The 140,130-nt window shown below is 47.6% G+C and overlaps 11 protein-coding genes, 1 long non-coding RNA gene and 4 other non-coding genes across 26 annotated transcripts; 13 read left to right on the forward strand and 3 right to left on the reverse strand.

Moving 5' to 3' along the window:
• Nucleotides 1–4,658: 4,658 nt before the first annotated feature.
• On the forward strand, nt 4,659–5,924 carry LOC120699837 (CASP-like protein 4C1). Its single transcript, XM_039983924.1, has one exon. The coding sequence runs from the start codon at nt 4,707–4,709 to the stop codon at nt 5,286–5,288; it is 582 nt and encodes a 193-aa protein (XP_039839858.1). The 5' UTR covers nt 4,659–4,706; the 3' UTR covers nt 5,289–5,924.
• Nucleotides 5,925–29,595: 23,671 nt separating this feature from the next.
• On the reverse strand, nt 29,596–32,825 carry LOC120701100 (probable ubiquitin-conjugating enzyme E2 23). Its single transcript, XM_039985260.1, has 6 exons — nt 31,771–32,825; nt 31,562–31,661; nt 31,223–31,372; nt 30,711–31,097; nt 30,204–30,276; nt 29,596–30,101 (listed from the first exon to the last, which is right to left on the reverse strand). The coding sequence occupies exons 1-6, from the start codon at nt 32,823–32,825 to the stop codon at nt 29,596–29,598; spliced, it is 2,271 nt and encodes a 756-aa protein (XP_039841194.1).
• A 2,769-nt stretch (nt 32,826–35,594) lies between these two features.
• Nucleotides 35,595–38,857, forward strand: LOC120701101 (probable ubiquitin-conjugating enzyme E2 23). Its single transcript, XM_039985261.1, has 4 exons — nt 35,595–37,040; nt 37,242–37,769; nt 37,930–38,005; nt 38,169–38,857. The coding sequence occupies exons 1-4, from the start codon at nt 35,595–35,597 to the stop codon at nt 38,855–38,857; spliced, it is 2,739 nt and encodes a 912-aa protein (XP_039841195.1).
• Nucleotides 38,858–41,400: 2,543 nt separating this feature from the next.
• Nucleotides 41,401–46,585, forward strand: LOC120699838 (importin subunit beta-1-like). Its single transcript, XM_039983925.1, has 3 exons — nt 41,401–41,620; nt 42,883–45,309; nt 45,405–46,585. The coding sequence occupies exons 2-3, from the start codon at nt 42,890–42,892 to the stop codon at nt 45,601–45,603; spliced, it is 2,619 nt and encodes an 872-aa protein (XP_039839859.1). The 5' UTR covers nt 41,401–41,620; nt 42,883–42,889; the 3' UTR covers nt 45,604–46,585.
• A 242-nt stretch (nt 46,586–46,827) lies between these two features.
• Nucleotides 46,828–48,236, forward strand: LOC120699839 (osmotin-like protein). The gene has a single exon (XM_039983926.1). The coding sequence runs from the start codon at nt 47,319–47,321 to the stop codon at nt 48,009–48,011; it is 693 nt and encodes a 230-aa protein (XP_039839860.1). The 5' UTR covers nt 46,828–47,318; the 3' UTR covers nt 48,012–48,236.
• A 2,674-nt stretch (nt 48,237–50,910) lies between these two features.
• LOC120699840 lies at nt 50,911–51,880 on the forward strand. The gene has a single exon (XM_039983927.1). It carries the CDS (start codon nt 51,005–51,007, stop codon nt 51,521–51,523), a length of 519 nt encoding a protein of 172 aa, XP_039839861.1. The 5' UTR covers nt 50,911–51,004; the 3' UTR covers nt 51,524–51,880.
• Nucleotides 51,881–52,746: 866 nt separating this feature from the next.
• LOC120699841 lies at nt 52,747–56,264 on the forward strand. Of its 2 annotated transcripts, XR_005685657.1 has the most exons (9): nt 52,747–53,209; nt 53,318–53,438; nt 53,552–53,670; nt 54,200–54,349; nt 54,478–54,509; nt 54,597–54,691; nt 55,405–55,506; nt 56,038–56,086; nt 56,247–56,264. It is a non-coding gene; the product is annotated as an uncharacterized LOC120699841 (long non-coding RNA). The 2 variants fall into 2 exon arrangements; XR_005685656.1 differs by lacking the exon at nt 56,247–56,264 and having other exon boundaries at nt 52,748–53,209; nt 56,038–56,227.
• A 4,074-nt stretch (nt 56,265–60,338) lies between these two features.
• On the forward strand, nt 60,339–61,669 carry LOC120699842 (osmotin-like protein). Its single transcript, XM_039983928.1, has one exon. It carries the CDS (start codon nt 60,685–60,687, stop codon nt 61,396–61,398), a length of 714 nt encoding a protein of 237 aa, XP_039839862.1. The 5' UTR covers nt 60,339–60,684; the 3' UTR covers nt 61,399–61,669.
• Nucleotides 61,670–65,190: 3,521 nt separating this feature from the next.
• On the reverse strand, nt 65,191–70,099 carry LOC120699843 (beta-taxilin-like). 4 transcript variants are annotated; one of them, XR_005685660.1, is made up of 13 exons: nt 69,762–70,099; nt 68,842–69,198; nt 68,593–68,663; nt 68,382–68,493; nt 68,064–68,131; nt 67,893–67,970; nt 67,710–67,774; nt 67,513–67,579; nt 67,207–67,389; nt 66,862–66,918; nt 66,655–66,750; nt 66,213–66,480; nt 65,191–65,433 (listed from the first exon to the last, which is right to left on the reverse strand). XR_005685660.1 is itself a non-coding variant. In XM_039983929.1 (12 exons), the coding sequence occupies exons 2-12, from the start codon at nt 69,176–69,178 to the stop codon at nt 66,319–66,321; spliced, it is 1,296 nt and encodes a 431-aa protein (XP_039839863.1). In that variant the 5' UTR covers nt 69,179–69,198; nt 69,762–70,099; the 3' UTR covers nt 66,057–66,318. The 4 variants fall into 4 exon arrangements, 2 of the variants coding, with proteins under 2 accessions (XP_039839863.1, XP_039839864.1); XR_005685659.1 differs by having other exon boundaries at nt 66,206–66,480; XM_039983929.1 differs by lacking the exon at nt 65,191–65,433 and having other exon boundaries at nt 66,057–66,480.
• Nucleotides 70,100–79,276: 9,177 nt separating this feature from the next.
• LOC120699844 (heat shock 70 kDa protein 4-like) lies at nt 79,277–83,510 on the forward strand. Its single transcript, XM_039983931.1, has 2 exons — nt 79,277–79,653; nt 81,535–83,510. Exons 1-2 carry the CDS (start codon nt 79,440–79,442, stop codon nt 83,268–83,270), a joined length of 1,950 nt encoding a protein of 649 aa, XP_039839865.1. The 5' UTR covers nt 79,277–79,439; the 3' UTR covers nt 83,271–83,510.
• LOC120701666 lies at nt 80,400–80,504 on the forward strand. Its single transcript, XR_005686227.1, has one exon. It is a non-coding gene; the product is annotated as a small nucleolar RNA Z194 (small nucleolar RNA).
• On the forward strand, nt 80,664–80,745 carry LOC120701640. Its single transcript, XR_005686205.1, has one exon. It is a non-coding gene; the product is annotated as a small nucleolar RNA Z195/SNORD33/SNORD32 family (small nucleolar RNA).
• On the forward strand, nt 81,036–81,120 carry LOC120701641. Its single transcript, XR_005686206.1, has one exon. It is a non-coding gene; the product is annotated as a small nucleolar RNA Z196/R39/R59 family (small nucleolar RNA).
• On the forward strand, nt 81,177–81,315 carry LOC120701670. Its single transcript, XR_005686232.1, has one exon. It is a non-coding gene; the product is annotated as a small nucleolar RNA F1/F2/snoR5a (small nucleolar RNA).
• A 2,276-nt stretch (nt 83,511–85,786) lies between the features above and the next one.
• Nucleotides 85,787–88,244, forward strand: LOC120699846 (dof zinc finger protein DOF5.1-like). The gene is made up of 2 exons (XM_039983932.1): nt 85,787–86,478; nt 86,846–88,244. Exons 1-2 carry the CDS (start codon nt 86,428–86,430, stop codon nt 87,806–87,808), a joined length of 1,014 nt encoding a protein of 337 aa, XP_039839866.1. The 5' UTR covers nt 85,787–86,427; the 3' UTR covers nt 87,809–88,244.
• Nucleotides 88,245–96,948: 8,704 nt separating this feature from the next.
• LOC120699847 (protein spotted leaf 11-like) lies at nt 96,949–101,919 on the reverse strand. Of its 7 annotated transcripts, none has more exons than XR_005685662.1 (6): nt 101,552–101,919; nt 100,217–100,333; nt 99,691–100,125; nt 98,209–99,597; nt 97,426–97,645; nt 96,949–97,341 (listed from the first exon to the last, which is right to left on the reverse strand). XR_005685662.1 is itself a non-coding variant. In XM_039983935.1 (5 exons), the coding sequence occupies exons 1-4, from the start codon at nt 101,837–101,839 to the stop codon at nt 98,404–98,406; spliced, it is 2,034 nt and encodes a 677-aa protein (XP_039839869.1). In that variant the 5' UTR covers nt 101,840–101,919; the 3' UTR covers nt 98,046–98,290; nt 98,368–98,403. The 7 variants fall into 7 exon arrangements, 2 of the variants coding, with proteins under 2 accessions (XP_039839867.1, XP_039839869.1); XR_005685664.1 differs by having other exon boundaries at nt 97,319–97,645; nt 98,209–98,290; nt 98,368–99,597; XR_005685665.1 differs by lacking the exons at nt 96,949–97,341; nt 97,426–97,645 and adding an exon at nt 97,675–97,767 and having other exon boundaries at nt 98,209–98,290; nt 98,368–99,597.
• Between the last annotated feature and the right edge of the window lie 38,211 nt (nt 101,920–140,130).

The raw sequence follows: 140,130 nt of genomic DNA on the forward strand, positions 1-140,130 counted from the left end.
AGAGTAGCTGCCAGTCATACTGAGTCATCTCCAACAAATTTCAGTCAATTTTGATAAAATTTTATAGTGTGAACGCGAGCTTTTATTTCTAGGGTCCGGCTCTTGACATGGGGCCCATGTGTAGGTCTAGAGGCACTGCTTTGCACAGAGTAGCTGTCGGTGATACTGAGTCATCTCCAACAAATTTCAGTCAATTTCGATAAAATTTTATAGTGTGAATACGAGGTTTTATTTTCAGGGTCTGGCTTTTGATGTGGGATCTATTTCAATCCACTCAATTTGGAGGCCTATTGCCTACCTATTGGATTATCTATATCCGTTGAGCAATTATCTATTCATTTGGGTATAGATTGATTGAGGATGGATAGCGTATGGGTATGGGTGTGGATAATCTGTTGCTTCCCCAACGGCAACGTGAATGGAAACGTCCAAGGGAGGGCTATGTGAAGAACCCATGCAGATGGTTCTTTTGAAGCCCATACATGCTCTGGATGATGGTTTTTTTTGTTTGGTATGATCATGAATCACGACCCCCCCCCTGTCACTCTCCCTGGCGACTCGGGGGGCGATCCGCGCCGCCAGCCACCTCCCCTCCCCAGGCCGCCCCCGGTGGCCGCCGCCGCCACCGGCGTCTGTCCGGGCGGCGGCGGCGGCCCGCGGTTGAGCCGAAGCCGGTTCAACTCTTGTCCCCTCCCCTCCTCCTTCCTCTGTCCTCCCCCGGCCTCCCTCCTCCCGGTCCCCAAACTTGTCGTCGGGGCCTCGGCGTCGCCTCGCCGGATCCGGGACCCCCAGGCCGGATCTGGCCGTGGCTGGGTTGTGCCCTACCCCACCTCCTGCCGGCGCGCTCCCGTGTCTCGGCGTCGCGGCCGCCTGCGGTGCGTCGGGTGGCCTCGCCGCCGCCGGTGCCGCCCTGAGCCGTTGTCCCTCCGGTGGCTGGGGGCCGTGGCCACCGCCGCTCGCCTCGGGTGGCTGCGTCGCGCGCGCCTTCGGCCGCCGACCCCGTCTTTCCCGCCGTGGTGTTGGTGGCCGGGGCCTCTGGGCCTAGGGCCCCCTTCTCTGGCCGCCGCTGGTGGCCGCTTTGGCCCGGGGGGCACCGCCTGCGGCCGCGGGTTGGGGGTTAGGGTGACTGCTCCCCTTCCCTTCCCTTGGCCGCTGGTTGGGGGCCGCTGCCCGTGGTCGCCGTGGGTGGTGGGGTGCCTCTGCCGGTTGGGGCGCCGTCCATTGGCGCTGCCGCCGGTTGATGTTCGTGGCGGGCGGACTTCGTCTCGCTCCCAAGAGCTTCGAGCGAAAGCTCTGTTCAGTACTGTGTTGGGCCAACAACGACGGCGCTTGCGGGCGTCGTTCCCCTCCCTGGAGGCGTTGTTGTGTTGTCTTGGGAGTCGTCGTCCTTCCGCCTCGCCGCCGCGGTACGATTTCCATCCTCTCGGCGCTTGTGCTAGATCGTCGTCACGGGGTGGGGTGGAGCTGAGGCGAAAGCGTTTGCCTGTCTGCAGGCCGATGATGGCGACACCTTCGGGTGCCGTTTTCCTCGTTGGAGGCATCATTCGTTCGCTCCTTCCCCCTCCATCTCCCCCCATGGCTGGTCGCCTGATCGGTGGTTCATTCTGTGTACCTGCCTTGCTTCATTTCACGCAATGTCGTCTTAGATGCCTAGGTCGTGGCGGATGCTGTGCCGCCCAGTTGCGATGTCTGCTTTTACTTGCAGATGGTGGATCGTTGGCCCTGGCGGATGCTTTGCCGCCGTATTCGTGTTCTTTGGTGGATGCTTTGCCACCGGTGGTTACTTCGAGTTTGGCGGATGCTTTGCCGCTATTCCTCTACGCTGGCGGATACTTTGCCGCCGTGGTCGTGCTATTCGGTGGATGCTTCGCCACCGTCTCGTGCTTCATGCTTGCTCTCCTTGGCATCTTTGGCGACATTTTTTTGTGCAGGTCCAGCTCTTCGGGTGGCTTTTGTTTGGGTGGCTTGTGTGGAGAGTCCTCCCCCTCCGTGCTTCCTCTGCTGCCCGCCTATTGTATTAGTGGCTACGGCCGTATGTGTGCTTGTCTGTACTTTTTCTTCAGTGTTTCTTTTATCTCTAGTCCTTTGTGTTCTTGTATTGGCTAAATCATGTTTGGCCGCAACAAGTTTGTGTCTGTAACTGCTTTCTTATTAATGAAAAACGTGCTCAGGCACGGCCGAGAAAAAAAAATGATCATGAAGGGAAGGGTGGTCGCACCAGTGTAGGAGAGAATTTGATCCCGTGCCAATGGGAGCCTTCTTCCGTTAGCTGAAGTCTGAACCTCATCACTGGGATATCATGCGATTCGAGAGCCCACAGTCAGCTAGTAGGAGTACTTGTTTGCTACTTCGCTAGTCTGGGTCCTGGTCTCCTGGTTGCGTGGACTTGTAAGCTGACCGGATTCAGTTGCAGCTGATGAAATCTCAGGTAAGTTGGTCTCAGATTAATGGAAGGAAGCTTCCATGCTTGTGGCCGGATTCAGGCAGGGTCCCGGCCCAGATTCAGATTCTCCATGGCCTGGCCTGGTCAACTACTCCTACCGGGCGCCGACAGGCTTCTTCGTTGTGGGTCTCGTTGTAGCCTTGTATCCTCGTTAGGCCTTGTTTAGATGAGCCCAAAATATAGGCCCATTCCGTAGTCGGATCGGACGTTGGACCGGAAGCTGCGCCCCGTCGGAGCCGGTCGGACTTGCCGGCGCCGGAGACGACGAACCCAACCCAACGCCCAACCAACCCGTGGCCCCCGCCCGCCTAACTTCCTCAGCTACTGGACCGGCCGGCCCTCGGCGCGACGTGTCGGTGTCCAGGCCAGGTCGGCCGTCAGATAGATCACGCGACCGGCCTCGCCGCCCCGCGTCCCGTGCGTGCGGAGATGGATCAACCCGGTCGTGCACGGCCGCCGGCGGTTTCACACTCCGATCATGCGGGGGCGTCGTCGGCGTCGCCCCCTGCAGCACAGAGTTAATTAGCTTTAGCTAGGCAGCTAGCTAGCCCTAAACGCGTGCAGCACCCCGCCCGCTGTCAGGTCACGCACACTAAACTTGTTTTGACCTGCGCGCTCGATGACCAACCAGTGTGGGGGATACCCGTGCCTTTAGCTTCGATCCACACAAGTCTGGGCGACGCACCTACTACGTCACTGCGCGTCAGCTCGTCCCGTCGCTTGGAGTAACCAGTTCTACCAGCTGGTAGCTCACGCGTACGTGGACATCTCCTTTGGCTGACAGGTACTGCTCGTACGGATGGACCGCGCCCTGCACGAACCGTTTCGGCCCCCAGGAGACTTCCGCCAGTTAACTAGAGTAAGTGCGTGATGCTTCGCCTGTGTTCGGATTGGGCTGATGGCTGGTGCTAATTTGTTGTGAGAAAAAAATATTGCTAATTAGTTAGTGCTGATAACTGGTGCTAGTTTGATACGAGAGAAAAATATTACTGGCTGAATGCAGATGAACAGAATGGAAGCTGCTACGCCAGCCGAACGCCAGAACGTACACGTAGTACCACTGATCAGCTCTGCTTTCGGAGGTCACGGGGATCACGCCGCGTCCCGCGCCCAGCCGCGCCGGTCCCCTCGCGTCGCGACCCCAATCGTACAACTCACCGCGGCGCACGGCAAAGCAAAGCTGGCCCGTGCCACGTCACGCGCGAGAGGGCTGGTAGCCTGGTAGGGCAAGCCGTGCGGGGCCAACCTTCTCGCTCGCTGACTTGTGCGCGCGCTCATGGGGTCGGTGGTCCAACTGTCCAAGACGTAAACGCGCCATCGGTTTTTTTTTCAACGGCAGGTTGGGAGGATAGAGTGATTGCAACAGTAGGGAAGATTGGAAGAACGAAGACGACTGATAACAGACAACACTGTGAGAGTGAGACGGAGAGAACGACGGGTACAGACTAAGTTTGTTCGTCGCTGCGAAACAGTCACTGACAAGCAGGCCCGTCCGTACCTGGTACACAAATGTCTCCTCCTCAGACCGTCCAAATTAGGTACTCCCTTTCCTCCAAGAATAGGCTTTTGGATTTCTGAAAGAGAAGATTCAAGTATCACCGCTCCTAGTTACTAGGTAAGGATCGTACTGCTAATGGCTCGGATGTTAACCGGATCAAGCAGTTTCGATTTTGTTTCGGTCTCTATTTAGTTTTGGTGGAAAATGGTGCGCGTAAGGAAAAAGCGGTTTGATGTGGATTTAGTCTAGGTTACACTCCATCAGCTTGAGGTGAGGAGAAAGTCGGTCCGTTGTGCTCGCCAGCAGCACTTGGCCCGTGACTCCGTGGTGGATGATATTTTCCGGTAACTTTGTACAGCGCGGGTTTGGTACGACAAGCACTTGTGAATTACTAGCAGCTCGAGTGTGCTGCTGGCCTGACGGTGCTTTGGCGTGCAAAATCTTGACAGCGTCACAAGCGTACTACGCCACATTGATGCCCCCATTAATCCGCTCACATGTCCGCAACCAACCTACCGGTCGCCGCACACCTGGCCAGCACAACGGAAGCAGCTGGTGGGGGGGCTCTCCTCCCCTTTCCCCGCCTCACCGGCGCCGCCACGTGGGCCATGACACCGCCACGTCGGCCCCCGGCCCCCGTGACACTCCCAGCCCAGCCGCCGCGCCAACAGCGACGCCGCCCGCCTATATATACCCGCCCGAGACCCGGAGGAGGTCCCCGTCGAGCCAGCTGAGTCGAGACCCGCCGCCGGCACGACGACGACAATGCCGCTGCAGAACGGCGCGCGGGCTGCGGCGGATGCGGAGGCGCGAGGGAAGCAGCCGGCGGCGGCGGGGCCGAGGGGGCGTCCCGGCGCGGCGGCGGTGCCCCTGTTGCTGCTGCTCCTACGCGTGGCCGCGCTGTGCGCCTCCGCGGCGGCCGCGGCGCTCGCGGCCACCGGCGGCGCCGCGCTCCTCCGCCGCGCGCCGTTCCGGCTCCTGCTGGCGGCCGACGCCATCGTGGCCGCCTACTCGGCGCTCGAGGCGGCCGCCGCGGCGCGGGAGGCGGCCGGGGGCGCCACGCTGCTGCCCGAGCCCGTGCAGCTCTGGTTCGACTTCGGCCACGACCAGGGGTTCGGCTACATGGCGCTGGCCGCGGCCGCCGTCGCGGCGCGGGACGCGGCGTCGTGCGGCGGCGGCAGCGCGGCGTGCGCGCGCGCCGACGTCGCGGTGGGGCTCGGGTTCGCGGCGTTCGCGTTCCTGGCACTCGCCGCGCTCCTCACCGGCTTCCGGGTCGCCTGCTTCCTCGCCACGGGCTCACGGTTCGCGCCTCCGCCGCCTCCGCCGCCGCCACCATCCTTCCACTAATCGGCGAATAGCCTGCCCTGTGGCATGCTCTCTGTGTGTGTGAACGGCGACCGCTAGTGCGGGCTTTGGCAGCAGAGTGTATGTGTGGGTGAACGGCTGATAGGTGGTAGCTAGAAAATTTGATCATCTGAAAAAAAGAAAGTAAATTTGAGCACGTGTAAGATCCAGTTTCAGCCATACGCGCTGATGAACACACTTGTAGTTTGGTACATACTTTGTGCACGCACGGAGTACGGTGGTGTAGTTTTTCATGAAAGTGTGTGTTGAGATCAACAGTGTCAATCGTACTACCTCCCTCTGAAAAAAAATCTTTAAACATCTTTTTCTTTATCAGTAGTTTCTCCCACAAATACTACTATACCATCAATCGATACACAATCATCACCATACCAAAAAGATCTTGAAATACAGATCCATTGATGTGACGCTTTGCACCAAGCATGTGTACCATTTGACTTGCTGAGGGTTATAGTTTCTAAGTTTGTGTCTGGCGGTGGAAGTCGCAGGTTCTCTTCTCCCTCTGGCTCTCGAGTTGGTTGGTTCCCTTCCCGGCGAAAGGAGGGGAGGGAAGCCGCGCGGCCGCGTTGGCTGCCTTGTATCCTCTCCGTCCTGTACGGCATCCCCCATTTGCACCGTGCAAACCATTAACCATGACCAAGCACCATGAAGAAACAAGCGTGTCGAGCTCTCTGGCGCCGGCCTCTCGGTCTCCTGACCTGACTAGTCTGAAATCTCGAACCGGCAAAACACTGGGAACACTGGCAAAACAAGAGCTGAGTGCCTATTGAGCCGGCCTTGATTGTCTGTCCGTTGCGGATACATGGCGATGGTATTGTTGCGAGCGGTTCAGATTGGGAACAGTTTAGTTTTGCTAACTCTGGGGCTAGCGTTGCGGAGTTTTTGCAATCGCATGGCCGAAACTTGTAGTTAAGTAGTTGTTTGGTTACTTGGTAATGTTTTGATACAGTTTGTCCCATCCTTCGTGATGGCTTGGTTGTTATTGAGATCCGTCCTTTGAGATGACATGTCTGTTCCATCTTTCGTGATGACTTAGTTTTAGATCTGCTCCATCCTTCGAGATGGCTTTGCTTTAAGTCTGTTCCATCATTCGAGGTGGCTCTTTTTTAGATCTGTTCCATCCTTCGAGATGTGTTTGTGAGTCTTCGGAGGGACAAGAGCTTTTTGTTATGAAAGCGTCTCCCCCCTCCCAAGCTCTTGTTTCTCCGGAGGTTCGTTCTTCGGATGAAGTTTGCAAATATTTTCGAAAGCGTCTCCCCCCTTTCCTTTGCAAATTTGCTCAGAAGCCGGAGTCTTATTGGTTTGGTGAGGCATGGTCTTTGGGGGAAGGCTGCAATGTTTTGCGAAAGCGTCTCCCCCCTTCCAGCCTTGCTCTGAAGACTTGCATAGGATACATTTCTGGCTTGAACTCATTTTTTTTAATTGTTGGCCCCTTGGCTTTGTTTGTGTATAATATACACTTTTGTTTCGGGCCGAATGTTTTGTGGCTTCGACTCATGTTGTGAGTCGTGAGCCCCTTGGCTTTTTACTGTATAGTATACACTTTTATTTTTAGTCGAAGGTTTTGTGGCTTTGACTCGTATTTTGAGTCGTGAGCCCCTTGGCTTTTTGCTGTATAGTATACACTTTTATTTTTAGCTGAAGGTTTTGTGATTTCGACTCATGTTGTGAGTCGTGATCCCCTTGACTTTTTACTGTATAGTATACACTTTTTATTTTTAGCCGAAGGTTTTGTGGCTTCGACTCATATTTTGAGTCGTGAGCCCCTTGGCTTTTTGGTGTATAGTATACACTTTTATTTTTAGCCGAAGGTTTTGTAGTTTCGACTCGTATTTTGAGTCGTGAGCCCCTTGGCTTTTTAGTGTATAGTATACACTTTATTTTTAGCCGAATGTTTTATAGCTTCGACTCGTGTTTTGAGTCGTGAGCCCCTTGGCTTTTTGGTGTATAGTATACTCTTTTATTTTTAGCCGAAGGTTTTGTGGATTCGACTTGTATTTTGAGTCGTGAGCCCCTTGGATTTTTGGTGTATAGTATACACTTTTTGAGATAAGTATGCACAACTTGTTACGGTTGCGAGCTGTGCTAATTTAGTTTCTTAGTTTTAGCGTAAATGCGAAGGTCGATATTCGCGGCCTCGTGGTCGCTTCGACAAGAGACATTTGTTTGAAGCGAATTATTTATAAACTTGGAGGTTTTACATAGGAGCCGCCTTGTCAAAAACCTCACCTCCAAATTGGAGTTCCCTTCTGTGAGGAAAAGAGTACGGTCCTGGACTCAAAGAAGAGAAAAGAGACGTGAAGATCTGAGTGTGCTTATATTTTCGCCTCTCAGTCTTTTACAACTTTTGCTCTAGACGTGGTACTTTTTGAGACTGTCAGCATTCCATAAATGTTGTAGCTCGTTTCCTTCGAGGTCTGCCAGATGATAGGATCCTGGCCTGTTGGAGTATAGAACTATGTAGGGTCCATCCCACTTGGATTAGAGTTTGCCGATGGTTTCGACATTTGGCTTTCTTTTAGAACCCAATCTCCTTCTTTGATGTCTCTGCTGACAACTTTTTGTTTCGCCATTTTTTGTTTCTTCTTGGTAAGCTTCTATATTTTTCGAAGCTTGCAAGATGTCGAGTTCTGTAAGATCTGTTTCAATAGAAGGTTCGATGTTGCTTAGAACTCTAGAGCTTTTGTGCTTGAGCTCTTCTAGGCTCATTGCCTCGGCTCCATACAGTAGCCTAAATGGAGTGAATTTGATCGCTCTGCATTCAGTTGTGTTGTGAGACCAGATAACCTTCAGGAGTTCATCTGCCCACTTGCCTTTTTTTCAATCCGAATAGGCATTTTTTAATGGCAGTGAAGATTAAGCTATTGGCTCTTTCAACAGCGCCATTGGATTGAGGGTGGTCAACTGAAGCAAACATGACCTTCGTTCCCACGGAGTGGCAGAACTCTCTGAAGAGTTGGGAGTCGAATTGTTTCCCATTGTCAACTGTTAGCTCTTTTGGTACTCCAAACCTGTAGATTATGTTTTGCCAGAAGAATTTTCTGACAGCTTCGGATGTGATATTCACTAGTGGTTTTGTCTCGATCCACTTTATGAAGTATTCCACTGCGACAACAGTGTATTTGTAGTTGCCCTGAGCTGTTGGCAGTGGGCCAACCAGGTCCATGCCCCATCTTTGGAGTGGCCATGCCTGAGGTATGAGTTGTACTGGGTGCGCAAGTCTGTTGGATTTGGGTGCCATCATTTGGCATCCTTCGCAAGTTTTGACTATTTGTTCGGCGTCTTTCAACGCGGATGGCCAAAAGAAACCTTGTCTGAAGGCTTTGGCGACCAGCAGTCTTATGCCGATATGGGATCCGCAGAGGCCAGAGTGTATTTCCTTCAAGAGCTCTTGACCTTCGGCCGTTGTTATGCATTTGAGCCAGGGAGCTACTACTCCGGATTTGTAGAGCTCACCTTTTGTCAAGGTATAACTTCTTGCTCTTTGGAATATTTGCTTTTCTTCTTTTTCATCAGCGGGTTCAAAGTGTCCCCGAAGGTATGCCATGATTGGCGATCGCCAATCTTCGCTTGCTATGGCATTGATCTATTTTGCTTTTTCTGACTTGGTGGAGGGCTTCGTAATTTTTTCATAGAACACGTCCGGAGGTAATGGTTCTTTACGTGCAGCAGCTTTGGCTAACTTGTCTGCTTCGTTATTCTGACTTCTTGGGATGTGAATGGTTGTGAAGCCCTTGAAATATTTTTTCATTGCCCTTACTGCATCTAAGTACATTTTTATCTCTGGTTTCTTTGCTTCGGATTCTTTTTCTACATGGTCGGTGATGACCTTCAAGTCAGACTTGATTACAACGTTTGGATGGCCCAATGCTTTCATCTTTCTGAGGCCTAGCAGCAGTGCCTCATACTCTGTCGTTTTGTTTGTGCAGGGATCTGAGTCGCTGAATTCTAGGCGTGCGGCATATCTTAGTTTCGCACCCGAAGGTGACTGAATGATTGCCGCGATGCCGACTCCTTCGTTGCACCATGCGCCATCACAGTGTATCGTCCATGGCTCTATTGGGGCTTCTGCCTCAAAGGTTGGGGAGGTCCAGTCCACAACAAAATCTGCCAAGACCTGTGATTTGATAGCTGTTCTTTTTTCATAGTCAATGTAGTGCTTCAAAAGTTCTGAAGCCCATTTGCTTATTCTTGCTGAGGCTTCTCTGTTATGAAAAAGGTCATGCAACGGTTGATCTGTGATTGCCACAATCTTGTAACCTTCGAAGTAGTGTCTCAATTTTCTTGATGCCCTGACAACGGCATAAGCAATTTTCTCTAGCTTAGAATAGAATAGCTTGAACCCAGATAATGCCTCTGAGGCGAAGTATACAGGCAGTTGCTTTTGCCGACCTTCGACTGTTCTTTCCACTACTAGGGCTGCACTGACAGCTGTTTGAGAGGCGGATGTGTAGAGTAAGAGAGTTTCTTCAGGGTTGGGTGAGGTCATCTTGGTCAAGTTTTCCAAGTAGTTTTTCAATTCCCTAAATGTTTTCTTCTGTTCTTCTCCCCACTCAAACTTGCTGGAACTTCGGAGAGTTTTGAAGAACGGTAAGCTTCGGTCTGCTGAATGAGGGATGAATCTATTCAATGCTGCTATTCTACCAGTTAGCTTTTGCACGTCCCTTACGTACTGTGGCTCTTCTATGTTTCGGAGCGCTTTAACTTTATCTGGGTTCGCCTCTATGCCTTTTGTTGATACAAGGCATCCGAGGACTTTGCCTTTATCTACTCCGAAGACACATTTTTTCGGATTTAGACTAAGGTTCGCCTTCCGAAGGTAAGCGAAGGTTTCTGCCAAGTCTGCCACATGGTTTTTTCTTTTTGCACTTGTTACCACTATGTCATCTACATAGGCCAATACGTTTCTTCTTAGTTGAGGGCCCAAAGCTGTTGAGGACATTCTCGAGAATGACTGTCCGGTGTTTTTAAACCTTCGGGCATCCTAACAAAACAATATATTCCGAATGGGGTTGTGAAGCTCGTTTTTTCTTCGTCTTCTCTCTTCATCCAGATTTGATGATATCTGGAGAAGCAGTCTAGGAGTGACATCAGTTGGCTATTGGATGCATCGTCAACGACTTTGTCGATTCTTGGTAGGGGGAAGTCATCCTTCGGACAGGCCTTGTTCAGGTCGGTGAAGTCTATGCACATTCTCCATTTGCCATTTTTCTTTTTTACTGGCACAGTGTTGGCCAGCCAAGTAGGATATTTGACTTCTCTTATGACTTTCGCATCGAGAAGCCTCTGGACTTCTTCTTTTACTGCTGTGACTTTTTCATCGGACATCTTGCGAAGCCTCTGCTTTTTAGGCTTTATCTTCGGATCAATATCCAGCCTGTGCTCTATGATGTCTCGGCTTACACCGCGAAGGTCGTTTGCTGACCAAGCGAAGACATCTTTGCTTTTGTTTAAGAACTCCAATAGTTCATGTTCTTCCTCTGGTTCGAGAGCTGCACTGATTGTTATTTGCCTATATGGAACGTGTCTTCTTTGTCCCTCTTTGGCTCTTTGAGTGGTGGGGGTTTTTTGTCAGCTTCGACCAAATGGACATTCCTTTGTCCGGGAGCGACACCCCGTTCGATGTCTCTAGCCAATTGTTGGTTGCCTCGAGCAGTGATTACTCCTTTACTTGCAGGCATCTTCATGCACAAGTAGAGCTGATGGACGATTGCCTCGAATTTGTTAATGAGGCCACGAACGAAGATTGCGTTGTAGGGGTAGTTCATTTCTACAATGTCGAAAGTGACGTGCTCTATCCTTGGGTTTGAGAGGTCCCCGAAGGATATAGGGAGAGTTATCTTTCCTAAGGCGTTGACCCATTTGCCTCCGAAGCCGATGAGCGGGATATCTGCTGGCTGTAGGAGGTTACGATCTATATTCATGCGATCGAAGGTGCTTGAGAAGATGATGTCTGCGGAGCATCCCGTATCGACTAGGATTTTTTCGATGGTCCAGCCTTGTATGTTGGCGTCGATTACTAATGCATCTGTGTGAGGGAAGCTGAGCAGGTCTACATCTTCTTCAGAGAAAACTATAGGCATCTGAGACCATTGTGTTTTCTTGACGGGTCCTTCCACCAAGATGGAGTGGACCTGTCGAAAGTAGTCTCTTATTTGCCTTTTGTTCTCAAATTCTAGAGATGATCCCCCTGATATTGGCATTATCATGCCAAAGGTTGGGAGTGCTGGGGGTTGAGTATTTTGTGTGGTTTTGTTTTCTTGTTTGAGTGGGGGGCCTGGCGGAGGTGGTGGCAGCTCTTCTTGGGTTGCTTGGGTTGTGGACGGGGGAGGCAGCCTTGGGTGGTTTTGCTGCGGAGGTTGCCAATTGATTGGGTAAGGGTTGTAGCCGATGGTTGGCATGGACTGAAAAGGAGGGTTAAAAGTTGGTTGTGGAGTTTGGAATTGTTGCGCTTGCTGAATAGGCCAGCTAGTGTGCCCCACGAGTTTGGCTTTCTTTTCAGCCTCCATTCTCTCAAGCGTCTTTTTCTTCTCAGGACACTGATTGGTCCTATGGCCAGCATCTACCCTATGAAAGTGGCAGTATAGTTTTTGCGGACCTTCCGGAGGTCCGCGGCCTCGGTCTCTCCCTTTTCCACGCCCCTTGTTGGTCCTGCTTCTTTGGTTGTGCTCTTTGGAGTTGTTGTTATCTTGCTTCTTCAAAAGTTGTGTGGGTGGTGGGATTATGTAAGGATCGAACTCTTTTTGCTGATCCGTGTCTTGCGAAGGTTCCACGGGAAGTACGTATTGATGTTGGTTTGAGTTAGCTTGGTTGCTTTGCTGCCAGTTCTGCTGTTGCCTCATCAGCTTTCTTTGTTCCACTCTTCGTTTGTGGTCTGCTGCGGACTTTGCTTATTTTTCTACCTCCGCATATAATTCTGACAGACTTCTTGGTGGTTCTCTGTCAAGGTGAGATGCCAATTGGCTTGGGAGAAGACCTTCGATGAATTTTGCTATTGCATCTTTTTCGGAGAAGTTTGGAGTCTGTGCTTTTTTCTGCACAAATCTCCGAAGGTACTCGGGTAGTAGTTCTCTGTCCATTTGTATGTAGCTAAATTGCTGCAAGGTGTTGATGGTTAATCTTTTGAAAACTTGATAGTCTTGTTTGAGTCTTTCTTTGAGTTGTACCCAGCTTTGGATTGAGAGAGGCTGGATGTATGAGTACCAGTTTGCAACTGGGCCTTCGCACGCCATGATGAAGGACTTTGCCATGATAGGATCATCTCCGCTGGCTAAGCCAATTGTAGCTTCGTAAGTCATTATGAACTATGTGGGATCGACTGATCCATCGTACTTTGGCAGTTGGATTGGTTTGTAGCCGTATGACCAGGATGTGCGCTGCAAGGCGATTGACAGCGGCGATGTTGGGTCGAACGGTGGGTTTGGTTGGAAGTGTTGATCTTGATGGATTTGATTTGTCTGGCGAAGGTCTTGACCTTCGTGGTGTCTGGATGTTCTAGCTTGCTGCGTGTGTGCTTTGTGACTTTTGCAGTTGCCCGACTTCTTCCTGCATTTTCTGGATTTTTGCTTGCATTTCCGCGACTCTGCGTTTGGCTTCGGCTAATTTCTGGGCTTGTTCCGCTGCTCTTTTCTTGGTTGCAAGTTGATTGGCCAGATGAGCTTTCTTCATTTCTAGTGCTCGAAGCTCAAGATTGAGTTCATCGTGCAAGTTTTGCTCAAGCTGGTCATCTTCGTGCTGGAAGAGGTTGTTCTGTGTTTCAGCTTCGGTTGTTGCTGCTGCTGCTACTACTGCTTCTTTTTGTGCTTGTGACGCAGCTGCTGCCTTTTTGTTTGTTACTGCTGCTTTTTTTTTGCTTGGAGAGCATGTTGCACCTGTGCACGCTTCTCCTGCTCAGCCAACTGAGCGGCTGTTGGTTCGGTTAGTGGGGATTGTCCAATGGGGACTTCATGAAGGTTGAGATCTTCGACGTCTGAGGCGCCTGGGTTGGCGGTTTTCCTCTTTGGTGGAGCCATCGTAGGGTGGTTTTCGAGCTAAGAACACGGGTGGGCGCGTCTGTTGGGATCCTAGGCTTGATCACCAAACAGAGAAGGTAGCGAAGCTTCAGACTGACTTAGAAACACAACAGGAATAAATTGCACAATCATAATTGCACTAAAATTCTCAGAGTGTCCCCCCTACAACGTTGGGTGGGCGGGGGTATTTATACGCCCAACGTTATTACAACATTCCAAGAATGCCCCTCCGGTTCACACGAAGGTCAGTAGATTACATCAGGGGTATTTGGTAATTTCCCTGGGTAAGACAGTTCAATTTGTATACCCCTACTCGGATAACATGTTTCATGACACTTGACTGTGGGACCGAAGCTGGCGACCAGAGGGGGGTGAATGGGAGCCGATCAAAATTTCTTCGAAATTCAAATCGTCGGCCTATGTCCCAAAATCACCCAAACCCTCAAGCGTTCTGACCAAAGTTTGGAGTAGCTATTGAAAAGCTAAACCAACACAAAAGGCCTCGAACGAGCGAGCGAAACCACGCAGCAAATCGGAAGCAGACCGGTCTGACCGGTCGCGGCAGTTCAAGAGCAAGCAGACCGGTCTGACCAGTCTTGCCTACCGGTCTGACCGGTAGCACCCAGAAAACCCCCGAGAAAATGGATTCAAACGGTGAATCTCGAGCAAACGACCACGAAAACCGATGAAACTTGGGGGATTGCTTCGCCCCTACCCCGCGAACATATCCCCAAAAGATCTCGTCCTAAAGATCAACGATTCGTGAGAATTATGGGGGAGATCAAAAGGGATTGGGGTTTTCTCAAAAATTCAAGAACTCGAATTTGAACGAACTAGTGATTCCAGAGGGTGTAGGACAGGGCTAGATGCACGGGAATCACAGCAAAGAACTCGTAGCCTCCTCTCAATCAAGTGTGCCAAAAACGAAATAGAAAATCCATTGCACAAGGCACAAAACCAGGGGATTGAATCGAATCAAAAGCCCAGAGGGCACGAGGAGGATATGGCCTCCTTTCCCAATCAAATCTCTTACAAGGTTTCAACAATCCATAGACAAAATCAACTCAAACGAGAGGAACAGAGGGAGGGAGACGCAGGGGCGGCGGCCTGGAGAAACAGAGAGTCCACGAACAGATTACAAAAGCCGCTCCTGACCTAACACAAGTGAAGGGGTATTTATAATCGCGGGACCGGTCAGACCGGTACGCTGGACCGGTCAGACCGGTTGGTTAGACCGGTAAGACCGGTGCCAGGGACCGGTCAGACCGGTTGGCCTGTAGCACCCCCTGTACACGATCTCATCCGACGGCCGAGGTTCTTTCTTCGAAACGAAGTATTCTCCGCGATGCCGCCGTCTTGATGAAGATCCAGTCCGTGGTTTTGGAGGATCCGCGAAACCCGGGTAGGTGGCCGGTTTTGAGAAAACCACCAAAACCTCACGCGCGGGAATATTCCCACCTCCACGCCGTGGCCCTAGACGCCGTTCCCGCCTCGGCTTCCTGACGGCCCTAGACGCCGCCCGACGCCCGTCACCTCCTCGCCCGCAGCGAGGCCCTAGACGCCGTCGGCGCCCGTCGCCTCTGTCAGTCCCGAGACCGACGCCCGTGCCTCCACGACTCGGCGTCTTCAACCGCCGTCAGCCTCCTTGGTTTTGTGGCGCAAACCAAGAAACCCGCCTTTCGTCGCCGCTTGCGCCCTCGATCCAGGAGTGGACGCCACAGCTGCCGCCCGGTCCGAGCTCCGGTCCCGGCTGCCCTTCACCGCCGTTCACTGCACGGTCCATCGGCCACAGCACCTCCACGGCAGCTCCCCGTCGACACTCGACGCCCGTGTACCTGCAATCGAAAGACCAAGCGCACGATCACACCGCACGGTTGACAATTCACTCATCATAAGCAGGATAGAGTACTCTCGTTCCTCAATCTCCCCCTTGATGAGTGCATTGTCAACACACCATAAATGAACCAAGAGAAGTGAAACCAAAGAAGTGCAAAGAAGCGAGAAAGAGAAGAACTCAAGCAAGTGATGAAAAGCTCAGAAAGGCAAGAACAGTCACTTACTCAAGCAAAGATCGATCCCCTAAGACAAGGGCAACGGCTCGACGCAATCGATCAAAAGCCAAAACATGACTCCTCAAAGACAGAGGTAATGCTCGACGCAGTCATGCAAGAAGCAGAGAAAAAATGAGGAAACCAGGAGCCAAAACCAAAGCAGAAACTCCCCAAGCAAAGTTTTTCCCTCTCACAAGTGCAACTCTCCCAAAATGATGCACTCACAAAGCCCTGTGCTCAACAAGTTTTTCAAAAATCAAACAAGTCTCCCTCTTGTTCGATCACTTCTATCAAAATTCTCCCCCTTGTTGGCACATGCACACATCAAGGCTACAAAGACCTAGAGCTCCCCCTGAAGCTGAGACTCCCCCTGAACAGATGCTATGCAATGCAGGAGGTGTAAGTGAAAGCATTCAGGGATACAAAGATATGAGCAACATCTAGTCACAAGCACGTGTGCATCCATAAACAAGACCTGCATCTAGCTCAACAGGGTATATCAAATCAGTCTAGAGCTAGGCAAGTTCAGTTTAGGAGAAATAAAAGCATCACCCACGATCTAGCACTAACAGGTAGGAAATGGAAAGCAGTGCTACTCAAACTCATACAGGTGAGCCAAACCAGCCAGAAGCATATTGCACACTTTCATTTTTCAACCAAATTTATCTCAATCAATTCTTAATGCCAGGGGTTGAAAGCTTGTCATGCTTCACTTAGCAACGAGGCCAAGCCTATGCCAAAAGACAATCAGAAGCTTAAAGCACTCGTTTCAGTCATGCACAACCTTGCCCGGGTTCTCACAAGTACAAAGTGAGCCGTCCCGAAAGCTCGATCAGTGCGACAAGCAATCCCACCTGGATCTTTTCAATCCATTTCACGAACAGTTCAAGCAATTTTATCAGATTTAGATCATTTCAAATATAAATTGCTGAACGAAAAGGCACACTAGCATGAATAAGATAGCAAAGCACATCAACACACCCTAACATGCTAGTAGCCAAGACAGGGTGATCATGTTTTCAGATTTTCAAATCAAAATAGCTTAACTCAGATGATGTCATATACACAATGGAGCAAGCTATACATGATCAAGTTTATCAACTCACACTAGCAGGCACTAGAAGATCATAGCAAAGTATACAAGAATGCTAGTGCAAGTGAGACAATGCAAAATGCAAAAATGTACAATGCATATGCACAATGCAACTACCAAACCTAGAAAACAAAGAGAAGAAAAACAAAGACTTACCAAGCTAACCAAAACAAAAGTCAGCGATCAAAAGGGGTAACAAACCCCAAGCTCCCCTCGCAAGCGAGCAAAAGTGTCTTGCTCTAGCGGTTTGGTAAGAATATCTGCGGTTTGCCTCTCTGAAGGGACATGGATCAGGTCTATGTGTCCTATCTCATGGTTGTCTCGCAGGAAATGAAATCGGATGTCTATGTGCTTGGTTCTGGAGTGTAGGACAGGGTTCTTTGCAATGCTAATGGCTGACAAGTTGTCTACAAAGATGGGAACCCTACCGAACCTCAAGCCATAATCCTGCAAGGTTTGTTTCATCCAAAGTATCTGGGAGCAGCAGCTAGCAGCGGCAACATACTCGGCTTCTGTGGAAGAAAGCGCTACGCTAGCCTGCTTGCGAGAGGACCAAGACACCAAAGATGTACTGAGAAATTGACAAGTGCCGGATGTCGACTGAAGATGCGTTTCACCACCTGCCTGTGGGAGGTGCGCGGAGAAGCCTGGTAGCGCGCACAAAGGCAGACGCTGAACTGGATGTCCGGTCGCGTCGCCGTCAGGTACAGGAGCGAGCCGATCATGCTCTTGTACTCCTTCTGGTCCACCGCCTCACCGTCCAAGTCCTCATCAAGCGCCGTAGATGTGCTGATCAGAGTCGGCTGAGGAGACAAGTCACTCATGTCGAACTTCCGCATCAAGTGTCTAGTGTACTTGGCTTGATGGACAAAAGTGCCCTGAGGAGTTTGCTTGATCTACAGCCCGAGGAAGAACTGCAACTCACCCATCATGCTCATCTCGAACTCCCTGGACATCTGCTCAGAAAACTTGGAGACAAGAGCGTGAGAAGAGCCACCAAAGATAATATCATCCACATATATCTGAACCAAAAGGAAATCAGTGCCAGATCGCATGAGGAACAAAGTTTTATCAACACATCCCATTTTAAAGCCCTAAGCCAGCAAAAAGGTTCTCAATCTATCATACCAAGCTCTAGGTGCCTGTTTCAAACCGTAAAGAGCTTTCTGAAGTTTATAAACACGGTTTGGAAACTTGGGATTTTCGAAACCAGGGGGTTGCTTTACATAAACCTCTTCTTCGATAAAACCATTCAAGAAGGCAGATTTAACATCCATTTGGAAAACCTTAAAACCCTTGGAAGCAGCAAATGCAAGAAAGATTCGAATAGCCTCCAAACGAGCAACAGGAGCAAAGGTTTCCTCAAAATCAATACCCTCTTTTTGGCAAAACCCCTGGGCAACAAGACGAGCCTTGTTTCAAACAACCAAACCATCCTCACCCTGCTTGTTTTTGAAAACCCACTTCATTCTGATGGGATTACAAGCAGGTGGAGGCTCGACTAAGACCCAAACTTGGTTTATTTCAAAATTTTCAAGTTCCTCATGCATGGCATTGACCCAATTAGAATCAGAAAGAGCGTGTCCAATATCTTTGGGCTCAAAAGAGGCAACAAATGCTGAATGAGCAAAGCCTGCGATACTCGTTACCTTGGACCTGGTGACTCGCTCGTTGAGATCACCTAGCATCTGTTGAGGTGGATGGCGACGCTGAATGTGTCGCGGTGCTTCCCATGTCGAAGTCGCCTCCTTCTCAACCAAAGCTGGTGTCTCCTCAGGTACAGCTGGTGTAGCCTGAGTCACCTCCTCGAACAGCCACCGGGAAGTAGACGTAGTCGGGTCGGGGCCGTCGTCATCGTCCGAGCTCGTAGCAGAGATAGCTGGGTCCACAGCACGCGTGGTAGCCTCATCCTCGCCATCTGCAGCTTCTTCCTCTTCATCTTCAAAGATGGAGGTGCCGAGCTCATCATCTCCTGCAACTTCAAAGACAGAAGAATTGCACGGTGCAGTCTCGTCGAAAGTGACTTCACAAGTCTCTCTGACGATGTTAGTATCAATAATCAGCACACGGTACGCTCTAGAGTGAGAAGCATAACCGAGAAAAACACCGTCAGACGAGCGAGACTCAAACTTATCAAGATTTCCATCTTTCAGCACAAAGCACCGGCAATCGAAAACTCTGAGATGGTCAACACGGGGCTGGCGTCCAAACCGCAACTCATAAGAAGTCCTGTGCATGAAAGCACGCAAGAAAATGCGGTTGGACACGTAACAAGCGGTGTTAATCGCCTCAGCCCAGTATTTGCGAGGAGTCCTATGCTCATCGAGCATCATCCTCGCCATCTCAACCAGCGTCCGATTCTTCCGCTCTACAACTCCATTCTGCTGTGGAGTGTAGGGAGAAGAATACTGGTGTTCAAGACCTTGATCACTGCAAAAGACATCAAAATGAGCATTTTTGAATTCTGTGCCATTGTCAGAGCGGATCGCTCGCATGGCCTGGGGTAGCTCGTTTTTCAACCTCAAGATCAAGTCTCGAACAAACTCGAAAGCCTCATCCTTGGTTCTCATGAAAAAGACCCAAGAATAGCGAGAAAAGTCGTCCACAATCACAAGCACGTACCACTTCCCACCAACAGACATCACCCTGGAAGGACCGACAGTGTCCATGTGTAGCAACTCTCCAGGGTGAGAGGTCATCACCTGATTAACAGGCGGATGTGAAGCAGCAATCATCTTACCGTAACGACAAGGATGGCAAACAAGGTTCGTCTCAAACTTCAATTTGGGCAATCCTCGGATCAGGCCAAGTGAGCTCAGTCTCGACAACAAATCGAAGCTCAAATGTCCTAGTCTCCTATGCCACTTCCATAAATCAGAAGAAGGACCAGCCATCAAGCAATGAGAAGGGCCAAAAGGAGTTCCAGAGAAGTCAACCAAGAAAACTCGATCGCGAGGTGTAATCCGGCAAACCAAATCTCCCCTGGAATCCAAAACACGCGAACAGCCCTCCTTGAAGCGAACCTCAAACCCCTCATCAAGAAGTTGCGAAACAGAGAGCAAATTAAAACCAAGATTCGAAACCAAAGCAACTTCTCTCAAGGTAAAGCGATCAGAAACTCGAACAGCGCCAAGTCCACGTACCTTTCCTCTTCCATTATCCCCGAACACAATGTACTCCTTTGAGCGCATCGGGGTGAGGCTGGAGAACCATTTGTCATTTCCGGTCATGTGGCGCGAACAACCGGAGTCCATGATCCACCTGTTCTCCAAGCCTCCGACCGGTACATCAGTAGTGAGACAAAGGGTGAGCAAATGTCTCAACACTGGGGTTAGCAAAGTGAGAAGCAAACCAGTGTCGAGCCATTTGCTCTACAGAAGGGTTAGCAAAACCAGACAAAGCGTATCCCCCGTTTCGTCTACCGCGTGACTGACGAACACCACCGCGAGGAAAGCGTGGAGCCTCAAAACCTCCTCCAAAGCCTTGGTCTCGTGGTCCATAGCCGTACTGAAAACGACTAGGAGCACGGCCGGCAAAGCGACCACTCGCTAGAGCACGGTAACCACCACCGTCTCCCCTCCACCTACACGGCGCGCCCTAGCATCTCGCCTATCACCATGCTGAGAAGGACCATGCACCCGAGCAGAGTACATGTCCGCGTTTCGTCTCTCCTGCTCTCTCCTCAAAACCCGCTTCCTCCTGAAGCAAAACTCCTCGAGGTGACCTTTCCTGTCACAGAACTCGCAGTGGTACCTCACCTCACGCTTGGGAGGTGGAGGCCTAGCCTGCGGACGAGGAGGAGCAGCCCTCTTCTTCTGGGCAACCTGGGCTGTGGCAGCAGGGAGCGTGTCGAGGGGGTTCCTCAGCGCATTGGGCTTTGGAACCCAAACCTGCTTCTGCGGAGGTGCTTTCGGTGGTTCTTTAAGCACACCATCCGCGGGGTCAACAAGCGAAGGCTGCGTGCTCGTGCTAGCAGTGTTTCCAGCAGCCTTGCCAATCTTTCCATACAACCTGTCAAAGTCTAACTTCGTGTATGTGTAACCGACCCCAAACCCATCACCACGCTTGAACTGCTTAATCATCATGCCCAACTGCGGCTCACTGCTAGAAACCCAACTCAGAATCGCCCTAAGATAGGTATTCTCATTCTCCAAGTTGGCTTTCTCTACCGCAAGACTATCCATATCAGCAATCAAACTAGGGCAAACAGACCAGTCAATAGGTGGGCTAGACTCTATGACCTTAGTCTTTCCAAAAGACTTGATCAAAGCGTTCTTCTCCTCTAGCTCCAACCTAAGCGTGGGACAAAGCTTACAAGCACCAAGCAAAACTGGCCTAGACTTCATCTCCTCTAGCTCGCACACAACAGTAGCAAACTTGGACTGCAAAGATGCTAGATCAGACTTGAAGATAGGACACTCCTCGCATTCAAGCACATCGCTAATAATAGGAGCATCCTTAACCAGTTCTAGTTCATGCTTGGCCTTAGCGAGTTCATGAGACACGTCAGCAAGTGAAGTCTTAGCAACATCTAAGTTCGCAACGTTCTCATCATGCTTGGCACGGAGAGCAATAAGATAGTTCATGTGAGATATGCAGCCAGCGCACTCATTCTCACTAGACTTCTCCCTAGCACAAGCCAGCTCAGCCCTAAGCTTTCTACGCTCTCTAGCTGCTTCCTTAAGCAGCCTCTTCTGGTTGTCGAGAGCGGCGTACAACTCCCTAACCTCTGTATCAAGCAGGTCGATCGTGGAGTTTACCTCTGAATCGCTCTCGGATCCAGGAGAAGAGCCGGAGTGCGTCGGTGTAGCATGTCCACCCGAAGACGCACGAGCACCATCGGCTTCGCCCGCCATGGTGCAGAAGCTCTTGCGTCAACCGGCCGATGAAGCCGATGGCTTCCTTGAACCGCTTCTTCTTCTTCTTGTCGTCGTCGTCGGAGGTCGGTGAAGAAGAGCGGTCGGTGTCGGAGCTCTTGTCGAGGTCGCTGAGCTGCGCCAGGAAGGCCTTCTCCCGCTTCTTGGCCTTGTACTGGAAACGCTTCTTGAGCAACTCCTTGTCGAAGCGTCCTCCCCGGTCACGACTGCGGTGCTTGTGGCACCGACGCTCCTTGTTGGAGCCTCCCTCGTCGCGGTCGTGGTGGCGGTAGTAGTCGAAGGAGTTGTTCTGGCCACCGCCGGACTTCTTGGGGCAATCGGCGATGAAGTGGTTCAGATCGCCGCAGTTGTAGCACCCGCGGTTCTTCTTCCTCTGCCTGTTGTGGTAGACGCGCTGGAACTTGCTGATGAGAAGGCACAAATTGTCGTCGCCCAGCGTCTCCAGCTGCTCATCTGAAACAGAAGGCAAAGAGGCAAGAGAAAAGCCAAGAGCAGAGTTAGCGTTAGAGCCCGATCCACCCGGGCCAGTCACAAGAGCGACGCTCTTGGAAGGAGGGGCACCATTGAGCTTGGCTCGTGTCTGGTTATCCACCTCCGTAGCCTTGAGCTTGCTGAAAAGCTCGTTCACGGTCAGAGTCTCATAGCCAGCAGACTCAATGATCGTGTTCACCTTGAGATCCCACACAGAGCGGTCAAGCGCGTAGAGCAACTTGAGAGCCTTCTCGTGCTCTGTGTACTCAAGGGCACCAGCAGATCTGTTCGCATTGACCTTGTTCACAATCGACTGAAAACGACTGAACATCAGGTCAATGCTCTCACCCGGCTCCTGTGTGAAGTTCTCGTACTCACGCCGGTGAGTCTCGAACAGTCTGGCCTTCACCTGAGGTGTACCCTCGTGGTAGTTCTCAAGGCACGTCCAAATCTTGTGGGCTTCCTGAAAATCCTGGACGCGTGAGAACTCCGCACGAGAAACGCCAGCGAACAAGGCATTGACTGCCTTGGCGTTAGCCTCATGCTGGGTCACCTGAAGAGGCGTGGTCCGAATAGCCAGCACCTTGTAAAGCTGGTTCGTGGTAATCTCCCAGACATCGGCTCCCATGCTCTGCAGGAAGGCTCTCATGCGAACCTTCCAGTAGGCATAATCCTCGCCGGAAAACACCGGGATCTTACCAAGACTCGCCATGGTCGCCGAGTGGTTTTCGAACCGGTTAAGGTATTGAAAACCTCAACCGAGCTCTGATACCAATTGTGGGACCGAAGCTGGCGACCAGAGGGGGGGTGAATGGGAGCCGATCAAAATTTCTTCGAAATTCAAATCGTCGGCCTATGTCCCAAAATCACCCAAACCCTCAAGCGTTCTGACCAAAGTTTGGAGTAGCTATTGAAAAGCTAAACCAACACAAAAGGCCTCGAACGAGCGAGCGAAACCACGCAGCAAATCGGAAGCAAATCGGAAAAACAGCTGATCTGAACAGCCAGGACCGGTCTGACCGGTGCACTGGACCAGTCTGACCGGTCGCGGCAGTTCAAGAGCAAGCAGACCGGTCTGACCGGTCTTGCCTACCGGTCTGACCGGTAGCACCTAGAAAACCCCCGAGAAAATGGATTCAAACGGTGAATCTCGAGCAAACGACCACGAAAACTAATGAAACTTGGGGGATTGCTTTGCCCCTACCCCGCGAACATATCCCCAAAAGATCTCGTCCTAAAGATCAACGATTCGTGAGAATTATGGGGGAGATCAAAAGGGATTGGGGTTTTCTCAAAAATTTAAGAACTCGAATTTGAACGAACTAGTGATTCCAGAGGGTGTAGGACAGGGCTAGATGCACGGGAATCACAGCAAAGAACTCGTAGCCTCCTCTCAATCAAGTGTGCCAAAAATGAAATAGAAAATCCATTGCACAAGGCACAAAACTAGGGGATTGAATCGAATCAAAAGCCCAGAGGGCACGAGGAGGATACGGCCTCCTTTCCCAATCAAATCCCTTACAAGGTTTCAACAATCCATGGATAAAATCAACTCAAATGAGAGGAACAGAGGGAGGGAGACGCAGGGGCGGCGGCCTGGAGAAACAGAGAGTCCACGAACAGATTACAAAAGCCGCTCCTGACCTAACACAAGTGAAGGGGTATTTATACCCGCGGGACCGGTCAGACCGGTACGCTGGACCGGTCAGACTGGTTGGTTAGACCGGTCAGACCGGTGCCAGGGACCGGTCAGACCGGTTGGCCTGCAGCACCCCCTGTACACGATCTCATCCGACGGCCGATGTTCTTTCTTCGAAACGAAGTCTTCTCCGCGATGCCGCCGTCTTGATGAAGATCCAGTCCGCGGTTTTGGAGGATCCGCGAAACCCGGGTAGGTGGCCGGTTTTGAGAAAACCGCCAAAACCTCACGTGCGGGGAGATTCCCGCCTCCACGCCGTGGCCCTAGACGCCGTTCCTGCCTCGGCTTCCTGACGGCCCTAGACGCCGCCCGACGCCCGTCACCTCCTCTCCCGCAGCGAGGCCCTAGACGCCGTCGACGCCCGTCGCCTCCGTCAGTCCCGAGACCGACGCCCGTGCCTCCACGACTCGGCGTCTTCAACCGCCATCAGCCTCCTTGGTTTTGTGGCGCAAACCAAGAAACCCGCCTTCCGTCGCCGCTTGCGCCCTCGATCCAGGAGTGGACGCCACGGCTGCCGCCCAGTCCGAGCTCCGGTCCCGGCTGCCCTTCACCGCCGTTCACCGCATGGTCCATCGGCCACAGCACCTCCACGGCAGCTCCCCGTCGACACTCGACGCCCGTGTACCTGCAATCCAAAGACCAAGCGCACGATCACACCGCACGGTTGACAATTCACTCATCACAAGCAGGATAGAGTACTCTCGTTCCTCATTGACAACCTTCGGTGGGAACCTTTGGCGGGCTTTGTGAGGCGTCATCTTTGCCGTTCTCCGCCTTCCGAGCCGCTCGCCGGATCCCGAAGGTTCTTGACTTAACCTTCCGAAGTGTGGCCTCGACCGATCTCTCGAACCTTCGGTCTTTAGGATCGATCAGCATCCCTGTTTTTACCAAAGAAAGAGGGAAAAGTGATCATGATGGTTAGTGAGTATCACAACCTTCGGACAACCTTCGGATCACGCCATCTTCGCGAGGGGGCGATCCCCAACAACGCACTGCACTTTCTCCCACCTTCCGCCGCCGACGTGCTCCCCGCCGCGCCCTCGCGCGGGCCCGCCGCCGTGGTGGCGGCCTCGTAATCCTCCCGAGCAGCAACTAGCGGCGGCCGGCGAAGAAGTTCAGGCCTTCGTGCACGGGTAGCAGCTAGCTAGCGCACGCGGTCGACGATCATGGTTGAGCACTGTGCAGCGGCTTGCCACTGCACCTGCTCGGCATCTACCTTCGTCCCCGTCCGGTGGGGTTCTCCAGCTCCACCTCGTCCTCCACCAGATGTAGCGGCCCGGTGCGGCGGCCGCCGTCCCCGGCGAGGCCAGGCGATGCTGCGGCAGCCGTAGTGGGCCCGCGCGAGGGCGCGGCCGGGTAGGGGCTCTCCCGGCGAGGAGCACGCCGGCGGCGGCAGGGCGGCGGAGGTGCAGCACGTGGTGGAGAGGAGGAAGGAGGTTGAAGAAGAAAGCTGACGTGTGGCTCCACACGTCAGTGAGTTGAAGGGAGACAAGCTGTAGGGGTATTTTGGGCTATATGAAAATACACGGGTCTGCGAGTGGGTCTAAGGGCATCAAAGACGTATAAAATGACATGGTTCAAAGAAGTGAAGGATTATAATGGCAAGTTTTAAAATGGGTGAATTGTAATGGCATATTTCAAAAGTTGGAAAATTGTAATACCACCAATCCAAAAAAAAACCTATTTGATTAATAGAGAATAGATATTGAACCACAGCAGTTACTGCAAAGGCCTTCGCCACATTGGACTCTGACACAAAACTTGATAATACGGACCAAGCAAAACAAGGAGGGGTACGAGGACATTGTTTTCATCATCACGAACTCACGGGGTATCTGGCACCGTGTAAAAACTTCCGACAAAAAAATAATAATTTCCAACCTGAGGACCCAACAAAAATTCTCCCGATAGATTCAATGTGTGTCATTTCTTTCGAGTTAGGGTCAAAACTTCCGATAGCCTAAAAATAGAGCAAAGGGAGCAACGGATGTGTTGTGATTTGGTGCCTCTCAAGGTTGTCAATAGATCATTAATGAACATATTGATAAATCCAAGCCAATCAACCACATCCGCTTTTATATATGATGATCCAATACTCATTCAAAATGAATGAAAATAATTTTAAATTCTTCCATTGAGTCTGAAATCCATTATACTTAAATAATTTCAAGGGTTGTCAATCACATGCAAAACCTTTATATCAACACAAATATGTTCATCAGTTGATAATCATCCCTTAATTGCGTTCATCATTATCACCAAAACCTACTCTTTCACTGGTATAAAAAAATATCTAAAGATTACTACTTTTGAATGTATTTCTAGACAAAAGATATTTATCTTGAACATAGACAAACCTTGTTATACAGCATATATAAATACAGGAGCTATTTACCATGTCATAGCTAGCCGCTACTCTCCATAAATGTTAGGTACTAGAAATGAACTTATGTTTTTCTGTACACATGAGTGATAAGCTTATCCGTTTGACGATAATTCATGTTAGAAATCGAGTACCATATAAATTTAGAAGCTAATGTCTGTTGATTTTCTGAAACACTTAACCAAAATATAAATTGATTATTGTAGCTCTATATTTTTCTGAATACAATAGTTATGTTAATCACCACTATTTTTCCAACTTTAGTCCTTGTTAAACCTGAGCCATATTTGGTTGGATTGAACAAAAATCAGGTTAACTATTCATAAGAATACACATAGCTAGTAGAATATAATCATAAAGCATTAATGTATACATCATGTGATTGACAATCCTAGCCTAGAAATAAAGTATGATGGGCTCCCAGGTCAACTTGGCCGTATAATTTGAAAATAATTTGACACTTGGCTGTATAAGAACGTAGCTATTTCAATATAAGGAACCAACTTTGTTGCATTACTATCACTCAAACTCAAACTCAAAATAAAAATAACTTTTTAGATTCTTCCATTCAGTTCGAAGTTCATCATACGATTTCTAGGATTGTCAATATCATGGTGTATATATTAATGCTTTATGATTATATTCTACTGGCTATGTGTATTCTTATGAATAATTAACATAGCTTTATGATTATATTCTACTGGCTATGTGTATTCTTATGAATAATTAACATAGCTTTTGTTCGATCCAACCAAATATGAATTAGGTTTAAGAAGACTAAGGTTGAAAAAAATAGTGATGATTAACACAACTACTGTAATTAGAAAATATAGACCTATAATATTCAATTTATACTTTGATTAAGTGTCTCAGAAAAATTAAAGATATTAGCTTCTAATATTATGTGGTCCTTAATTTCTGTTGGCGCAAAAAACCGACTTCAGCTTTACGCGTGGGGATATGAGAGATTTGCTTTAATCCGACCTAAGCTCCAAAAAGGTTTGCGTAGGTGCAAGGCGTGCCTGTTGATTTAACCTGCAATTGACAAGAGATAAAATAGTGTTAAACACTAAAACATATCAGCTGGCGTCCCGAATCGTGTCAGACTCAAAACAACGAGATACCTGACGTGGCACAGATCTGTACGAGATATGGGATGGGGCATGTCCTATGCCCATATGTTATGTAAAGTACTCGTCTTGATTTAGACTAGTCCGTATAGAAGAAAACTACTCGAGTAGTACTCGAGAAGGAATCCTAAGCTCATATCAATCTAGGGTTTCATGTAAGCCTCCCCCCCCCCGGTATATAAAGGCGGATGGAGACCTCTCCAAAGCATATACCAATCCTCAGGCAATACAAATCACCCAACAGGATGTAGGATATTACGCAACTCGCGGCCCGAACTTGTATAAACCTTGTGTTGCTTGCACCATCATGTTGCTGATCTCGGTGACTCCCTGCCTACAATCTACTACCTTAGAGTATCCCTAGGTAGGCTTGCCGGTAAGACATCGCCATCAGGCATGCCAGGTAGGGGACTTTACCGACGATCCTCTAGCGAACTTGATGGTGACACTATTACGAAAAGCATTTGTAGGGGCGGGTAAAAACACATTTTTAGGGGCGAGTAGCGCGTCTGTTGCTAGTTGTCGCTGCTAAAAATACTTATTTTCAAGGGCAGATAACGAAACCACCCCTAAAAATCCGTTTATAGAGACGGGTCAGGGGGTAAACCGCCCCTAAAAATAAATTTGTAGGGGCGGGTGAGGGGGTGGCCCCGCCCTGGAAATGAATTTCCAGCCCGCCAAAAAAATTAGCAATTTAAATTTAATTTGTTTCTCGGTGTCTTTTAAAATTTTAATTCCCGCTATATATATTGTTCTACAAAGTTAGGTCTGAATTGACCCATTCGGATCCAACACTCAAATAACAATGCAATCAAATTTTATAAGATAAAGGTACGGCATCTGTGCATATTACAAATACTTAAGTTTGTATAAACTATCCAAAGATAATAGTAGCAGTACATCTATGCATATTAGGAATCTCTGCAAGTTTGTACAAGCTGTTCAAATATAATAGTAGCGGTACATCCATGCATATTATAAATTTTAAGCTACTGAAATGCCCGCATCTATAGATATCTAAGATAGTTAAGATCTCCAATTGTCCGGCCTAGAATTTCATCAAAATATACTAGAGCACGAACAAGTGCACTCTCCTCCGTTTCTCAATACCTACCACATATAGAACTACAAATATCGAATAATGGAGTGTTAAGCAGGCTTGTTATGCAAAAGGAGAGCTTTACTTAGAACCTGAAATTTCTAGTAAAGAATGGCTCTCCACCCATATAAGTCAAACCTAAGTAGTCCATGAGTTGATTCAGAATAGCCCGAAAGCTAACTACCGCAATGATTTATTCACCATTGATGAGATCCTAAAAAGGTGACAATAACGTTATAAAAGTTGAAAGAATAATGCAACATTACTAAAATTAACAATGACTAAAAAGAAAACCTCAGACTCTGTCTTATCGAGTAAGTCGGCAAAGCCTTTCTGTAGTCAGAATAACATTGCTTTCTATCGCATGTAGCTACTTAACTCGAAAATAGAAAAAGTTGAGTACAAAGTACTCATGATCCTTAAGCTACCGCAGGCAGGCCTCCACCACTAGCCTCTCATAAGTTGTCCAAATTTGTGCCTCTCCACCCGTTGCGGCAATTGAAACCATCGGTATCCTCGAGGAGATTGGATCCTCTCTTTGTTTCATCGAGATGAAATCTATATGTCGAATAGGTACTTGAAAAGAAATATGTACCCTTTTGAAATCCGGTTGCCGAACAAGCTCGAGTCGCACCACAGGAGAAGTACCACCCAACTCTTTGACAACATCTTTAAACCATCTAATAAGATTGATATGCTGCATTGTATGTGAGCAAATTTAGAAATTATTGAAGTGTAGATAAAACTATATGAAAATAACAAATGAATCTTACAATGTTTGGAATTGATCTGCACGTTCGATCGCCCGGTGGCAATACAATGGCTTCATGGAAGTGTTGCCTGGCTGTTGAGCAGGCCAGGACCCCTACCACAACCGGCACCACGACCATCACCACGAAACATTTAGCAGATGACGCATGATATATGCCCAGACATTTTAGTTGCTCAGTCTTTAGATGTCGCTTTCTCTTAAAACTGTTTGGTGGTCACGCCTCGAATATGCAACGCTCTGACTTTGAAACTTTGTACGCTTTATTTCTTTAATGAAGCAGGGGAACGTTTTGTCTAAAAAAAGCAGCAAAATCACTGAATTTCAGTAATCTTACTCGCTTCCATTGTTTAAGCCCCTACAACAATTATTGTTTGCAGCAATGGTTCGGTATAGTGTAGTGCTGCTGCAGTTTGTTCCAGATTGCAGGCCATGAATACTGGCTATGCCTGTATATATCTGAATGTGTAAATAAACGGCTTATTAGTTTTACACCCACGGCAGGGCTTATTAACCGAATAAAGCTTTTGAGGCAAAATTGCTATACCATTCCCAGTAATATTAATATAATATCCAAAAATATATTGATGTACGGTCCAAGTTCAATCAAACGTGTAAATAGAGTAAACACTTGTTTTCAAAATTGTATAACTCTAATAATGTGCAAAAGTAAGCACGCGAGCTTAACTAGTCGCTCATATTTTCTCATAGCCGAAGCCGATCGAACTCCTCGCATCCATCGGCGCCGATGGCGGCGAACGCCTCCACAAGTCGGGGCACCACTCTGGCGAGAGCGAGCCTGAACCCCGCCGAGCTCCTCCCCTGATCTGCGGCGCGCGCCTCGCCACCGAGCGTGCCGACCTGGGTCTCGTAGCCGGCCTCGTTGTAGTACGGCTGGGCGTTGAGCACGAGGCCCTGGATGGAGACGACGACCTGGAGGACGCTGGAAGCCTCCGGGGACCAGAGCTCGGCTCCTTGGCCGCCGAATGTGTTGAGCAGGCTCAGGCACACGGTGCCGGAGGGATACAGGTTGGGGTTCACGCGGAGGCCGAACGACCGGTAGTTCACCGACGGCGGCGCGGCGGGGTACGACGGCGGGAGCTGCAGGTCGAAGAAGAAGAGGCCGTCGTAGTACGGCGTCCCGCTCGCTCCCACCATCACCACCCGTAGCAGGTCCGTGCGGTCCTCGTACGCCCGCACGTACACGGTGTCTGCATGCACGCGGCACGTGCGGATTCATCTCATTCAGGTTTGTCCAAAAGAAAAAAAATTACTCACAAATGAAAAGGAAACAGCTAGTAGCAAGATCTTACCAGGTAAGCAGTTCTCTAGAATGTTCCATTCCTTGTGCACTCTCTTTATCCACTTCCTTCCTCCGCCGATACGCTGTAGTAGTTCATTGACGATTTGCAAAAGCATCAACCAATTAGCAAGCCAATTAATAATATATGACTATTTAGTTTGATATGATTATGTTTTGTATGGTTAATTTTGGCTTCAGCCTCACGCAAATCGAGATGCAAGCTGATTTATAAGCCTATGCAAAAATAAACTTGAAGCCTAGGGAAGCTAGTTTTTTTTAGCTCTACCGTCTTTAGTTTTTTTTTCTTCACTGGCTTTGGGGTCACTAGAGAAGCCGTTCTGGCATAAGTCATGCCAAATGGCCTCTAATGATCGGTTGCGACATGCTAATCATCGAGTTATGGATGGAGTGGGCTAATTAATTGAAAATGATATTAGTAGCCAGAACAGAGTGGATCAAAGAGTTGGTGAGGATCGATCGGATCGGACAAAGTTTGTCAAATCGATCTGTGGCGCACCTGCTCTGTGCTGTCGAGGTAATGGTGATCCGGAGGGCTCTGCATGACGTCAAACTGCTGGAAACGAAACGAATCGTCCACCCCTTGCCTAGCAGAGCCGTCTCCATCGCCACCACCATTCCCACTCGCCGATGCTGCAGCCGCAGCAGCAGCAGCACCACCACCACCGTCCTCATCGCCATTGCCATCCGTACAAGATGCGGATCTTTGTGCTAGCGCTGCCGGCTCCCTCACTATGTGCTTCCTGCAGCGAGCAAGCACTCCACTAGCTATCTGGATGACCCGTTGCAGAAGGAATAATGAACCCGCCGTTGCCCTATTAGGGGGTACGAGGCCATCTTCGGTGTCGGAATCGTCGTCATCACCTTCTCCATTGGCGCCGTCGTCCTGGTATGAAACATAGTAAGATACAAATTAAAGTCACATTACTACTCACATATACAGTAGAGTACGTCGTGTGTGATCCACGACGCAAGAGAATGAAAAAAATCACAAGTTGAGACGACGGATACAGTGATGCCGGCGGGCTCTTGAGCGGCCGTTTCCTCCCGTGCATTATTGTCGTCGTCCATGTCCCCGTCATCGTACACCCAATCCCCCATCTCTCGGAGCATCTCACCAACCATTTGTAGTTTGACAACAGCTATCTCATGAGGCAACACCTGAAAAATCAACAAGAGGATCGGAGGTTAACTAACTCGTCAGAGTATAATAATAATAATAATAATAATAATAATAATAATAATAATAATAATAATAATAATAATAATAATAATAGCTACTTTATTAGCGTTTTTATTTGGTATATTTTTTTATTTATTGAGAAGGCTAGATTTTAATCTGATGATTACCTTGGTCGTGTTGTCATTACCCCACTTGACTAGGACATGGCCATCCTCACAAAGATCGGAGACATGTCCGACCCATGAAAGGTCGTCGCCCATCGTCTTCCTGTCGTTGCTCTGAGCCTGCACGACAGCTTCGTGCATGCTGTTTCCCCTACTACTGTCACCGTGCCGTAGCCGAACGACAACATTCCCGTAGAAGACACTGGAGTCACAAAGATCCGAAGGGAAGCAGGGACGTCGACGCCACGCCACGCTGCCGCGTCCCGTCCTGCCACAGCACGTCGGCCGTCGTGCGGGTGCTGGCGACGGACATCGGCCGCTCGAACTCCGCGTGGCTGCGGTCCACTCCTCGTCGGATCCGCTTCATCGCCATCCGCCCAGGCCGGCTCTGGTTCGACTTTGTCAGTTGTTCCTTGTCATCTGCCGGCGGCGCGCGGTGGCCGCCGGGGGTGCGAAAGAAGCAGCGGTCGCCGATGGTCCAGAAGCAGCTGGGCGAGGAGCAGAAGAAGGTCAGACTCTGAGGGTTTCTCTGGTACGCTGGAGGCGCCGACGCCTCGATGTCAGTAGTAGTACTAGACGAGGCGACCCAGTAGACGAGCACGCCGGCCATCTCCACCTTGGCGACGGTGCCCCTCTCACGGCTGGGCTTCCAGTAGCCCTCGAGCCACGGCGATGCCCTGAAAACAGACCGGTGGCCGACGACGAGCTGCCCTGGGTAGAAAGCACTGTTCCTGAGGCGGCTCAGGCCGTCCCCGCCGCGCAAGCAGCGCAGTTTGCGGCACGCGTCTGCGACCCTGCAGACGGCGCCGTCGTCGAACGCCACGTCGACGTCGAGGGACACTTCGACGACCCGGCCGAGCCAGGGGCCGGACACGACGTAGTCGCCGAGGCTGAGTGCCCTGACGCGCCGCAGCTCGCCGGGGGACACGCCTCCGGCGACCGGCGCCGCTGCATTGTTCTCGCCGTCCAGCCGGACCAGGTCCAGCGCTCGCTCGACGCCTGTGACGACCCCGAGCTGGCCGCCGGGGTCCGATGCCGAGGCGACGACGATGCCGGGGTAAAGGTAACTCCGGTCGACGACGGTGATCTTGCTGGGCTCTACTCGAACCTTGCTGCCGTCGACACACAGACACAGCACGGAAAGCGTGTTGCCCTCGCCGGGCCTTGGGTTCATCACCCGACCGCGGTCGCCATGAGCGCCGCCGCCTCTGGACTTGAACGCTACAAGGTCGAACTGGCAGATACTTCGCCCCGACGCGTCCTCCATATCACGGCGTATCTGGGCTTGGATCTCTGCCTTGTATTCTTGATTGCTGCCCAGTTCCTGTCCGACCTCAACAGGAGACCGAGTCGTGTCGGGGACGAATTGCATAAGCTCGCCAAAAAAAAAAACGCAGTCGAGTCGGCCAGCTCCATAGCCCATAGGCACACTTATGTCCCGAGGGCAAAGCTCATGAGCTCCAGATGTATTTGCCTGTCGCTGCTCGGTTGTTCTACTTAGCGTAAGGTAATCGCTAGAGGTGTCGATTGGTGCCCTTGGTAAAAATAGAGAGTTGGAGGCTAGGTAAAATATAAAGCTTAAAAAACTGAGAGCTAAAACTCTCTAAATTAGACTCTTCATATATTACTGTGCTGGTAGACCCCACGTGTCAGTGTCACGCTCTATCTTCTTCCTCCTCACATCTGTGCGCTGGCGTCCGCGGCCACCCCAGCCTCCACTCGCCGCCCCGGACTCCCTGCACCAACAGCCTCCGACGCGCCCACCTTACATTTGGAGCAATTAATTATAAATCTCTTTTTATTCGAAAAAATAAAGGACACGACTCTTACATTTTCGATAAAAGAAAAAAGAAAACTCCAGCGCAGCATCAACGAGTACCGACGACGTGCCAGCTGGGTCCCGCGGTGCCGTAGAACACGCGGAAGCACTCCAGCTCCGACGTCGTGTCGTGTCCATCTGCGTCGAACGTGCTCCGACTTTCAGGATCAACACAAACGCACTCGAACGTGCGGCGAAGAGGCAGCTCGCTGCCATCTGCGTCGTAGAAGAACTCAAGAACCGGCGGCCATCGACGTGGTGCGCCTACGCCGGCGCCAGCAGCGAGCGGCACGGCCGCGGCGGCGCAGGACATCGTGGCGGTCAACAAAGTGTCAAGCTGCTGGAGGTGCCGCTTGCCTCGTTGTGTCTCGCGGTTCAGCTGATGGGCCTGGTTAGTGCGAGGCGGACCTCCACCCGGTTGGTCATCGTGCTGGCCAAGTACGCCTGCCCTTCGATCATTCAGCGGTTCGCTGGTGATGGGGTTGGAGCCGCCACACGACGTGGTGCTCGAGTTGGACACGACACGACGTCGGAGCTGGAGTGCTTCCACGTGTTCTACGGCACCGCGGGACGCCTCAGCTGCCACGTCGTCGGTACTGCTACTTGTTGATGCTGCGCTGGAGTGTTTTTTTTTTCTTTTATCGAAAATGTAGCAACTTTTTCGAATAAAGAGAGATTTCATTAACTGATGAACGAACTGTTATAACCTGAGGTCCTGAGACCCTAAAAAAAAAAGGAAAACGCTCCCTCCATACTGCGCTATGATGGAGCCATGTAGGTGCTTTGCCATCCTCATTTGCAGCCGCATTCCTCTCTCTCTCTCTGATTCATTTTTTTTTTGAAAGCACCAGGAGTCATGTAAGATTCATTCACGAACAGGTGACAAGGGAGTCTTCACGCCTCCTGGATAATGGAGTAATACGCAGGGTTTAACCTTGTTATCCCTGAAGAACTAGACGATTGTGTTGCACAATCGGATTCAAGGACTGAGTTATATTGTGTAATTGCACAAAAAAAGAATTGCTGGGGTTTGAACTCCATTTCGCCGTCAGCTTAAACTTGGCTCAGGTGTCATTCAGGTCTCCAAACTTTCAAAATACACATTTATCTTCTTAAACTTGCTAATCATATCACGTAAGGTTCAAATCACAGTTGCTTAAGCTAAATCAAAAGGTATACAATTTATTCAAATGTAAAATTATTATATACATAATTATAACAAATTTACTTGTACAATTATGTTCAAATACAAAAAGATCTGTATAAAAATTTTATCAGAAAATAAAAAACACATGCCAAAATTTGTAAAAGAATCAAAAAATTTAAAATAATAAATTTTGGAGGAAACATTGGAAAAATATTCCGTCATAAAGTTTTGAAACCATGTTTTGGAGAAAAAATATAAGAGTTCAGTGAAAATTTTTAAAATAAAATTTGGGGCCACATGTAAGCACCACGTCAGCATAGATAATTCTGTTTTATAACTTAAAAATGATAATTTGGATTTAACGTGGCACGGTTAGTAATTTTGTAAAGCTGAATGTGCGTTTTGAAGTTTGGAAACCTTAATATGACACTACGAGTCGAATTCGAGGACCGGCGGTGCATTTCACTCCATAAGAAAAAGAAAAAATGACCTGCCATGACGACAACCGGACTGCACCATTATGATCTCTGATGATCACACCAATACCTGCATCTCCGGTAGTAACCGAGAAAGCACCATCAACATTTTATCTTGACCCATCCCGGAGCTAGAGGATCTCAATTAATTTGTGGCATTCTGACGCTCCCTCGGCGATCTGGGCAGCTGGACTCTTCCCCTTTCGAACATCTCTTAAATTACTTCGTCGGACAGTGAACAGCTCTTGGCTGTGTTCTTTGTACCAAGAATACAAAAGTTTGTAGAATTACGCATCGGGAAGCGCCACCTGCTCACGCTGAGAGTGCACGAGAATGTAACAACCGAGCAGCAACAGGCAAAGACATCTGGAGCTCATGAGCCCTCGGGACATAACTGCCCATGGATCGGAGCTGGCTGACTCGACTACGTTTTCATTGGCGAGCTTATGCAATTCGACCCCGACACGACTACTCCGGCTCCTGTGTGCTGAGGTCGGACAGGAACTGGGGCAGCAATCGAGAATACAAATAACAGAATCCAAGGCACCTAGATACGCGCGCCGTGATTCAAGGGAGGCAGAGAGATACGGCGTGATGATGAAGGACGCGTCGGGGCGAAGTATCCGCCCTTTCGACCTTGTCGCGTTCAAGTCCACAGGCGGCGGCGCTCATGGCGACCGCGGTGGGGTGCTGAACGAAAGGCCCGGCGAGGGCAACACGCTTGCCGTGCTGTGTGTCGACGGCGGCAAGGTCGATGGAGTAAAGCCCAGCGAGATCACTGTCGTCGACCGGAGTTACCTTTACCCAGGCATCGTCGTCGCCTCGGCATCGGACACCGGCGGCCAGCTCGGGGTCGTCACAGGCGTCGACCGAGCGCTGGACCTGGTCCGGCTGGACGGCGAGAACAATGCAGCGGCGCCGGTCGCTGGAGGCGTGTCCCCCGGCGAGCTGCGGCGCGTCAGAGTGCTCAACCTCGGCGACTACGTCGTGTCCGGCCCCTGGCTCGGCCGGGTCGTCGAAGTGTCCCTCGACGTCGACGTGGCGTTCGACGACGGCGCCGTCTGCAGGGTCGCAGACGCGTGCCGCAAACTGAGCTCCTTGCGCGGCGGGGACGGCCTGAGCCGCCTCAGGAACAGTGCTTTCTACCCAGGGCAGCTCGTCGTCGGCCACCGGTCTGTTTTCAGGGCATCGCCGTGGCTCAAGGGCTACTGGAAGCCCAGCCGTGAGAGGGGCACCGTAGCCAAGGTGGAGATGGCCGGCGTGCTCGTCTACTGGATCGCCTCGTCTAGTACTACTACTGACATCGAGGCGTCGGCACTTCCAGCGTACCAGAGAAACCCTCAGAGTCTGACCTTCTTCTGCTCCCCACCCAGCTGCTACTGGACCATCGGCGACCGCTGCTTCTTTCGCACCCCCGGCGGCCACCGCGCGCCGCCGGCAGATGACAAGGAACAACTGACAAAGTCGAACCGGAGCCGGCCTGGGCGGATGGCGATGAAGCGGGTCCGACGAGGAGTGGACCGAAGCCACGCGCACACGGAGTTCGAGCGGCCGATGTCCGTCGCCAGCACCCGCACGACGGCCGACGTGCTGTGGCAGGACGGGACGCGGCAGCGTGGCGTGGCGTCGGAGTCCCTGCTCCCCTTCGTGACACGGAACGTGCACGATTTCCTCCCGGGGCAGCACGTTGTTCGAGCCCGCGGCGGTGACGGTTCTGCCGCCGCCGGTGTCGTTAGGGGCCTCAGCTGCAGGGACCGGACCGTGAGCGTGTTGTGGCTGAAGCAGGCGGCGGCGATGCCCAACTCCGGCGACGAGATCTTGAGCGCGTACGATCTAGCCATCGATGGCAACTTTAATGTTTTCTACGGGAACGTTGTCGTTCGGCTACCACATGGTGACAGTAGTCGGGGAAGCAGCATGCACGAAGCTGTCGTGCCGCCGGCTCAGAGCAACGACGACCTTTCATGGGTCGGACATGTCTCCGATCTTTGTGAGGATGGCCACGTCCTAGTCAAGTGGGGTAATGACAAAACGACAAAGGTAATCACCAAATTAATTAAAGTTAGCCTTAATTATCCTCGAGATACATACTCCCGAATCCCGATCGACGGGCTAGCCTTAAAGAAGTTGCTTCATTAGCATTTTTAATATATATATACACACACACACCTGTGTATGTATGTGTGTGTGTGTTTGACAAAACAAATGCTAATAAAAATCCTGATCTTGTTGATTTTTCAGGTGTTGCCTCATGAGATAGCTGTTATCAAACTACGAATGGTTAGTGAGATGCTACGAGAGATGGGGGATTGGGTGCACGATGACGGGGGCATCGACGATGCTGACAATGCACAGGAGGAAACGACGGCCTCTCAAGCGCCCGGCGCCGCCGCTCATGAACAAAATCAAGGTGCTGACGACGACGATACTGACACCGAAGATGGCATGCTTGTTGCAGCTTGGGCAACGGGTCCGTTACTTCTTCTGCAACGGGTCCGGGAAGTCATCCAAATAGCCAGCCAAGTGCTTGCTCGCTGTAAGAAGTATATAGTGAGTGAGCCGGCACAAAGATCCGCGCCTTTTTCGGATGGCAATGGCGATGAGGTCGGTGGTGGTGGTGCGGCGGCGGCATCGACGAGTGAGAATGCGGGTGGTGATAGCGACGGCTCTGCTAGGCAAGGGGTGGTTGATGATTCTTTTCGTTTCCAACAGTTTGAAGTCATGCTGCAGAGCCCTCCGGATCACCATTACCTCGACAACACAAAGCAGGTGCGCCACAGATGGATTTGACAAACTTTGTCAGATGGATTTGCAACTGATCATTAGTTAACCATGTCAAACTAACTATCTATACATATTATTAATTGGCGTGCTAATAATTAGTTGGTGTTTTTGCAAATCATCAATGAACTACTTACTGCTGGTGCAGGGTATCGGCGGAGGAAAGAAGTGGATAAAGAGAGTGCACAAGGAATGGAACATTCTAGAGAACAGCTTACCTGCATGTAAGATTTTGCTACTCTACTTGCTTGTTGTAGGTCGTCTATTTTTTTTTCCTTTTCCTTTATATGCAATTTTCTTTCCTTTCGGCAAAATAAAGACGACACACCTGACCTGAATGATCGAGGTGAATTTGCACATACATTCTGCGTGCGTGCGTGCGTGCAGACACCGTGTACGTGCGGGCGTACGAGGACCGCATGGACCTGCTCCGGGTGGTGATGGTGGGGGCGAGCGGGACGCCGTACCACGACGGCCTCTTCTTCTTCGACCTGCAGCTCCCGCCGACGTTCCCCGCCGCGCCGCCGTCGGTGAACTACCGGTCGTTCGGCCTCCGCGTGAACCCCAACCTGTACCCCTCCGGCACCGTGTGCCTGAGCCTGCTCAGCACATTCGGCGGCCAAGGAGCCGAGCTCTGGTCCCCGGAGGCTTCCAGCGTCCTCCAGATCGTCGTCTCCATCCAGGGCCTCGTGCTCAACGCCCAGCCGTACTACAACGAGGCCGGCTACGAGGCCCAGGTCGGCACGCCGGAGGGTCGCCGCAACGAGCTCCCGTACAGCGAGAACACCTACCTGCTCAACCTGCAGACCATGATCCACCTCCTGCGCCGGCCGCCGGCGGGCTTCGAGGATTTCGTCAGGAACCACTTCCTCCACCGCGGCCGCCACGTCCTGCTCGCGTGCAAGGCGTACCTAGAGGGCCGCGTCGTGGGCACGCTCGGCGGCGAGGCGCGCGCCGCAGATCAGGGGAGGAGCTCGGCGGGGTTCAGGCTCGCTCTCGCCAGCGTGGTGCCCCGACTTGTGGAGGCGTTCGCCGCGATCGGCGCCCATGGATGCGACGAGTTCGACCGGCTATAAGCGGCTAGGTAAGCTCGCGTGCTTACTTTTACACATCATTAGAGTTACAATTTTGAAAACACGTGTTTAGTTTATTTACACGTTTGATTGAACTTGGACCGTCAATCAATATATTTTTGGATATTATATTAATATTATTGAAAATGGTATAGCAATCGAGGTCTTTTACGGTGCACAATACTACCACTTAGTAGTATGCAGTATAGAAGAGATCTAGCCGTCCATTAGAAAAGATAAAATTATCATTAGTAGCTTAATATAAATTGACTAGAACTTTTAGTTTTTTCTTTTTTTTCATTTTAGCTCCCATCTCCCTCGTGTAGTACTCCTTCCAGGGTCCAGGCCGCCGCCTCTCCTCGTCGGCGCCGGACGAGGGCTCTTCAGGGATCGAGGCCCCGGCCGAGGGCTTCTTTAGGGGTTGAGTTTCACTCAACTGCAGCTATCATTCTGTGGAAGCAATATAAGCAGTAGCCGTTCTGCATGTTGTAAAAACTGAAAGCAAAATGATATAGGCACGCAGCTATCCTAAATAAAGTTTGTGATCTCCACGTTCCATGGTGTTCGCCTCGTTTCCGGAGCCGTTCATTTCACTCATTGCCAGCCGGAGCCAGCTCGCCCGTCGGCCATGGTCGGCCACGTTTCTTCGTGTTGTTGACCGAAATGGATTCGTCTTGCAGACCCCCTCACCGGAAACCTCACCGCTGGTGAGTTATGGCCGATCAAATCCGGCGAGCTCCGGCTCAAATCCAGTCCGCCACCTCCACCTACGCCAACGAGCCACCGAGACACGCACCACCGCTTGGCTGCACCTCCATCTATAACCTATGGTGGCACAGGGCGCTGCTAGGAGCAGCCTCCGTCGTTGAGGGGAGGGGGCCTGGCCACCGGCGGAACTCGAATAAAAATTTAGGTAGGTCACATCGTCACCGCTCCATTGCTCACCACTTCGCCGGAAGGCAGGAAGACAGGGTTCTAGTGGTGCTGCTCCGGGAGTACGTGAGGCTACCCAACCTGCCGCATGTGGAGCTCCGCCACTGGCCACCGCAAGTATCGATGTCGGCGGCCATGAGGAGGAGAGAGAAGAAATAGAGATGAGGAGAGAGAAAAGAGTATATGGTATGTGGGTTCCACAGCCATGCGCTGTCCATGTAAGTGAACACACCTATCAAAATGAGTAAATGGCTAAATATAAACGGTTTGATAGTTGGATGGTTAGAAATATTGGGTTTTGAAGTTCCACGGCCAAAATCAAACTCTCGCAATAGTTGAATGGTCGAAAATAAGCTTTTTTTTTAATCCCAGAATTAACCAAAGTTATCAAACGTGCATAGTAGAGGCGCAAGTTTCTGATGGAAGCTACGACTATAGTTGCATAAAACTAGACAAGCGGTAATTAATATAAGGTGGATGAGGATGAAAAGAACATACTATTGCCGAGAATGTCTAATAGCGTGAACGACGTAAAATAAGGGCTCGTTTGGCATTGCTTTTGCTTCACCGGCTTCATCTACTGTAGCAGTACTGTAGTACACTGTAGCACAGAGCCGTCGAAGTCACGGTTTCTAGTTTCACCAGCTTCTCCCCAGCGTAGTTGGCTGTAGCACCTCGGTTTTCGATATAGCTTCTTGCTATAGTTCAACACAGTGTAGCACAGTGCCTGTTACCGTGTCACGAAGCTGAAGCCTCTCCGACGGAAACTGTGACAAAGGCGCCCTAAAATTGCTAGTGAAACAATAGTGACGAGAACGGCGGGAGAACGAGACAATAGTGACGTTTGAAACACATTGTACTAGAGAAAAAGCTCCACAGTGACAGACAAGTACCAAGACAACATTAATATTTTAATGCATTGGGCTAAAAAAAGTTATATAGTGAACTCGGGTGTATCAAAGTTCCCGAGAAAAAAGAAGATGAACACATATGACCAGTTGTTTTGTTTACGCAAATGTATTTATAGGTGGTGATTTTACAAGTTTATAGCCAAAAACGCTTTATTCATAGTAGAACCCACATGTCCAAAAAAAAACACATATATGCGAATTTGAATTTTTAAAACGTAACAAAGTACGGAAGAGTGTAACGAAGAAGCATTTTGTAAGTTTACTGAACTTCACATCTAACGTGCCTAGCTATTCGAGATGTTCCATGTTTCGAGTATACACACGTACGTTTTTCATATTTTCTTTACCACCGAGATATATACAAAAACACTTTCACATCACGTGTTCTCTTGGGTTAACTAGCCTTTAACTAGGGGAAGAGAAACGTAGAGGTAATAACCTCTGTTAAATCTGCAGAGACCGACCGCGAAAACACCAACGTGGGCCGTGAAAACCAGTAACCCGCACACCCCACGGCAGCGTGTCCCAATCCCAATAACCAAACCCACACGGAAACCATTATTAGAAACAAAAATCGTCGCACCCAATCACAGAAAGAAAACCCCTCGCCCCCCATCCGAGCCGTCCACGCCAGATCGGACGGCCACCAGCGCCCCCGCGCCCAACCCACTCCCCACGTCCCTCCTCACCAAAGATGCCCTCCTTTTCTTTTCCCCGCATTATTTGATTTCCGCCTCCGCTCTCTCTCCCCTCCTCTCCCTCTCCGCCGCCGCCGCCGCCTCCACCCCCTCCGCTCCCTCCCCCCGCGCCGCCGATCGGGTCCGCGGCCGCGCTCACCCTCCCGGCTCCCGCCGCGGGGCGCTGAAGACTCCAGCTCCGCTCCGCCCGTACGCCTTGGGGTCGTCTCCGCGCGCCCAGCGACGTAAGTGCCCAGGTCAAAACCCTAGTCCCCCCCCCCCCTAGTCGGATCTAGCGGCCGGCCCCGATCCGCTCCCGGATCTCCGGCCCGATCCGTCCTCTCGGTTCGCCCGTGGTTCCGGCCGCCTCGATCCGTCGGCCCGCCGGCGGGTGGTTTGCGTGCTCGGGGGTCTGGGCGCGTGAGCGCGCGATCGGTTTTGCCGTGTGGTTCTAGATCTGAGTTGGGTTGGTTCGTGCGGCTGGAGTTGGCTGGTCGATTTCTCGGCGTGGGGAGTTTAGATTCGTTTGGTGGGTCGTGGTGCTTGCGAGGAAGGGGTGTGTCCGTCTGTCTGTCTGTGCTATACTCCGTCGAATCTGATGCGCACGTGTTGTTTTAGCTCAGTCGATTGTTTCTAGTGTAGCTGACACGTGGACTGCCGCACGCTGTCTATAGTGTTGTGTTGCCGCTCTCCGAACTATGAATAACATGTGGCTTCTAGTATTGTTTGTGTCAGTGTTGCCTTCTTAAGTGAAAGTTGAAGTGTATTACTAAAATTTAGTTGAGACCAATTGTGCCCTACCTCTTGTATTGGTTTTAACTAGTTCTGGTAGTTCCAGTTAAGCTGTAACTGCACTAGCTAATCTGTGGTAGGCCAATTTTACTGCAGCCAGTTAGTTGCACATCTTTCGCTTACTTGTTTCTGGATAGCTCTTAGTTTCATTTATTTCTACTTTTCACTGTTATTGTGTTGAGTGGAGGCTATAGGAAGTTGACACTGTAGAAATTGGAGTGCCAGCTCTTTCTATAGTGGGGGGCGAACTGAATATGATTCATGATTCACGTCAAGTCTATTTTAACATTTGTAACTTATGTAGCAATTATACTGTATCATTCTTGTTCGTCAAGTGGCAGCTTGTTTCTTTATTATAATAGTCTATGTACTGTCTTGACATGATTGATTTCTCCAAATTGTGTAGATATGCTTACTAATGAACTATCATTTTCATGATATTGCTATTGTGTAAAGCATAGAGTTTTTGTTCCTCTTTGTTCTGTTTAGGATTAATACATCTAATAGTAATAGCTCTCTATACATGATAGAGCAATTTAGTGTTTCTTGTTTGCTTTTCTTAGAGCAGTTTGATGTTCCTTGTTAGGTTTTGCAATATGGATCACTTTATTATAGTCTAATTGAAGGGACAAATTTTCTTTTCTGGTGCAAATGCAGATTTCTTGAATTCTTTTGTGTACATATATCTTATTCCTCCCTGTTTTGGTATTCACAGGGTCAATATGTCACTTGACGTTACTCAAGTTCTCTTAAGTGCTCAATCTGCTGATGGCGCCATCAGGAAGCATGCTGAAGAAAGCCTGAAGCAGTTCCAGGAGCAAAACCTTCCAGGATTCTTGCTCTCCCTCTCAAGTGAGTTGGCCAATGAAGAGAAGCCTGAGGAGAGCCGTAGGTTGGCTGGGTTGATTCTAAAGAACGCACTGGATGCAAAGGAGCAACACAGGAAGAATGAGCTTTTCCAGAGATGGCTGGCACTGGATGCTGGTGCCAAGGTGCAAATTAAAGGATTGTTGCTGCAAACTCTCACATCTCCTGTTGCAAGTGCCAGATCTACTGCTTCTCAAGTTATCGCGAAGGTTGCTGGTATTGAGATTCCGCAAAAGCAATGGCCTGAGCTTATTGCATCATTGCTCTCAAACATACATCAGGTCCAGCCAAATGTCAAGCAGGCAACGCTTGAGACGCTTGGCTATTTATGTGAGGAAGTTTCTCCAGATGCTGTTGACCAAGACCAAGTCAATAAAATACTTACAGCTGTTGTTCAGGGTATGAATGCTTCTGAGGTAAACTCTGATGTGAGGCTCGCAGCTACGCGGGCATTGTATAATGCATTGGGCTTTGCTCAGGTTAACTTCTCGAATGACATGGAGCGTGACTACATCATGAGAGTTGTTTGTGAAGCAACACAGTCTCCGGAGGTCAAGATAAGGCAGGCTGCCTTTGAGTGTTTGGTGGCTATCTCATCTACTTACTATGATAAGCTGGCTGCCTATATGCAGGACATATTTAATATCACTGCAAAGGCTGTGAGGGGAGATGAGGAGTCAGTTGCACTTCAGGCTATTGAATTCTGGAGTTCCATATGTGATGAGGAAATTGACATTCTGGATGAGTACAGTAGTGAATTCACGGCTGATTCAGATGTTCCTTGCTTCTACTTTATCAAGCAGGCTCTTCCTGCATTAGTGCCGATGTTGTTGGAGACTCTTCTGAAGCAGGAGGAAGACCAAGACTTGGATGAAGGTGCTTGGAATCTTGCAATGGCTGGGGGAACTTGTTTGGGCCTGGTGGCTAGGACTGTTGGGGATGATATTGTTCCTCTAGTGATGCCTTTTGTGCAGGAAAACATAACGAAGTCTGATTGGAGGCAAAGAGAGGCTGCAACATATGCTTTTGGATCTATCTTGGAGGGCCCATCAGCTGATAAACTGGCTCCTCTTGTAAATGTTGCATTGAGCTTTATGCTGTCTGCATTGATGAAGGACCCAAGTAACCATGTAAAGGACACAACTGCTTGGACTCTTGGAAGAATCTTTGAGTTTCTTCATGGTTCAGCGCTTGAAACTGCTCCTATCATTACAGCTGAGAACTGTCAGCAGATACTTACTGTGCTGCTTCACAGCATGAAGGATGTCCCTAATGTGGCTGAGAAGGCATGTGGAGCCCTGTATTTCCTTGCTCAAGGCTATGTTGATGCTGGATCTGCGTCACCATTATCCCCTTTCTTTCAAGATATTGTTCAGAACCTTCTTATGGTTACTCACAGGGAGGATGCTGGAGAGTCCAGGCTGCGCACAGCAGCTTATGAAACTCTAAATGAAGTTGTCAGGTGCTCCACTGAGGAGACAGCCCCTATTGTTATGCAGTTGGTACCTGTCATCATGATGGAACTCCATCAGACTCTTGAAACTGAAAAATTGTCAACTGATGAGAGGGAGAAGAGGAGCGAACTGCAGGGCCTCCTTTGTGGCTGCTTGCAGGTCATTATCCAAAAGTTGGGAGGGATGGAGTCAACGAAGTACTCTTTCTTGCAGTATGCAGATCAGATGATGGATCTGTTTCTGAGGGTTTTTGCTTGTAGGAATGCCACAGTTCATGAGGAGGCTATGCTTGCTATTGGTGCGTTGGCATATGCAGCTGGTCCAAACTTTGCAAAGTACATGACACAGTTTTATCAGTATTTGGAGATGGGACTTCAAAACTTTGAGGAGTACCAGGTCTGTGCTATTACCGTGGGTGTTGTCGGCGACTTGTGCAGAGCACTTGAAGACAAAATTTTGCCCTTCTGTGATGGCATCATGACCCAGCTCTTGAAGGACCTATCAAGTAACCAGTTGCACAGATCTGTAAAACCACCGATATTTTCATGCTTTGGTGATATTGCACTGGCAATTGGGGAGAACTTCGAGAAGTATCTGATCTATGCCATGCCTATGCTGCAAAGTGCCGCTGATCTGTCAGCACATACCACTGCAACTGATGACGAAATGCTGGACTACACCAACCAGCTAAGGAATGGTATCTTGGAAGCCTACTCTGGTATTCTTCAGGGATTCAAGAGTTCACCTAAGACACAACTACTGATGCCATACGCCCCACACATTCTTCAGTTCCTTGATGCTCTGTACAATGGCAAGGATATGTAAGTCCTGAAAACAACATTCTGTTTTTTTCTAATTTATTATTTGAGTAATAGTTCTGTGAACTGGTTCATTATAATAATCGTTTTGTTTCCAGGGATGACACTGTGATGAAGACTGCAATTGGTGTCTTGGGAGATCTGGCAGACACATTGGGCGTCCATGCTGGCCCTTTGATCAATCAATCTGCCTCGAGCAAGGCATTTTTGGAGGAATGCTTGGCGTCAGATGATCCTTTGGTGAAAGAATCAGCTGATTGGGCAAGTATAGCAATCACCCGTGCAGTTTCAGGTTGATGTCACAAGGGGTCTCGAGTCTGCACTTGCATCCATCCACATGTCATCATGTCTGGGTCGTCGATTGCATCATGTCCAGACCTGCTCTTTGGAGAAGTCCAACATCCTTACAGCAGAGTCGGAGGGTCCTCACTAACTCATGCATCAGTACATGCGTCAGCCCAACCTTTCCGCTCCTGCGAGAAAAGAGGGTTCAAGTTGGCCGCCTGCTAACTTTGGCAAAGGGCATCTGCCACCTTCATTTCTTATTGGAGGTGAGATGAGCTTCTATTGTCGCCTGACATGCTGACAGTTTCCTCGGCATGGCATGCCTATGGTCTGTGGCCTATAATTTTCCCCTGCATTCATCTCATGCATTGAACTCTGGTCGGATGGTCACTCGGGACAAAAGGCCCAGTTGGTTGCTGCTGATCCAGTAAGCAGCAGTGGGCAGGAAACGCATCGTCACAGGATTATTTTGTATTAAGTCAGGGCGGTCAAGTCCATTATTATGTCAAGACATACCCTCCCTGCTGGTTGCTAGTAGCTTGTTTTTTTTCTCTCGTAGCATTCTTTTCCCTTTGTCCACTTGCATTGTCTTGCATTTCATTATTGGTCTGTTTTGTAAGAGTTTTTTTTCTGGGCAAAACTTGTGTCCTGTCCAGTCTGGTACTGCACGCTGTTTGTACAAGTCTAGCTCCTGCGTGCATATCAGTTTATTTCCAGGTGTCATTGGAGTAGTGGGCATTTCTGCTTTTCAGTTTTGTTTTTGGTAATCCATACATGCTGCTCCATTCGGGTTTCTCTGAAGCCGGGCTGGTGAAGAAACAGAGTTATACTAGGTCTGTGGAGTGGTTTTTGCAGGGGGCAGGGGCGAGTGGGTCGGGGTTTGGTTTGTGAACTGTACTATGATGGTGTGGGGACTCTGCCTCCTGCTACCCAACATGTCATATCATTTGTGGAGCATATGAGAATATCATGATGGAATGTGATATTGTCTTTCGATTTACCTTCTGCACCTTGCTAGCATGTGCAAGTGTACACATGCCAGCATGAAGGATTGGTTGGTGATGATTGGCACCCCAAGGCAACTTTTGAGCTGCTAAAATAGTGGCAACTGTTGTCAGTGATGGGGATGTTATTATGTTAGTAGCCATGTTCTGCCGGCAAGACGTGAGGCGTCAGGTTATTTGCGGCGGATACGCTTGGCCGCGCCTAGGCTAACTGCAGCCGCCGAGTAGCACAACAACGGACCTACAAAGGCTACAAGGGAAGGGACTGCATAGTGCATGTTCTTTATAGCACAATGGAAATTCCTCTCCAGTTCAGCTCATCTTTCTAAATGATTTGTACTAAACTGTGTCAGAAAACCCTCTACTTCTCTCTTTTATTAGTGAGAGGGGAATTACAGTAGTGAACCGCTGTCCTAAACCGTCTGTATTGAGCTTTTTGTGGTAGGGGGTGTTAAAATAGACTCTTTGCTCGCTTTTATCTTTGCCAATAGCCCAATATCCCCAAGTTGTCTCCTGCTCTTTCTTCTCTTTTTGACCAATGCTCATCAGTCTCTTGGGCATCAGAGATCTCCTCTCCGGTAAGAACCTTCCCATGGACGCCACATTACTAAGCTCACCTATAAAAACCAGCCAAAACCATCTCACATCTCGTCACAACTCACTCACGCATCAGGCATCACAAATCACAACACGATCGGCGAGCGAGCCAGCTTTGCCAAGGCCATGGCCGGAGCCCTTGCCTTCGTCCTGGTCCTCCTCGCCGCCGCCGCCGGTGCCTCGACTGCGACCACGCTGACGATCCACAACCTCTGCCCGCACCCGGTCTGGCCGCTGGTCACCCCCAACTCGGGCCTCCCCTCCATCTCCGACAACACGGCGCGCCTCGATCCCAACGCGCTCCTCTCACTCTCCTTCCCTTCCACCTTCTGGGCCGGCCGCGTCGCCGCGCGCACGGGCTGCGACGCCGCGGCGTCGGGGTGCTGGACGGGCGCCGCGCCGCCGGCCACCGTCGTGCAGGTCACCGTCCACGACGGCGGCAACCTGGACCGGGCCGCCTACAGCGTGAGCCTGGTGGACGGCTTCAACGTGCCCGCGGTGGTCACCCCGCACGCCGCCGCCGGCGGGCAGTGCCCGGCCCTCGGCTGCGCCGCGGACCTCAACTGCGACTGCCCGCCCGCGCAGCGCGCCGCCGAGGGCGCCGCGTGCCTCGGCCCGCCGGGCTTCTTCAAGAGCCGGTGCCCGCTCACCAGGACCACGCCCACCGACGTCGAGCCCACGCCGCAGAGCTGCCGCGCGCCCGGGGAGATCAAGGTCGTCTTTTGCCAGGCGACCATTGTCACTGGCGCCGCTGCCGCCGCCGCCGCCGCGGACGCCGCCGAGGCCATGGTCATCCGCTCCATCGTCGCCGACAGCTAGATCCGTTGAGGCGTCCCGCTCGATTGGCCTAGATGGTTTCGTGTGTGGAATCGTTGTCATGAATCCTTTGAATTTGTTCATGTTTAGTGTTGAGTCGGGGACTTCAGCTTTGGCTTCGACGCGTGTACTCAGTACTCCTCCCGGTGTCAGTAGAAATCAGCCCTGAGCAAAATAATAATGCAAGTTCTAAACCTGAATATCAATCTTTTGTCTTTACATGCCAAACTTTATCATATTCATGTAAACTCTTCGTGAATTCGAAACAAAATTGGTGATTGTAGTTCGAATTTCGAACAACTTCTGTGAAATATACTGAAGTAGCCGCTTTATACTGCAGTACGTAATGCAATCTGCACTTGTGCAAAATTCAGATGAGGCAAGCTGAAACCGGGGCATCCAAAACCAAAATCCACGGTGCCCACGCATGAGGTGCATGCCGTATAACCTTTTAGCATATATGCTTTGCTTCTGGCAGGAAAAAGAGCTAAAGCAAAAGTCAGTAGAATTACAGGCCCGATGTCGTCGTCATGATTAGCTTGTCAACTTTTGACAAAGCTGAATATTGTGCCAAAGACCAAATAAAGTATCTAGGGCTTAGGCAAATATTATTTTTTGCGGTACAGAATTTCCTGCCCGACATTATTTTTATGAAGCAATGGTAGAGGATTCGATTTTCTTAACATTACGAATTTAATACTCACAAATAACTTTGCAAAAAAAAAATCATGTATAAAATCAACTGGGGGAAATTTAGTTGAGATCTTGAAACATTATTGGATCAGTTTACAAGTTACATGTGTCTGAAATTTGGATAAGAGCTGCAAAAGTGAAAGATAGTGTCCATTTGTTGGCTTTTCAGTGACTTTGTTATCCCATGAAGTAGCAAGCTCGAGAAATCGCCTTCTAAGTGACTTGGAAAAAGAAGTCAGGTTTGATCATCAGACACTACCCTGTTTAGTTTCCAAAAAAAATTCTACAGCACCTTTTATATCGAATTTTTTGACACATGCATGAAACATTAAATGTAGTTGAAAGAAATAACTAATTACACAATCTAACTTATTAGCACGAGACGAATTTTTTAAGCCTAATTAATTAATAATTAATTATCAAATAACAACGAAAGTGCTACAGTATTAAAATACAAACATTTTGACGAACTAAACGACACCCTAACGATAGGGCACGGGTCAGAGTAGTAGCTAGTCCAGTCGGTATCGATTTCTGTCCTCAACTGCGCCAGCAGGCTGCTTGGACCCAAGGCCCGTGAGTAGGTTGAAGCCCAGGGTTCACAATTTCGTTTTTACTGTAGCGAATTTCGTTTTTTTACCAAACTTTGACTTTCATATTTTTGAATTTGAAACCGAAATCACAAACTTTTCGGACCGAAATTCGTATCCCGGTGTTCACCGAAAACGAAAAAAATCACCGAAATTTAGGTCTTTCCGACCGAAAAGGTGAACCTGTTGAAGCCTCCGACGGCCCGAATACAAGGACCTGAGAAACCCAGACTAACTTGGCCCGTTGAGGCCCGCTGGGACCCGGCACGGTAAAAATGTTTTAACCGAAAGGTTGCATTGGCTTTTACCGTTTTATTACTGTTACTGCCACGGTAAACAACAGTATCTATGATCGTCTCGACATGGAGACCACAGATGCGTACTGCGCTAGCTGCAACTGCATTGGTATCTCAGTGCCGACATGGCGACAGCGTGCCACCAACCGCGGTGCTCTTGCATCGAATACGAGTTGCATTGATTCCTTCCACCCGTTTTGTACAGTACAGTATATTTTATGATCTTTACCCTATCGATCTTTAAATCTTAGAGCAGGTGCTCGTTTTGTTTCGCTACCACAAGACAACCCATCCACATTTTTAAAGTTAAAGGAGCTTCATAGGGAGCTAGGTATGATGATACATCGATGCCATGATGTGGATGCGGCTTTTAAGAAAGATGACACACCCAATCCATGATGATAACACATACGAGGTGCTTATAGTATGCTCCGCCCGATCGAGGAAGAAGAGTGCAATTCTAATTTTTCTCTAATAATTAGTGGTGGTGTGAAAAGACTTTACGCTCTCATTCGTTGGTTCGGACTTCTCAACATAGCCGTTGCCCGTTGCTTCGGCCGGCACAAACTGTACAGCATACACGTGCTGTATATCTCCCTGTCAGAATTTTTTTCCGTCGATGGATGCATCGCATTAACACAGCAGAGCTACAATACACGTGCAAGAATGTGTTTTCCATTCCAACTTTGAAAAAGGAATCCTTTACGTTGGAGGAATATGATCACCGATCACGCCACGTCATCCACACTTTGCGAGGTGTCCGATAAAGAGGTGAAAAGTGAAAAAGTCGCAGGCCACGCAGACCTTTTTTTTCTCTCCATCTTTATTACCGCCCTTTTTTTTAACATCTTTATTACCGCCCTATCCGGAAGACCGGAAGAGGCTCGAACTGGCAACTGCAGCGCTGCCACGTCGTCGTCGCAGGGCCCGCCCGGCCGCATGCATGCACGCGTTCAGGCCACTAGCCCAGCACGCAGCATCCGATCCATGGCCGTCCCACAGGCTACACGACGCCACCGTCTCCCAACGCCATGCCCTAGGGGCTGTTCGGCTGATTTAAAAGCCGGCTGATTTCGGTTGATTTAATAGTACCATGTGAAAAGAAATAAGTCAAAACAAGCCGAAATAAGCCGGGAAAAGAGAAGCGGCCCTACTCCTCCTCAAGTCCTCTCCTCCTCTGACAGGCCACTGCTCGCTCCTCCTCGATCTGTCTAGACCTTCCATCAAAACTTTTCCTTACCTTTTCACCGTGCCCTCGCCCTGTTTTTTAACTTTTTACCATGACCTCCCTGAGCCTATAACCCCCCCCCCCCCCCCCGGGCTCCAAACCCTGAACCCATCCATCCCAAGCAATCAATCACCAATCCCCCCTCCTAGTCAGCCAGTAGATCAGCGACCCCTGAGCCGGAGGTAGACGATGGCGGCGGCGTCCAAGGCCTCGGCGGCGGCCCTGCTTGTGGCGGCGGTGGCCGCCGTGCTCCTCGCGTCGGCGTCGGCGCAGACGACGCACGACAACTGCGCCAAGAACAAGAAGATCACGGTGCAGAACCTGTGCGCGCACGACGTGGCGCTCACGCTGGAGCCGCTGGCCAACAGCCCGCACCTCTTCGGCGGCGCGCCGCAGTACACGCTGCGGCCCCACAGCCACGCCGAGTTCCCCGTGTGCTGGTGGACGGGGCGGCTGCACGCCCCCGGCGCGCCCACCGCCGAGTTCCACGTCGGCGTCGACGGGGGCTCCTTCTACCTCGCCGCCAACACCCGCCAGCCGGGGCTCGCCGTGCCCGTCATCGTCTCCCCGCACGGCGCGCCGCTGCAGGGCGAGTGCCCCGCCGTCGGGTGCCCCGTCCAGGGGGCGTGCTCCGCGTCGCAGGTGCCCAGCGGGAGGTGCCGCAACGTCCAGGAGATCAAGGTCATCTACTGCAGCCCGCGCGTCTAGAAGAAGAAGAAGGAGTCCGCCGGCCATGGATGGTCGAGTGCTGTCGTCGTCGTGTTCGTTCGTTCGTTCGTTTGGATCGGATTAGCCGGCCGTTTGCTGCTTATTAATTAGAGTGGATTAGTAGGAGTCGCCGCTAGCTACAGATTGCTCAGCTCAGCTCAGGGCGATGTGAGCGAGAGCGAGTGATGAGCGACGCGTGCGCGTGTCAGGATCGTCAGATGTGTCGTCGTGTCCTGTACGCCTGTGTGTTTGTCGGGAGCGACTCGTGTCTCTCTCTGTGTTCGTCAAGTCGAGCCAATAATTAATTTTAGTTATGGAAATGCTGATGCGTCTTTCCATGGAGATGCATGATTTTCATTTGCTGCAAAAAGTTTGAGACACACACATGGACATTCATCACAAGCACACAGAAGCTCAAAGAACTGAGTTATCCTATAGATACCCAGCACACCATCCTCATCAAAGACCAGACGAGCCGCTACGCACGTGTACACAATTACTGCGAACAAACATTCCGGAAACAATAACGAGACGTGGACCAGCATAAACGTACGTAACCGCGTGTACTAGTCACTAATGTTTTAGTGAAATAAGGTAGCCGTCGCCACAGTACCCTAGCCTCGTGTGGCCGTACGTGCTGCCCAAGCTCATCAGCACTGCTGCTGCTAAGAATCCTTAGATCTCCATAAGCTAGGTAGCTAGTAGTGTTGTTCCTTTGGAAGCTAAAAACTTTGAAATTTCGCAGTCTGTATACAGTGTATACGTGACCAATAATGAATACTCTACTCGCGAGCAGGAAGCAGGAGTAGGCGGCTAGCAATTGTACGCAGAAGCAGCCGAATCCACCGACCTCTTGCGCGCATTAGAAGTCTAATCTGCCCTTATTTACAAGTTAAAAACTGTTGGTAAAAGAGGTTCCAAATGTCCATCAGATTCGCATGCACAGGCAGCGCACAGGGGCCTTGTCAGGGTGATTTCGTCTGGGCCTTTCGGGGGTGATGGCGTTACGGGCCTGGGCCTCAGTCTGCGCAGGCCCACCTCCACGTGGCGGGCGGGGGGCGTTAGACGGGCCGCTGGGCCTACTCTGGAGCACGTTTGGGCATATCCTCCCTCCCTAAAAGCACCGATCGAATTATGCTAGGAACACCCGCTGCCGCGCCCCCCGCTGAGAAGGGAGACTATAGTGCACACTATAAATTGTACCCAGAAATGCTGCTACATCAAAATCAACGGCTCGCTGCAATCCTCAACTCAATCCAACGGCCACAATGTCTACGCTTCAACGCGTTGAAGCCGCCTGCGCCCCGCATCGCCCCGCCCCTCGGACGCCCGCGCCCCGCGTTCGAGTCCAATTCCAATTCCGCGCGGAATCTGGCGTCGGTTCTTCTTCCTCCCGGCGGACGCCTTCCAGTTCCGGCGCCCCGCCTCCGGCTCCCCCGTAGCCCGCTCCTGCGCCGCCTCCGGCCGTGGCCGCCACCGGGACCACCGCAGCCGCCTCCTGCGCCGCCTCCGGGAGGGCCGCGGTGCCTCCTGCGCCAACTGCGGGCCACGCCTCCACCGAAACCCCCTCGCGATCTGCTCCTGCTGCTCGTGTGCTCCGATCTGATCCGTTTCCCGATCCGTCTGTGCGTGCAGGGAGCAGGCAAGTAGGCCGTGCTGAACAGCCTCATCGGTCACCCGGTCCAGGTGAGCTCCTAGCCTAGCATCTCAGCTCCCTTCCCCCCCCCCTCTTCCTTCATTGTGGCTTCTGCGGTTTTTTTTACTGGATTTGGGTGGTGGTGGTGTGCGGTGCAGCCGACAGGGAAGAACGGGGCAACGCGGGCGCCGATAGTGGTGGACCTGCAGAGGGAGCTGGGTCTCAGCATCAAGTCCATCGTGCTCAAGATCGACAGCAAATCGCAGCAGGTGTCCGCAAGTAAGTTGGATCTCGTCGCTGTGCTTCCTGCATCTATTGACGAGTTTTGGGAGCTTGGGGACTACACCTGATCTTGAACTTGACATTTCCTGTTTCGTTCTGTTGTGCTGCAGGTGCCCTCCGGCATTCACTGCAGGACAGACTCAGCAAGGGGGCGTCTGGTTGATCAGGGAGGGTCCGCGCTGATGAGATTTACCTCAAGCTGCAGACAAGTACACATCTGTCTGCTACTGTGAGTAGTATAATCATTTTAACAAACCTTAAACTGTTTTCCCCCTCCGCTTCACTAGCATTATACAGAACATGGTGTTGACTGCTGAGTATATCGTCTCACTTTTGGTGATGGTGGGGATGTACTTGTAGTAATGGAACAATGATGAAACAACTATTGGCTGGGGTATTTATGTTTGTGGCACTGTATGTGTTGTTTGCACACTGCGTTGAAACAAAGTAACAGGAGAAACATATTGCGAGTAGTCCATTTCTTATCTTCTATGGAACAACTATTGGCCTGTTGTATTTATGTTTGTGGTGCTGTATGCGCTGTTTGCAGTTGCACACTGCTCTGTGGAAACAAAGTAACAGGAGAAACATTTTGCGAGTAGTCCATTTCTTATCTATGTTTAATGTCTTGGTGAACCCTATCCCTATGCATAATCTCTTTTCTAAATCTGCTTTGAGTTAGTTTGCCTTATATTTTGTTATTCTGCTTTATAAAAAACCCCTCACATTACTTGTTTACACTATGAATCGATCTGGAGAACGCCCGCGCCGCCACCGGAGGACTCCCTTTCTGAACCTTGCCGTTGTCCTGGTTACTTGGCGAGCAGGGGTTAGGAGTTCTTGTTGGCATGACATTACCCTTCCCTGGTGCAGCAAAAGAATACACTTGAGAAGCAGACCAACTACAGGTGTGTACCGATCTTTTTGTTTTAAACTGAATCGTGTCTTGGAATGGTTTGTGCAATTGAAATGTTGTGGTAATATGCATGTTCTGCTTTCCCAATTCTATTACGGGTGCACAATGAGCGGATTAAAGACCTGCTGGAACCATCTCAGCGTGACCTTCAGGTATACTTTTAACGAAGAAACTTGTTCAGCAGTTGCAATAGCTGTTAATTTATGCAGTAACTTATCCAGCTTCTTTTTCCTTTTTAGATATAAGAGAGAATGGTGGAAATGGTATCCATATAGAAAACCTGACCGATGAGTATGTGTCAACAGTAGAAGATGTGAATCAGATCTTGATGAAGGTATAATGCTATAAGCACGATGAGTTCTAATACATGTCGTTCTCTCAATGTTTCTAGATTGTGGATATGAATCGGATCAGGACGTTGCTGCTTGAATCTAGAAATTAGTCTAACAAAAATAAAATGACAAGACATTTTCCAAACTATGGAACTGATTGGTATGATGATTCTAGGACTGTAAGTGTCTGTGATAGAATTATTTTTGCACCCATGTGATTTGCATAATCCTTCTATGCTGCCATAAATGTTACACTTGGAGACATAGACTAATCCAGCATTACTATTTCAAATTATGGTTCACACTGCACAGTGACAACTAGGATTTTCTTTGGCCTGCGCCTGGTTGCATGAGAATGTTCAGCTGGTCTTGAATGTAAATATTTTCCTCTTTTCTTCAAAGTTAAAACTAATGATAAGCTAGCTGAAATATGCTGAATTGTAAGCAAAATCTATAAACCAGTCAAGATGAGGCAGGGGTAATGCATGGTGCTTATCTCATATGTTTTCTTATCAATGATGATCATCACGTGATGTTAGTTCCTAGCTATTTCCTCATATTGTTTCTACTTAATGTATTTAGTGAGACTAACACTATTGATTCCCCTCAAGAAAACAGTGGCAAGACCACTGGAAAATTACATGCTTATTGTCATTTCCATTGGACCTGATGATCCCTTTGTACCATCAATATGTTTTCTTGTTTCTGCTTCCAGGTTTCATTTTGGGTGGCTGGTTGGTGTAGTCTGAAGGATCTGCAAGACGTCAGTTACCTCTACAGCAGCACATAAGCATGGAAAGCTCTTTTTTATATCCAGGTTAGTGATGGTTTAATTAGCCTTCATTGTGTACTGCAATTTATGCTTGGTTTCCAATATATCTGTAGATCTGAAAACTTGTTCGTTACACATTACGGCTTCCTCTTGATGCATGGAAAGGATTAGATCTGTGAAACTATATTGTGGATAGCCATGATATTCCCCTAATCAGTTCAAATGGCTGGAATACTAATGATTGAGATCAATACAGTAATTGAAATGATGTTGAATCACCATGAAGTTTGTAAGATGCAACATCGATCTTTAAAATTGAGTTTTAATCTCCAAATGGCTAGAAGCATTGTGCTACAAGAAAAGCAAATGCATCTGCCTCAGCAGAATTTTGTTATTTGGTCTTACAAGCAATTCATTATATATCATTCAGAAAATGCATCCCTTGTTTTGCCTCGGAGACCTGTTAGAAGGGAGGTGATTATAAATAAATATTTAAATATATGCCTCTGATCTGATGAAATAACTAAGACATGGCCTAATCATTGATGCTCATATAACTCCAATGTTCTTTTGCAGGTCATGAATTTCTTGCAACAGCTGAACATGTCTAGGATCTTTAAAATGTGTAAGCAGATCATTGGCATCTGCTTTAGTTTGCTCATTGTTGCAATTCAGTTTTGGTTGATGTCACTATGCTTATTTCTGTTCTTACAAGTTGGCCGTAGCGTTAGCACCGGCCACTTACTAGTTACACCTAACGCATCCATATTTTTATATTTTTGCAGCGACAAATTAAAAATTTGCGAAATAGACTTCATTTAGTATGTCGATCTCTAATGACGGTGAATGAAAACCACAGTTCAGGGGATGATGGTATGTCGATCTCTGGCCCATTTGATCACGTTTTCAACATTCCGACGACGGCACTTGCTAGATTAGGATAGTCGCGCTAGGATCATGGATCGTGACGGTGAAAACTCAAATTACCTTTGGGCCGGGGGTAGGTAGGTAGGTTGATTCCCTGGCATCTCCGTATCCATCCGCGCCGCGCACAGTCACCGTCCTTATCCCCGACACGCCGTACGTGCCGGAGACTAGTTGTGCGTGGGCGTGCGGCCGCGGCGCACTGATTTCGGCGGAGACCGGCGACTAGTCGACCGGCGGTGGGCTCGCGACACCGTGCCGGCCTGCCTAGCTAGCCGCCTCCCTTTCGGAATAGTATATCTGAACAAAAGCTGCAAGCACGATGCCTCGGGAATCGGAAAAAAATTAGCCGTAACGGGTACGTGACGGTAACGATGATGATGATGCACGGCGAATTCCTCGGCGGACGGCGGGCGGTAGGCCCAGCTCGACCGCACGAGGTATCGTCCCAATGGGTTTCATCGTGGCGCGTTGGTTTTGAATTTCCTCTTTTACGCTACATCCCACCCCCGCAACACACACTAAGAGCGGCGAGATATATACCAACAAATTTCTACTTGATGAAGAGATGAAGAAGAGAGAGCAAAGCGAGCAGATTGCCAGATACCAACAAAAAGCGAGCACATACATTAACTGAGCCTTCCCACTGCCTATCGTTCATCTATTATTGGCTGATGTGGCCTTCCATTTCAACGGCAAGCTGGCGAAACAATAAGCCATGCTCTAAAGAGCTTTATACTCCATCCGTGTTTCAATGTCTGCAAATTGCAGATCAAGTTTATATATACTAGTTTGGTTTAGAAAAAAGTTCAACCTAAAGATAGAAGATTCTTCTAGGATCCTTGAGTTTTTATTACCCTCTTCATTTGGCAACTTACTTTCATACAAGTTGGCCAATCTTTACAATACGATTCGCGCAACAGAAGGTGGCCAGCCAGCGTGGCCACGTCACCTGTTTTTCCCGGCCGTCCGATCGGGCACACGGACGGTCTAGATCATGCAAATCCTAGGATTTTTGCATAAAAACCCTTCTACAACTGGAAAATCAACCACCAGTCCCTCGATCCGCACCTCGCTGGCCGCCCCCGTTCCTGCTCCGGCGTCGCGCCTGGAGGAGCTGCCGCTGCCGCTCCACCACGCCGCTTGCCAAGCCCTGCGCGGGCACCCGCGCCATGGCCGCCGGCCAGGAAGGGGGGAGGAGGGTGCGCCTAATCGGGCTGCGACAGAGCTTGATGAGGGCGCCGCCACCGCCCTAGTCGGACATCGAGGCCGCCAAATCTGGCTGCCGCCGCCACGGGCCGAGGTCCAGGCCACCGGATCTGGCTAGCCCCACCGTCTCCCCGTCGCGCAGGCGTCCGCCAGCGCCGCCGCCATAGGAGGACACTAGAGGAGGGAGCAGGAGAGGGCGGAGTGCCGGGTGCCGCAACTCCGCCGCTACGCTTGAGCTCGAGCGCCCACGCGCGGCGGCGCTGCCCTCCCCGAAGACCATGACGAGAAGGCGGAGGAGGCGAAGGCGGAGGGGAGGAGGCGAGGGTGGAGGGGGAGGCGGAGCCGGAGGGAGGAGAGGGAGGCAGAGGCGGAGGAGACAAGGGTAGAGACGGAAGAGGTCGGTGACAGGAGGGACGAGGGGAGCGCCGGTGCCGACGTGCTCCGTGGGGAGAGAGAGAGGGCCTCCTCCACCGCCACGATGTCGGCCAACTCCTCACCACCGCAGGCGCAGCGGCCCCAGCCTCGTCATCATCGCCACACGCCGCGGTGTCCGTTGACGCCAAGAAGAAAAGGCTCCCTGGCGTCATCATCGCTGTAGACCGCGGAGGATGAGGCCGCGCTGCGCGGCGGTCGAGAAGGTGGCAGGTGGCAGGGAGGCTGGGCGATGGACGCACAGGGCGAGACAACGTGAGGCAATGCGGGTGGTCGCCCGGGCGAGAGAAGCTGTGAGAGAGATTAGGGCCGTGTTTAGATGGCTCCTAAAAAAATTCATGAAAACTTTTCGACCCTTTAACCACTAATTAGAGATATTAAATAAAGTTTAATTACGAAACCACCTCCACAACTACGGTACTGTAGCAGTTGCTGTAGCTAACGAGGTCTTTGACCGTATAATCTGAGGATGATTAGACGCGGTTACTGTAGTATCACTGTAGACAATCATAATGGAACTTGGCTCATTAGATTCATCTCGAAGAGTTACACCCATCCATAAAAAAATTTCACAAATAAACTTCGTTTAATACTTCATGCATCCATTCATCTTTTTGTGAAAAATTTTCACGAACCAAACACGGCCTAGGGAGGAGATGCGTGCAGTGGTGGGTGAGCCAAGGGATCCAGAGTGCCTGTCTGCAGCTTGCCTGTGGTTGCATGAGGCTCGCGGGATGCGCGATGTGACGGGAGAAAATACAATCCGTGCGACATCCAATGGGAGACGCTGGTTGGGGGATGGTTGGAGCTGAGGATAGATAACGTGGCGTTTCGGTCAGGGCCGGTATATTGCTACGTGTGGCTTCAGTTTTTTATAATGGACGTGAGTTTGGTTTTCAAGCAATAAAAAAAAAGTTTGGTTTTCAATAAATGGATGGATACATGGCTGTAACTTTTACACGATTTTACTTCACAACTTTCATAAAAATAATATCAGGTATATAAAAAACAATAAATATATTGTCATATCAGCAAATGAGATGATGGGATAGTGAATTCGACAATAAAGAAAGGAGAGACATTTCATCTCAATGAAACTCGGTACGCAGTGTTACCCAGACACGGAGCCGCTTTGATTGTGGTAGGCGAGGAGCCGCTTTGCTTGTGGTAGGCGAGTGGTTTCATTTCATCTAATAACCATCCAATTCCATGCACCTTGTCCCTAAGTCCCAACTTTTGCTACGATTTAGGGGAAAAAAAACTCGACCTGTGGGGGGGCAAGGCCGCCCCCACGACATTGTGTTGTAGGGAAAAAAACGGCCCTGTTCGCTTTTCTTTTCCCGGCTTATTTCGACTTGTTTTGGCTTATTTCTTCTCATATAGTATTATTAAATCAGCCGAAATCAGCCAGCTTTTAAATCAGCCGAACAACCCCAACCTCCTCACACACCCATACACAATGACACCGCAACCCTTGTGAGGCTGGACCGGCCGTAGACCTGCGCTTTGGAGTGGGACGGATGAGAGAATTTTTTTCAACGATTTATTTCCAGGACACTTGAAGTGCTTGACCAATTCGTCGAGCCCTATTCAATTACGTTCGAGCACAACAACAACTCAAATTTTAATTTGAAAAATATCCAATATTCTATTACACAATTTCGAAATCAAAATTAATTGTGTCTCCAATTAAATGAGGTTTCTACAAAATGTGACAACAATAATATTAAGACGCCCCTACTATTTGCTTTTCTGAGGTCCACATTACTGCCCCGATCTAGAAAAAGAAATATCAATTGGATCCTTCATAAAAATGGAAATGCGTCGTGCTGCAAAACTTATAACAAGCGCAACACTGATCTAATATAAAAAACAGATACAGAGTCACGAGCAACTATATAAATTGTTGCAACAAGTGCAGCAATGGTCCACGAACTATAAACATGAATGTGGAACAAACAAAGTGATGGATTCGACTCAACTCCTTGCATCTGTCGTGCCAGTTAGCGCCTGTGGATCCACACAGCGTGCGATATGCCAAACAAAAGTGGTGCCAGTCAAGGGGCACGTAGATGTCCAAACACGAAGACAGACTTCCAAAAACTGCGAAGCAACATACGTACTACACTAGCCCGGCCTCTGGCCATATGCGGCAACGCCGCGACCATTTCTAGTAATTTCTATTTCGTGAGCTAACCTATTTGATACGTGCGCGCCATCTTTTGTAGTGAAAAGAAAAACCGTGGAACCTCGCGCTTTACTCTATCTACACATTGCCTGTCAAAGCTTCCACCAGTTATTTTCAAAAAAAAAAAAGCTTCCACCAACTCCATTATTCTCGTTACTTGGTCGCACTGGATGATGCTTGCTTAGCTATACATGATATATCCAATGAAAATTTAAATTACTCTAGCCTACAAATCTAAAAAGTTGGCCACTTTTTCGCAAGTAGCAACATAAATCAAGGGAAAATCAAACGAAGAGCCCATGGTTTTGTAATTACTAGTACTTGGACTCCCTTTTCATTGCTTGTCGTTTACAATCACCGCACTTTTTTGCCTATAAAATTAGCAACCTTTGCCCATTGCTCTTCAGTCTTCAGTCTTCAGTCTCCACCCACCTTACTGCAAGGCAAAGCCAAGAAACCAAGAACACGCCATGGCGCCCGCGACGGCCAAGCTTGTCTCCCTCGGCTTCCTCCTCCTCGCGGCGGCCTCGTCGACGCCGCTGGCGGCGGCCACGACGCTGACGCTCCACAACCTCTGCCCGTACCCGGTGTGGCCGCTGGTGACCCCGAACACCGGCTTCCCGTCCATCTCCGACAACACGGGCCGCCTGGACGGCGGCGGCCGCGGGCTCGTCTCCTTCCGCTTCCCGCCGAGCTTCTGGGCGGGCCGCGTGGTGGCGCGCACGGGCTGCCGCAGCGGCGGCTCCGCGTGCGAGACGGGCGCCTCGCCGCCGGCGACGGTGGTGCAGCTGGTGGTGCACGCGGAGGGGCAGGACCTGGCGGCGTACAGCGTGAGCCTGGTGGACGGGTTCAACGTGCCGGCGGTGGTGAGCCCGCAGGCGGTGGGCGGCGGGCAGTGCCCCGCCCTCGGGTGCGCGGCGGAGCTGAACGCCGAGTGCCCCCGCGCGCAGCGCGTGGTCGGGGCGCGCGGCGAGGTGGTGGCGTGCAGGGGCCCCGCGGGGTACTTCAAGGAGCGGTGCCCGCTGACGCGCACCACACCCGCCGACGTGGAGCCCGTGCCGCAGCGGTGCTTCGGCCCCGGCGAGCTCAAGGTCGTCTTCTGCCAGTCCGCCATGGTGAACGCCGCCGCAGGCGTCGCCGGCGAGGCCACCGGGCACATCCGCACCGTCGTCGCCGACAACTAGAGCCTAGCTAGCTAGCTGCTGTGCCTGGGCAGCCAGAAAGACGCCGGTGGCCGCCGGCCTCTGTTTAGTGCGCAATGATGGTAGATTAAGGAGGTAATTTAGCGTGTGTTAGTGTTGTGAGACCGTGTCAGTGTTCGTGTGTGGTGGTGACCGTTGGCTTGGTTGCCAAGTGTCCGGCCGGCCGTGACGAGTGAATAAATGCATGCATTGAGCACACGCATGCGTCATGTAGTATGTTTTTTGAATTTGTGACAAGTGTCATGATGTCTCATGCATGTTCTTGAGTCAGTGGCGTCGATCGCCTACGTGCAAGCACGAAGGCATTCATGCGCGGCCGACTGAGGTAGAAGAACAGTATGGACATGATGAATCATGAATGGCATGTAGAGATGTGGGGTTGGGGGAAAATAATGTTGTCGTTAGTGCTAAGCTTAGCTGGGGGCCGTGATGTGGAGGAATCTGCAGAACATTGGAGCATGCATGTCAAAGTTGCAATCTGAAAATATCGCCTGCTCTTGATGTCCTTGCATATTCGCTCGGTATGATAAAGGAAGTCGTAAAATATCGCCTGCTCTTGATGTCCTTCATATTCGCTCGGTATGATAAAGGAAGTCGTTTCGCACATCGGTACGATCTTAAAAACAACTTTGACCACTAATTTTCACTATAAAAGTTTGATAAATTTAGTCAACGTATACTTTTACGAAACTACATTTCAAGATAAATCTATTTATATCACTTTTATATTTTCAAACTCAACCCAAACAAATTTATTTATAGTCAAACTTTAAAATGTTTAACCGAAGACAAACTCAAAACGACTTAAGGAGGGAGTACAACCAGTACCAACTATACTGATCGAGTTAGTGCTAATGCCTGTTTACTAAAGGAGGATAGCAGGCACAAGAGGGACTATTTCAAAATATTTAGAGGGTTTAATGTAAAAAAATTAAAGTGTGATTATTAACCACGATCTGATTTAGGGGGGGGGGTATGCAATATTAGGATCATATTCGGATGATTGGGAGCCAGCTGGATCAGTGGATAGTCATTCTTTCCAGCCGAACAGGGCACAATTATTAATTCTGATCCAAAGTAGGGGTGTTTTTATAAAATATTGGATCGCGATCCAAGTTGAAATTGATGGGGGTTATGTAAAGTTTGGTGACCACGGCCAACTTCGGTAAGCAAGCTTAATTGCGATTCTGAGTCGCCGCGCCGCACGCTACCCCACCGGCAATCCAACTCCAGCTTTGGCTCCGCACGCTGCCCCAGCTCTGAAGAAGCCGAAGCCGCACCAAACAGCCACACTGAAGAAGCAGGTCCTGGGCATTTGCAAGAAGCCGGAGCTTCTTTTGAGCTGTATGTCGGAGCCAAAAAAAAAAGTAGCTACAAGCTCCGACTCCGCACGTGGAGCGCTCGGCAAGAAGCCCTCCCAAACACGCCCTCAGGTCGACAATACCCCACCCTTTCTCCATCGTTCTAGCACAGTTGCTTCGCTGCGGGCAGCTGGCAGTCCAGCACACCCACTCACCCTTTCTCCATCGTTCTAGCACGTTGCTTCGCTGCGGCGGGCAGCTGGCAGTCCAGCACACCCACTCACCCTTTCTCCATCGTTCTAGCATCGGTGCTTCGCTGCGGCGGGCAGCTGGCAGTCCAGCACACCCACTCTACTAGTCTAGTTCAGCCGTGCTCCGGTCACCCAGCCACCGGCAGGCGGCAGGGAATTCCTCTCCTAGCTCCCCACTAGGAAAAATCTTGGTTGTCAGCGTGAGAGACGAAGACTGATGAAAAAAAAGGAAAAAAATCTAACCCCTGCGAAGAAAGTAGTGAAAAAATAGGACTCGGAGATTTTTGTACCACTAAATCTCTGGCAAGAATCGAAAGATCATCACGTTTCTCCAAACTCACTCCTTTTTGCAAAAAAAAAAAAGGTAAATGAAAAGGTACACTCCTCTCGTAATAATTAGATGTTCCAGGCTTCCAGCCCAAGATGACCGGCTCGCCGCCGCCAGGTCATTGTGGGTGTGGTAGCTGCCGCTCGCTTCGTTGCCAAATGCCAAGCGTTAGGATGGATGCAAGTGGAACGGAGGGTACGACAAACGCGATCGTTTCGCCGATGAGAAGGTAAAACTGTAAAAGTGTACATGTTTGCTTGAGTTTCTTCTAGAGAGTTCGAATGTGGGCTCTCTATGTAAAGTGTAATTTTTTTTGTTCCAATTTTGTACTCTGGATTTTACTCTTCATTTTTAATACAACACACAGCTCTCCTGCCAGTTTCATTTAAAGGTCCATACGGTGGAAGAAAAAGAAGAAAGGCCCACAGCACATGATTTGCCACCAATGTTGGGGCAACCATGCAAATGATATACTACGACAGCATACGGATGGAAGTACGAGCAAAGGCTGAGTCAGAGTTTTGGTAAGGTTCATGAGATCTCTTAGGGCTCCGGGAGATTGAAGGTGATGGCACGCCCAAATAATGAAAAAGAGCGCAGCAGATTTACCGAAAGAACTAAACTCTGCAGTGAACTTGGCAGTACAGTGTTCCATGTCCCTGCGAAAATTCAAGTTCAAATTTAAAACCAATCGCCAATGTTTCCTATTGGGCCCTCGGGAAGGGGGGCCCTATCTACCTTCTGGTAGATAGATAGTTTGTGTATCTTTGATCCAATAACAGTCCAATATATAGCCACTTAAGGCCCATAACAAGCAGTTGATCTTTTCCTCTCTTTAACGGCCCACATGTTACAAGCAGCCAGCCGTTCTCTATTGAAGCGTTTGTTTTTTTTAAAAAAAAAACTGTCGATAACCACGTGCATGGCTGCATGAGGAGCTCATCAAAATGAACTGTCCATTATCACTTAAGCATGTTAGCAAAGTTTTCCTGTATTTTTTTTTCTCAGCATCGTTGTATTCGTAAAGCTGGTATATTAACTTTTTCTTCAGAACGAATATAAAATAAATGTGAAGCTAGTGATGTTGAAATGTATCTCAACACTTTAGAGAAACTAGTTCAATATTTTCAAATATTAGATTCAACACTTTAGGTAAACTAGCTCAACATTTTTTTAAAAAAATGTTGAAATAGTAAATTGAAAATGTTGATTATAGCAAACTTCAATGTTGAAAACTGTTGATTTTCTAAAACTAATCAAAATATATTGATATTGGATCTTATTCTTTTGCTTTAATTCTAAATAACACTATAGTAAAAACGGTTTCGAAAATAGATTAGCAGTTTGTGAGAAAAGTAAGTTCAATTGAAATTTGAGATCCAAACTAAGATCTCTACCCACCTCAGCTAATCACATGTTGACAGCTCACCTTCCCTCCCACCCGGATCTGCTTCCGCTCTGCTCCCGCGTGCACGCTCCTACCATTCTTGCGCATGCGATTAGTGCTACCAGGCCGTAGCACGAATCTCCAACCGTGGAAGATTCGCAAGTTTTTTTTTTCTTGTGGAAAATAGATAGGAAATTCGCTCGGGAAGCACAGAGTTGGCAACGCGGTAGCTTTTGGCCCGCGGCGCGCCAAGCCGCCTGCCTTGGCGTGCGGGCCCGATCCGTCCGTGGTGCTGGCGGGCGAGCAGGCCACGAACTGGGGAGCACGCACGCGGTGGTGGCCGGACAGCTGGACGCCGGCCGCCGCAGGCAGCCGGCGCCATAGTTACACGTCGGTTCAAAATATCAAAGGAAGCAACTAAACAATTGATCACTAAACACCTACAAAGTAAGAAACAGTCGCAGAGGCGAGATTACCGTCATCTAAGATTATAAAAATTAATTTTCAAAAAAAAAGATTATAAAAATTCCCTTATACGAAAGGGGAAAAAGATACAGTTGGAGGACTACATATGCCTGCTAGTAATAGCGAGTCACTAGCATGCAAAAGTTTCAGCCATTCAGGTGGCTACCACCCCTCTGGCAACAATCTCAAAACGCCAGGGGCTGTCAAGTATCTCTCCGTACTCCCCAACACAAAGGCCCGCAGGCGGTAGGCTAGTTGGGTTGGGTGTGACATCAACGTGCCCAGCCATGTTATCTAGTCGTCCGACTAATCGCGTCCATGCGCCGTCCACCGATTTGCGCCTTGCTCGCCTAGGCGCCCGCCTTGCTCGCCTAGGCGTCCAGCCGCCCCACCTTGCTAGGCGTCCGCCTTACCGCCTTGAGAACAGAGTCTGCGCCAAAATCGTGCTGCCCCGTGGACCGCCGCCGCCTGCTGCACGTCCGCCGGCGCAGCTGCTGGCCTGCTGCTGCTGCTACCGCGGCAAAGACCCGGCGGCCGGCGACCCTCTTTCTTCCGCTTCCTAAGTTCCTGGCTCTGCCTCTGCCTCTGCCTCCGCCAGGCCTTGGGCGCCGGCGTTCTGCAAGACTGCCACCAGCAGCAGCACCTGAAGATGACCTCCTCTTCCTCCGACGGTAAGTGGCATGCTTCTTCTCTGTGCTCTCCCCTCCCCTGCTTCACTATCTGCTCGTGCTTCTTCTCTATGCTCTCCGCTCCCCTGCTTTACTGTCTGCTCATACTCGAGCTCCGCTTCCCCTCTTGCTTGCTATTCTTCTAGCTTCTTTCTCTCCTCTGCTTAGTGTTATGTGTATGTGCAGATGTGGATCGACGCCACAGAGCTATGGAAGTGTTCCCGCACATACACTTCCACCATCATTGTTGCCTTCATGCTTGCTTTTTATTAAGTAATATGTAGTACATATATCATATCAGTCCTTGGACACTAGGACGACTAGGATCGACTAATCGGCCTGATATCGGTCCCAAGGCGACTAGGTCCGACTAGACGATTTGAAAACATTGCACAGAAGTCTCACACATTTTCTCAGGCTTCAGAAATCTCGGGCAAGCGGTAGGTGGGGCCAATGAAACATTGGCAAGCACATCAGAAAGATGAAGCACACAACACAAGCATTATGAATCTTGGCTTGTCACTGCCACATCTTGGCTAGAGGGGGCCTCCGGAGTACTGGCGGAGGGGGCTTGTTTCCTTTCTGCCTGTAGCGAACGACACAGGGATTCAAGCTTCTCCTTTTGATTTTTCAACTTCTCTATTTGCTTCTTTGTTAGCTCACGCTGCCGAGGCATCATAAACGGGTAGATATTAGCAAATAAAATGGTGGTTTTTAAGACATGGTAAAGGAGGTCAATGTACAGAGCTAAAAAAAAAAGGCAGTGTGGCATAGCTATCGAAAGCTCTGGTCTCTAGCTCCGATTTAGCACAATTAGCTTTTGTGATGCATTCATTACCTCTTCGATGAGCTTCACAAGAGCGATATCTGAGTTCTCACATTTACCCTTCAGAAATTCATTCTCCTTCTTCAGATTCTTTATCACCGAGATCATCTGATGCAAAAGATCATATGAGACAGACTTCAGTAAACGAACAGCTGTTGACTAATAAAGCAAATATAATGATATTGAGTATTAACAAAGACAAGCTGCAGCGGAGCTTACCTTTTCCATCTCCTGCTTGTAAGTTTCAAAGACTTCATTGCTTTTTGACAGGGCATCCTGAAAAAAAAAGGAATAACAAAAAAATAGAAATGATTCATTTTTCTTTCGAAGTGCCTAATTTTTTTTAAAACTTCCATCTACAAGAGCAAAAATAGCCACCACTAAAGCAGGTAAAGTGCAAGACTATTTTCACAAGTTTCATTGGGTTTCGTCTCTATTCTACCCCAACTTGATTGGGTCCAAAGCTATGTTGCTGTTGTTGTTGCAAGCGTCTAATGGCACCATAATGTACACTATGGCCATTTGGAACCTGGAGATGGTCTTATAACTTGTAAGTGAATGTACCTGAAACTGCTGAAATCTTTCTCCATCAGAAGCTAGTTGCAGCCGCAGGTTCTTCTCAGTAGTCATAAGCTGAGAAACTTGCTCAGCATATAACTGCATTTGGGTATGTTCCTGAGCAGCCTTCTCTTGATGCTGTTGAAGTTTCAGATCCGCAAGCTCAAGTTCCAGCATCTTCTCTTTCAACTATACAAGTCATAACAAATTAACCAAAAGCACGGCAAATAGCATTTAGAACTACCCTTAAATCATGGCTGTACAAATATCAATAAGACCCAGAGATCTATTAATAGGGCATCAATAGCAGACCTGGTGAGCATATTTCTGCTGAGTAATGTTATATTGATCAGCGAGATCTTTGAGTTTACTTCTCAACCTACAAAACCAACAACTGTCAATATACCTGACTAGAAATGTCAAAAGGGACTTCAACTAATAAACTTGCTAACAAAAACCAACTGATGAAACTCCTAATGTTCAAGACATGCATAAGATTATCATCTTACAGATTGTTCTCTTCTAGCTGAGCAATGCATTCATTTTTCTGCTCCTCAAGCTTGACACTCACATCCTACAAAGATATTGTGAATATCTGATAAATAAGAGCTAAAAACTAGACATACTATCAAAAGAATGAAGAAACTTGTATGTGTATTTATCGTAGATAATAATCAGATGAAGCTGTCAACCTTTATGGCATTATTGAATTTATCAGACAATTCCATACGCATGTTCTGCCCCTCTGTCGACACCCTTCGGCACTCTTCCTAAGTAAAAGATGCTAAAATGGTATAACAATTGAAAAAAAATGCAAAATCCTTTATAATAATTGATTCAAAGTTCAGATACGCTTAAAATACCTTCAGCATTTTGTTTTGACGCTGAAACTCTCTACAAAGAGATTCTAGTTTTTCTTTGACTGCAATGGCTGCAAGGGCCCAAATGTAACGAGCAAATGTTAGGTTCAAATACAAAGTAATCAATCCACACAGGATTTGTAGTGACACTGAATTATCTATGATCACAAGAAGTTTCAAATAACACTACTTTCTTATAACATGGACACAGAGGAACATCCATCCGACCAAAAAAACACATGTTTTGTCAACGAAGATTTAAAGGAGAATTTACTTTTCAACTGTATATTTGTATAACAATCACAGATTCACATTACAAACCTGCATCCTTTTCTGCCACCACTTTGTGGTATTGCTGGGCAAGTTCAAACAGCTCTCTGTCCTTCTCGAACTTACTACGCTTCACGACCTTGCGTTTTGGCTCACCGCTTTCCTACAAAAGCAAGAAAATCAGCTCCATTTTGCAAAGACCAATCTTTTCTTATAAACGCTGATGAGATACTATGAGATAAGAAGTCTCAGCATCAACAACCTTTTGCTTTTGAGCAGTTAGAGATCCTTCTTGTTCAGCTGCACAACTCTGCTTCAAGGATTCTTCAGCGTCTGTAAAAAGAATCATAAAACATGGTAGAGTTCAAAAATTTCGCTCGGTGATGGAAAACACACTTGATTTTTCCATATTTACAGTTCAGAAATAACTTATGTCAGGAAGCTGATGGTGAAAAAGAGAAGAGAGAGAGAGAGAGAGAGAGAGAGAGAGAGAGAGCTAAGAAGGGATCACCTTTTGCAGCATTGCCAGATCCATGCTCCCCTAGAGCGCGTTCCGGCTCCACAGCGGCATGCAAAGAGAGTGCCTCCAAGGCTTCGGCAGCGCCCGAGGAGGAATCCTCAACAGTTGGGGTGGGGATAGAGGGATAGCCCAGGGTTTCCCTATCGCCTGGGCTGGTGGCTGGGGGGCAATCTGAGTCAAGAGTGACATGTGGTGGATCCTCCGAGGCGGGTGCAGGGGATGGAGTAGAGGCCATGCACACGCCAGAGCTCTCGACGAAGCCATCAGGGAGGGAGTCAGCCTCCGGGAGGCGTGTCGCCGGCGAGCCTTCCATTGTCGAGCCTTCCATTCTCGTTGGGAAAATTGGCTCTGTAGCACCGAAAGAGCATCGTTTTCAGAAAACAATGGCGGACCAGGATTAAAACTTAGGGTGCAATTGGTCAGCCGAACACGCCAGAGAAGCGGTTTGCTGAGCCAGCCCGGGTTCGAGTCACGGCACAAGCTTCTTAAGACGAAAATCAGGGGGGACATCTCTCCCCTTTGTCGAGTTTTTCACAATGCAGTATACAAGCACAAAATTTGCCGAGAAAATTTGGTACACAAATGTAAATACTAGCCTAGTTTATTAGCTTTTCTCTTCCCCACGGCCATGAAAGTGTCAGTGCCGACATATTCACTTACATTGGAGAACATAACACCCTCCATGAAGGTGACTTAACAATCATTCAATAGCTTTGTTGGACTGGATAGCACCAAAATAAATGATTCTGATTTGTAATGTACATATATTCACCTGAGGCGGAACTACTTTACAAACAAAATGGGCCATCCACTCATCCAGTATCTTGACATGTTACTGAACGTCTGAACCAGTACAGTAATAACTAAGCAATGATTGATAGGGAGAGAGAGGTGAAATTTGAGCTCACCACCTCTTGATATGAAGGAGGCGGTGCAGGGGGGGTCGCTGGAGGTGTACAAGCCGAGGCGCGGCGGCCGGAGATGGCGGATCGACGACCGGTATCGGCAAATCCCCGTGGAAACCCTAGACTGCGGGTTTGCCTGCGGGTTGCAGAGGCCGGGCAAGTATTGCACAGGGGCTGTGAGGGAGTCCAACGGTGGGGCGTGGCGTGGGCAGGCGCGGAGCACGTCGGGTCGGCGGTGGAGCACGGCGAGGCCGGCGGCGTGAACGGCGCACGCGCACGCGCGGGGGTTCGGGGGGAAGTCGGGAGAAAACAGGGGACGCCTCTATCCCGCTACTAAAATACACTCACACCCCTACACATAAACGTATGCAAAACCTACTCCTATAAACATCTTCGAAGACTGAGCCGGCAAATTCTCGAAATTAAAGAAGTCACCACATGCGTCTCGCTGTCGACGAGAACGTCGCCTACCACTTAATGCACAGCGCCGCTAAATCCTGAAATATTCGCTCCCATGGAGAGTCAAACTTAAAGACTTGAAGTGCTATCAAGACTCTTGTAACAATTAAACTACATGTCCTTTCGCATTAGCATCTTATTTGAAGTTTTGTCGAGATTCTGTTGCTACCTAGTAAGGTCATCTTAAGGTCGATCAAATCTGTACAGAAAAAGTAAGTATTTTTAGGGCATATAGAAGAAGTAAGTTAGATCTATAGTGTTTTACAATACACTAATTTGGGTTGTATATATTGATAATGTTGTCTAAAAATTCAGTTAATCTTAATAAAGTTTTCCTTAGAAAAAAAACTAAAATAACTTGCTCTTTTAGATCCGGTAGAGTGTGTACAGATGCATATGTGTAACTAGTTGAATACCTCGCGCGTTGTTGCGAGATTTCAGGGCAAAAATGTTGAAGTTGAGTGTGCTGAAAAGATGGAGTTATGAAGTTGCAACCAGTTTTAGCATTGGAGATATATGACATGGCTGTATATAAGAAATATTTAAATACTAAAATCAATGTACATAAAAAAAGTTTTAGTTGCTGAAACGGATAAAAAGAGGAACCATACGGATGCTTTAGTTTTATTCTAGGAGAAAATGGAAATGTCTGCATCATTTTGTGAAGCAAAGAGATTGGACTTTGTATTGGCTCTCTTGGATAAGTGAAGTTTCTGCAAAATTTTCAAAAAAAAAGTGTGAGCAATGTAGTTGTGTGAAATGTTGATAGTTGGAAAGAATATTTTTTTATATATTTTTAGTACCTATGATTCAGGGGAGGAATGTAGATATTTAGATATTTTAAATTTGTTATGGATCCTCCACCATGATGATCTGCATTACTGTAGTATAATAGGACGTTAGGAATGGGTGCGAGAAAAATGAATTAGGGATGTTAGCACTTAGATTATTTTTTTGACATTTTGATGCTAATTTCATCACAAAAAATATTCACATGGCAATAATAAAATCAAATAAAAAGTTAAGAACTCTTAGTGGGTTGTGGAAGGTCAGGATATGAGTTTTCATTCAGATCCAATGGTGAAAAAAATGATGATGTGGTTTTCACCACATGTGAGAGAAATAGCTATGAATAATTCTTAGTGGGTTGCATTTGTATAAGATACGTAGATATAGATTTGTCGTTTGCTCATGTTAACCTAAAAAAAAAAAGAAGCGACCGGTAAGAGGAACATGGAACGTAGATCGTGCCGTCCACCTGGAGCTGCCGCACCGGGCCACCAAAATTGAGACCCCACATAATCAGCTACTTCCAACTTCCGAAGTCTACATGCTTGGAATGAAACTGTCTTGACGGACAAAGGGCAAATCCGGTTGCCAATTGCCGCCATCCCCTACTGCACTCAATCTCTCATCTAATTTCCTTTTTCTCAACTAGCATAGCTACTGGTAATATATTCGATTTACATGCGATCAACTTTATACTCTTTGTGTACAAACTGTGCCGTAATCGTGGGAGACATTGATTATTTGGGTTCATATTAGAATTACGATTAATTTGTTTAGGTCCCGGTTAGGATTCTGATGGGTTTGTCTGGGTTCCAATTATGATTCTAACCGACGGACCAAGAAATAATTGCTTTGCTTTATAAATAAGTATAGATAGAGATAGAGACAGAAATTAAAGTGCAAAACGGTACAAAAGTAGATTTGTGGATGCTTGGACTCCAGTTCAATTTACCCTGTGTCATCGTATTTCGCATTAAGATTTGATCAAAACCATTTTTCTCATTTTTTTTATGGAAGACTCATCCTGTTACTCCTTTAGCATTACTCTTTTAGCATCAAAATGTTTATGGTACTTATGAATACTATGGAACAAATGAAGTTATATTATAAAATTTAAGTATTAAAATTTTTTAGATAATAGGAAAAAAGAGCACCCAACCTTGACCTCAAAAGAAGCTAGAACCGATTATTACAAAGTTTGCAGCTTTTTCGTCTGCGAACACACTGACAAGATTAAATAAAATCTGTCATAATCAACCTAAAAGTTTGATGAAGATAGAACCAATCCTACCATACCACGATTACTTTGGTACGGGCCTGATAAAATGATACATTTTGTATTCTTGAACAATTAACAGAGGAAGGCAGGAAGATAAGCACGCAGCGCATGTCCAGCACGTTCACCGACGCCAATTATTGGAGTTGCCACGGCCCATTATACATTGGTCAATTCGGAATTTCGGATCCGTTTTTATCACACACCTATCGAACGCAGGTGTCCATGGAAACAGGAAACAAAGATATCTCTCTCGAGTCTTTTATATGTTTACCATTATAAAAAATTAATTTTGATGTCCACACCACTAAAAAGTTCGAAGATATCTCTGTAACATCGAGTTTTTTTTGTTTTGACCTCCATACCATTTTGGACGGAAGAGCTGCTAACAGAGAGAAACAGAGCTGCAAAAGACCTTTATACCCTTGGATGCCAAAAAAATTGCTTAACACTCTCCTCTCAATGACGAGCGAGCCCCACTTGTCATCTTCTTCTTCTTCCTCTCACAACTTATGCGAGTTCCAGACAACGCCAACGTGCAATGGTGGGGACGAAGCCCAGCCGGCCTCGCCGCGGCCACCCTGGCCACACGGCGGTCCTGCCCCGATCACCAGGGCCTTCCTGGCCGCGCCATGGCCGCCCCGTCCGTCCTCGCCATGGCCACTCTTGCCGCGCAGTCGTCCCGGCCGTGGCCGCCCTCGCCGTGCACAGGCCCCGCCCCAGTGGGCCTCGCCGCGGCCGCACTCGCCTTGCGCCGGCCCCGCGCCGGCGGGCATCACCGCGTGAAGCGTCCCCTCATAAGAGAAGACTTAAATGTGATACAAACATCAGTCCCAGGAGGCTAATAACACATTTATTACATCAGATGGTACATCACCGTACAACTCTACGCGGTAATGGGCAGTGAAGCGCCACTATCGCGAGGATAACAACTAAAACCCACACCACGACATTAACTACGAAGAGGTCATCAGAGTCTTGCGTCATACGGAGCTCCCTGCGGGTGACCCTATCCACAGGCAAGGTTGGGTGTAGGACGGAACCCCTACTCAATGTCTTCGGGAACGAAGTCTGGGTCTTTCTCTGTAAAAATTAGGAAATGAGTGAGTACAAACGTACTCAGTAAGTCCAACCACACCCACGGAGGGGGGTATATACAGAATATAATGCACATGATAAATCAAGAATAAGGGTAGTGTTTATTTTGTGGAAAGTTAATTTTTATGCATGGATTTATTTAAAAGAAATGGGTTTTCAAAAGCCATTATCTTGCACTGAGTAACCCGTAGGATTGATCCACACAAGATTCAAGTTTTAAATTGCTACCGGACTCCTCATCCGCCGTAGCACATGGCACAACTGCCGGACACTTCTCCAAAATGACTCACGTCAACCCATCCATTCCCAGAAAAAACACTAATTATGTGATCAAACCGTAACTCGCCCAGTACCGTGGGCACAACTATTCGAATAGATTTTAACTCTGCAGAGGTGTGCAACTTTACTCACAAACGGGGTACTACAACACGATCACCTTAGTGTCGGTGCAGATCCCAATAAAGCCATTACCCACCTTAGCTAGACCTGACTAGCCACCACGGGATCCACCAAGGGGCCATTGACCTATCACCGAGGTTTAACCGAGGCATCAGTCACACAGAGCTTATCCCTTCTCCTTGGTCACCCGTTGCTCTCAGCTCTCCTGATGGCTATCAGACTAACTAATGGGGTTTATGCTAAGCCGTTGCCCATACAACGGTCGAGTGGTTTGTACGATAGTGGAGTTAGGCAAGATGACATATCAACTCGGTCCTTAATTGTGACAAGATGAATATCTCCCAACCTTGCTCAACCACACATTTACGAGCGCACCATTCGGCAATTCACACAGAAGTGCCATCCATCCCGTCTACACTCTCACATATTTTCTTTTTATAAGACAAGTTATATCGTGTTTAAGGTCCTAAGTGTTCTAGCAGCGATTAACGTCCAAACAGAACACATTCAGACATTAATCTAGGTGGTTAAGGAATGATTTTAACAAATCAAGGGGTTCCAACCGTGTTTTCAGCAGGTAAAACACATGCAGTTTTGTAAAACAGGCCAATAGGTTGTGTTTATAAAAACATGGACAAAACATGCATCAAAGGGCGGGATTGAACTTGCCGTTCTCAAAGCCTTCCGGGAAGTCCTGATCGAGGTACTGTCCTTCGGGTTCGGGGTCGCAGAACTGGTCCTCGTTCACTTGCTCGCAGTACTGCACGTCGACGGGTTCTCCCTCGTTCACACCGTGATCTACGATGTACACAAGCAAGCACGCAATCAAGAAAAAGAAATAAAAGTTTTATCGCTGAGCTCGAATCGGAAACAATTAAGATATAGGGATAGGAGTAATATTTTTGAGCGGCTTTCTAATGGTACGTACGAAATTATGATAGAAATGGTGTGGTAAAGTTTCGGAGTGATTGGAGGATTTTTGGCACATGAAATGATAAGTTAACGATGTGTTTAGGGCTAAATAAAGGTCTAGGGACTTGTTTGTAATTAGTGAAAGGACTTGATTAGAATTTTGGGGAAAATGGTAGGGATTTATTTATAAATATGTTTATATGGTGGAGGGTTTATTTGTGAATAGGAAATTAGGAATGGTTTCTTTTGTAAAAGAACTAGAGAGTGGAAAGATTCTTAATGAAAAAGGAAAAAGGGCAGGGGGTCTGTGCAAAAGCGCCTGTCTCCTTCCTCCCCTTTCTCGTGAAACAGGGGAGGGGGCGGCGCGATGGCGGCCATGGGGTGGGGGGAAAGAGAGAGGGAGGTTCGTGGGGTCGATTCCCGGCCGTAGCTCGGGCGGAGGTGGTTCGTGGAAGCTTGGCCACGGCAGCGGGCGGCGGCGGCCGTGGTGGTGCCTCTGCGGGGCTCGGCGGCGGCCCGGAGCTAGGGAAAAAGGGGAAGGGAGGTGAGGGGATTCTATTGCGCCCCTTACCTTGGGCAGAGGTGGCGCGAGGCGGCCGGGCCACGGCGGCCAGCGGAGGCGGGCGACAATGGTGGTGGCGGCGGCTCTGTGGGCCGGGAAGGAGGGCTAGAGGTGGCGGTCGGCGTTGTGGAACTTGGGACCGACGCGGAGGCCTACTTATAGGCGGGGTAAGGCGGTGGAACGGGCGGGGTGCGGCGGAGGCCGGCAAGCGGTGCGGCGAGCCTTAATGGCGCTCGGTCGCTTGCGTGCGTCGCGGACCGGCGTGCGCGTCGAGGGCGGCGTCTAGGGCGAGGCGCGCACGTGGCCGGTCGCTGTGGCCGATGTCGAGATTGGCTCGCGCTCTCGCGTCGAGGCGGCACAGGGCGGGGCGCTGTTCGAGCAGTGCGGCTCGGCGGGCGGCGCGGCGAGGTGGCCAGGCGACGGGATGGGTCGGCGAGCGGCGCGGCCTCGTGGTGCGCGTGGGCTCGCGCGTGGAGCGCGTGGGGCGGCCGGGCGCGCGTGTGTACGTGGACGGAACGGGGGGGGCGCCGAGCTGAGCGGCGCTCGGGAGCGCGCGGTAGAGGAGAGGGAGGGAGAAAGGAGAAGGAGGAAAAAAGGAAAAAGAAAAAGAAAAGGAAAGAGAGAGAAGGAGAGAGAGAAAGCGAGCGCGTGCCGGTTATATTCGCGGCGGCGACCGTGGGGCCGGTCGGCCACGCACACTGCGACGTCCGGTCGGACGGCGATGCACGCGGAGTGAGGAGAAAAAGGGAGATGGAACGGTGATTGAAATCGGGTGTCGAGACAGAGATCCGATGGGGAACGTTTCGGTGGAATTAGGGCTCAGGGGTTTAGGAATGATTGAGCTCAACGATGAAAAGAGTTTTGAAAATTATTTTTAGCGCATGATTTATTCTGGTAAATTTTTCGGGATGTCACACCGCGGCCGCCCTCGCCATGCGCCCAGAGCCCAGCGCAGCGGCTCGTCCCCGGCGGCGGTGTCGGGCTCGGGGATGGGGAGGCTATGAAGGGACCAGAGAGTGGAGTAGAGGTGTAGGATTAAGATGGTCAATTCTATACATGAGTCTCATCTGTTAGGATAAACAGACCGTTAAATTCTAACAGCAGGTGGACGGAATGGTATGGAGGTCAAAAACAAAAACGCGATGGTATAGAGGTGTCTCCGAACTTTTTAGTAGTGTGGACGTCAAGATCAACTTTTGTAATGGTATAGATGTAAATCCGCAGCTGCAAGAAACAGGGTCACTTCACAAAAGCACGTGGCCAATTGGGTCAACATATACGCATGACCCATCGGCTCTGAAGCTGTTTCATTTTCTTCTTTAAAAAAAAAGCTGTTTCATTTTATCCTATGGTTGGTATGTTAAAAGAATGTTGATGCTTCAGTGAAATTATTCCCCCCGATCATTTTTCTTAACTTCGTATAAAAATTTATCTAGATTGACTATGTATGCCAGATTAATTTATGTTTTGTGAGTAGTTTACAAAATGTGGAATCATATAACTTTAATTTGCTTATTAGGTATCTAGATATATATGCCATATCCCTATGCATCTCAATATATAGGAAAGCCACCTTTGGCACAATTCAGTACTACCTCCGTTTCAAATTGTAGTTCGTTTGATTTTTTTAACTCTAAGTTTGACCATCTATTTTATTCAAAAAAATTTATACAAACATTGTTAAATTTACATTATTCTTGAAGATCTTGTATTGATAAAGCAACCCACAACAAAAAAAATAATATTTTGCATAAATATTAGAATAAGATGAGTGGTTAAAATTAAGGTAAAAAATCAAACGACCTATTATTTGAAACAGATGGAGTAGGAGCGGTCAAGTAAAATTTTGTCGACGGCCAAAATTAGGGCAAAGACAAAATTCAGCGAAGCTATTGATGTTTGGATTGCTGCCAAGCCAGTCATACAAAATTCATTAGTGTGGATGACACGTGAGCCGCACATGTAATTGATGTTTCAAGTTTCAAAACACAATTGATGTGGATCACGAATTGTAAATTTGATTGCAAAGAGTAACTTGGTGCAAACGGATTACAAATTAGACCCACGGGTTAGGAGAAATAATCACTCGCAGATACATCATCATCAAATAATCGGTGCTTTTAATCTCATGGTGCCACGTTGTCATATAATAACTCTGTTCGCTGCATCCAGCCAACAATATTTTTCTCTCACACCAAACCAGCACCAGCCAGCAGCCACCAGCCAACCAGCAGTACTTTTCTCTCACAACAAATCAGCACCAGCCACCAGCCACAGCACAGCGAACAGAGTGAATTAAGCTGAAATGTTGAACTATGAGACGTTATGCACAAGTTATGAAAAATTGTAAAGTAGCTGCAACTAGATAACTAACCCCAATCCGCCCATATATTATATCATCCTAAAATTATATATACTTATAACATACCAATCAATGTACTTACCTTGAGCAATTAGTGTCCATAGCGCAATATGGCGCAATCTCTGCCCTGTCTGTATCGAGGAATTAGTTGCTCAGGATTGTAATAATTCTACTGAGTAATTAATAAAGCTCTATCTCTAGCAAAAAAATATACTTTTTTTTGCGAAAGGGGCTATATATTAAAAGGATAGCACAGTACATCCCTGGAGTTTTACAGAAAACACCCTGGAAGAACTGAAAATTACAATGAAGCCCCCATCGAGGCCTGCCTCTGAGAGCTGACCGCCGGCGAGGAACACCGGCGCCAGGAACAGTCCTCCTTCCTCCTCCGCGCACGACTCCAACTCATGGATCTGCTGCAAGACTCGGCGCCCGGAACCACCTCCAGCACGCTTCTTGAACACTGAACGACCATCAGCCATCGCGACACAGAGAGAAGAAGAGGAACAAGAGTCCGCCGCCGTCGACAACACCGCCGACGACCGGAACTGAAGCGCACCCCCAGGAACGCAGAATACTCCCACCCTTCCGCCGGAAAGAGGGAAAGCAAACCTGGATGTGCCGCTGCCGCCGGAGACAGGGAAGCAGCCCAATCCGACGAAGGAACCCACAGCGAAGGTCGATTGGGAATCCTCGTCATCTTGACGTCGTCGTCCAGCAGAACCGCAGCAGCACCAAACTTTTCGTAGCCAACACAGCAGCAGTGCCACCGGTAGCAACCCACTCCATGAATCCTCCGCGAAATCGCCGCCGCCGCCGCCGACACCGGAGAAGACCAGGAGAACCAAAAGCCTCTGAAGAGTAACGCCAGAGATGACATGGGACCCGCCGCCATCGCCGTCATTACCTCCGGGGAAAGAAAACAGACATGACGCCGCCGAGGGCCGCATCACCGGAAGCCTAGCCTACTAGTTACACTACTACTAGTAGCTATACACCGTCGGCCGTCGATCCGCTCGTTCCTCCCCTACCGGCGGCGGAGAGCCACCGGAGGGAAGAGGATCGAGCAGATCGATGCCGAAATCGTCGCCGCCCGCCTGTCGCCTCTCTCGGTTACTGTAGAATGGGAACAGGAGGGTGCAAGAGTCTGGCGCGAAAAAAATATACTTGCCTCCATGTTCTTATATATATTAAAGAGAAACACGGTGGGTATGGGATTTGTTGGAAATTTTGACAGATTGTCCAGAAACTGGTTACTAGTGCGTGTTTCAGTTGATTCAATTTTTTTTTGAGACTCTTCAGTTGATTCAGCTTTTTTTTTTTTGAGTGGGATTCAGTCGATTCAACTGGTTTGTGTATTTTTGCGAGTTTCGTTTGGGCTCTTTCTCTCAGTGGGCTGCTTCGTTTGGGCTCTTTCTCTCTGTGCATTGTGCCTTGGGCTGAGATCTGATCACAGCCCATCCCTCCTCCGTCAAAGATTCCTTTCTCGCATCTGAAAGCAACCCAATCAGAAAAAAGAGCCGTTTGAACCAGCTCAGCCGAAAGGCGCCCGTGGAAAGGACACCGCCACGCGCCCGCCACCGCAGGATCCCATCTCAACGGCTGGGATCTCCCCACGCCGCTGCCCGGAACATTCTAGAACCCCAACTCCCACGCGCTGACGCGCCTTTGCCCGCCTTATAAAATCTCCCTCCCCCGCGTCCGTCTCTTCCCCTCTCGAAACCCTAGTCCCGCACCACCCCCCGCCGCCGCCGCAGCGTCCCCGTCTCGCCCCCCACCTCCGGCCCTCGCGAAGCGCCTCCTCGACCGCCGGGAGTGAGAGAAGAGATGGCGGGCAAGGGCGACGGGCCGGCGATCGGCATCGACCTCGGCACCACCTACTCGTGCGTCGGCGTGTGGCAGCACGACCGCGTCGAGATCATCGCCAACGACCAGGGGAACCGCACCACCCCCTCGTACGTCGCCTTCACCGACTCCGAGCGCCTCATCGGAGATGCCGCCAAGAACCAGGTCGCCATGAACCCCATCAACACCGTCTTTGGTGAGCACCTCTTCGATCCCCCTCCCCTTTCGCTAATTGCTCGTCCCCCGGCTCAGATCTGCTTTGTTTGACGTGATTAGTACTTCGATCTGCTCGATCCGTCGCGGCTTGGCTAGATCTGCGTTAGTGCTAGATTTGTTTACGGTTTTTCTTGTTGCGAGCATGGATGTTTGCTCAGATCCAATGGAATTATAGCTGCGTTTCTGCATAGATCGAGCATAGAAATTTATTCTTGGTTTGACTCAGATCTGTCAATACTAGTGTCTTAAGCTTATACGGTCTGGTATTCTGAAATTTCTGATCGAGATCTGTTCTGTATGACTTAGTTTCACCTGTTTGTTTTGATGCCGTGAATTTTTGTAGTAAATTACATGAACACTAGTAACCTGTTTTTTCAGTAGATCTTGTTCAGTTCGTTTGTCCTCTGCTGCTCATTATGTTTGATCTTTGATGTTCGATGTAACGTTTTATATTGAGCTAGGGAAGCTCAGTTCTGTGTAGCTAGATACTTTGCTTTACACAATTGTCCTTGATGCTTAGCTTCAATGTTATAAACTGCTAGTTACCTTCATGCGTTGTTGTTAGAAGTGTTACTTGAGATTATGTCTTGTATTGATGATTTTTGTCCTGCACATGCTAAGATATTGATTGGTTGCTTCTTCCTGAGATTACACGTATACTTATGTTTTATAAAGCTTTTGATCAGATGTTCCTAGAGTAGCATTTTATTTCCCAAAACATGAGCTTGCAGATTCATGATGAAACAAATACCCCAAGCTCTTTATTCCACTGATTCAAGTGATGGAAAGCTATGCTGTCATAGCTTTTGTGGTTTTCAATCTGAAACATCTGCCATTGAAGCATTCATTGTCTTTCCTGTTTTTTATTAAGTTGTTTTTTTCCTTCCAGTCATGCCAAAGTAAATCAAGTTTACCAGAATGTATGATATTTTTGATTTTTGTGTTAAGTGTTCCATTTTTTAGCAGTGTTCAATTTGGATTTTTAGTAATGGGAGAAGTGATGAGATTATATCCACACGAGATATCTGCATTCATTGTGATGATCACTTCATGCACTACCATCTGATCTCTCATCATTGATTTTAACCTTTTGTCTTCATTAGAAACATTAGAACTCCTGGTTTTGAACATATCGGCATAAACTGTCATAATTATAGCTTTTGTAGTTGCCACCTCTGCATACGGAGCATTCCTTGATCAGCCCATTTTGATAAAAAGGATGTGGTAGTATTTGTAGCTCTGATCTTTGAAACATAAGGCATTGTTGCAACTTTTCTTCACTATGAACTTTTTAGTGATTATATTTAATGTTGTAAAGTTTGCAGAGACATTTTGGAGTCTTACCCTGGTTGTCGTTTTATGTGCAGTCTGTGATGCAAGAATTCCCATTTCCTGAATCACAATGATTATTACAATGAAAAATCACCATCTTTCGGCTGAGATTGCACGTCCAGTTTAAATTACAATGTCTCAAGAGATCCATGCTGTTTCTTTGTGTACAGTCAATGCCATTTGGTATCTGATGCCCAGTCTTTTTTGTGATTGTGTGTCTCGAAACGTTGCATAAAACAAGGGGGATCGGATCTTGCGACACTGGTTGCTCATTTATGTGCTTCCTGTTACTATATGACTGTTTACATTGTTTATTCCAGTCATTTTTTTGGTAGTAATCGCTTGTTTGGTGTTTGTTTGCAAAGTATGATTGCTTAGTTAGGGTTGGTGTATATTTTGTTTTCTGAGTGTTATGTATTGTTTGCTGTCATTTTTTGGAGTGGCAAATATTTCTACTCAACAATTGATGTTTGTCATTGTAGTCTCTTGGTTCTTTAAAGCAATCTCTGACAGAACTGTTCTCATGCAGATGCCAAGCGTCTCATCGGCAGAAGGTTCACTGATGCTTCTGTCCAGAGTGATATCAAGCTCTGGCCCTTCAAGGTCATTTCTGGACCTGGTGAGAAGCCCATGATTGTTGTCCAGCACAAGGGTGAGGATAAGCAGTTTGCTGCTGAGGAGATCTCCTCCATGGTTCTGATCAAGATGCGTGAGATTGCTGAAGCTTACCTTGGCAGTACTATCAAGAACGCTGTTGTCACAGTTCCTGCCTATTTCAACGACTCACAGAGGCAGGCCACCAAGGATGCTGGGGTGATTGCTGGCCTCAACGTGCTGCGTATCATCAATGAGCCGACTGCTGCTGCTATTGCCTATGGTCTTGACAAGAAGGCCACCAGTGTGGGCGAGAAGAATGTCCTCATCTTTGACCTTGGTGGTGGTACCTTTGATGTGTCCCTCCTCACGATTGAGGAAGGTATCTTTGAGGTTAAGGCCACTGCTGGTGATACTCATCTTGGTGGTGAGGACTTCGACAACAGGATGGTCAACCACTTCGTCCAGGAGTTCAAGAGGAAGAACAAGAAGGACATCACTGGCAACCCTAGGGCTCTCAGGAGGTTGAGGACAGCTTGTGAGAGGGCGAAGAGGACTCTGTCTTCCACTGCCCAGACCACCATTGAGATCGACTCCCTGTATGAGGGCATCGACTTCTACTCCACCATCACCCGTGCTAGATTTGAGGAGCTCAACATGGACCTGTTCAGGAAGTGTATGGAGCCTGTTGAGAAGTGCCTGAGGGATGCCAAGATGGACAAGAGCAGTGTGCACGATGTTGTCCTTGTTGGTGGTTCTACTAGGATTCCCAGAGTGCAGCAGCTGCTCCAGGACTTCTTCAACGGCAAGGAGCTGTGCAAGAACATCAACCCTGATGAGGCCGTTGCCTATGGTGCTGCTGTCCAGGCCGCCATCCTAAGTGGCGAGGGCAACGAGAAGGTGCAGGACCTGCTTCTGTTGGACGTCACCCCTCTGTCCCTTGGTCTGGAGACTGCCGGAGGAGTGATGACTGTGCTGATCCCGAGGAACACCACCATCCCCACCAAAAAGGAGCAGGTGTTCTCCACCTACTCGGACAACCAGCCTGGTGTCCTGATCCAGGTGTACGAGGGTGAGAGGACCAGGACCCGCGACAACAACCTCCTGGGCAAGTTCGAGCTCTCCGGCATCCCCCCTGCTCCCCGTGGCGTCCCCCAGATCACGGTCTGCTTCGACATCGACGCCAACGGCATCCTGAACGTCTCCGCCGAGGACAAGACCACCGGCCAGAAGAACAAGATCACGATCACCAACGACAAGGGCAGGCTGTCCAAGGAGGAGATCGAGAAGATGGTGCAGGACGCGGAGAAGTACAAGTCGGAGGACGAGGAGCACAAGAAGAAGGTGGAGGCCAAGAACTCGCTGGAGAACTACGCGTACAACATGCGCAACACGATCCGCGACGAGAAGATCGCCTCGAAGCTGGCGGCCGACGACAAGAAGAAGATCGAGGACGCGATCGACGCGGCCATCAGCTGGCTGGACGCCAACCAGCTGGCGGAGGCGGACGAGTTCGAGGACAAGATGAAGGAGCTGGAGAGCCTGTGCAACCCCATCATCGCCAAGATGTACCAGGGCGCGGGAGCGGACATGGGCGGCGCCGCCGGCATGGACGAGGACGCGCCCGCGGGCAGCGGCGGCCCGGGCCCCAAGATCGAGGAGGTGGACTAAGCGGCTCGCCGTCGCGTCGTGGTCTTATGCGGTGGCAGGCCCCACTATCTCACGCTGCTGCCGCGAGTTATCGTTTTCTGCTGTATCGAACTTAATTATGGTTGGTCGGTTGGTACTGTGGTGGTAATTTTTGGACCTCGTGATGGTCGGTCGGTCAGTATCGTCTGTCGGTGAACAATGTTGCTTGATTGGTTGATCAAGCGTTAAGTAATACGGTGTTATTCGGTATCTATTTTGTCCTTTCACGTTTCCCTACTTGTTTATATTTTTTTTCTCATCGCAAAAGCTAACTCGGTGTCGGACTGCTCGCCGTTGTGCCGTGCCAAGCGGTCGGTGCTGTGCCTCGTCGCTTCGGCCAAGTGGTAGCCCCAGCTCGCCCGCGCGCTTTTCCTTGGTCTCGAAGCATGCGAGGCTGCCTGCGCCGGTCGCTGGGCGCGGCCACTGGGGTGCGAGGCTGGCCGCGCCTGCCTGCTTGGGTCGGCCGGCGCCTTCCTTTCCCTGGGCGGACGCCGCTTTAGCCGAATCAGCCCAGGCACCCGCCAAAGCCGGCCGCGCCTCCTCGGTGTCCGCGTCGCGACAAGCCGAGCCGGCGAGCCCCGTGCCGTCCCGTTGCCATCAGAATCTCCCCCGCCTCGGCCGCCGCCGCATCGCGTCACATGGGCCGCAGGCAGGCGCCGGGGCGCCTTTGCCATCTTTGACCGCGCTTATATAAATCTGACCTGACCTCAACAATGTGGGGGAGTCTTCCGGGCCAAGACACTCGCGCGCGCCCCGGCTGGCCGCCTGCTGAGTCGGCGCGCCACCGTGGCCGTAGCCGGCGGCCGGCGCTCGCTGACGCCGCCCCGCCTGGGTAGTAGGAGACTAGGGCTAGGTCGCGGGAATATCTGCGACGCTGATGTCTCGGCTTTGCTTGATGTTGATGCGATGGTACTGCCTTTGGTCGCTCGCTCGTCTCGCCGTTTCCTCAACCCAAGCTACGTGTAAAAAGAAGAATCATTTTTTTCTTCCTCGAAAAGATACGAGAGTGTTATTGTGCAGCACAGCCACAGCAGGCAGGGGAAACGGGGAGGGGGCAAGGCGGGATGAAGGCGTCTTCGTGTGACCGACACGGAGTGGTGGTCTGCGTCGTGCCGCAGCGTCCGATGGACTCCGTTTCACCGTTTGGGGGCATCAAGGAAACCAACTGCCTGACACACATTTTGCTTCTCCTTGCTCACACATATTTTCAGTCTTTTGTATATTGCTTAAGGCCTTGTTTAGTTGCCTTCCAAATTCCAAAATTTTACGAGATTCCCCATCACATGAAATGTTTCAATGCATGCATAAATTATTAAATATAGCTAAATAAAATAATTAATTACACAGTTTGTCTATAATTTGCGAGACAAATTTTTTGAGCCTAATTAACCCATGACGGGATAATAATTACCAAATACAAACAAAAGTGCGACAACACTTTACACCAAAAAGTTTGCGCATCTAAACAAGGCCTAAGATCCGTTTGGCACGGTTTGGGCCGGCTTCAGCGTCAGCACCGTGGCAGCGAGCCTATACCAAATTGCTATGTACTATGCCAACAATATGTTGGACCCGGCAATATAATAGCTAACTCGGGCATATCTATTTTAGGCCTAATTTACATGTGAACTTTGACTCTTTGAGGTGTCCATCTAATTGACAACTTCACCTTTGATACTGGCTGAATGTATTGTGGTCTCACACTATAATTTTCGACTCTAGCGGGCCTTGTTTGCCTCAGGGACTTGCTTTTCTTCCTCATCTCTTACATCTCCCACCACTGATCCCTCCCCCTCCCACTTCCTCGACTCTGTTCAACTGGCTGTCCTCCATTGCCCGAGTCCGCCATGACTTTTATTTGGACTCAGTGGAATTGTAGAACCCTTAAATCTAAATTTGAACCTCGGAGCTCGTCTCGCCAAGATTTCCATTTACCATTATCTCGGAACCGACGCCGGCTATATATAACTGTTCATCGGTATAAGACGTACAGTGCCTTGTTAAACCGACGGTCCGCCCATCGCTATTTCAAGTTCGGGGTGATAGTGTGAGGATAAATGTTAATTGGTACCGGAGACCTCCAAAAGAAAATATCTAGTAATGTACTAATGTTACAGCTCTCCCTTATTTGTTCTTTGACAGACAAAAAAGAGAAATCGAATGATGAAACTCTCTGAACCTATAGCTTATTATTATTACTTGCAGATACATATATCGTTCATGCGAAAATTAAAGCAGTGCATGAGCCAAACTCGCCCTGCCTAATAATCGCGTAAGCATCAAGTACGTCCGTACACGTATACGAATATAATTCTACGGTACGGTGTCCTACTACCATGCTACCAGCTCGGTGTGGCCCCCAGCGAACAAACACCGGGTCGTCGAGCTCAGGCAGTCAGGCAGCGGGCAGACCAGACCAGCTCGCTGCTTTCGCTTTATTTTTTCGCTTTGGGAGGTGTATAAATACGGGGCACACCAGCACAGGGGGGGGGGGGGGGCCTTCACCTTCACCTCACTTCATCGCCCCGTCTCTCGATCGTTTCCCTTCCCTTGCGCCCGATCCCATTCCATTGCTTGCGTGCTGGAGCCCTCCTCGCTTTCGCTGGTGGCGCCGTCCATGTCTCCTCCTGCACACTGATTGAGCCCTTCACTCACTTCTCTCTCTCTCTCTCTCTCTCTCTCTCTCTCTCTCTCTCTCTCTCTCTCTCTCTCTCTCTCTCTCTCTCTCTCTCCTACTGTTGGCTACCTAGCTAGGGTTTGCCCATGGCCCTTCTCCTTTTTTGAGCCATCACCTTTACTCTCTCTCTCTCTCTCTCTCTCTCTCTCTCTCTCTCTCTCTGGTGACTCATGACACATCCATCCCCACTAGCGTTCTAGCCATCCCAGCACCCTCTCGGCCTCTGGTCTCTACCTCTGTCTCTCTCTTAGCTTGCATACTGTTCCTGCTCGATCGTTCTCTCTTAGCAGCTAAGGAAGGCCACATAAATTATAAAAGGCACCACTTGAGAGGACAGGCCCGAGGAAAGTTGTGGTTCTTCTTCTTCTGCTTCTTCGTTCTTGCCGCCTTCCCCCCTCAAAGAGTCACGGTCAGTGAAAGGAAGAGTGCAGAGGTTCATCTTTCTTCGCTCGCTCGATCATCATGGTGTTCTCCTCGCTGCCGATCTTCCTAGACCCTCCCAATTGGGGCCAGGTAATTGATTTACCCTATTGCTTACTTCTTCCTATATATCTCTACTTCTTGTTTAACAACTTACTTTCAATTTCATCCTATATGTGTGCCCAAGCATGATGAGCTGGTGCATCTTTTTTTTTGTATCTCTGTTTCCTTTCTATTATTTTTGGGGTGAATCATGGTGTTTTAGATATATATCAACCTCTAACTTTTTGTTGATTGATCCAATTTTATTTACTGGCTTTGTTCATGCCCAACTCAGGGGTAGACACAAAGAGAAGGACATGATTCGTTCTAGGCATGTTCTTGAATATACCGTGTGCTTTGCATTGGATTCAGTAGTCGTCTTTGTCAATTTAATTCTCTCCTTTGATTCGCTATACAGATGCAGATGCAGCAGCAGCAGCAGCCACCACTCCAGTGTCTCCTCGGCGGCGGCGGCGGCGGCGGCGGGAGCGACCACCACCACCTGATGCCTCCGCCGTCCGGCCTGGCGCCGCTGCCCGGCGGCCCCGCTGACACGGCGGCGAGCGCTCCGGCGGGCGGCAACTCGTCCTCCTCGATGCAGGCTCCTGCCGGGGCGGGAGCGGGGGCGCAGCCGCGGCCGGTCGTGTCCATGGCCGAGCGCGCCCGGCTGGCGCGCGTGCCGCTGCCGGAGCCCGGCACGCTGCGGTGCCCGCGCTGCGACTCCACCAACACCAAGTTCTGCTACTTCAACAACTACTCGCTCTCGCAGCCGCGCCACTTCTGCAAGGCGTGCCGCCGCTACTGGACCCGCGGCGGCGCGCTCCGCAACGTGCCCGTCGGCGGCGGCTGCCGCCGCAACACCAAGCGCTCCAGCAAGAAGTCGTCCCGCGGCGGCGGCGCGGGTGCCACGGCGGCCACGTCCTCATCGTCGACCACCTCCACCTCCACCACGGCCACCACCACGAGCGCCGCCATGGCGGCGGCCGAGGCCATCGCCAGCATGCAGGCGCAGCTGCCCCACCTCGGCCTCCCGCCCGCCGCGGCCGCCGCCGCCCTGGAGGCGTCGCTGGAGGGCTACCACCACTACCTGCCTTTCCAGATGCAGCCGCAGTTCCTGCAGCAAGTTGGCCTGCACGGGTACCATTTCGCCGACGACGGCAGCGGCGTCCTCGCCGACGGGTTCCCGAGGGGAGTCGTCGCCTCGGGGCTGCTCGCGCAGCTCGCCGCGGTGAAGATGGAGGAGCACAGCAGCGGAGGCGGCGGAGGTGCCGTCGCGGCGCATGAGCAGTCGTACTGGCCCGGCAGCACCGGCGGCGGCGGCGGGTGGCCGGCGGAGTTCCTGTCAGGGTTCAGCTCGTCTTCTTCAGGGAATGTGTTGTGAGTTGCATGTGGTGGCCGTCCGGGCTTGGGATGCATGCATCATGGGGGCCATGCATGGATGCTGCTGAAGAAGCTGATGAACAAGGCCAGCTCACCCTTAAATTAGTTCTAGGGTTTATGTGGTTTGGGGACTTGATCAGAGTTGTGTTCTTCACCAATTAGGATGGTGATCATCGATCATGAGTTGGGGTTTTACATGTTTTTTTCCTCAGTTTAAGAGTTTCATGCTGGTTATTGGTAGTGTTGCATGTAGTGCAGGGATCGGAGATTCGGAGGTGCATGTGTTAACTCATGGAGGTGATACGTGTCAAGTTACTTAACTATACTATGTTTAATTATAATGGGAACTTGGTCATGGTTGTACTAGTGCGAGTTCAAAATTTCAAATGTATTTGGATTTTTCTTGATTGAAATGTCATGGAACGATTGATGTGCTAGCATTTGTGGCTATGGCCTCATGTCGGAGATTCGATCAATGTGATGTATTGGTGGTCAAGACTACAGATTTTGTTTGCACAATCTTAATTTGATGAAATTTCGCTCCATATACCACTTCATGAAACAAATTAATCCTCTTAGTTCGAGCACCCTAAAAAGGACAATGGTTGAGCTAGCTTGAATGGTTATGTCCTTGGGGGGGGGGGGGGTTTCCCCACCTAATTTTCATATTTCATTCATTTGACTCATGAGTCAGATTGTACAGCAGAAATGGGGGTATCGAGGGGGGGGGGGTTGAAATCTGTTACAATTTGTTACATGGGGGAAAACAAGTTACTCCAGGACTTGATTACTCCAGCATCCGCCCTAGGCAGGCGCTATGCCCAGAGGCGCGCATCTTCGTTGCGACCTTAGAGATTAATAGTTTACATTTCATTACAATCCAAATTAAATCTTAATTCAATAAAATTTTCTCTATCAACCACCTTGTAAAAAGAAATGAATCCCCCTTAGTTCTATTAACCTCTAGTGAACAACTTTTGTTTTTCGAGAACAGCAGGAGAGCTGCATATCATTCTATTCTATTAAGGAGCTCCACTGAACAACTAAAATTAATTATGGGCATGATTCATGATCGAATGGCTATGTTCTCACATTAAAATTTGAGAACGTGTTGTCTTGGTGGTTCAGACCAAATATTCCAATATTCATATGAATTGAGTCTTAGTTCGATGAAACTCTCGTTCCCTGGGCCGGATCTAGCACTAGGTCAGCTGGGGCTCGAGCCCCTCCTACCCGTGCTAGAAGCATGAAGTCCCTCCTAAGCCCCTACCTATAAATTTGTAGCCATTGAAGCTTGAAAGGAGTAGCTATAGGTAGAAGATAAAGTGAAGAATAAGCCCCTCCTAATATTTTTTTCTAGATCCGCCACTGTCATTCCATCAACTCTTGCAACTCAAAATTCTCCGCATCGAGAGATAGTTGAAAACATAATAGTAAGAGTTGAGACAGACGGATTGCATATTTACAATTGATCGAAGTGTTAAGCAAAAAGAAACTTTTTGACGAGCCAATCAAGTTATAACGCTAAGCATGAATTATTTTAGATGACAAAGAAATTTTCAGCTGGGCTGACGCTTAAAGGTTTTTAATGTGGGAACGAATAACACTATAATTAAAACAATCTAGCAAAACAAACCAAGTTTAAGGTTAAAGTTAACTGCTCATCGTGCTCTGTGCAGAATCCATCAAGATCATTCTTAAGTTTAATTTGAATATTTAGTCTTAGCATTCTAGATTCTCTTGCTGATGATGGTATAAATATACAAGTAGAGCACCTCCAATGATCTGGCTATGCTACAGTACTCTGAGTGCTGTTATGAGCAAGTCTCTGGGTATCTGTTGTTCACTACACTATGCTAGTATGCTACACAATCTGGTCCAGGTGCAGGTGGTATAAAGCACCCGATCACATGATTAGCAGCTAATGTTTTCTCCTAAGATCCCAATAAACTAGCTATGATGCCTCTCCTGTTCCTCGTGATCTTCACTTCATAGTTATTTATGCCCCTAAAATCCATTCTTGATGTTGGTGATGATGACTAGCTATGATCTCAGTCCAATCAGATTAAACAATTTATCAGATCAACATTGAGAGAGAGAGATAGATAGATAGAGAGAGAGAGAGAGAGAAAGAGATAGAGAGAGAGAGATAGAGAGAGAGGATATGACATCGAATTCAAGGCTGTGTGATCGATTAGCTAGCTGCTGTAAGAAATTCCTTTGCTGCAAGATCTGACACCTGGTGCCTATAGAAAGCAAGAACCAAAAACCCGTTTCTAGCTTGTTTGAGGGAGTGGTGTGTAAACGATCGAGAGAGAAAGCTGGAGAGAGAGAATGGGACATGGAAGCACTTTATGTGGGGAGAGTGCTGCCAAGATCTCCATGTCTCGCTCTTCAGATAATGCTGCTGGTACAGTTCACGGTTATGTTAATGCAGTGCCATGTACATCCATTTGATCAGATCGAGCTGGAGACCATGTTCATGCATCAGGCAGCCTCTAGAATCAGAATGTATAGAACGAAGAAATGCACACAAACTACAAGCAGTGTAAAAGCAGTCAATGTCAGTGCTTGCTGCCGGCGACGAAACTGATCGTCCAAACTCGAAAAGAAGATGGCATGTACTGTACTCGAAAAGAAGATGCATACATATATATAAATTATAAAATTACAAGTGCCAATGTGCCATGGCCGATCGATCGAAAGTCGAAACATGCATGAAATTCCGGGCACTCGATGAGGGTGAGGTCAGGCTATTGATGAGGAATGCTGCTGCTTTTCGCATCAAATGATGGTGGCGTCGATCGGATCTCACACCAATCAGGTAGCTGGTCGATCACTGACCGGCCTGTAGTGCTGCGCTACTGGACCCTAATTGGCATTTGCAAAGGTATATGGTGTGTAGAGACAGGCAGGGATGGCTTAACAGAATCATCACTTGCTTTGAGCCATGTTTGGTAGGAGATGCAAAGGCGATGCAGGAAATGATTCTCTTTGTTAATGCTTGCGTTCGTATACAACATGAACATGATTGCCTGAAATCAGCTTTCAGCTAAGCACCCTGCATGAGATGTCAATCTGCACATGCTGTGTGCATATTGATTTCAAAACATGTGCTGACAAAATTTATGCATATAGATTTCAAAGTTTAGAATGGGGAGAGATTAAATATGTTAAAACAAAACCTAATAACCTTACTAAACTGTGTGGCGAGTGATGGAGCTGCAGTCACCATCAGAGGGAATCTGGTGTGCTTTGAGAGATCTGCTTTTGCAAACTCCAATGCAGTAGTCTAGCCACCCTCTCCTCTACTATCTCTCTTCTCCTGGGGTGAGGAGGAGGAGGCCAGGTCCAGGGAATAAAGCGGCTGGCCCAAGCCTATGCAAGATATCACATCAAAGAAAGAGAAAGAGGTTAGCCCCTGCTCCCCCCGGGCCCACGCCGCTATCCGCCTACACGGATCACACACAATGATGGCTACCTGCATCAGCAGCAGCAGATGTGTTGGAAGGGACAACGTGCTGACAAAAGCTGTAGGCTGGAAGTTTGCTAACTCAGGTGCACATGCTTTGGACTACAGTAGTACTGCCTTGGGTACTTGCAGAGTTGCAGATCACCAAGATCCACACACACTGGAGTCTGAAGTTCTGAACAAACCATGTTAAACACTCCATTTCAGGCCAAAGTTCAGATGCAGTGATCGAGTTTTTGCCAGGAAATCACATGGATTTCACACAGAAACCGATCAATATTCCTGGACCAAAAACTACTTCAGCATCCACAATGATTAGGAGTCCCTGAAATCCTGAGATAATTTTGAGATCAATTCGATCTCCTTAGCCTCGTGGTGGTCTAGCAGGCAACTTCTTCCTCGCCCTTGCATAAGCCAGTCAAAAAAGGAGGCAAACAGGACACCGAGACCAAATAGAAGCGTAGGCCAGAGCTGTTGCAGCATGCAAGGGGATCGAGCACGGACTCCGATGCATACCGGCCGGTGACTGCGGCTGTCAGATAGGGAGAGATGCCTGCCGGCGACAAAACAAAAAGCGCCACCAATGCAAGCAATTCCGTTCTTTCTTTACGCATTTTTTTCTCTCTCGATCTCTCTCTTCAAAATCTCCCTTGCTCGTCTCTTTCGTTCATGTGCAGATCGATCGATGTGCTCGTCAATCTCGCTCGCTCTGAAGAATCTGAAGCGGGGCCATCTGGTCCAGTCTTGTAAAGCAGCGGCAGCGGCAGCTTCAGCTTCAAGTTTTGCATCTCCTCCTCGATCAGATGGTGTCGCCATGTGACGGTGCTCTCGTCGTCTTTGCGAGCGTGTTTGCTGGTGTCAGAAATCCAGAGAAGCGCTGGCAATGTAGTGGTAACCTAGGCGCCAGCAGGCCAGCAGTGTGCTTTTGACCCTATGGAGCAGAGCAGAGGGGATGATCTCCCATGTCCCGTACCGTACTGCTCAAGACCCCAGGGAGATGCGTGCAACAATTTATGTGTTGGAACGTGAAGAGGAAAAATTCTAGCATTGATGCTACATGTATATATGTGCTTGAATTCTAAGAAGCGGCGCAAGAGGAATAGGCGTGGTCAGGCGTCACTTCAGGCGAGTTAGCGTCAACCGTCGCCTGAAGCGGGATTAATTCCTCCCGATTTGAGAGAGCGCACGTATTATTGGACCAAATAAATTTTAGGCCCACCGCAATTTGCTTCTGACTTTTTTTTTGCATAGGACCTTTGCCACATGCATGCATGCAGGTGAAGACAAAATTGAAGACATCATCTATATACAAAGGTAGTTCATACTAAAAAAATCTATAAAACCTAAACATTGCATTAAAATTGAATTCCGTTTGCATTATTATCTTTTTTATGACAAAATCTTCAAAACAAGACCACACTTCCCTATGTTTCCACGATATTTTTTTTAAAATAATTTTTTAATACTAAATAATTAATTTTGGTTACTCGGAACAAATATTTTAACAACACGAAGAAATGATTATTTTCTACGAACAAAAAATAAAACATAGCGAACAAATAATAATGTATTACGAACAAAATATTGAACATCACTGTCACACCCTGAAATTTTTGGATTTCAGGATGTGATTAAAATTAAAAATAAATAAAAAATTTTCTCATAGTTTTAAAATTTTGCAACATTTTCTTTTGTACACAGGGAATTTAGTAAAAATAAATAAAGTTTGTTTGGATTTAAAAAAAATAAAATAAAATGAAATTGGTTGCGTGTTGCACTCATGCTACCCTTGCATTGTTTTAATGTTGTGGTTCAATTTGAATTTGAATTCTTCAAATTTGAATTCAAATTGAATTTGTTTGAATCTCTTGCAAAAAAAAAAGAAAAAAAACCTCTTTAAGCCTAAAACTCCAAGCCGGCCCAGCATTTTTTTTCCTCCCCGGCGGCCCGCCCGTTTCCCTCTCCCGCAGCCCGCTTCGCTTTCCTCGCGGCCCAGCACCTCCCCCGCGCGCGGCCCATCTCCTCATCTAGGCCCAACCCGACGCCGCCCCCTCCCGCAGCCCACCGACAGGCGGGGCCCTCCTGTCGGGGCCGTCCTCCTCCTCGCGCCCGACCGGTACTCTTGCAGAGTCCGGCTGCGCCCCGCCTCGCCGGCCTGCCCTTGGCCCGCACGCCAAGGCGGTCTGCTCCGCCCCTATATAAGCGCCGCACCGCCCCCTGGGAACCTTTTCCTATCCGCGCCGCCACCCTTTGCCCCAAACCCTAGCCCGCGTCGCCATTGGAGCCGCCGATCTCTGGCTCGACGCCGACCCGCCGCTCCGCCTCCTATCCTCGACAAGTTCGCCGCCCAGGAGCTCCGCGAGGTAGAGAGAACGCTCGCCGACCCCTTCTCTCCCTCCCTCTCACTCTGCTCCGCCCGGATTTTGCTCGCCGGAGCTTTGCTCCGCCCCGCCGCCATTGCGCGCACGCTCCGCCACCTCTGCGCGTCACGCAGATCCTACCATCGGGTTCGCGACGTCGCGCGCTCGCTCTCCGTCCCAAAACCCGAGTTAAACGAGCCCGGATGGCCGTTTTGGCCTGCGCCGGCGACCCCGCCGCCGCCTAGCTCGCCGCCGGCCGCGCCCAGCGCCGCTCGCCCCGCCCCGAGCCACTACCGAGCCAGCGCTGAGCCGTCAGCTGCTCCCCTGTGTCTGGAGCCGCGCAATCGAGCCGAGCCGTCCCCTCCAGCTGAGCCTAGCCGCCTTCCACCGTTGGATCGAGATCCAACGGATCCGATCCACCAGAACCAAGCCAGATCTGAGCCGTCCTTGGCCTTTTGCAAAAGAGTCCCTCAGTTTCCACAAAATAAACCCGCAGTCCATCAGTGTTCAAAAATAATTACGTATAGGTCCTTCCTTTTATGTTTTAAACCCTGAGTTTATCTAAAATCTAACCCGCCGTCCGTGAATCGTGTTTTTGCAATCTAACCCCTGCATATAAGGTTTAATTATGTTTAGGCCCCTGGTTTCTTCAGATCTAGCCCCTGGAAGTTCAAAACTCTCACAAACAAGTCCCTGGTGCACTGTTTTAGCCATATCTTTCACGTTTTAACTCCGTTTTCATCAATTCTTGCGCTCACGTGATCCTTGTAACGTGTGCAATAGCTTTAAGACCTTGTTATCCTCTGTGAGCATAGTTTTCTATGTCTTGCAAATCTTTTCTATTAGTCCTTAACCTTTTAGTTAATCACGACTAGATCCCTGAAGCATTGTTTATCCCATAGAATCACCATTTTAGTTCCGTTTTCTGTGTTTCTTGCGCTCTCGTAACCGTAGCAGCAAGCCCTATCCGTTAGTACGCTCTCTTAAAGCTTTTCTTTTGTTTGGTGTATTGTTCTTAGATGTATTTTCTTGTTTACTTTGTATGTTTGCCCGATGTTTGCTCCGAGTAGAAGGATCGCTGTTTGAAGGTTGAAGATCAAGAGTTCCAAGTGAGAAAAAGCTGAAGAGCAGTAAGAGTAGCTTTTCGTTGGAGAAATGCAAGTGACCCTAACCATCTTTCTATCTATGCTTATATACAAGAGTACTATGATTTAATTGGAACATGGAGAACCACCCAAGAAAACCGTACAACCACAATACTAATGGGCTCTGGTCTTGGCTAAGTAATTAGATGAACTATATGTTGTGTTGGGGTTGTTCCGCTTGGTGGTTATGAGTTTGTGTTGTGGAGCGGGTGAAGGAAGCTGCGTCTTCTGAGGGACCGCACGGCAGGGACCAACACATACATATAGGAATTCTTTGTAAAGGCCTCGTAGCGTCCCTATGCAATCACACCTCGGAAGTGTGGTATTGTGCCTGATCAGCACATATGCGTGGTTGGGTTCAAAGTTCTTCGGAACTTTTACGCGAATTGTGGTGAAGGTGTACAACCTCTGCAGAGTTAAAACTAACCGGTTAGCCGTGCTCACGGTCAGGAGCGGCTTGGACCCTCACATGATTAATAAACTTAAAGATGGATTTAAATTATATTCTGGTTATTTCTTGTGGCCTTGCTGAGTACCAACCATAAGTGTACTCACCCTTGCTTACTGCTGCTCAGAAGGAAAGATGTGTGAAGTCTTTTGAAGATGATGCTGAGTTCTAGGCGTGCGCAACCCCCCAGTCGATTGCCTGTGAAGTTTGGAGCCTTCGTTTCCAGGATAAGCTGTAAACTCTGATAGTCTTTTGTTTGTTTTAGTTCTCTTTTTCGTGATACTGTTACTGATTATTCACTTATGATGTCTCTATATGTATGAAACTTGATCCTGGCATACATATAGTTATGCATTCGGTTTTATCCTTAAAACCGGGTGTGACAATCACGAACAAAATATTGAACATCACGAACAAAATATTGAACATCACGAACATTTGATTGTATAGGATAAATAACCGAAAATGCATATCATGAACAAGTGAATCAACTTCACGGAACAATTTAATAGACAAAGCGAACAAATAATTTAACATTATGAACAAATTAGTTACATATAAAATAATAATTTTATGTGAATAACAAATGCAGCTACGTAGTAAAAGAAAATTTTATGAGAAAGTAATTTAATCTACAAAGCGTATGCACCATGAATTCCATTCTTCTATTTTTTCGAGCGCGATTATACATCGCTCACCTGAACGTGTTAGCATATAAAGTAAATAAATTATTTCCCACACTGACTAATCAATTTACAAATTCAAACAAATTAGTTTAGAATATGATAAAAGAAGTTTCCATCAGATGAATAAATATCCACATAAGATTTAAAATAAATAAAGTCAAACAGAAATAAACATAGATATATACATCAAAGGATTATAAAAATAGAAAATAATAGAAAATAGAAAAGGAAAAATAAAAATACAAAAGGTAAAAAAGATAAGAAAATACAAAATAATCAACTAGTCTAGTCGTCGCAAGAAAAATAAATAACAAGAAAATAATAAACAAGGAATAAATAAATAGACACAAAGAATTAGAAAGGAAAGAAAAATGAAAATAAAAAAGGAAAGAACAAATAAACATGTTTTTGTTACAGATCTGCATGTCTTCCACGAGTGGTTGCCTTCTGCACGTCTTTTTATAAAATTGTGGGATGAACTGGTATCAATCAATATATTACTAAATATGTTGTCGCTCTTCCATAGGCCAACAGATTTCTCTCTGTGGGCCAAAATCAGGCGCCAACCCTCACGATTCCCTTCAGGCGATGGCAACAGGATTTGTAGCGCGGGCGATACATAGTCTTCACGAAGAGGAATAATCTTTGCTGTTTGTCGTAGTCTTCTTCAAACCGTATATTTTTCTTCCTTACCATATATGTTCTTGATTTTGATAGATATTCATAGGTGAAACTATTGGTAAAATTGTTTATATTGTCCACTTTATAATTACACTAGGCATAGGGCGAAGGGCTAGTCCGACTCGCATACGGGATGGACTAAGACCTACTTATCAATGTCACAAGACGGACATAGGAAGCCACCATGATGAGAGTAGTGATAGAGACATGAGGAATTCCATGATGAAACTTAGGAAGAGAGGGCTAGTTCGTTATTCTTTTACGAGTATATATCAATATAGTTTTTGGCTGTATATGTCCACCATGTGGATATATATAGAGGCCACCTTGTCCCTTGTCTAAAAAAATATTAATAATAATATAATTTTACTCCTAATACTCCATCTGGTTTGAGGCATGTTTTTATTGAAGTGGAGCCAAATTTCAGGCATGAGCTCGTTTTTAGCCGACTCCACTTCTGACTCAAAACATGGCTTGGATCGCCAACTAGAGCCGGCTCATTGATCTCTGCATCGGCTCGCTTTACGGCTCATTTTCTTCTGGCTCGGGGCACTTGCTCAAGTGCGCCTCAGCCCTCCTCAGATCATCAAACACTTGGCTCGGCTCGCCTTTGACTCATGGACTCATGGTTTGTGTTGGCTTGCTGCTTTTGGCTCGATCGACGTGTGATCCGACGGCTCACAGCTTTGGCTTTGGCGCTGGGGCTTTTGCTCGCTTCGTGACCTGAATACTCTCGATGTACCTGGTGTAAATCCACAAATTTGTAGGGTTGGAATACACATCTCTGAATACCTCGAGCTAGAGCAAGCTCTACAAAACAACATACTTTAAATTTCTACAATACAGAGCCAGAAGGCGTTTAGCATCCCCTCGAAGCAGAGAACGGCTTTGGAAGGTAGGTGATGAGCCCATGGGAATCTGGTGTCGGCAGTTACTTCTGACCCGATGGAGGCAAGAAGCATGGACTCTCCTACAGTCCTACACGAGTACTGCTCTCGATCTACATGTGCTGCTCGTGGAAAAGTCACTGGAGATGTTCGATGAATCTGCGTAGAACAGAAATATTTCATGTGAATTTGATATGAAGCAGTTCAGCTTATTTCCACGTGGATGAGTACACTTCCCATTTTACAAGATGCAACTAGCACTGATGTATACTCCCTCCGTCCTGAAATATAAGACATTCTAACATTCTTGGAGAGTCAAAGTTTTTCAAGTTTGATCAAATTTATATAATAAAGTAATAATATTTATGATATCAAATATGTATCATTAGATTCTCCAAGAATTTTTATGATATTCTCTCTAAAAACTTTGACTCTCCAAGAATGTTGGATGCTTTATATTTCAAGACAGGGAATAGATTATAATGCCATATCCTACCAGTAGAATTACAATGCATAGGGGTCACCATAAAAGTTCTGAAACTTGAAACTCACGGCAACATGCAGTAGCACAGCAACAAGATTTACTGATTATGTCCGCCGATATAATTTCTCTTTTATATAGTATCATAGTGAAAATGTACATAGTAATAAGCTACATGACATTTGGAGCAACATCTTTACTAGACTGTACACATCTTAACATTCTGGGCTAATTTACATACCCAGAAACAGGTGGCACGATGGGAGCTTCAGCGCCCAAGCATGGGAAGAAGCGTCTGGGATAATCACCAATTAAAAGTGACTCTGACAGCTTAAAAAACTCGTTCAGTATATGAATCATGGATCCAGAAGCCAAGTGACTCAGATACTGCTTGGCCCACCTTTTGTCAGTATTGTTGCAAATATATTCATCGACATCATGCGACCATGGGATATTGAGGTGAAGGACTATCCAACTGTTCAGGGATGTCGGTCTCTTGGACCTGTTCTGCGATCCGAGGAATGGCCTGTGCGGATGCCAGCAGCTGGGCTTCCTTTTCCTCTTGTTGCTGAACCAGGAATCTGCTCATTCGCTCAAGCAGCAGCACCGCCTTTCTCTTTCCCCTCTCCGTGCCATTCAGGGCCAGCTCCCGTAGCGGGACCATGATTCTGCACTCTTGTGCACGGGCCAAATGCACAAGTTGTTGCTCACCACTGCAAAGATGTAACATCACAGCTGCAGCATTCTCTCTATTCCTTGGTGACCCGCTTCCAATCATCTCCACAAGAACAGGAACTGGCTCCGCTGCACCAATAGCCGCCTTCCCCTCAGGGTGGCTCGACAATATCGAGAGTATTGCCATAGCCTCGTCCATAAGAGCTCCTGTGGGGTTTGTCACCAGCCCCATGATGAGCGGCACAAGGCCAGCTCGTATTGCACGACCCTTGTTCCCTTGATAAATGCAAAGGTTGAATAGAGCTGCTGCGGCGTCTTTCTTTCCCCGTTGGCTGCCCTCACTTAAAAGAACTACAAGGGCAGGGATAGCCCCGGTTCCCCCAATTGTTACTTTGTATTCATCGATCACTGAGAGGCTGAAAAGTGTAGCTGCAGCATTCTCCCGTGCTTGCATGCTGCCATTCTTCAGAACATGAACTATGCTCGGCACAGCACCTGAGGAAATGATGCTTGCCTTATTATCCTCGTGTATGGAGAGGTTCAGAAGTGCAGTCACAGCATGTTCTTGAGTCCGCAGGTCAGATGAAGATAAGAGACTCAGTAGTAAGGGAATGGCACCAGCCTCAGCAATGCAAATCCTGTTGTTTGCATTCCGCTTTGCTAGGAGCCGGAGTTCTGCAGCAGCTGACCTCTGCTCCTCAGGATCATGAGAGCATAATTGGGACAGAAGAGCATCGATGTTAGCACGTTCGCTCGAAGAGCATGCTGATGTAGGCTTGTTAGGTTGCGATGAACGTTTGGGTGGCTCAATCCCGTTGGCCTCGCACCACTGGGCAATAAGACTTCTAAGAACATAGTTCGGTGTCAGTGTTGTGTTTGTCATCCTCTGCTGAGTATTTGGACAAGTATGGTGCCCAGAAGCTAGCCACTTCTCGATGCATGCCCGCTCATATGTCTGTAAAACATAAACAAAGCACAACTATCTCAGACTATGCATTAAAGTTGGAATGCATTTTGAGTATGAAAAAGTTGAATCAGATATAGCCACCTGGCCAGTAGCAACAATAACAGGATCTTTCATTAGCTCAAGAGAAATTGGACACCGGAACTCATCAGGAATGTTTACAGGCCTTGGCTCCCCGTTGGAATCCATTAGCTTGGTAACTATTGGCGGCCCCATCTCAGGGTTTTGAGTTTGCACAAAGTCCTTCATCTTCTTCAATAGCATTGACATTTTCTCAATGTGTTCTCCTGGATCCTGACCACCACCAGATGCCACCATCTCATGCAAAGCAAGCGATTCGTGTGTGAGATCAGTGATGGTCATCAGGTGTAACTTTTCTGACAATCTTTCAAGGATATCCAGTTCAGCACTTGGGTCATAGCTCTTGTTATACAGAGACAGTACGTCATTGTAGAACTCATCATCAGGCATGTCTGCCCGTTCTTTTGCTCTTCTGAGCTGTGCATGCACTAACTCAACCTGCAGAGTGATTTTGGTTAAGTATCTCCTGGATGCAAGTGCTTAACCACAACCGAAAATAATTCTTTTTCAGTAGTACTATTATTGTTACCTGCTCTCTAACTTCATCTGATATATCCAATTTATCGTATGGAAAATCACACAAAGCTTGCTCTAGCTGAGCAATTACTCCTTGAAACTTCTTCAGTACATTATCCCTCTCAAGGACCTGCAAAGCATACATTGAAAGGAAGCAGAAAGGCAATTTAATTAATTATAACAGTTTAGATCTTTGGACAGCGACAAAAAAGTAGTATTCTGAAAAGCATATTCATGAGAAGATGAACTATACAATTATCACAGGTTTTTGCAAGGTCAACAAGAAAATAGATATTTTAACAAGAATACCAATAGCCCCTGTAAACTGAAACTATCAAATTTCTCAATCACAAAAGAAAGCAGGTTCAAACAAAAGAAAATTTCAAAAGCACGACAACTATCAACCAAGATCCGAAGGACCTAAACTATACATGAAAAGTAAAGATATGGTAATGTTGCTGAGTCCCAAATTAACAATACCCTGTATTTTGCACATGGTCTAGCTACATTCTGAAAGGAACTAAGAATGATATAGGTGCAGCCACGCAATGGAGGGTTTAAGATACAAGCAGTCAACATTTCAGCAAGCTAACTACAAACCAAATCTGACCAGAACCCATGGGAGGAATCAGTCCACACATTTCTGCCACAAAAAGTGAGAAAGCAAATCTGCCATGGAATTCTTTGACAAGTTCACCTTGTTCTAACAAAGGTCAAAACATATTTCTAGGTGACAAGTTTGACACTTAATCCCAAATTCTTAATGAACTGACCAAAGCAAGACAATACAAATTCCTCACGAACAAAAGATCAAAACTTTGACTAGAAGACAAAACTTTCAAACCTATAGCATGAACAATTGAACACTGCCTGCTAAGCCTACCGAATCACACCACAGAGGCAACCGAATGACCATATTGCTCAATGAAATCATCCCCAATTAATGGAAATGAGACTGGTCTCAGACATGCAATTAAAAGCTACAAACTTAGCAATCTGAATAATCGAAACAGCAGCCAATCTAAGAGCCCAAACAACTTCGAGAAGGCAGCTAAAGCTAGAACCTCAATTTTTTTTAATAACATCCACCGCAAACTAAACGCAGTATAATGTATCACGATGTAAGCTGCTAATCAAGACTAACAGAAAGGACAGGCAGCTCAAAATCAGGATCTTGTTTCGAATAGCTAGATCTGCACGCTTAATCCAGAGGGAGTCAAGCTAAAGGGCGCAATTGTTACCTAGAAATCAGATAATCCTAGCAAGCCACAAGTTCACCTTTGCTCGCAAGGGCAGCCAAGCATCGCGAATCTAGCAGAAACGAGGAGAGAAACACGCAAGCGCGTACCAGGAAGATCCTGCTCCCGTCGCGGCCGAGCCGGAGCAGGTCGAGCGCCTTCTCCAGCGCGTCGGCGAGCGGCGCCAGCGCCCGCTCCCGCTCCCGCTCCTTCCCCGCGTCCGTGGGGCCCCGGCGCGCCTCCCGGAGCTCCTCCGCGAAGGGACCGAGGAGCCGAATCCGGCGCGACAGCGCCAGGAGCTGGCGCCGGTACGCGTTCCGGAACTCCCAGCCGCCCGCCGCCGCCGCCTCCACGGCCGCCGCCACCCTCTCCGCGGCGGCCCCGCCGTCGCCGGCCATGGCGTGGCGACCGGCTGCCGCGGGAACGCGTCGCGGCTAGCTGGTGGGGTAGACCAAGACCAGGGAGGGGAGTGGTAGTGGCAGGGGAGGTAAATAGCGGCGAGAGGGGTCGGGTGGCGGCGTGTTATTGGGTGGCGGCGGCCGGGTCCCGGTCAGCGTCGCGGGCGGGCCGGGTCGCGCGTCGTCGGAGTTGCCCGCTCCTCCACGGCAGCAGATCTTGGCGTCTCCGGTTGGGTTTGGTTGTAGTTGCACTTGCCCCGGCCGGCGGCCAACCGAGCCGACCGGCGACCACTGACCGCGACCGGCGCTGCGGGTTGTGGACAAGTTGGTGAGGGATTGCGGTGAAGGATGCGAATGGGGTGTTTGGCTGCTCAAGATTTTGTGTGTTAAGTGATTTGATCTTTAAACCACTCAGAATTGTGGTCCATGTAAATGTGACATCAAGATCATTACTAGTTTGAAGCGAAATTGATGTCTCTCGGTGAGTGAAGTCCGCAAGTTCTTGTTGAAGAGGGAAGTGGCCCGGCACCTTTTGTGAGGAGCCAAACAGAGTTGTTATGAGAATCGACAATCTAATAATTTCAATAAAAGTTATTATTAATATTGTAAGAGAAAGTATTACGATGGGTGGTAGTCAGACTGCTATCTATGTGGAGGAGAAAGAAATGAAGAGAGAGAAGGAAATGAGATCTCGCAACTCGTCCGACTTGACACAGTGGAGACGCACTATGCCAGCTGCTATTGGTGGAGCTTGCTGCCATGCATTAAATACTAGCAAGGTCTGCCACCATTGCGCGGTAATCTGGCCCGCGCGTTGTAGCAGGCAGCCACCGAAAGCATAAGTCTAAAACCCGTGCTCTGTAATATTGTAACTATTTTCTACAATTCCATTTCAAATGCCAAAGTAGTATAAGTGTTCATATATCACGGGAGACCACTAGCACAAAAGAACAAATTAATGATCTTTTTTTAGGGAAGCTTGCTCACACTTTATTCAGGAATGCCTGGACCAACAAGATCACGGTCCAACAAAGTTCTTACAAAACTTGGGAGGGGATCGAACCAGATGAATGGTTGACCCGGGTCCCGATTGAAACCAGCTTGAGCAAGCTCATGTGCTCCCCTATTACAAGAACGAGGAACAAAACTAAACTTGACACTGACAAAATGTAGCGAAAGAAACTCCCCTATCTCCCTGAAGATGATACCCCCGGGAGCTTGATCGAAACTTGCAGTTTGAATGGCCGAGAGTAGGTTAGTCGAATCCGTCTCAATGATCACCCTTGAAATCCCTGCCTCCATCGTTGTTTTCAGCGCAGCCAAGCAAGCTTCACCTTCACCAGATAATGCATCGTGGTCAGCAGGAAGATACCCAGAACCAGCTAGGACACCGTGGCCATCGCTATCTCGCACCACAAAACCCCATGCGCCTGTCTTCTCCTTCTCATGAAAAGCTCCATCAGAGTTGATTTTTAGAACATCTACTGGTGGGGGACTCCACCTATGACAATCCTTCGTCGCTTCTCTACTGGTATTGGTAGTGGCTTGTTGACTTCTAAAAACTTCTGAAGCGAGCACAGAAGCTCTGCTCGCAATTTCAAACACCGAAGGCGCTCGCTCTCCCGTATTGGCCTTATTTCTTCCCAACCACCATGCCCATAACAAGCAGATGATCAACTGTTGTTTTTCTCTACTCAATCGTAAGATATGCCCAACAACCTCATTCGCTGAGCCAAGAGTGAGTAGATGCACACGCACATCCTCCAACAACAGGTGCTGCCAGCATTTCTTCAATTTGCATTTTAGGAAACAATGTCCACTGTCTTCATCAAGGCGCCAACACATAGGGCATCGAGTATCAATCTCCAATCCCCGTCGAACAATATTCATCCGTAGGGGAAGGCTATTATGTGCAAACCTCCATAGGAACTGTTTCACCTTTGGAATACAATCAATCTTCCAGACTTGGTTCCAAAAATTTCCCACAGTACCAGAATCTGCAGAGCTTGTTGAACCAACCTGCCTCACCTTCTTCTGCTCCCGGCTATCTTCAAGCACGTGGTATACCGACTTTACAGAGAACAAACTCCTCACATCATAGTGTCATGCTAGGGAATCGCCATAGCCTTGTTTTACTGGAATACTCAGAATGTGCTGGACATCTTCCTCCCTAAAAATCTCTCGCACCAACTCTTCATCCCAACTTCCTGTGTATGAATCCATTAGCTCAGGCACTTTGTTCAGCAGGGTCCTTCCTTTAGGTGTGATTGGCCTTCTCGTGACACCCTTCGACAACCAAGGATCAGACCAAATATTTATCTTTGTTCCATCACCAACTATCCAAACCAAACCCTCCTTTAAAGCTCCAAAGCCACGCAAAATACTCCGCCAAGTATAAGATATGCTAGGCTTTTCAACTGCATGCAGAGGATCACCATTAGGATAATACTTGGCCCGAAGGACCTGAGCACATAAAGATGCGGGATCCATGATAAGTCTCCAACCCTGACGTGCCAACATAGCTAGATTAAAAAGGTGCAAATCTCTGTACCCCAATCCTCCGTTCTCCTTCCTACTGCACAGACGCTCCCAGGAAAGCCAATGCATTTTGTTTTCTTTTTCTTGCTGCAACCACCAATATCTGCAAATCATTGAGCCGATGTCGTCGCAAAGTGTTTTGGTGAGATCAAAACAAGACATTGCATATGACGGGATTGCTTGCGCAACAGCCTTAATAAGCACATCCTTCCCTGCCTTGGACAACAATTTTTTCTTCCAACCCTGAATTTTATTCCACACCCGTTCTTTCAAATAGTTAAAAGTCTGAACTTTTGATTTACCCGTACTGACAGGCAGGCCAAGATACTTATCACTCCTTGCTTCTGCACTAATCTCAAGATCATTCATCAGTGCCGATTTCACTTCCTCTCTTGTATTTCTGCTGAACATAACTAACAATTTGTCCTTGTTTATGGTCTGGCCCGAACAATCTTCATACAGAGATAGCACATTTTGCAAATGTTCTACACTCCCATCAACAATTTTGAAGAGTAGCAGGGAATCATCCTCAAACAATAAATGATTGATACTCGGAGCCTCCTGACTAACACGGACACCAATTGTCTTTCCCCTTTCCTCCGCTGCGTTCAACAGACAAGAGAAGGCTTCAGCACATATCAAAAATAGATAGGGAGATATAGGATCTCCCTGTCTCAAACCACGTTGAGGAACAACTTCCTCAGTCAGCTCACCATTTACACAAAAGCGGTACTTGACTGTTGTAACCATGTTCATCAGCCTGTCCACCCAAACTTGTTTAAAACCCAATTTGCTAACATCAGGCGCAGAAACTCCCACTCGACCCGATCATACGCCTTGCTCATATCAAATTTCAGGGCCGCATAGCAATCGGTCCCTTTCCTCTTGTTCTGCATATAGTGAGTCAGCTCATAAGCAAGTAAAACATTATCCGTGATAAGTCTCCCAGGCACAAAAGCACTTTGGTTCAGAGATATCACATCAGGTAGCACTAGTTTCAATCGGTTGGCTAATACCTTCGAGGCGATCTTGTACACCATGTTGCAGAGACTAATGGGGCGGAGGTCTTTCAATCTCTCAGGATTCTAGACCTTGGGAATCAACACTACAACAGTATCATTCCAGCTTCCTGGCATAGGACCTCCATTTAGCACTTCGGTGACCTCCTTGACCATGTCCTTCCCCACAATATTCCAGAATTTCTTGTAGAACAAAGCCGGCATACCATCAGGACTAGGAGCCTTCAGGTCCCCTATACTATCAAGGGCAGCTTTGATTTCTTCCTCAGTATAATCACTAGTAAGCTCAGCATTCATCGCCTCGGTAACCCGAGTCGATACATGCTGCAACATTTCCTCAAATCTAGTACCTGCACTAGAGGTGAACAAATCAGAGTAAAAGTTAGTCACCATTGTTTGTATTCCATCCATGTCCTGAACCACAATTCCATAATCCTTCACCAGCCACTTAATCCGATTCCTCCTCCTCCTTTCAGTAGCATACTGGTGGAAAAACTTAGTGTTCCGATCCCCATGTTTCAGCCAGTGGGATGTCGCTCGTTGCCGCCAGTACAACTCCACCTGATCTTCCAATTTCTGCAGCCGATATTTGAGAATTTCCTCTCTTGCCACACTATCACGACTGATAGAGCTTTGTCTACATATCTCCAGCGCCTTCTTGGCATGTTTTATGCGCCTCTCCAAATCACCAAGACAGTTGGTATTCCAATCTCCAAGTTCAGCCGCTACTTCCCGGATGGCCATTTCTACCTTGCCACTTCTCACTTCCATCGTCAACCGCCACGCATTCTCCACAATCATTTCACAATTCTCCTCCTGGACCCATCCCGCTTCAAAGCGGAAAGGGGAACTCCCACCAGAAAACCTGCGACCAACCTCTTTCTCCATGGTGACCACCACCGGCCTATGATCAGAGTGTCGGGGATCACCATTACGGACATGATAATCTGGAAAGCGCGCCTGCCATGCTCCATCCGCCACTGCGCGGTCAAGCCGCTCGCGAATGTACTGGTCATAGGAATGACTATTATTCCTCCAAGTGAAAATATCCCCCGTAAAACCAAGATCAGTCAACGAGCAGTCCTCCAGTGCACGCCAAAATCTGTCCATACAGATTTGTGGTCTAGGCACTCCTCCTTTCTCATGACTGAATAAGATCTCATTGAAATCGCCCAAACAAAGCCACGGACGCCTACGTCCTGCATTGAGGGTTCGCAATGCCCTCCAAGATCGCTCTTTCTGATCTATTTTTGGCTCACCATAGAAGCCCGTTAGACGCCAAACAAAACCATCCTTCTCCATCACATCACCATCGATGTACAGCCGAGACGCTACACGCAACTGAAAGTTGATCCCACTATGCCAAAAGATTGCTAATCCACCACTTCTCCCATCGCAATCTTTCACCAACAAGTTCGTTAAACCCAAACGCCATCGCAACCACTCAATTTTACCCTTGTCCATCTTGGTCTTAGACAAGAATAAAATGTCAGGGTCCTCCTCCTTCTGTAGACTCAGAAGGCTACGAATTGCCGGGCCGTTCCCCAATCCCCGGTAATTCCACACAATTATCTTCATTGGGCCTTGCAGGACTGTTCCGACAGTCCCGCAACAATGTTTTGTGAAACAACTCTCTGCTTTTTCCCCTCTACCTCCACTTCATCAGTACTATTCAGCTGCCACTTCCTCTCTGTCAGCGCGGGTGAAAGCATCTAGGCCCCTAATTTTAGTTTTGGTAATTAATGACAACAGTTTGTGGATTAACGATTTCATTTGAGATAATGAGTATAGGTTAATCCACGGGTGAAAGAGATTTGGTTGCGAACGTGTGGAGTTTTGGAGATGACGAGCAAAGCTCGGGCTCAAGGCAAAGGTATACAATAGGGGTTTTGTATTTTACCGATCAGGTGTTTAGTGGATGAAAAGTGACCGGATTTATTGGATAGATAGCCGTACTATCAAGTGGGGTCGAGTACTCGTGCTTGACGGGTCTTTAGTGCCATTTTGCTCAAAATGTCTGGGTGCATGCATGAGGACTAGCGACGTTTTGAAATTTTTTGAAAAAGATCATGTTTGAGAGCTGACTGCACAAGCGCGGACAGTCCGCTGCCTGGAGCGCGGACGGTCCGCACCCGTACCAGAGAGCATATTTGGCTCTGGTGGAAATTAGATGTGACTGGCGGACAGTCCAGCCCAGGTGGGCGGACGGTCCGCCGCTCTAACTCAAATTGTACCAGAGAGGGTGTTTTCTCTGGTTGAGGCGATGATCTGTTCGGCGGACGGTCCGACCCTAGGGTGCGGACGGTCCGCCGGCTATTTGACAATTTGTACTAGAGACATTGTTGTCTCTGGTGGTTTTCAAGGATGAACGGCGGACGATCCGCCCCTGGGGCGCGGACGGTCCGCCAGCTAATTTCAAAGTTGTACCAGAGACGATGTTCATCTCTGGTGGTGTGGAACACATAACTGCGGACAGTCCGCCACTGGGGAGCGGACAGTCCGCCATGGCTGTAACGGCTAGTTTTGACATGCATTAAATGCACTCTGACTCACTGGTTTATAACGGCGGACGGTCCGGTTTTTGAACTGTGAACGGTCCGCGACTTCGCAGAAAAGGGTGTAACGGCTAGTTGTAAGGATCACCGGGGTGCCCGACCCTAGAGGGGGAGGGGTGAATAGGGTCGCTAATCGCTTTCTATCCTAGGGCTCAATCTATTTGCATGAGATAAACCTAACACGGCCTACACATGCTAGTTATAACTAAGGTTTATCTATGCTACTCTCTACTTACCCCTAAAAGACTTGCAACCTACAGCCAATCCTAATCAAACTAACTAGAAAAGTAAAGGCACGCAAGATAGAGTAAATGCGGAAACGTAATACGGTAAGTAAAGAGGTAAGGGAGAGAATATGCAAACTCCCGTGAAGACACCAAGACACACGATTTAACGTGGTTCGGTTAGGACACCAAGTCCCTCCCTACGTCCACGGCCACTTGTCCAACAAGAACAAGTGTGATGCCAAGTCTCTTCGCTTGATCACCGTCTTGCGTTTGCCACCAAGGCTTCCGGCAAGCAAAGGCTAAGTGGCGCCAAGTCACCAAGACAAGGCCACCACCACCGTCTCTCTCAAAGCATCACCAACGGCACCGTCTTCACTATTGGAGCTTCTCACCAAGAGGGGTCTCCTTCCCCGCACAAAGTGTCGTTGCCTCTCCACACCAAGTCGGAGGGTCACACGACGAGTACACAAGATGCTTGCCACAGCAAGGCTTTCACTTAAGCTTACTCTCTCAAGAGCTAAGCCTAACTAAGCACTAAGCACTCTCACAAGTGTGCTTAAGCCTATATGATGTACAATGAAGCTCTATGGTGGTTGGAGATGTTCTTCAAGTGTAGTAGGCTTCAGCAACTCCAGCACCATCAAATGACCGGGCCTTGGGGGTATATATAGGCAGCACAAGCAAATATAGCCGTTGGAGAAAAGCTGCTAGAAAAATACTTAATGCCGGTTAATCCGACGCACCTCCAATAGCCATCGTCGGTTCAACCGGTGATACTAAATTGCCCGCCTCAAAAACTAGCCGTTACGACTTGGGCAATCAACCGATGCTGCGTCGGTTTAACCGGTGAGTGTAGTTGTCCTGTGAACTCTGAAAAACTAACTTTCTAGACAACTGCACCGACGTTCACCAAGACCCAATCGTCGGTTCATTCGGTGTATAGACCTTGCCTCAGCTTCTGGGTCCATTGCACCGACGTATTCAACTTCCCTAACGTCGGTTCAACCGGTGAAACCAAAATCCCTGGTGTGCTCCATGTCAATGCACCGACGTATGTGATTTTCTTAGCGTCGGTTCAACCGGTGATACTAAAGTATCTCTGTCTTGTTTTCTTTGACTTGGATGTCTTCACGGTCTCTTCAATTCTTTTCCTTTATCCACCGTAGGGGCGGCCCTTCGGGCCTAGCTACGCCTATTTTCTCTTTGTCATCACTTGAACCTAAAAGCCTGAGAATGGTCATCTTAACAATCATATTAGTCCAAGTGTTGTGTTGTCTATATCAATCACCAAAACATTATATTGAAATATGGCATGAGAGGCCATTTTCGCTACAATCTCCCCCCTTTTTGGTGATTGATGACAACACAACCAAAGCAAGCAAGATGAATTGCAAGAATATGAAATTGATACCAATTTGAAAAGTTAGAAACTACTTAGCTTGCTCGGATGACATTTCAATGCTCATTTAAAAAGCCACCGGCATTTGATTAGCCCATAAGACGGAATGCTTCCGGCTTGATAGCAATTGTGAAACAATGGCTTGTGGCCAATGTAAGACAATTGTGTGGTTTGAACCACATGAGCAATGGAATTTTTTTGTACCTTAGTCCATGGGATCATCAAATTGCACTTCTCCCCCACATTGACTAAGTACCTCCCCCTATCACCATGCATCCTTTTGCATTGCATTTTCCATTCCTCCCCTTGCTAATGGCATCATTTACTCTAAAATTTGCTTGCTTTTAGGGTACATTCCCCCCTTTGTCATCAAACACCTAAAAGCTTCATAACCACTAGCAGCAAAGAGCATTAGTAGCAAAATGAATTAACTTGGGTGAGAGGTGTTTTACCTAGCCATGCCTCCCTATATCATTTATCTCTTTAACCTTTGGGAGTTATGGCTTGGTCTTCTTCCCTTGTCCAATCTTTCTTGATCAATTGATACCAATTGTAAGGTTAATTGCAATGTGCATCATCTTGATATTGAAGGATTGAGTGTATTACCATATGGACTAAGGGAGTGTGACTGCAACAAATATCACTTTGAAAGCATGTTAGTCACAAAAACACAAGCTATAGAGTTAGCTCCCCCCTAAATGTGTGCAATAGTGTTTGAATCACCTAACCAAATGTATGCACTTGTATTTCACATAGTGGGGATCAAACTCTACAACTTGAAAAAAAACATGGCACCAATTGAAACAACATACCTTTGTTGAATTTGAGATACCACTTGTAAGATTTTATTTGTGGAAGGTGGTACCATTTTGAAGTGCATGTGCCATGTCAGAGTGGTGCATTTCACACCAAGATTAAGCTCATGTAGAATGCTTGAAGAATGATTATTAGTACAAGCAAACTACCATATGATAGTCTAGGATTGCATATTAAAAGAAAGATACCAATAGTAAAGATAAGATCATGCAATCCTAGAGAGGCATTGAGCTACAATGATGCATGAAGGATATCAAATGAATCATCCTTTTACCTTGCTCATTACCTCATATGTAGGGAAGGGGAATTTGGGTCACTAATCTTTAATCCATAACTTGGCTTTACTTTATCTTTGCATGATGCATCCCTACTCATGCATCCCAAACCTTGCCAAGCCTCCAAATCCCCCGTTGCACTTGTTTGGTGCCTAAGAATTAGGGACCCAAACCTTTTGAGAGCCATCCATGGTATGAATAATATCCTTGGGCACCCAAATAGGCCGGTTCCATCCATATGTTCTCCACCCCATGACATGAGCTACCACCTTGCCATTCTTCTTCTTTTTAAGTATATAGTGGTTGCTCTTTTGCTTGTTCTTGTGGGTGGGCTTGGTGTACATGTATGAAGCCTTCAAGTATGGAGATGTGTTTTTCTTGATCTCCTTAGCCTTCTTGTGCCCCTTCTTGCTCTTGTTCAAGTTCTTGGGCTTGTCATTTTCTTGTGGTACCGTAGGGGCGGCCCTTCGGGCCTAACTATGCCTATTTTCTCTTTGTCATCACTTAAACCTAAAAGCCTGAGAATGGTCATCTTAACAATCATATTAGTCCAAGTGTTGTGTTGTCTATATCAATCACCAAAACATTATATTGAAATATGGCATGAGAGGCCATTTACGCTACACTAGTTTTTGAGGGGATGTCTATATATACCCAATGCCCGGCCATTGGGAGCCTATCTTGGCCATTTGGACTGCATACTTGATACTATAGAGCTAAGGCATCCCTCTCTCACACACACTTGCTTAGAGATTGAATTCTTGAGAGTGTGAGAGCATCCTAGTGCATTGCATCAAGAGTTTGAGCTTTGTGGCACTAGGGAAACTTCAAGCAAGCGTCATCGACTTGTTACTCTTGGGAGTTGCCGCTCCCTAGACGGCTTGGAGAAGAGGATTTCGTGGAGCTCCTCCAAGGAGATTGTTGAGGAGCCCCGATTTCGGTTGTGAGAGGTCTTGTACTCACCTCACCAGAGTGGTGAAGAGCAACTCTAGTGGAATTGAGGTGTGGAGCGGTTCCTTGATTCAAGCTGGCTCAAGATCAAGAGGTTCTTGATAGAGGAGCAGTTGATTCTCGAAATCCACCTCAACGTGGATTAGGGGTGACCGGCAAGTCATCGACACCACGGGATAAATTCGTGTGTCAAGCTTGGTTACCTCTCTTGCTCACTTTAATTCTTGTTTTTACTTTGAGTAATTTACTTTACTAGAGCTTGATTTGTATCTTGTCACCCTAGGCTGCAAACCCAACTAGAGATAGTAGTAGCTTGACATAGGGCTTTCCTTTGTTACTAATTAAATTTCTCTAGTGTTGTTGGTTTTAGATTTTAAACCGCCTATTCACCCCCCTCTAGTCGGTGTTCTTGATCCTACAAGTGGTACCAGAGCTAAGTACTCCATTAATTGCGGATTTAACCATCTTGGAGTAGAACAATGACTAGTGATAATGAGATTCATGTTGGGAAGCCACCGTTCTTTGATGGGAACAATTATAATTATTGGAAGACTAGGATGTCGGCTCATCTCAAAGCCATGAGTAGAAAGATATGGAGAGTAGTAAGTGATGGATATGTCATTTTGGACTCAAAGAATTTGACACCCCTAGATGAGGAAAATGAGATACTAAATGATCAAGGGGTTAATGTGCTCTTTAGTGCTCTTGATGTGACTGAATTTAATAGAGTCAAGAGCCTCACAAATGCAAATGACATATGGAAGAAGCTCATAGAAATTCATGAGGGCACATCAAGTGTGAAGGAGGCCAAGTTATATTTGCTTAAGGGCAATTTTAGTGAATTTACCATGAAGAAGGATGAGAGTATAACCGAGATGTTCAACCGGCTAAATGACATTGTGAATGACCTCAAGGGACTTGGATTTGAGGTACCGGATGTGGATTTCAACCACAAGTTTCTTAGATGTCTTCCAGAAAGATATGACACAATTGTGACCTTGCTTGTAAGGTCAAATGTGAAGACCGCAACTCCCACACATATATTGGGAGAAGTTCTCACCCATGACATGTTCAAGAAATCTCAAGATGAAGCTCATGGGGGAGAAATTGATATGAAAAAGAAAAGTGTGGCATTCAAAGCTCAAGATAGCAAAAATGAAGAAGAAAGTGGGTGCCAAGAAGAAGAATCGGATGAGGAGATGGCTCTCTTTGTCAAGAGATTCAATAGAATGATGATCAAGAAGAACTTTGGCAAGAGAGATCAATCATCAAGAAAAAATTCTTTTGTGGACAAGACTTGCTTCCAATGTGGTGAAGTGGGTTATATCATTATCAATTGCCCAAACAAGAAAGATGACAAGAACAAGAAGGACAAGAAAAATGATGAAAAGAAGAAGAAGAAGTTCATCAAGAAGAAGAAGAATGGCCAAGCTTATTTTGTTGAATGAGATTCCGATGCAAGCTCCGATGGTGATGATGATGATGATGACAAGCCATCCAAGGGAGTTGCCGGGATCGCCATCAAGGAGGCTCCATCACTCTTCTCTACACCACATTGTCTTATGGCAAAGGGTGGTGCAAAGGTATTACAAGATGATGATGAACTTGAAGAATTTTCATATGATGATCTTATAGACATGCTCAATGATGTCGGTAATCTTGTGATCAAGGAAAAGGAAAAGTTGAAGGACTTGGAGTTGAAGTATAGTTCACTCCAAGCTTCCTATGAGGGGCTAAAGACCTCTCATGAGAATCACAAAGAAACTCATGAGAAGCTTAAGGAAGCTCAAAACACCTTGCTTGATCACAAGGACAAGGCTAAGTTGAGCATGGGGGCTAGTAGTGAAACTTGCAAATCTTGTCATATATCTAGCTCTACTAACCCCTCATGGAGCACACGTGAAAAATCTTCTTGTGATGAGTCACTTATCTTGGAGAATGAGAAATTAAAGAAGGAAGGGATTTGTTTGACCAATGATTTGAGGGCTATGATAGTAGAGCCAAATTCAATCATTGTTGGTCAAGTCAAAAGTTCTCCTTGAATAGGCAAGGTATTGGTTATATCCCAAAGAAAGGCAAGAAGGCATTTTATGAAACCAAAACCGTGTTTGTTGTGACGGAACCACCAAATTAAAACTCTCAATTAAGCGTAATGGCCGTCGTTTGAACACATCGGGCGCATTAGCTTAATGGTTTAATTTGACAGTCCTTTCTCAGCCCACGTCCCGATCGAAACATCACCGATAGTCTCACTCGAAGGTGAGCGCAGATGGTACAAGCACGACAATTACTTGAAAATACAATAATATACACAAGACTCTGCCAAAGTTTTAGAAACCAAGTTTAAACACATTCATAATTTATAAACTTTACAAAGCTGAAACTAGGGTTCGAACAGAGGTAAAAGTCTACGACTACCACACTTGTACGCCGAGGCGACCCCTAACTAAGTGTCTGGCTCCACAATCTCTCATCCCTCTGCGTCCCGGCGGATGAACTTAACGCAGTAGGGACAGAAGTCTACGTCTGAGTGCCCTGAAATAATGTTTCGCAGAAGCCCTGAGCAACTAATACTCAGCAAGACTTACCCGACTCCGGGTATACATAGCCCACATATTTAGACATGCAAAGCTTTTGGCTGGTGGTTTCTTTTGCAGAAAAGCGTCTAAAAGTAAATCCTTATTTTTCCATATTTTAGCTCACGATTCTATATATATCTTGACCATCAACTATATTGGCATATCTAGAGCAACCATGGTGAGACATATAATAACATTCCAAGTGAATATAACCCTATGCCATACATACCCCAACTCGAGACTACGCTGGGACGCAGTGATCAAAGTGCCCATATTCGAGAGCGACTGACGGCGAATCGATCCAATTTAACCTTGCAAGGTGGACCTAACCAACACGGCACGCAAAAGCCCCGTCGGACCACACGCACCAACCCTTCCCCTCCCCGCCTCGAACTACAGGATCGCCCCACCATCATATGGTCAGCCGAGCTCAACGTGAGACCACCAAAAGTAAATACATACAATCCCATTTCTCCGCGACTACTCAACTACCCCAGGAGGTGAGATGGGATCCTGTACTTTCGAAGTGAGATAGTACTAGGCTTACCAGTTTCGACTACCTCCTACTCCCGGCATGCGGTTAATACAGTTCAAACATGATCAACAGGGCCGACAACGGTACGGTCCTTAACCGACACAGACGGAGCTACACTTTTCTCCGCCCGGTCTCAAACTCTATTCTTCATTTCCTTCCAAGATTAGTAACTCATATATGGAAACCTGAAATAACCTATATCTCGCGAGTAACTAGAAATTACTCGACTTTTACCGAACCCTATCTAGCATAGCATTTCTATCGTCCTAGACATACTAGTATAACTCAAGGAAACCTAGGGTTCATGCAACCAGGGTTTCAAACAACTCCTAAATGTAGTGCACAAGTAATAAATACATATACAGGCGTCATAATTTAAATTAATAGGATGTGCACCGGGAATTGCCTTCGGGCTGCTGCTCAGAGCTGGGGTCAGACGGGCCTTGGGCCGGGTTCTCACACCTCTCCTCCTGGGCTTGCTCCGGCTGCTCCTGTGGCGGTGCAATCACCTCATACACAACGTTCTCAATTGCGGATGCTACACGAATGCAGATGAAATAACTGAGTGTAGCCCAACTATATAACTACTATACTTCGAAGTGAAATGTACTGCGGACTGTCCACGCCTAAGTGGCGGACCGTCCGCGGTTCAACTCGGCAGACCCACCAGAACTACCAATGTTTCTAGAGAATTTTCTATACTGGCTGGCGGACTGTCCGCTCACTCTTAGTGGACTGTCCGCAATACACCTACGCCAATCCACCAGAGACAACAGCGTCTCTGGGCGAATTTCTAATCCTACCGGCGGACCGTCCGGCCCCCCTTGGCGGATCGTCCGCAGTTCACTCTTCCAATCCACCACAGACGACAACGTCTCTAGACAAAATCCTAGACTCTACGGCGGGCTGTCCGCTCTCCAATAGCGGACCGTCCGCAGTTCAACCCTACGAAACTCACCAGAGACAACATCGTCTCTGGACAAATCTCGAACTCTACGGCGGACTGTCCGCTCTCCAATAGCGGACTGTCCGTAGTTCAATTCTGCGGAACCATCAGAGACAACAACGTCTCTGGACAACTTCTAACCTGACCTGCGGACTGTCCGGCCCTCCTAGGCGGACCGTCTGTAGTTCATATCTTTTGACACCACGCGACAAGCGGCAGCAAGCGCGGCGGCGGCGGCAGCAGCCGTTCTCCGGCGCCGACGACGCACAACAGGAGGGGGAAAAAGGCCCGGGAGCTCAAGTGACTCACCACGGATCCATTCCCGTGGTCGGTTCGGGCGGAGGATGAATGGAGAAGCGGATCGATGGTGGAGCAAAGCTTCAAGCGGGCTCCAATGGTGACCGGCGGTGGCGGGGGCGATTCCGGCCGGTAGAAGCTGGGCTGGGGGTCGGGGAAGGTGGAGGAGGTGCTGGGGAAGATGCTCGCGCAAGGAATCGAGGTATGGTGGCCGGAGGAGGGAGATTGACGGAAGGAGGCGACGGCGGCGCGAGCAGACGAGCTCCGCTCGTCTCTGGTCATTGTGAGGAGAAAAAAAGAATGAAATGACAGGCGGGTCCTACATCCCGATAAATATCTGGACGTTGCCTGGGCGGACCGTCCGCCGTCCCCAAGCGGACTGTCCACACGACATGTTGTTACAATCCTTCCCCCTAAAAGAAATCTCGTCCCGAGATTTAGAGTGAAGTTACTAATTGAAACGGGAGCGAAGGTTAGGTACCTCAATAAGTTTGTAGCAACTCAGGACACTTGGATTGAACAAATTCCTTCGTCTCCCAAGTAGCTTCCCGCTCAGAGTGATTGCTCCATTGTACTTTATAGAAATCACTGTTTTGATTCCGAGTGGCCCTGGTCTTGTGATCAACAATTTTGATTGGATACTCGGAATAGATAAGATCAGGCTCCAGTTGCAACTTCTCTATGTCAATCACTTTTTCTAGAACACGGAGGCATTTCCGGAGCTGAGAGACATGGAAAATATTATGAACCACGTATAATTGGGCAGGAAGTTCCAGGCGATATGCTACCGGCCCACACCGCTCAATGATAGGAAAATGGCCAACATAGCGAGGGGAGAGCTTGCTCTTCACTCCAAATCGCTGGACTCCTTTCATTGGAGATACCCGCAAGTAAACATGGTCTCCCACTTGGAATGAGACGGACTGACGTTTCTTGTCCGCATAACTTTTCTGTCGAGATTGGGCTATTTTCAAATTCTCCTGTATGAACTGGACTTGTTCTTCTGCCTCACTGACCATCTCAGGGCCGAACACATTCCTTTCCCCGGCTTCTGACCAATTTACTAGAGTTCTACACCTTCGCCCATATAGTGCCTCAAAAGGAGCCATTCTGATGCTTTCTTGATAACTGTTATTATAAGAAAATTCCGCTATAGGAAGGCATTCATCCCATTTCTTGCTATAAGAGAGCACACAGGCTCTAAGCATATCCTCCAGAATTTGATTGATTCGCTCAGTTTGACCATCGGTCTGAGGATGATAGGCGGAGCTGCGAATAAGCTGAGTACCCAGAGATGCATGCAACTGTTCCCAGAAACGTGCAACAAACTGTGAGCCTCTACCTGATATGATTGTCTTGGGTACACCATGAAGACTCACAATCTGAGCCATATATATCTCAGCATATTGGTGAGATGAATAACGGGTCTTCACTGGAAGAAAATGAGCGGATTTAGTGAGGTGGTCAACGATAACCCAAATAGAGTCATATCCCTTTGACGTGGGAGGCAAACCAACAATGAAGTCCATACTAATATCCTCCCACTTCCACGAAGGGATATCCAACGGTTGTAGCATACCAGCAGGTCTGAGATGACTTGCTTTGACTCTTCGATAGATATTGCACTCGGACACATATTTGGCGACCTCACATTTTATCCTGGTCCACCAGAACCGCTGCCTGAGATCTTGATACATTTTGTTACTGCCCGGGTGAATGGAATACCTAGAATGGTGAGCCTCATCAAGAATTTGTTTCCGGAGTTCTAAATCCTTAGGTACCACCAGCCGGTTCTTAAACCATAAAACACCCTCGCCATCTAAATGGAAACATGCCACTCGAGGGTCATTTTCTCTGAGCCTTTGCCTAATCTTTTCCATGCCAATATTGTCTTTCTGAACCGCAATAACTTGATCTCGAAGAGTTGGAGTGAGAATAATGTTAGCAAGAGTACCCTCAGCTACAATAGCCAAATTCATCTTCTCCATTTCTTGACACAAAGTTTCATGCAAAACTAGAGCTGAGACGCAGTTGCAACTTGCCTTGCGACTCAATGCATCGGCAACAACATTTGCCTTGCCTGGGTGGTAATGAATCTCCAGGTCATAATCCTTAATTAACTCTAACCACCGTCTCTGGCGCAAATTTAGCTCGCTCTGGGTGAAAATATATTTGAGACTCTTGTGGTCTGAATATATATGAATCGGATTACCCAGAAGATAATGTCGCCAGATTTTCAACGCATGGACCACTGCTGCTAGCTCCAAGTCATGAGTAGCATAATTCTCCTTATGCCGCTTGAGAGCTCTGGAAGCATAAGCAATCACCCGCTGATCTTGCATAAGGACGCAGCCGAGGGCCGTACCTGATGCATCACAATAAACATCGAAGGGTCGAGTGATATCTGGCTGAGCCAGAACAGGGGCCGACGTTAAAAGCTTTCTCAAAGTCTGGAAAGCCTGATCACATTTGTCGTCCCAAACAAATTTCACCCCTTTCTTAAGCAATTCTGTCATGGGTCTAGCAATTTTGGAGAAGTCCGGTACAAACCGGCGATAATATCCTGCTAGCTCAAGAAAACTTCGAATTTCCGGAACTGTCTCAGGGGTCTTCCAATCTAGCACATCTCGGATTTTGCCGGGGTCGACAGAAATACCGTACTCCGAGATGACATGGCCTAGAAATTGCACCTTTTTGAGCCAAAATTCACACTTGATGAATTTGGCGTATAACTTGTGCTCCCTGAGACGCTGAAGGACAATGCGAAGATGCTCTGCATGTTCTTCTTCATTCTTGGAAAATATAAGAATGTCGTCGATGAAAACCACGACAAACTTATCCAGCTCGGACATAAATACTGAGTTCATGAGATACATGAAATGTGCCGGAACATTTGTTAATCCGAAGGACATCACCAGATATTCATAAAGTCCATATTTGGTAGAGAAAGCCGTCTTAGGAATATCTTCAGCTCGGATTTTGATCTGATGATAACCCGAGCGGAGATCAATCTTGGAAAATACTTTGGCTCTGAATAGCGGATCGAACAAAATATCAATCTGGGGAAGTGGATATTTATTCTTGATTGTGACGGCATTCGGAAGTCTATAGTCCACACACAACCTGAGGCTTTGATCCTTCTTTTTAACGAATATAGCCTTTGTCGAGCAGCTCTTGCAATTGCTTCTTTAATTCCACCAGTTCATTGGGTGGCATCCGATAAGATCTTCGGGAAATTGGTGCCGTTCCCGGTTGCAATTCTATTGCAAATTCAACATTGCGATCCGGTGGCATCCCGGGTAAATCCTCTGGAAAAACATCCGGGTACTCACACACCACTGGTATGTCAGCCAAAGCCTTGCCCTCAGTGTGATTCACAGTGGAAGTGGTTGACTCAAGGTTCTTTAAAGATAAGGTCATAGACCCATGGTCAGATGGTTTTATGTGCACAGAATGTGCATTAGTGTCTAAAAGAACTCCTTGTTCCTTCATCCAGTTCATGCCAAGTATAATATCTACTCTTTGAGTTGGGAGTACTATAAGATATGCTATAAATCCTTTTCCTTGTAACTAGAGAGGCACTCGCCTGACAATTTGGTTGGTAATTAATTGGCCCCCGGGCGAATGAATATTGTATGGATTTGGCATGTTTTCTATTTTCAATCCCAGCCTAATGGCACACTCCTTGCTAATGAATGTATGAGATGCCCCAGAGTCAAATAATATGGTGACGGGACGATCGTTTACAGAAAACGTACCCGCCATCACTGGAGCTCCCTCCGGGATACCCTCAAGGGTGGTGTACTGCACTTGTCCCGGTTTGAAGTGAGCGACTTTGCCTTTCTGATTCTGCTGACTGGACGGCTGTCCTTGCTTCGGTGGCATGGGGCAATTACGTGCGAAGTGTTCAAGTTGTCCGCAGTTGTAGCATGGGAACAAATTTGGGCGCACCCCCTGCTGCGGCACCCAAATCTTCTGCTCGCTCTGTGGAGGAACAGGCGGCCTAGCCACTCCCTATGGCTGTGTTTGCTGAGGTGGCTGATATCCCCACTGCTGCTGTGGTGGCCTGTACACAGACTGGTACTGGAATGGGGCTCGCTGTGGCCCAGACTGCACAAGACGGAACCTCTATGGGTTGCTGCTAGAGGACCCCGCTGCCGGTGCCTTTCTTTTCTTTTCTGCTTTATGAGCTAGATGGGCATCCTCCTGAACGATAGCCCCATTGACTAGCTCACTAGAAGTGTTGAATTTGAACATTGCCAAGCGATTTTGGAGCTTGCTGCTAAGCCCCTGCCTGAAGCAAGCCTGCTTCTTCTCATCCGTGTCCACGTGGTACCCAGCGTACTGTGAGAGTGTGTTGAAATTCTGGGCATATTGCATCACATTACTGTTGCCCTGCTTCAGAGCCAAGAACTCCGTAAGCTTCCTTCTGATCACCCCTGCGGGGACATGATGTGCCCTGAAAGCTTCTTTGAACTCCGCCCAAGTGAATCGAGTGCTAGCAGGAAACATGGCCACGCGGTTGTCCCACCACGTACGTGCGGGACCCCTGAGCTGCTGAGCTGCAAATCCTGCCTTGTCCCCCTCATTGTATGGGTACAGAGTGAACTTGGACTCTATGGTCTTAAGCCAGCTATCGGCCTCCAACGGCTCATCTGCCTTGTGAAACAGTGGCGGCTGGGTCCCCAGGAACTCCTGGTACCCATAAACAGGTGGCGGGTGGTGTCCTGGCCGTGGTGCTGCCCCCTGCTCCACAAGCTGATGGAGGAGCGCCGTCTGCTCATCACGCCCAGTAAGTATGGCCGCAATGGCCTGAACCAAATTAGGAGGGTTCGGGGGTGCTGCCATTCTGCATTTAACCATGACAAGATTAGTTCCATCATCCAGATTAATTAAAACAATCCCGATAGTAACTAATCTCTCTATACATAGCACATTGCAGAATATAGAGCTGTAAAACAATTTTTGTGTGATGCTTGCAGGCGGGGCCAGGCAGTTTGATCGGCTCAACCAGTCGGTCTGACCGATCTGCCCTGGTCCAGCCAAAAAATGTATGGCGGACCGTCCGGTGTACCAGGGCGGACCGTCCGGTGTACTAGGGCGGACCGTCCGCTTTACAAGAATCCAACTAACTAGACTGTCCGCTAAGCTTCTGCGGACCGTCCGCTTTACAAAATGTCAACTCAAATCAGTTTTCAGATGGTTCTGTGTGTTTTTCCTTAATGACCGGCGGACCGTCCGCGTGTCATGACCGGACTGTCCGCTGAACACGTTTTGAACTACCAGACAGTGTCTCCGGTCCAGCCGACGACACTTCCGTAACACTTACGGCAAGCCTATGAAATCTTACGGCCCGAACTTCATCTACAAAGGTCCTTAGGGCCATAACTCACACTCCCAAACAACTCCTACGGGAAAAATCCCAAGACACTAGAAACATATGATGCATGCTCGCCCTACGTCCTTTCTAATAAATTTTTTTTATACTTTTGGAAAACTTTGAAATTAATCATGCCCGTACCACCCTCGGTGCGTTTCGGCTCTGATACCATTCTGTGACGGAACCGCCAAATTAAAACTCTCAATTAAGCGTAATGGCCGTCATTTGAACACATCGGGCGTATTAGCTTAATGATTTAATTTGACAGTCCTTTCTCAGCTCACGTCCCGATCGAAACAACACCGATAGTCTCACTCGAAGGTGAGCGCAGAGGGTACAAGCATGACAATTACTTGAAAATACAATAATATACACAAGGCTCTGCCAAAGTTTTACAAACCAAGTTTAAATACATTCATAATTTATAAACTTTACAAAGCTGAAACTAGGGTTCGAATATAGGTAAAAGTCTACGACTACCACACTTGTACGCCGAGGCGACCCCTAACTAAGTCTACGTCTGAGTGCCCTGAAATAATGTTTCGACAAATGCCATGAGCAACTAATACTCAGCAAGACTTACCCGACTCCGGGTATACATAGCCCACATATTTATACATGCAAAGCTTTTGGCTGGTGGTTTCTTTTGCAGAAAAGCGTCTAAAAGTAAATCCTTATTTTTCCATATTTTAGCTCACGATTCTATATATATCTTAACCATCAACTATATTGTCATATTTAGAGCAACCATGGGGAGACATATAATAACATTCCAAGTGAATATAACCCTATGCCATACATACCCCAACTCGAGACTACGCTGTGACGCAGTGATTAAAGTGCCCATATCCGAGAGCGACTGATGGCGAATCGATCCGATTTAACCTTGCAAGGTGGACCTAACCAACATGGCACGCAAAAGCCCCATCGGACCACACGCACCAATCCTTCCCCTCCCTGCCTCGAACTACAGGATCGCCCACCATCATATGGTCAGCCGAGCTCAACGTGAGACCACCAAAATTAAATACATACAATCCCATTTCTCCGCGACTACTCAACTACCCCAGGAGGTGAGATGGGATCCAGCACTTTCGAAGTGAGGCAATACTAGGTTTACCGGTTTCGACTACCTCCTACTCTCGGCATGCGGTTAGTACAGTTCAAACATGATCAGCGGGGCCGACAACGGTACGGTCCTTAACCGACACAGACGGAGCTACACTTTTCTCCGCCCGGTCTCAAACTCTATTCTTCATTTCCTTCCAAGATTAGTAACTCATATATGGAAACCTGAAATATCCTATATCTCGCGAGTAACTAGAAATTATTCGACTTTTACCAAACCCTATCTAGCATAGCATTTCTATCGTCCTTTACATACTAGTATAACTCAAGGAAACCTATGGTTCATGTAACTAAGGTTTCAAACAACTCCTAAACGTTGTGCACAAGTAATAAATACATATATAGGTGTCATAATTTAAATTAATAGGATGTGCACCGGGGCTTGCCTTCGGGCTGCTGCTCAGAGCTGGGGTCAGACGGGCCTTGGGCCGGGTTCTCACGCCTCTCCTCCTGGGCTTGCTCCGGCTGCTCCTGTGGCGCCGCAATCACCTCATACACAATGTTCTCAACTGCGGAAGCTACACGAATGCAGATGAAATAACTGAGTGTAGCCCAACTATATAACTACTATACTTCGAAGTGAAATGTACTGCGGACTGTCCGCGCCTAAGTGGCGGACCGTCCGCGGTTCAACTCGGCAGACCCACCAGAACGACCAATGTTTCTGGTGAATTTTCTATACTGGTTGGCAGACTGTCCGCTCACCCTTAGTGGACTGTCCGCAATACACCTATGCCAATCCACCAAAGACAACGGCGTCTCTGGGCAAATTTCTAATCCTACCTGCGGACCGTCCGACCCCCTTTGGCGGACCGTCCGCAGTTCACTCTTCCAATCCACCAGAGACGACAACGTCTCTAGACAAAATCTTAGACTCTACGGCGGACTGTCCGCTCGAGTTCACTCTTCCAATCCACCAGAGACGACAACGTCTCTAGACAAAATCTTAGACTCTACGGCGGACTGTCCGCTCTCCAATAGCGGACCGTCCGTAGTTCAACCCTGCGAAACTCACTAGAGACAACATCGTCTCTGGACAAATCTCGAACTCTACGGCGGACTGTCCGCTCTCCAATAGCGGACCGTCCGCAGTTCAATTCTGCGGAACCATCAGAGACAACATCTTTGGACAACTTCTAACCTGACCTGCGGACTATCCGGCCCTCCTAGGCGGACCGTCCGCAGTTCATATCTTTTGACACCGCGCGACAGGTGGCAGCAAGCGCGGCGGCGGCAGCCGTTCTCCGGCACCGATGACGCACAACATGAGGGGAAAAAAGGCCCGGGAGCTCAAGTGACTCACCACGGATCCATTCCTGCGGTCGGTTCGGGCGGAGGATGAATGGAGAAGCGGATCGACGGTGGGGCAAAGCTTCAAGCGGGCTCCAATGGTGACCGGCGGTGGCGGGGGCGATTCCGGCCGGGAGAAGCTGGGCTGGGGGTCGGGGAAGGTGGAGGAGGTGCTGGGGAAGATGCTCGCGCAAGGAATCGAGGTATGGTGGCCGGAGGAGGGAGATCGACGGAAGGAGGCGACGGCGGCGCGAGCTGACGAGCTCCGCTCGTCTCTGGTCGTTGTGAGGCAAAAAAAAAGAATGAAATGACAGGCGGGTCCTACATCCCGATAAATATCTGGACGTTGCCTGGGCGGACCGTCCGCCGTCCCCAAGCGGACTGTCCACAAGGCACGGTGTTACATTTGTCAAGAAATTTGGACGGCCATATTGTGAGAAGTGCAAAAAGTTGGGCCATAATGAGAAGAATTGCACCAACAACAAAGCCGTATCCTTTGATTCTAGCTATGTTCTAATGAAAGATTCTAAGGGTTGTGTTAGTGCTAAATATGTTGGGTTGCCTATATATGGTGCTAAAAAGAATGCCATTTAGGTGCCTAAAACCTTGGTCACTAACATCCAAGGACCCAAGAAAATTTGGGTACCTAAAAGAGTTACTTCTCTTTTGTAGGTGAATTACAAGTCCGGAGAAAGACATTGGGTGCTTGATAGTGGATGCACTCAACACATGACTGGAGATCCAATGATGTTGTCCTCTATAGATGAGAATGTGGTTGGCTATAGTGACATCATCTTTGGCGACAATAGCCGGAGCAAAGTCAAAGGAGTTGGTACAATTCCTATCTCAAGTGATCATTCTCTTTCAAAAGTATTGTTGGTTGATTCTCTCAAGTTTAATCTCTTAGCGGTCACTCAACTTTGTGATTTTGGATATAAGTGTAGTTTCACTAAAGATGATGTTGTAGTGACTAGCTTGGATGGAAAAGATCACATCTTTACGGGATTTAGACATGAGGATGTATATCTTGTGGATTTTGCTACTAAAGAGGCAAACTGGTCTACTTGCTTGTTCACTCAATCATCTTTGGGTTGGTTATGGCATAGAAGACTTGGTCATGTTGGCATGAAACAACTCAACCGACTCATAAAGCATGATTTAGTAGTTGGCTTGAAGAATGTGAAGTTTGAAAAAGATAAGTTATGTAGTGCATGTCAAGCCGGAAAGCAAGTTGCAAATGCTCATCCCACTAAGAGTGTCATGTCAACCGAGAGACCATTGGAATTATTGCATATGGATTTATTTGGTCCTACAACATATAGAAGTATTGGTGGGAATTGCTATTGTCTTGTGGTAGTGGATGATTACTCAAGATATACATGGGTCTTCTTTCTTCATGACAAGGCCGATACATATGATATATTCAAGAAATTCATGATAAGGGCCGAAAATGAATTTGAGCTCAAGGTGAAGAAAGTGAGGAGTGACAATGGAAGTGAGTTTAGAAACACAAGAGTTGAGGAATGGTGTGATGAGAAAGGAATCAAGCATGAATTCTCAACCAAGTACACTCCGGAATAAAATGGTCTTGTTGAGAGGAAAAATAGAACTTTAATTGATATGGCAAGATCAATGCTCTCCGAGTACAATGTTTCGGATAGTTTTTGGGCCGAAGCAATCAACACGGCTTGCCATGCTTCTAATAGATTGTATAGCCATAGATTTCATAACAAGACCCCATATGAGTTGCTCATTGGAAGGAAGCCAAATATCTCATATTTTAGAGTGTTTGGTTGCAAATGCTATATTCACAAGAAGGGAACTCGGTTATCAAAGTTCCAAAGCAAATATAATGAATGTTTTCTTCTTGGGTATTCATCTTGTAGCAAGGCTTATCGGGTCTACAACAAAACACTTGGCATTGTTGAAGAAGCATATGATGTTGAGTTTGATGAAACCAATGGGTCTCAAAAGGAACAAGAAAATCTTGATGATGTGAGAAGTGATGGCTTGAGAAATGCTATGAAAAATATGTCAATTGGTGATGTTAGACCAAGAGAAGAAGATGAGGATGAAGATGATCCTTCTATTTCTATTAGAGTAAATCCTTCAACCTCTATCTCAAATGATGAAGCACAACCAATTGTACAAGATTCAAGCAATGATGATTCTCAAGTACAAGATCAAGTGGGCTCATCTAGTGTACCTTCTCCATCAACTCAAGAACCCATTGTTCCTCAAAGAATTCATCATGTTCTTGCAAAGGATCACCCGGTGGATCAAATCATGGGTGATATTAGTAAGGGTGTCCAAACTCGATCTCGCATTGCTTCATTTTGTGAACATTATTCTTTTGTATCTTTTCTTCAACCTAACCGTGTAGATGAAGCATTGAGAGATCCGGATTGGGTGAATGCTATGCATGAAGAATTAAATAATTTCACCCGGAATCAAGTTTGTGATCTAGTTGAGAGGCCCAAGAATTATAATGTCATTGGCACTAAATGGGTTTTTAGAAACAAGCAAAATGAAGATGGAATGGTTGTGAGAAACAAGGCAAGATTGGTGGCTCAAGGCTTCACTCAAGTCGAAGGTTTGGATTTCGGTGAAACTTTTGCTCCCGTTGCTAGATTAGAAGCTATTAGAATTTTATTAGCTTATGCTTGCTCTCACAACATAAAACTTTTTCAAATAGATGTGAAAAGTGCTTTCTTGAATGGCAAGATTAGTGAACTTGTTTTTTTAGCAACCTCCCGGTTTTGAAGATTCCAAGAAGCCAAATCATGTATACAAGCTCTCTAAAGCTCTTTATCGTCTTAAGCAAGCTCCACGAGCTTGGTATGAAAGATTGAGGGACTTTCTTATCTCTAAGGGCTTCAAAATTGGTAAGATTGACACTACCTTGTTCACTAAAGCAATTGGTAAGGATTTATTTGTTTGTCAAATTTATGTTGATGATATTATCTTTGGTTCAACTAACCCAAGTTTTTGTGAGGAATTTGGTGAAATGATGTCTAGGGAGTTTGAGATGTCCATGATTGGTGAATTGAGTTTCTTTCTTGGACTTCAAATGAAACAACTCAAGGAAGGCACCTTTGTGTGTCAATCAAAATATGTGAAGGATATCTTGAAGAAATTTGGTATGGAAGATGCAAAACCAATCAAGACTCCTATGGCCGCCAATGGGCATCTGGACCTAGATGAGGGAGGTAACCCGGTTGACCAAAAGATTTACCGTTCTATGATTGGTAGTTTGCTTTATTTGACCGCATCTTGGACCGACATCATGTTTAGTGTTTGCATGTGTGCACAATTTCAAGCCGCACCTAGAAAATGTCATTTGACCGCCATCAAAAGGATCTTGAGATACTTGAAATATACTCCTAATATTGGCTTATGGTATCCCAAGGGTGCTCATTTTGATTTGGTTGGATTCTCGGATTCGGATTATGCGGGGTGCAAGGTTGATAGGAAAAGCACTTCCGGTGGTTGTCACTTTCTTGGAAGATCTCTTGTATCTTGGTCATCAAAGAAGCAAAATTCCGTGGCTCTTTCAACCGCCGAAGCGGAATATATTTCGGCCGGAAGTTGTTGTGCACAATTGTTATGGATGAAGCAAACTCTTCTTAACTATGGTGTTAAATTTGATGAAGTTCTCTTGTTGTGTGATAATGAAAGTGCCGTGAAGATTGCTACTAATCTGGTTCAACATTCAAGAACCAAGCATATTGATATCCGCCATCATTTTCTTAGAGATCATGTAAACAAAGGTGATATCAAGATTGATGGAATTGGCACGGATGATCAATTAGCCGATATATTTACCAAGCCATTGGATGAATCTCGGTTTTGCAAGTTAAGAAATGAGTTAAATATCATTGGCTTCTCAAATGTGGCTTGAAAACTAGCACATGTGGCATATGGTTCTTTCATGCATTCTTTGTTTCATTTTTCTGAATTTTTGAGGCATTTTTGAGCCATTTATGAGTTTTCTTGATTTTACTCGATTTATTTTTAAATTCTTGTTGTAACTTGCTCACATGAGTCTTTGGAAGGTTTTCATGCAAGATTTGAGATTTTTATATGAGCAATGATCCCAAATTAAAGTTGGAATTGAGAAAGTTGGCAAAATTCTGGGTTTTCTGAAATTTGGTACAGCGGACGGTCCGCGGGTAAGAGGCGGACAGTCCGCCATTTATGAGACTTGTTCATTAGAGGCTCTGCAGAGAAGTTCTCAACTGCAAAATTACACTGCGGATGGTCCGCCAAAGGACCGCGGACAGTCCACTTATCATCGGTTCATCCGGCAAACTTCGGATACACCGGTGATTTGCTACTGAGCAAGGCGCGGACGGTCCGGCATAGGTCTGCGGACAGTCCGCCTGTGGTGGGAAGAATTTACCAGAGGCAGTTTCAGTCGGGTGTCAGTGTAAAAATTTCATAGGTGGACGGTCCACCTGGATATCGCGGACGGTCCGCCTGGACAGAATGGTGGGGTCGGCCTGACTTGGCTTATATTTGGATGTCGCTTTCTCTCCCCCCACCAAACCGAACACACAACCCTCCATAGCTCTCTCCTTTTCTCTCTCAAGCATGTGGGGGAGACTTCAAGGTCTTTTTGGCGTGGTTCCCGGACGGTCCGAGCACATCCCCGGACTCTTCTCAAGATTCTACATCATGTCCTCTCGGTATTTTGACGAATCCCTAACTCTTGTTCTTGGATCTCTTCATTGGAAAGAGTTAGGGTTAGGTTCTCTGATCTATTTTTGGACCATGGATTCTTGAAAATACTTGGGGGATCTTGTTCCTAGTGATGATGAGATGCTATGGTTAAAATTCGGTTGGTGGATTTGAATCAAAACTCAAATTGTGGGTGAATCAAAGTTGGGGGCGATTCTTGTGTTCCTGCGCAGAACAGATGGGTCGTGGACGGTCCGCCTGCTGACCGCGGACAGTCCGCGATGGTGGTTTAGGGAACCGCGGATGGTCCGCGTTCAGAAGTGCGGACGGTCCGCCAGTGTCAGATTTTTTCAGTTTGTTGCTGAATTGACATATATCATAATGGATTGGTTCTATTGCTTTAGTAATTGTTCTTATGGTTAATTCTTGATCTCAGGCCACCACGGAAGACACTCAAGGCCACTACTTCCAAAATCAAGAAGGCTGTGTCTTCCAAAAGGCAAAGAGACAGTGATGACTCTGATGATGTGAACTACGCTCCCAATCTCAGTGAGATGGCTGCAGCATCTTCAATGGGTGATGTTGGTGATGAATCTTCAGAGGAAGAGACTGAGGAAGTTGAGGATGATGTTACAGATCTGATGGGGCTAGATCTTCCTAGCCGACAGTGGACTGCAGAGAGCTATGCCAATGCTAGAGCAGTGAATCAGTTCAACTTGCCTCGGGACATCAACATCCTCTTCTTCAAAACTGAGGTACAAAAAGATGCTTACTTTGGTCATCTAGTTAAGAAGAATGTATTCAAACATCAGACCATTGACCTAGGCTATATGAGATCACAACAAGTCATGTCTGATCTAGTGGATAGATTTGAGCAAATGAGGTTAGCAAATTTTCTGCAGCATAAGTGTGATTGGAATGAAACAGTCATACGTCAGTTCTATGCCACCCTAGAGATCAACATGGTTGAGGAAACATTTTGGTGGACAACTGGCAAGAGAGCCTACTATGCTACATTTGCACAGTTTGCTGAGGCTAATCAGTTGGATTATGATTTCATCACTAGTGAGCAAAGTATGAATGTTGTGTTAGAAAACCCTTTAGATGAGAATGACTACCCCATGTACTATGAGCCTGCACATCTTGGTATTGCTAGAAGCTTTGGGGGAATTCAGGGCCTGAGGCATCACCCTGCTGTGATAAATAAAATTGCCAGAGTCACTTTCATGTCTAAGAGTGGCAACAAAGACAAAATTAGAGGTCATTATTGGAATGTTATCTCTCATGTAATGAATGGCAACAGGATTAATGTCATTGCACTCATCATGGATCAGCTAGCAGATCTGAGACTCAACATGGAGATAAACCTTTACTTTGCTCTATACATCATGTCAATCATCAAGGCCAAGACCTCTTTTAGAGGCATTTGTGAGTGCAAGCACACTCCTTTTAGGCCATTCAAGAATGACAATCCTTTTCTTTTGAGGCCTTTGACTCCTTTCCCTGGAGATGATATGGATGCTGAAGCACAGGGGCAGGATGGTGCTGATGATAGTGATGATGATGCTCACATGGGAGCAGCTGCAGCTCAGCATGCCATGCTACCACCACATCCTCCAGTACAGCAGCAGTGGGCTCCTCCAGCTGGCTACTTTGACCCTGACTTTGCATCCATGCAGGAGAGCATGTCCTCTCAGATTGCGGGATTGGCTAGTCAGATGCAGAGTCAGAGGAACCTCAACTTTCAGAACATGCAGCAGCAGATGTTCCAGCCCATGATGGCTCAGATGTAGGGGGTTCAGCAGAGTTTACACTCAGACATAGCAGCTCTTGACTCACGCTTTGAGGATTTGCCTTCTTCTGAGCAGTATGAGCAGCTTGAGCAGAGGCAGCAGCATCTAGAGCAGCGCTTTGATACTTTCAGCACAGCCTTCACCGGGTTTTCTGACCACTTCTACTCAGTGTTCCCGGCTCCAGTGCCGCCTCTAGAGTTCTACCCGCACCAGCCGTTCTACCCACCACCACCTCCTTCACCGCCGATGGATTGACCTTCTTGGCAATTGATGCCAAAGGGGGAGAAGGAGCTTTGGAGTGCTTGGATCTAGGGGGAGCTCATGGACTTCACATGGAGATCATTCGCTTTCGGCTTCCGCTTGCTACTCTTATTCCATTTGTGTTGAACTCTATTGCATTACATGTTTATGATTTGTGTCTTGCATGAACTCGGTTTGTGACTTGTGGTTGGATTTGAACATTTGGTTTGTAATGTGTGATGAACTATGTTGGTTTGTGTTACTCTTATCTACTTTATGTTCATCTTGTGGTTGTGAGGTTGTGCTAACCAAGCTAAAATTCATATCATATTATATATATATATCTTGTATCTTGTATGCCTCGATTTCCACTTGTAGGGGAAACTCTGTCAAAATTTTCAAATATATATATGTGCTCTTGGTATTCATTCAAATTTATATGCACATATCAAGGGGAAGTTTTCTCTACTCATCGAACTTGGTGAATTTATTCATACCATATTCTGAAATTTTCAAGAAAAATGAGTAAGTTCTTCCAAAGTTCAATTCCAAGTCCACCTTATGCCTAGTGTATAAAGTTGACTTGAACACTTTTATCACTCCAAAATTTAGTGTTGTCATCAATTACCAAAAAGAGGGAGATTGAAAGCATCTAGGCCCCTAATTTTAGTTTTGGTAATTAATGACAACAGTTTGTGGATTAACGATTTCATTCGAGATAATGAGTATAGATTAATCCATGGATGAAAGAGATTTGGTTGTGAACGTGTGGAGTTTTGGAGATGATGAGAAAAGCTCGGGCTCAAGGCAAAGGTATAAAATAGGCTTTTTGTATTTTACCGGTCACAAGGTGTTTAGTGGATGAAAAGTGACCGGATTTGTTGGATAGATAGCCGTACTATCAAGAGGGGTCGAGTACTCGTGCTTGACGGGTCTTTAGTGCCATTTTGCTCAAAATGTCTGGGTGCATGCATGAGGGCTAACGACGTTTTGAAAAGATTTGAAAAAGATCATGTTTGAGAGCTGACTGCACAAGCGTGGACAGTCCGCTCCCTGGAGTGCGGACGGTCCGCACCCGTACCAGAGAGCATGTTTGGCTCTGGTGGAAATTAGATGTGACTGGCGGACAGTCCGGCCCAGGTGGGCGGACGGTCCGCCGCTCTAACTCAAATTGTACCAGAGAGGGTGTTTTCTCTGGTTGAGGCGATGATCTGTTCGGCGGACGGTCCGCCGGCTATTTGACAATTTGTACCAGAGACATTGTTATCTCTGATGGTTTTCAAGGATGAACTGCGGACGGTCCGTCCCTTTGGGCGCGGACGGTCCGCCAGCTAATTTCAAAGTTGTACCAGAGACGATGTTCGTCTCTGGTGGTGTGGAACACATAACTGCGGACAGTCCACCACTGGGGAGCGGACAGTCCGCCATGGCTGTAACGGCTAGTTCTGACACGCATTAAATGCACTCTGACTCACTGGTTTATAACGGCGGACGGTCTGGTTTTTGAACCGCGGACGGTCCGCGACTTCGCAGAAAAGAGTGTAACGGCTAGTTTTTGAGGAGATGTCTATATATACCCAATGCCCGGCCATTGGGAGCCTCTCTTGGCCATTTGGATTGCATACTTGATACTATAGAGCTAAGGCATCCCTCTCTCACACACACTTGCTTAGAAATTGAATTCTTGAGAGTGTGAGAGCATCCTAGTGCATTGCATCAAGAGTTTGAGTTTTGTGGCACTAGGAAAACTTCAAGCAAGCGTCATCGACTTGTTACTCTTGGGAGTTGCCGCTTCCTAGACGGCTTGGAGAAGAGGATTTCGTGGAGCTCCTCCAAGGAGATTGTTGAGGAGTCCCGATTTTGGTTGTGAGAGGTCTTGTGCTAACCTCACCGGAGTGGTGAAGAGCAACTCTAGTGGAATCGAGGTGTGGAGCGGTTCCTTGATTCAAGCCGGCTCAAGATCAAGAGGTTCTTGATAGAGGAGCGGTTGATTCTTGGAATCCACCTCAACGTAGATTTTAGGGGTGACCGGCAAGTCATCGACACCACGGGATAAATTCGTGTGTCAAGCTTGGTTACTTCTCTTGCTCACTTTAATTCTTGTTTTTACTTTGAGCAATTTACTTTACTAGAGCTTGATTTGTATCTTGTCACCCTAGGCTGCAAACCCAACTAAAGATAATAGTAGCATGACATAGGGCTTTTCTTTGTTACTAATTAAATTTCTCTAGTGTTGTTGGTTTTAGATTTTAAACCGCATATTCACCCCCTCTAGTCGGTGTTCTTGATCCTACAGCGGGCCGATCCACATTCCCCTTCGGCTCACTACTACGAGGCAATCTTTTAAACGTCCCCGATCTGGAACCTTTTGCACCCACATTCCCGCTCCCCTCCAGATTCTCCACCTCCTGGATCACGGACTTCCCATCTACGTGCATGGCTTGTTGTGTCCTGTTCACGTGCCCCTCTGCGTCCTCCACAACAGTCTCCTCTGCCCTCTTCTCCAAATCCCCTCTTTTTATTGTCTCCCCTCCTTTACCATCCCCTCCATCACCTGCAAACAACACACGCTTGGAAACATTTGCCGCGGCGTTGTGATGCTGAATTTTCAGGGGACTTGTTACTTCCACCTCCTCTCTCTTTTTGCTAGCTTCTCCATCAAGAGCCAAAACCCCCGAACTCTTCCTCCAAGAAGGAGCATCGCTTCCAGAGCGACCAGAATTGCTCCTCATCCCCGAAGATCCTCGTCCCCCTCCACCAGACCTCCATGATGGGACAAAGCGCCCCCCATTGTTGCGGTCACCAGAACCCTCCTCTATTCTCCTTCTTTCCGAGATGCACCTCAGCTTCCTGGAGAACTGTTGCGCCTCACCCTTAGGGATTTGCACCCCGCAAGAGCGATCAGTGTGACCAATGATGCCACAGGTGTAGCAAAAATCAGGCAGGTACTCGTACTCCACAGGACACCACAAGGGTTTCTCCTCTTCCCCAACACACACCATCACACCCCGCATAAGCGGCTTCCTAACATCCAACCTCACCTTGATCATGAGAAAGCGCCCCACTGCAGAATCATTTTCATCAAGTTCCATGCACATGAACGTCCCAATTTCATCACCAATTGCTTCACATGTCGCCCTCGTCATCATGCCGAGGGGAAGCTTCATGATCCGGACCCAGATCGGAATGAAAGAGAAATCCATCTCTTCAATAGTTTTCATTGCATCATAAACTGCCATCACCACAAGATCCTTCCCGAACATCCAAGGGCCCTCCTCCAACGCCCTCTTCTTCCCCGCCGCCTGCAGAAAGGTGAACAGGAAATGGTTTTCGCCCATATCCTTGCAAAGGACACCTTTGATCGGGCACCAGATCCTTCCTAGGGTTTGCTTCAACCCTTCCTCACTAACCAACTTCTCAGCAAGAACTTTCGCGACAGCCTGTGGATCAACCGATCCCGCTTTCGCCACCGAAGCCTCAACCCTAATTCCTTTATTCTCCGCCGCCGACAACTTCATGCGTTCCATCATCCCCTCCACAGCCTCCATCTCCTCCAGCCCTTGCCTCACTCCGCCTCCCTCCTCCAACCAGCGAGAAAACAGATCTACACAAACCAAAAGCACGACTAGCGCGGCTAGCAGATCTTGGCTCGGCTCCAAAAGGAGAGTTGGACGTGGACACAGATGTGGAATGGGACGAGTACTCGACGATTTGATCTCTGCGAAGAAATCCGATCAGGAACGAGGGAGAAAGGACGTGGAAACGACGGAAAACCCTATTCGCCGACCTAACCCCGAGTCGCCTAGGAGACCTAGGCGCCGAGGACCTTGCAGGATGGGTAGAACAAATTAATGATCTTGAGGGCTTAACAGTCTACATTACATTTGACTTGACGCAGACCCTTGGCTATTTTGCAGTTGCACCAGACGACGTTGGCTAACCTTTGACCCTCCATGTCCTAAGGAATGTATAGGGTCATACATAGATGGTTTATTTGTACATAATCGAAACAACAGAACATCAAGTCTAAATGCATCTCCATGGACAATCATCCTTTTCCATCACAGCCTGCTACGTGGCGTTCACCAGCCAATAATGTGTTCGTCTTAACAACATCATGTAGACCCCGAACGTACTGTTCTTTATATTTATATATAGTCATGAATAAGCATTGTTCGTTTCAAAAAATGAATAAGCATTGTTTTCATATTGATACAATCTTCAAAGTCTAACATTTTGATTTGCACATTTTTTATGATATTTTCATAGCAAAACTACTACTCCCTCCGATCCGTTTCAAAATGTAGGTCATTTTGACTTTTCTAGATTCATATAAATCTAGAAAAATCAAAACAACCTACGTTTTGGAACGGAGGGAGTATACGCCATGTTGCCAGTGGAAGAAAGGAGTAGCTTTGAAAATTACAATAGCCGTTAGTTGACCGATGAACACAGTGACCAGAAGCCAATGTTTAGTGTTTGGTCCACGAATTAACTCAATATATGTCACGGTTGATTTTGTTCGACAGAAAGATCAATGAGTAAAGTTGGTGAAGTATATTTGATGATAGAATTGGTGCTACTTTGTTTTAGTTTACTTTGCTAATTGAGTAAGTAAATATTACTGATCAAAAGTTTGAGAAAGAAGATAATATATTATCAAAAAAAAACCCAACGGAGATAGTATCTTGTGGAAATGCTGGCTTGATCGGAGTCAGCCTACACTGGTCCTTTTTTTTTTCTCACGGACATGCATACGGCCGGGTTTGGTTGAGATGTGACTGTAGTTGCACACAAAGTGGCATTTGGCAAACCCCCACTAGTCGGCATGCCCCACACCCGGGTCCAGTCAGGCAGTCAGAATACCAACCAATGGGGAGCTGCCCACGCGTCGATCGGGGCTTGGGAATTGCTACCAGCCTACCAGAAAGCAATGCAATCAGGAAACTAGAGTGTGCAAGAGCGGGTCTCGTCATCTCGTCACCAGCTAGGCACAGTCCCGTGTGGCCGTGTGACAGACAGGATCACGCGAGTGTCTGTCTGGCCTGACACGTCACTTGACCCGACCAATGGGCAAGCTGTGTTTGGTTCATACCCTGAAAAAACTTTCAAAAAAAACGAATGGATGCATGAAGTACTAAACGAAATTTATTTGTAAATTTTTTTTATGAATGGGTGTAATTTTTCGAGACGAATCTAATGAACCAAGTTCCATCATGATTGGCTACCGTGATGCTACAGTAACTGCGCCTAATCATCCTCAGGTTATACGGCCAAATGCCTCATTGGCTAGAGCAACTGCTACAGTACTGTAGTTGTGAAGGTGGTTTCGTAATTAAACTTTATTTAATATCCCTAATTAGTGATCAAAGGGTCGAAAAGTTTTCATAAATTTTTTTTCAGGGGCCATCCAAACACGGTGCTAGGGTTTACGTGTGGGCGGTGGGCCCAGGCCCAGGAGCGCGTGGAGTGCAAATCTGCCTCTCTCTTCTTTCTTTCCTAGAAATTTTTTTCTTCCTTTTTAAGATTGAGGTGATTAGTATACATAGTTGAAAAACAACAACCGGATCACCATCAATAATTTCTATTTATAAAATTTAAGAATTATTAATGTTCATCTACTTTATTACTATTGTAAATGTGGTTAAATAATATATTATTTTTTAATAATATCATAATTAATTTATTCCGACAATAAAATTATTGGCGTCCATTGCGATACGAAAATCTATGGTCAAATAATACATTCCGATGTAAATATACTCTTTATTGTGACATGACGTCAGCAACTATATTGTTGTGCAATGTTTGTACTGTGAATGCACCAATTTACCAAATTATTGCACTAAATTAAGTATTTTCTAAGTTGTTGGATCAATCTGCACCCACCTGTCAAGTTATCGTACAAAATTAAGCACTTTATAAGTTTTGGACCAATTTTCACCCACCTGCCAAGTTGTTGTATATATGGTGGATGCAATTTACTCTAAACAAAAATAGAGGGAGTAGTGAAGTCTCTCCTTTTGCTTTTTTGTGTGTTTCAACGGAGAATTTTATCTAAACCATTTTGTATCTTCTGCTCCAGATTAATAGTGCTTTTTATTGGTGACAAAAAAACTACTTTTAGTCCTCTACTGTGTGTGTGAGTGTATCATGAACTCAGTGGATTTAAGCCATGGACAAATGGCAATCTAGGTGCTTAGGGAAAACAAGATTTTACCTCACCACTGCAGCTTGGGGTAATGTTGCTGTGGTTTTGTGCCAACATTCTCTCCATCCGTTGCCTTCTCCTACTTTTGGGAGGGAATGCTCCATGCCCCACATGTTAGAGCAAGAAGAAAAGGTTAGGGTGGGGGAGGAGGATGCTCCACACGTGAGACGGTGAGAGAGAAGAAAAGGTTACAGTGGGGGACGAGGGAGGGGGGCACGAACAAATCTCCCCCCCCCCCCCCCCCCCCCCTTTTTTTTTTGTTGTTGTTGTGTTTCTTTTGGAAGGAAAACGATCTGCCTTTTGACTTACCTATATAGATAGGTGTGAGGGCTCGAAGTCATTTTTGATGGGCTGTATGAAAAAAAAATCCCGCCAGGCCTTTTTTATCTTCTTTTTTGTTTTACACTTGTCAATAAATTGCTAGGTCTCTTCTGTTTTTGCGCTAATGGGCCTTGAAATGATTTTAAATGACAATAACGAAAAAAATCTGTAACTTATCGGGCCAATAAGAAATAAGGTGTATCTTCCAGCTCATGGGCTGGTTGGGCCATAGTTGGAGTACCATACATAAGGCTGGTTGGGCCATAGTTGGAGTACCATACATAAGGTATAGTAGCTCAAGAATAGTTTCAAATAAGAAATTGAGAGTCCCTCTCAAAAAAAGAAAAAAAAAAGAAATTGAGAGTGGGATGAGCGGCAAATGTTAGGAGTCGCTCGGACTACTGGCAGTCAAACCATCGTACAAGACCCAATAACTACCTTTTGTCCCGAAATAATTTTTTTGTTTTCGAACAAATTTTTTGTATTGCTAAAACAATTAAAAAATTGTTCTGGAACAAAATAAATTTGTTCAGTTTGTTGGGCTAGTTTAGGCCCAACAACATAAAATCTGTAGTGAGTGACAAGTCTGTTGGGGTCACCCGTGTGACCCTCGGCAGCCCCCGGGATGAGCTCGATTAAATAGAAAACTCTAGAATGCATTGCAACATTGAGTTAACCCTTTTACGTGAAGCGAGGATAAAAACATGTTGCGGTGTAGGTGTGGTCCGCTCAAAGTTGGATTGTTACAATAAATAATAATAAATAATTTTTTAACTCTAGAGTAGAGCCGGTGCATTCCGGCTTGTTAGGTTGGGCCACGTCAGTAAATTAAACTTTGACCTTTCGATTATAAATGAACGATTCACTTCACGCAGAAGTGTGCGGAGTACCGAGTAGATGAAGGATTATTTGTTCCAGTAAACTAGCACAACAATCTCAGTATCTCACAAGTGACAAAAGCGCTGGGAAGTTTTCCTCATAAATCTCAACTAAATCTGTGATTGGTAAGTTTCCATTGCTTTTCCTTTTACAAATCTTTCCCTATCTATTTTCACTTTGTCGAAATGCATTCATCTCAACAGTAAACAATACAAATAAGTTGTCCAATACCAAATTGAGTCACTTGAAGGAGAAAAGGTAGCTTTCGGAGTCATAATTTACATGGATCGAGCAAGGATAAAAATGGTTGAGTATCAAACTACCGGGTAACATAATGTGTTCAGACCTTGACATGCTCTACACTTCCAGCACTTAGGCCTTCATCAAACACCTTATGGTCCCGTACCTTCCAAAGGACTAGTCAGTGAGCCTCAGGAATTCTATGCAAACACAAATGGTTAAGGATTTACCATAACTTCTTTTTTAAAATAGTATGTGTTCCAGACTTCCAACAGCATGGCCTCCATATATAGGTTGCGCATCAAACTCACATGTCAAACACTTTTCCTTACCTTCCAGAGAACAGGTCAATGAGTCTCTAAAATCCTATGCAAACACAAATGTTTAAGGAATTGGCATGACTTCTGTTTTGAAACAGTACAATCAATTTACTAATAATGCATAAATAATCTAACAATGCATATATGTGAAATAAATATTTCCCTACTATGCATAATGCTTGAGTATTTCCTATCTGACCATTCATTGTTAGTATGTGTTCTTTATCATTCTAACTACTACCCTTATCATTCTTCAGTGTTCAATGGTCTGGGCATAATACTTCGGATCCACAATGAGGCTTCTAGATAACAGAAAATGGGGGAGAAGCCCACCGGAGCCATGCATTCATGTTAAGATTAAACAATAGAAAAGAAGTTCCAGTACCAAAGAGAATTACAGGAAGATCTGGCCACCGATCGAAACAAAACAAATACGCTAATATTGCACCAGCGAGGCATCGCTGCCTCTGGCCCTTCGCTCCTGCGTAGCAGTAAATTCACGGTAACGGTTTAGGGATTGAAGATTTAAATGAGGTAAATAATGACGGGTGGGTTGATAAGTGACATTATTTATCTTGATCGCCGAGTCCGTCCTAAATAAGACTATCATCTGTATAATGGAGGGAGTATTTCAAACGTAAACTCAAACAAAAAGCATGTAAATGTTAACTGATAATAGACCTTGCTATTTAAATCAAATACTGGTTTGACCTGCGCCATCGGCCCCAATGCTCCAATTCCATAGGATGCTGAGCTCGATTCGAGAGCACTTCAATAATTTGTGCATACACAAGTTTGAATTATGCAGGTAAGAGCTTATTAATTCCTAAAGCTCGGTCTCAAAAAAAAAAGTTCCTAAAGCTCGGAACCTTATTGTTTCCAAAAATTTTCATTCGAATTGTAGTTCGAAAATGAATCGCTTCACTTTATCTCTTGGCAGTCAAAATTAATAGGTTTAACCTCTACTTTTTGTCTTTTTGCATGCTCAACTTAAATGAGAGACAACAATTTTTTTAAAAAAACTCCACATTGGACGCCACATCATCCAAATACTTACAGCTACATAGGGGTAATGATCTTATTGATATTGTCAAACGATTTTAGTGGCCGCGATTTGCACTTTTCAAAATACGATGGTCAAACTAAAGCATACAAGTATAATGGCTTTTCATACATTTTACTATTATCTAAAATACCACAGGTCCATGGAAGGTCATGGATGCGCGGCAACGGCGCACCAATTTTCTCGTATATAATAATAATATAAAGCGCAAGCATGTTGCAGTTTGGTCCGCTCAGGGTTGGATTATTACATTTGGTATAAATACATAAATAATATATAATATAAAGGGTTGGATTGTTACATTTGGTATAAACAAATAAATAAATAAGTAATATATAATATAAAGTGCAAGTATGTTACAGTGTAAGTGTGGTTCATTCGGCGTGCAGAGTTATGGAGTGTGGACTGTGCATGGGCGAGCTGGCGCTTTCAAAAAAATGGAACAAAACACAGCAGGTGATCCGCGTGGGTGGAGTCCCGTCTCTGGCGCTTTCAAAAAAAATGTAACAAAACACAGCAGGTGATCCGCGTCGTTTCTTTATTTCTCATGATCAGTATCAAGCATTTGGAGTCCCGCCTATATAGGCTTCGTTTTACATGTTTTTGCAA

Source organism: Panicum virgatum, chromosome 3K (assembly GCF_016808335.1).
Source record: "Panicum virgatum strain AP13 chromosome 3K, P.virgatum_v5, whole genome shotgun sequence".
Lineage (NCBI taxonomy): Eukaryota > Viridiplantae > Streptophyta > Magnoliopsida > Poales > Poaceae > Panicum > Panicum virgatum.

Coding starts and splice junctions, on each gene's coding strand:
- LOC120699837 (XM_039983924.1), top strand. CDS start 4,707: ATGCCGCTGCAGAACGGCGCGCGGGCTGCGGCGGATGCGGAGGCGCGA.
- LOC120701100 (XM_039985260.1), bottom strand. CDS start 32,825: ATGGAGGACGCGTCGGGGCGAAGTATCTGCCAGTTCGACCTTGTAGCG. Junction 31,662..31,770: donor CTGCTTCCCTTCGGATCTTT/GTGACTCCAGTG, acceptor GAGCAACGACAG/GAAGACGATGGGCGACGACC. Junction 31,098..31,222: donor AAGAGCCCGCCGGCATCACT/GTATCCGTCGTC, acceptor GTTTCATACCAG/GACGACGGCGCCAATGGAGA.
- LOC120699838 (XM_039983925.1), top strand. CDS start 42,890: ATGTCACTTGACGTTACTCAAGTTCTCTTAAGTGCTCAATCTGCTGAT. Junction 45,310..45,404: donor CTGTACAATGGCAAGGATAT/GTAAGTCCTGAA, acceptor TTTTGTTTCCAG/GGATGACACTGTGATGAAGA.
- LOC120699839 (XM_039983926.1), top strand. CDS start 47,319: ATGGCCGGAGCCCTTGCCTTCGTCCTGGTCCTCCTCGCCGCCGCCGCC.
- LOC120699843 (XM_039983929.1), bottom strand. CDS start 69,178: ATGGAAGGCTCGACAATGGAAGGCTCGCCGGCGACACGCCTCCCGGAG. Junction 68,664..68,841: donor ATCTGGCAATGCTGCAAAAG/GTGATCCCTTCT, acceptor TTCTTTTTACAG/ACGCTGAAGAATCCTTGAAG. Junction 66,481..66,654: donor TTGTGAAGCTCATCGAAGAG/GTAATGAATGCA, acceptor ATGCCTCGGCAG/CGTGAGCTAACAAAGAAGCA.
- LOC120701101 (XM_039985261.1), top strand. CDS start 35,595: ATGATGAAGGACGCGTCGGGGCGAAGTATCCGCCCTTTCGACCTTGTC. Junction 37,041..37,241: donor GTAATGACAAAACGACAAAG/GTAATCACCAAA, acceptor TTGATTTTTCAG/GTGTTGCCTCATGAGATAGC. Junction 38,006..38,168: donor AGAGAACAGCTTACCTGCAT/GTAAGATTTTGC, acceptor GCGTGCGTGCAG/ACACCGTGTACGTGCGGGCG.
- LOC120699844 (XM_039983931.1), top strand. CDS start 79,440: ATGGCGGGCAAGGGCGACGGGCCGGCGATCGGCATCGACCTCGGCACC. Junction 79,654..81,534: donor CCCCATCAACACCGTCTTTG/GTGAGCACCTCT, acceptor GTTCTCATGCAG/ATGCCAAGCGTCTCATCGGC.
- LOC120699846 (XM_039983932.1), top strand. CDS start 86,428: ATGGTGTTCTCCTCGCTGCCGATCTTCCTAGACCCTCCCAATTGGGGC. Junction 86,479..86,845: donor ACCCTCCCAATTGGGGCCAG/GTAATTGATTTA, acceptor TTCGCTATACAG/ATGCAGATGCAGCAGCAGCA.
- LOC120699842 (XM_039983928.1), top strand. CDS start 60,685: ATGGCGCCCGCGACGGCCAAGCTTGTCTCCCTCGGCTTCCTCCTCCTC.
- LOC120699847 (XM_039983933.1), bottom strand. CDS start 101,839: ATGGCCGGCGACGGCGGGGCCGCCGCGGAGAGGGTGGCGGCGGCCGTG. Junction 100,334..101,551: donor ACGGGAGCAGGATCTTCCTG/GTACGCGCTTGC, acceptor TATGCTTTGCAG/GTCCTTGAGAGGGATAATGT. Junction 100,126..100,216: donor CAGATGAAGTTAGAGAGCAG/GTAACAATAATA, acceptor ATCACTCTGCAG/GTTGAGTTAGTGCATGCACA.
- LOC120699840 (XM_039983927.1), top strand. CDS start 51,005: ATGGCGGCGGCGTCCAAGGCCTCGGCGGCGGCCCTGCTTGTGGCGGCG.